This window comes from Dendropsophus ebraccatus, chromosome 5, assembly GCF_027789765.1.
Source record: "Dendropsophus ebraccatus isolate aDenEbr1 chromosome 5, aDenEbr1.pat, whole genome shotgun sequence".
NCBI lineage: Eukaryota > Metazoa > Chordata > Amphibia > Anura > Hylidae > Dendropsophus > Dendropsophus ebraccatus.
This window is the reverse complement of record NC_091458.1, coordinates 138,870,760-139,014,938: the sequence shown is the minus strand read 5'-3', so window position 1 is coordinate 139,014,938 and position 144,179 is coordinate 138,870,760. Positions and strand designations below refer to the sequence as shown.

The window sequence follows — 144,179 nt, the reverse complement described above, 5'->3', positions numbered from 1 at the left end:
ATTGGTCTTTATATAGTGGCTGTTATTTGGTGCCAGTATAGTGGTATCCAGTCACTGTATGCTGAGAGTAGTGGGCATGGTGTGATGGTATAGGGGTATTATCCAGTCACCGTATGGTGAGAGTAGTGGGCATGGTGTGATGGTATAGTGGTATTATCCAGTCACTGTATGCTGAGGGTAGTGGGCATGGTGTGATGGTATAGTGGTATTATCCAGTCACTGTATGGTGGGAGTAGTGGGCATGGTGTGATGGTATAGTGGTATTATCCAGTCACTGTATGGTGGGAGTAGTGGGCATGGTGTGATGGTATTACTCGTATTATTGGTAATATTAGTGTTTTATATATGGATTGTATATATGGATATATATATATGGATTTTATATATGGATATATATGTGGATTGTATTCAGTCACAGTGTAGCGGTATTAGTCATTATGTGGTGGTAATGGCCGTGCTCATGGTGTGGTGATATTATTTGTTACTTATATATTGGTAGTATTGGCAATATTGGTGGGTTTGCTTAGTGACAGTATGGCAGTAACGTGTACAGTGTGGTGATAATATTTGCTTACTGGTGTTATTAACTATGACAGTATTATCATGCACAGAAAATTCTTACCCATGTTACCATTATATATCCTTCAATTTTTCCTGGGGCCCTACTGATAGATAGATAGATAGATAGATAGATAGATAGATAGATAGATAGATAGATAGATGGATATCCAGTAGGAAATGGCTATCTAGCAGCTTATTATGTAGCTTTGACTGCCATTATATGGTGTGCAAACATAGTCAGGATAAAAGGTATTTAAAAAATATTGTAACTTTTGTCCAAAAACAGCACCACCCTGTCCTCAGTGTATGGTTATTACAACTTGGCTCCATTCACTTCAATGGAACTGAGCTGCAATACCTCACACAAACTGAAGAAGAGTGTGGCGCTGTTTCTGGAAGAAAGTGGCCATGTTTTTCTCCTATAAAGGGAATCTGTGAGGTCCGTACCAGGTCTAGGGCTGTAGCTCTTAGCAGACAGGGGTGAGGGAGATATCACTGATCTTTAGTCCAGTGTAAACTTATATAATTGTCCTTTTCATTTCCAACTAAAGTTTCACAACAGCAGCGGCAGCAGCAGCACTAACCTATACGTCCATCAGTCAGAGCAGGAAGGGGCGGGGCAGAAAGTGCTGCTGTGGCTCCACCTCTGTAACACTTCAGCTGGTAATGAAAAGAAAGATTATAGAGGTTTACACTGGACTAAAGATCCGATCCCTGATCTGTACGCTGGGATCTACAGCTGTGTTACCTGGTATAGACCTCACAGGTTCCCTTTAAGGGCACGTTCATACCTAATCCAATGCGGATTTGATACTTCTGATTTAATCAGTTGAATGAGTGCATAAATATGCTGCATCAAATCCACAGCAGATTATGTTATAGCATTATTTTTAGGTGCTGATGGTGGGGTTCACATGTTTAAGGGAGTAGTGGGGGACATGGCTAAATAAAGTAGAATTTGCAACAGCTCGTATTTTATACCGCTATCCATGATATATAGGGAGGGATATGATATGTGGGCTGCTGGGGTTTGATTGCCAGGGCTGATTTTAAGTCCCAGTCCGGCCCTGCTAACACAGGTCACCTATCTGTCACTTCCCTAGGCGGTATCGTGGAGTGTGAATAGGCCCCAGCAGTGATAGAACTCCTTGCTCCCAGGAAACACAGCATGCAGGCTGTTCACCCTGGCTGAGAGCAATCTCCTCTAGCTCTGTGGAGCTTTTACCCTGCTGCAGGCTTAACAAGGCACACCTGCCTGCAATACCCGAACTGGACCGGGGGAGGGGAATGGCAGGTCCCACTACCAACCTACCCACCATTCCAGTAAATCCAGGCCCGGAACATGGAAAAAACCCTCAGCAGCATAACACTGCTGAGTGACAGATCTCACCTGGATTCACCATCTCACCATATGCCTTAGCCTGGGTGAGATGTACCTCCCCTCAAATACTTCTCCAGTGACATGTCTACATATCCCCCCCTCTTTTTCAGACCGGAGGGCTGAGCATTCTGTCCCCACAGACAGTGTACCCTTGATAGGGCATCAGCATTTGCCTGTAACTTTCCTGGCCTGTGTTCCACCGTGAAATTAAAGTTTTGGAGGGACAGAAACCATCTAGTTACCCTCGCATTTTTCTCCTTGTTAACCTTCATCCATGTTAGGGAGGCATGGTCGGTCACTAGCTTAAATTTTCTGCCTAGCAGGTAGTACCTCAGGGACTCTAGGGCCCATTTCACTGCCAGACACTCTCGCTCAACAATGGCGTAGTTTTTCTCGTCCGGGGATAGCTTCCTGCTTAAGTACATCACTGGGTGCTCCTCGCCATTCACGACCTGTGAGAGGACGGCACCTAACCCTGTGTTGGAGGCATCTGTCTGGACCAGAAATTCTTGCCTAAAGTCAGGGGTAACTAGTACAGGTTGTTGACACAAGGCAGATTTAAGGCTTTGAAAAGCCTTCTCGGCCTCTGGAGTCCATGTCACCATTGCGGACTTCGCACCCTTTGTCAGGTCAGTTAGCGGGGCTGCAACTGTGGCAAAGTTTGGCACAAACCTACGGTAATAGCCCGTAATACCCAGGAAAGCTCTGACCTGTTTCTTTGTGAGGGGTTTGGGCCAATTCTGTATTGCCTCAATTTTATTCAGTTGTGGTTTCACTAACCCCCTCCCAATAATGTATCCCAGGTATTTGGCCTCCTCTAAGGCTAGTGCACACTTCTCTGCATTGATGGTTAACCCCGCATCACTTATGGCATCTAACACCGCCTGGACCTTACAGAGGTGACTTTCCCAATCAGGGCTAAAAATTACCACATCATCGAGGTAGGCAGCAGAGTAGTCCCGATGTGGTCGCAGGATCAAGTCCATCAACCTCTGAAAAGTGGCAGGGGCTCCATGTAACCCGAATGGCATCACTACATATTGGAAGAGCCCATCAGGGGTGGAGAATGCAGTCTTCTCTCTAGCCTTAGGAGTGAGTGGGATCTGCCAGTAGCCCTTAGTGAGATCGAGGGTAGTTATGTACCTAGCATTACCCATCCTTTCGATCAACTCATCTACCCTGGGCATGGGGTAGGCATCGAACTTGGAGATCTCATTTAACTTTCTAAAATCATTACAGAACCTCCAAGTTCCATTGGGCTTTGGGATTAACACAATCGGGCTGGACCACTCGCTCTGGGACACCTCAATGACTCCTAGGTCAAGCATACGTTTTACCTCAGATGATACCGCCTCCCTCCGTGCCTCTGGTATCCTATAGGGCTTAAGGTTTACTCTGCTTCTAGGCTCAGTTTCAATATGATGACTAATGAGATGCGTACGCCCTGGGAGGTCAGAAAACTTGTCTTTATTTTTCTGCAGGAATTCTTTAGCTTCCTGCTTCTGGGATACTGACAGGGTGTCACCAATCCTGACCGGAGGGATTGGTGGTGACAGATGACCAACAGGCTTTGTCGCCACCAAGGATTCCCTGTCTTTCCAGGGCTTGATCAAGTTTATGTGATAAACTTGGAAAGGCTTCCTTCTACCTGGTTGGTGTACCTTGTAGTTGACCTCACTGATCTTCTCTACAATTTCATAGGGACCCTGCCACTTTGCTAAGAATTTGCTTTCTACTGTGGGAACAAGTATGAGTACCCGGTCACCAGGGCTAAATGTCCTGATTCTCGCAGAACGATTGTAAATTCTACTTTGGCCCTCTTGCGCCCTCTGGAGGTGTTCCCTTACTAGGGGCATTACAGTGGCTATACGGTCCTGCATTTGTGCTACATGCTCTATAACACTCTTGTATGGGGTGGACTCACTTTCCCATGTCTCTTTCGCTATATCCAACAAACCCCTAGGGTGACGACCATAGACCAATTCGAAGGGAGAGAACCCTGTGGATGCTTGGGGTACTTCCCTAATAGAAAACATCAGGTAAGGTAGTAAGTGATCCCAATCACGCCCATCTTTTTCCACCACTTTCTTTAACATATGTTTCAGGGTTTTATTAAACCTCTCCACTAACCCGTCTGTCTGTGGGTGATATACAGAGGTACGTAGGTGTGAGATTTTAAACAGTTTGCATAGCTCTTTCATCACCTTTGACATAAATGGTGTACCTTGGTCAGTCAAGATTTCCTTGGGGATCCCCACCCTGGAAAACATATAAAACAATTCCCGTGCAATTGTTTTAGAGGCAGTGTTTCTTAGGGGTACAGCCTCAGGATAGCGGGTTGCGTAGTCTAAGACCACCAAAATGTACTGGTGTCCCCTTGCCGACTTTACAATGGGACCCACCAAGTCCATTGCAATGCGGTCAAAAGGTACCTCTATGATGGGGAGCGAAACCAACGGGCTGCGGAAATGCGACACTGGGGCGCTAAGCTGACAAGTGGGGCACGACTCACAGTATTTTTTTATATCATTGTAAATCGCAGGCCAATAAAACCTCTGGAGGACTCTCTCCTGCGTTTTATCCGTCCCCAAGTGGCCCCCAAGGACATGACTATGGGCCATGTCGAGTACCTGACGCCGGTACGACTTAGGCACCAGAAGCTGTTCCACAACCTCATCATTAATCTTAGTGACTCTATAGTAGAGATCATTAGTCACAGAAAAATGTGGAAACTTTCTCAGCTTCTGGTTCCTGAGGTACCCCATTTATAACAGTGACCTGCTCTCTAGCATTTTTGAGAGTGGGGTCCTGTAATTGTGCAGTACCAAAATTATCCCTAGACACCTCTAAGTCTGGAACATTCTGCTCAGTAGGAGGAGCCTCTTCCTCACCAGCCAGGACCTGCAAAGGAAAAGCATCATTTTCATCCTGTACATTTTTATCATTTACCGTGGGTAATGCAATAGACTTAGGGGTATCCTCACTCCTTTCAGGGGATTGTTGTTTTCCCCATAGAGCCCAGAACAATGGAAAATCACGCCCTAATATCACATTATGCATAAGGTTTTTAACCACACCCACTTCATACTGTACAGCGCCTAGTTCAGTCCCGACATTAGCCAGTACTATAGGGTAAACCTTTGTATCGCCATGTATGCACACCACACTCATATGTCTTTTTGGCATAAAGTCCCCAGTCACCAGGCTGGCATGCACCAAGGTGACAAGGCTTCCTGAGTCCAGCAACGCCTTAACAGGGAAGTTATTGACAGTAATGTGGCAGACTTGTGGTTCAGTCTCTAGTCCAGTGACCGCAACAAGAGACGGTTCCGCAAATAGCGACTGACGCCGGCTAGCGTCACACTCCATGGGCTCAGTGGTAAGAGGGCAATGGGCAGACATATGTCCCGTCTCATGGCATCTCCAGCACTGGATAGGGCCTGGTCTCCTTGGCAGGGAGTCCTTTTTAGGGCCACTTAGCCACCGGGGACCATCACCAGTCTTTTGCCCCTGAGTTACCTCCTGAGCGCTCTTCCCTCTATAAGCACCCCTCCACACTCCCCCAATAGATGGAAGTCTCTTACCAGCTGATGGCACAGGTCTGGCACTCCGGGGAGGTGAAGGTGCTGCAGGAACATCACGGAGGTAGTCCTCAGTCGCCTGGAACCTCTCCACAAGGTTGACAAGTTCGTCGGCACTCTTAGGGTCGCCTTGTCCCACCAAGCGTTGCAGATCAGCAGGAAGTGCGCGGAGGTAGCGGTCCATCACGACCCTCTCTAGGATCTGGGCAGGAGTAGAGGTGTCTGGCTCCAACCATTTTCTTGCCAAATAAATCAGGTCGTACATCTGGGACCTCGCTGACTTGTCCAGACTGTAGCTCCAGTTGCGGACCTTCCGGGCACGGACAGCAGCAGTAACTCCTAGTCGGGCAAGTATCTCTGCTCTTAGCCGAGGGTAGTCCTTGACCTCTTGCTCACTGAGGTCATAGTAGGCCTTTTGAGGTTCGCCTGTTAAATAGGGAGCAATGACCTCTGCCCACTCAGTGGAGGGTAGCTTTTCTCGCTCAGCCACACGCTCAAAGACAGTTAAGTAGGCCTCAACATCGTCATCAGCAGTCATCTTTTGCAGCGCACGCTGCACAGCTCTTTTCACAGACAAAGTCTCTGGCGCGGCTGCGGCCACCAGCGGGGGATTAGCACCTGCAAACGCCTCTTGCTTTGCTATCAGGTGCTCAATGAGTTTCTGTTGTTGAGCCATTGCCTGTTGTTGTTGAGCCATCACTTGCTGATGTGCAGCCATTGTCTGTTCATGGCGCAGGTTAGCGTCTGTCAGAGCCTGTTGTTGCTGCATATTAGCCTGTTGCTGTTGCAGACTCACTTGTATTAACTGCTTCATCATCTCCTCCATGTTGCTTGACTGTTTTTGGAGTGAAGCAGCAGCCTTCACCCAGGACATAAGCAGCTGTAGCCAAGTTGATGCACACCGTTGCCCCTAGCAACCGTTTTGCCCGCTCCGCAGCACCAATTGTAAGGATCTTCCCGGGGGATGGTGTGTTTGGACACAGTTCAGAGCAGACTTGGCGTTTATTTGCAGCATAAACAGTCCATCAAACAAAACCCAGCAGCACCGTGCTTTAAGAATAAAACAAACAAAAAGGTCTTGCCCGTCTGGGCACTTACTAACACAGGTCACCTATCTGTCACTTCCCTAGGCGGTATCGTGGAGTGTGAATAGGCCCCAGCAGTGATAGAACTCCTTGCTCCCAGGAAACACAGCATGCAGGCTGTTCACCCTGGCTGAGAGCAATCTCCTCTAGCTCTGTGGAGCTTTTACCCTGCTGCAGGCTTAACAAGGCACACCTGCCTGCAACACCCGACCTGGACCGGGGGAGGGGAATGGCAGGTCCCACTACCAACCTACCCACCATTCCAGTAAATCCAGGCCCGGAACATGGAAAAAACCCTCAGCAGCATAACACTGCTGAGTGACAGATCTCAGCTGGATTCACCATCTCACCATATGCCTTAGCCTGGGTGAGATGTACCTCCCCTCAAATACTTCTCCAGTGACATGTCTACAATATATAATGATATGCGCCATTACACAGTACACTTGTTCCTGAAAAAAACAACAAGCCCTCAAATGGCCCTGTAGATGGAAAAATAAAAGCTCTACGGCTCTTAGAAGGTGAGGAGGAAAAAACAAAAATGCAAAAATGATAATTTGGCACCGGGTCATTTAGGCCATTTTGGGCTGTGACATGATGGGGTTAAAAAGCTATTCAGAGGTATACAATGGTGTCCCCATAGTGTAGCCATAGGTTCCTAAAAATTATATGTAGTCTACTTGTTTATACCTATGGTTTTTTCTGGTATATGATTTGCCTGGGCTACTATGCTACAACGTGTATACCAGTATAATGAGGTATCAACAGAACTGCCCATCTGACACATAGGTAAGTATGTGAGTGTTAGCTGCTGTTAAAGCGACTCTGTACCCACAATCTGACCCCCCCCCCCCCCCCCCCCAAACCACTTGTACCTTCAGATAGCTGCTTTTAATCCAAGATCTGTCCTGGGGTCCGTTCGGCAGGTGATGCAGTTATTGTCCTCAAAAACAACTTTTAAACTTGCAGTCCTGTGTCAAACGGCCAGGGCTTAGAATATCTATGCCCTAACTTTGCCCACCCCTTGGTCCCTCCTCTCCACCCTCTTCATCATTAGGAATGCCACTGGAACATTTTCTCCTGTATGAACATTGTGCAGTGTCCGAGATTGGGGTTTTCCCGGTGCTAGGCTCCCAGACACTGTCGAGGTGTCACCACGTGTTGCTGCTCTCCGGAAAAGGTGGTAATTCGTGGTGCACCCCAATGAGAAATAAGTCCAGAGAGTCAGGGTTCGCAGTAAACCAATGTGCTTCTTTACTGAAGAAATCTTGCAGGCAAAATAGTACAGGCAAAGCACTGGGCTGGTTTCTCCAGTCTCTAGTCCGTAGCAACAGAGTTGGCCCCTTCTTCTGTGTGGTTTAGCAGAGTCTCTTCCCCTCTCTAGTCTAGCTGCAGACCCCAGGCTACTGACTATCTCTCCCTTTTATACCATTTGTAAAGAGACTAGAACTTTCTAGTGGGCGGGGGTGGAGTGGAGAAGCCAGCCTCAGTAGACACAAAGTCTCCCATAGACCTGTATTGAATCTCCATACAAGCCTATGGGAATGACACAGCAGTTTCTGTCTAGACATAAACAACTTTAAAGGTCAACATGTCTGGTTTTTTCCCTCCAAAAGTTTTCCCACTCAAAACTCAGACTTACATACTATATTACAACAATAGTGGAAAACTACCAGCTTCTTAACTTTTAGTGTCATAGCATAAATGTCCTAATCCCTTCCAGACTATTGTACAGGTACAGTGCATTTGAAGACACATTATAATACACATACAAAACAAGGTTCAGTAATATAAACAGTAAAAGTGTGCACAATTGAACAACACAGTGAAAATTAACCCTTGAACGCACAACAAAGTAGAGATGGTGATAGCTCGCCATGATAGCGAATGTCCGCAAATGTCCATGATCATAGATACCCGTACTGCTGGGCACTACATTCTCCCCTACTACAACTGTGGCGTCCCCGACACAGTCCAGATAGGTTTCGTTGTCACAGCCGTGGTCATTGCGCTGAAAACAGTCATCACTAGTCACTGCTGGGGCAATACAGGATAGCAGGTATTGTAGATCTCGGATATGTAGGGCTGGGCGCTCCCCTACTTTTACACAGGCACTCCATCCAGTATCTGCACCTGCACCTGCACCAAACTCAAGAATACACTGTAAACAAGTAATGACAGTACCATCAACATTACCATCATGTACCGACTATACAATGTGAATGAACATAAGCCCCCTTTTCAATGCAGCAGATTTAGTGAACATTTTATCTGACAAAGACCGTTCTAGGCCATAAAGCATCAATACAGACTAAACACTTAATCTTGGTATCGGGCGGGTTTGATGCCTTTAGTGACTCTTTCTGATCTCCTGGGCTGTGTGTCATTCACAGGATCAGACACAATATCAGTGGTAACCTCAGTGGTGGGCCTACAAGGTTCAGGGATAGGAGACACCGGTAGAGACATTTTGGGAACCATCAACCATGCTAGAGGTGAAAACCAATTAAAGGATGTTTTACTGACCGGTTGCAAGTCAAGTCCTGAAAACACAGTATGTACATGGTCAGCAGCATTTTCCTGAGATGTAGGACTTTCTGCCCCTGGTTCCTTGGTTACACACAGCTTCAACTGGTTACGGTGTACAATTTTTAGTTTATCATCATTTTGTCTTTTTATTTGATATGTTTCTGCTGTAGGTATGGCCATGATCTCATAGGGCACAGACTCCCATTTATTTTCCAGTTTGTTTGATCTGTGTTGTTGTCGTAACCATACAGGATCCCCCACACTCAGTGGTTTAGCCTCGGCTTTGACATTATAGTCGTCCATTTGTTTTTGTTGAGCCTCCTGAGTTACCTGACTGGTTACTTCCTGGATCAGTTTGAGGCGTCTCAGTTGCTCTTTGCCCCAGTCAGTTTGTGGTAAGGAGTTATCATCATTATCAGTGGGCACATTAAGCAGGATGTCAGCTGGTAACCAGCTCTTGTGTCCAGACATTAAGGTATAGGGCGCTTGTTTGGTTGAACAATGTGGTGTCTGGTTATATAGTAAGGTCAACCTAGATACCCATTCTGGCCATCTCGCTTTCTCACACTCTGGTAGTTTACGTAGTAGATTGATTATGTTTTGATTCATTTTTTCACATAACCCATTGCATTGTGGGTGGTAGGTCGTTGTACGTATTTTTTTTATATGATACACTGTGCACATGTCATGGAATAATTGTGACTCGAATGCCGAGCCTTGGTCAGTCAAAATCTTTTCTGGGGGTCTGTGTACCTCAATGAATTCCTTTTCAAATGCCCGAACAGTGGTTTGGGCTGATAAGTCTTTTACAGGTATCACCATGGCATACTTGCTGTAGTGGTCAATGATTGTAAGAGCATACACATAGCCATCTCGACTAGGCCTTAATTTGACATGATCCAATGCTACAAGCTCAAATGGCCTTTGACTCTCAATAGGATGCAGTGGTGCTCTTTGTCTGGGCTGGTCATCCTTATTGATGGCACAGACAGTACATTCCCGACACCATTTTTCTATATCCTCTCGCATTCCAACCCAGAAAAATCTCTGCCGTATCAAAGACTCTGTTTTTTGACACCCAAAATGCCCTGATTGATTGTGGTAAGCGTCCATAATCAGATGGGCGTCCCGCCTTGGTATTACAATCTGCTTGATACAGTCATGGGTCAGAGGATCAATAATGCGCCGTTTGAGTTGATCCTTCTCATAAAAAAGGCGCTTTCTATGCAACAATAGTTTGAGTAACTCAGGATCCGCTATTTCTCTCTGGTGTGAGGTGAGATTCTTACCAGTTTGTAGCGCAGTCCTTAGTTCCTGTAGCATGTTGCTTTCACGTTGTAATTGGGTCCAGTCCATTCTGGCTGCTTGTGGGTGGACAGGGTTTTGTAGGCCAGCATCTCGGGCAGTGATGGCGCTTTGCTTGAGACCCAGAGTGAAGAAGGCCGGCATTTCGACATCCTCCCAGTAATCGTCAGGTTGGTCAGCTGGTGTACCTGTAGGAAATCTCGACAGTGCATCGGCATTAATGTTACATGTGCCAGAACGGTATTTGATAGTAAATCTATAATTGGCCAATCTAGAGACCCAACGTTGTTCTAGAGCCCCTATGCGTGCAGTGGTCAGATAAGCCAATGGATTGTTGTCAGTATTCTGACAAATTCTGCAGCAGCCAAGTATTTTTTGAATTTTTCTGTGACCGCCCAGACCAAGGCAAGCAGTTCCAATTTAAAAGAACTATAATTCGCATCATTCCTCTCAGTGGGCCTAAGTGAGCGACTGCCATATGCAATGACTCTTTCTTGTTGATTCTGTACCTGGGATAGCACTGCTCCCAAGCCCGTTTTACATGCATCTGTATACAGTCTGAAAGGCTTGGTGTAGTCAGGGTAAGCAAGAGTAGGTGCTTCAGTTAGCTTACATTTCAGGTCATTAAAAGCTTTTTCCTCAACATCAGTCCACACAATTGAAGTCTTATTTGACCCTTTTCTATTAGGCTGGCCTTTTAACAAGTTCTGTAGTGGGGCTGCAACCTTAGTAAAGTGCTGGATAAATCGCCTGTAATATCCGGCAAAGCCTAAAAATTTTCTCACCTCATAGATGTTAGTAGGTGCAGGCCAATTTGTAACTGCTGCAAGTTTACTAGGGTCCGGAATAATTCCCTGAGCACTGACTACATGTCCTAGATAGTGCACCTCAGACTGCAGTAAGTGGCACTTTGATGGTTTTACTTTCAGTCCATGCTTTATGAGTGTAGCAAATACCTCAGACAGGTGTTGTAAATGATCTTCATATGTTTTGGAGTATATGATGACATCATCTAAATACAATAGCACAGTTTCAAAGTTTTTGTGGCCTAAGCAATACTCCATGAGGCGTTGGAAGGTGGCCGGTGCATTGCAAAGGCCAAATGGCATGCAATTAAACTCAAATAGTCCCATAGGGGTAGTAAACGCTGTTTTTTCCCTGTCCTCTGGAGCCATGGGGACCTGCCAGTACCCGCTAGTTAGATCTAAAGTGGAAAAGACGGCTGCAGAACCCAAAGCTGTTAGGGACTCCTCTATTCTTGGCAAGGGGTATGCATCCTTATGGGTGATTTTATTTAATTTTCGGTAGTCCACACAGAATCGTATAGTGCCATCTTTTTTACGCACCAGTACTATGGGTGCAGCCCAAGGGCTATGACTGTCACAAACTACATTAGAGGATTTCATTTCACTTATTAAGTGTTTCACTTGCTGGTACATGGTTGGTGGTATAGGCCTGTATCTTTCCTTAATGGGTAGGTGGGACCCCGTAGGGATTGTGTGTTGGATCACCTCTACTTTCCCAAAATCAGTTGGGTGTTTGCTAAATGCAGCCTCATGCTCCTGAGCAACCTTCAAGACCCCCTCCTTCCACTCAGCAGGGGTATTTTGATCCCCAATGTTAAGTTGTTCCCACCAGGGCACCTCTGGACAGACTTCAGTTTGGCTGGTAAACTGAGTGGCAGGATAGTCACACTGGGCAATATCATCATTCTCAATATGCATTAATTTTGCAACAGTCTGGTATTTGTTTAGCTGAACAGGTTTGTCACTAATGTTTAGCATACGGACTGGCACCTTCCCATGCTTAACAGTTACTAAACTACGGGCAGCCAGCACATATTCTTTGCCCCCATCCATTATGGGTTCCACAAGGGCCTGGTAAAATTTCCCACGTGGCCCCATGCATGCTTTGCACCACAATAATGTCTCAGAATAAGGCTGTAACCAGATAGGTTTAGCATCAGTAACCCTGACACTCCCAATCTCAGCCTTACCATCATTAAAATGTTTATGCCCTCGGAGAGTCCGCAGCGTATGCTGTAACACTTTGCGAACAGGTAAAGGGGCTACTACTACTTTTTGCTGGAGTATACACATTAATTCTTCCATACAATTTTGCAAAACATTCATCCCCAATACTACTGGGGGAAACCCCTCATCATGTACATGCACAACTATTAACCCTTGCTGTCGTAATTCAGTGTTACCAATTCGCACTGTGGGCTCCCAGTATCCCTGGCATGCTATGGGCTGGCCATTGCTGGCAATCACATTTATCTTACTCTGAGTAGGATATGTAAGCTGGTCTATCTCCCAATGCTGCTGATAGAATGGCAGTTGCATAGTGGTCACTTGTGACCCAGTGTCCACTAAGGCAAGGCAGGATACTCCATTCATTGTAACCGTTATCGTAGGACATTCACCAATGTATGCAGCAAAATTTGGACCTAAACAGTCTTCCCCCGAGGGTTGGTCCGTTGCCCCAGGAGACATTAGTTTAACTGCCCGCACTCACGCTCTACATGACCAGCTTTTTTACATCTGCGACATATAGGCCTACCATCAACATCAAACTTATCTGTGGGCAATCGACCATAATTTCTTGTGATGCCATCAGGACCATTTCTTGGTCTACCTCTAGGATACCACGTGTTCCTGTCAGGCTGATGGACTTGTCTCATGCTCTGTACCTCTTTTTGTAGCACCTCCACATTCTTGGCAAGCTGCAACACCAACTCTTTTAAGTCAACATCATTATTGTCACTTTTCTGAAAGGTGGTTTCAACAGGTCCCCGTTTTTGTTCGGACACAATAGCACAAGTATACCCTGGATCTGGATCAGTACCCAGTACCTTTACAGCAAGCTCTTTGAAATTGAGGAATGTCACATCAGGGTGTTGTAGAGCAAGAACTCTCAGCTGGGTTTTCACAGCATCTAATCTCGCACCCTCTACGAACTGTTCTTTCAGAGTCTGATCTGGGTCGAGTACTTCCCGTGGACCCAGGTGCTGAATGGCACGCAAAGCTTCTTGAAGACTTAAAGCAAAATCCCGTAAACTTTCGCCCATCTTTTGTTTGCGGCCAAAGAAACACATTTTTAACTCTGATACTGTACGAGTGTCAAATATGCTAGAGAGTCTGTCCAAAATTTGTTCAACAGTACGCTTCTCAGAGTTAGGCCATGACTTCACCTCCCTGAGGGCTGCTCCCTCTAACTGACCAATCAGCATAGCAACTTGCTGGTCATCATTAAGAGGAGTCATCTTGTAAATGGCACTCATCTGATCCCTGAAGTCTTTGAGGCCCGTAGTCTCTCCTCCGTATTTTGGCAGCCATGGTGCACCAAAGAAATATGGTACCGACAAGAGAATGGTAGGAGTAGTGCTAGATGCCTCACGACTAGCAGACATATCACTCCCTCTGTCCAGTGACATGGTAGCACAGAAAAATGAACACAGTTCACTACTAGCAATTCTCTAGCTAGTGTCACAGGATACAGTTTCAATAGAACAGTCACTTGCTTGCAGTACCCCCACGAAGGGAACACTTACGTTTGCAGATGCTTTTTTGTGGCTGCCTCACTTGCAGGTCGAGCTGTTCCTGTAGTTGTAATTGGCTGTCTTGCTTCACTGGGGTTGAGGATCCACCACAACTTGCGCTGTTGACGCTGTAGCGGATCCTGTTCGTGACGCCAAAATGCAGTGTCCGAGATTGGGGTTTTCCCGGTGCTAGGCTCCCAGACACTGTCGAGGTGTCACCACGTGTTGCTGCTCTCCGGAAAAGGTGGTAATTCGTGGTGCACCCCAATGAGAAATAAGTCCAGAGAGTCAGGGTTCGCAGTAAACCAATGTGCTTCTTTACTGAAGAAATCTTGCAGGCAAAATAGTACAGGCAAAGCACTGGGCTGGTTTCTCCAGTCTCTAGTCCGTAGCAACAGAGTTGGCCCCTTCTTCTGTGTGGTTTAGCAGAGTCTCTTCCCCTCTCTAGTCTAGCTGCAGACCCCAGGCTACTGACTATCTCTCCCTTTTATACCATTTGTAAAGAGACTAGAACTTTCTAGTGGGCGGGGGTGGAGTGGAGAAGCCAGCCTCAGTAGACACAAAGTCTCCCATAGACCTGTATTGAATCTCCATACAAGCCTATGGGAATGACACAGCAGTTTCTGTCTAGACATAAACAACTTTAAAGGTCAACATGTCTGGTTTTTTCCCTCCAAAAGTTTTCCCACTCAAAACTCAGACTTACATACTATATTACAACAATAGTGGAAAACTACCAGCTTCTTAACTTTTAGTGTCATAGCATAAATGTCCTAATCCCTTCCAGACTATTGTACAGGTACAGTGCATTTGAAGACACATTATAATACACATACAAAACAAGGTTCAGTAATATAAACAGTAAAAGTGTGCACAATTGAACAACACAGTGAAAATTAACCCTTGAACGCACAACAAAGTAGAGATGGTGATAGCTCGCCATGATAGCGAATGTCCGCAAATGTCCATGATCATAGATACCCGTACTGCTGGGCACTACAATTGCAAAGGGGCCTTAACGATCCAGGCCATGTGCTGTGCTGACACCGGTGAGGAATAGGAGGCAATCTGCCTGGAGCATTCCTAATGATGAAGTGTGGGCAGGAAGGACAGAGAGGCTGTGCCAGCCTAATGCATACACAATCTAGGCCACGCCTGTTGGGCACGGGGCTGCAAGTTTAAAAGTTGTTTTTTAGGACAATAACTGCATCACCTGCCCGGACCCCAGGACAGTTCTTGAATTAAAAGCAGCTATCTGAAGGTACAAGCGGTTTCGGGGGGTCAGATTGTGAGTACAGAGTCGCTTTAAGTGATGGTTGGAAGCGTTAAAACATGACATGAGGGCTCGGAGGTCCACACTTTCTTATTAGTCCGGGGCTTAGGGTAACCTTCATCTGTCTCTTACCATTTAGCATCTAGAGGATAAAGAAGGCAACATGGATGCAATTCAGAGACAACACTGAGGGATATGCAGGTTTAGTTACCAACCAATGCATTGTAGGGTTATTGCTATGAAACTACAAAGACCTCATAACAAGAGAGAAAGCAGCGGCATCTGACATCATGGTTACAGGTCAGGACTCACAGGGGAAATTATCTTTGTCTTCACAGTCTCCCATTATACAATATTGATCTCAATTAAACAGATGAGAAAACATCATCAGGTAGAATTATAAGCTGGGATAGTTTTGTCAGAAATATCATGTAACATAGTAAGTTAGCTTGTAAGGACGGAGTATCTGGGGCCCACCAGAGGAAACGATCCTGGGGGCCACTTTTATTTACCAGTCCCATAGTCTCACTGCGCTTACAGTAAAGAATCCCCTTCTTTGCTGGTGTAGAAACTTCCTCGAGGCATACAAGATGTCCTTGTACTATATACATATAAACTGTGTGGGACTGGAGTATTTGGGGCCCACCAGAGAAAACGATCCTGGGGGTCCACCAATGAAGAACCAGTGAGAAACAAAATGTCAGTCAGTGTTAGTGCAGGTTCCCACCGAATATATTTATACCTACATACTAACATATATATCATGAGGTTTCCAGGTTATTGTCAACACGAAAAAGGGTCTTTTAATTGGCCCATGTAAAAGTGTCAGCAAGGAGCCGGAAAACGGACGATCCTTGGCTGATTGCATCTTTCCAACAGACTTCAAAGATTATCCCTATTGACACACCTATGTAAAAGTGAAAGGTTTATTTGGATGCTTGTTCATCTATATTCATTCAGCCACATTGACAGACTGTAAAATAATGGCCGACTTTTAATTTAAAATAACGGCCGTTGTTTCCATTCTTCAATGCTTTGCATCAAAAAAAAATATTTACCTGTCGAATACTGGTTCATAAATAGAACTTACAGTCATGGCCAAAAGTTTTGAGAATGATACAATTATTAATTTTTATAAAGTCTACTGCTTCAGTTTTTAAAATGGCAATTTGCATATACTCCAGAATGGTATAACAGAAATTACTTGCAAAGTCAATATTTGCCTAGAAAATGAACTTTATCCCCCAAAACACATTTCAACATCATTGCAGCCCTGCCTTAAAAGGACCAGCTAACATCGTTTCAGTGATTGCTCCATTAACACAGGTGTGGGTGTTGATGAGGACAGGGCTGGAGATCAATCTGTCATGATTAAGTAAGAATTACAACAATGGACACTTTAAAAGGAGGCTGGTGCTTGGCATCATTGTTTCTCTTCTGTTAACCATGGTTATCTCTAAAGAAACACGTGCAATCATCATTGCACTGCACAAAAATGGCCTAACAGGGAAGAATATCGCAGCTAGAAAGATTGGAACTTAGTCAACAATCGCATCATCAAGAACTTCAAGGAGAGAGGTTCCATTGTTGCCAAAAAGGCTCCAGGGCGCCCAAGAAAGAACAGCAAGCGCCAGGACCGCCTCTTAAAAGTGTTTCAGCTGCGGGATCAGGCTACCAGCAGTGCAGAGCTTGCTCAGGAATGGCATCAGGCAGGTGTGAGTGCATCTGCACGCACTGTGAGGCGGAGACTCTTGGAGCAGGGCCTGGTCTCTAGGAGGGCAGCAAAAAAGCCGCTTCTCTCCAGAAAAAACATCAGGGACAGACTGATATTCTGCAAAAGGTATAGGGAGCGGACTGCTGAGAACTGGGGTATCGTCATTTTCTCTGATGAATCCCCTTTCCAATTGTTTGGGACATCTGGAAAACAGCTTATTGGGAGAAGACGAGGTGAGCGCTACCACCAGTCTTATCTCATGCCAACTGTAAAGCATCCTGAAACCATTCATGTGTGGAGTTGCTTCTCAGCCAAGGGAATCAGCTCTCTCACATTCTTGCCTAAAAACACAGCCATGAATAAAGAATGGTACCAGAATGTCCTCCAAAAGCAACTTCTCCCAACCGTCCAAGAGCAGTTTGGCGATCAACAATGCCTTTTCCAGCATGATGGAGAACCTTGCCATGAAGCAAATGTGATAACTAAATGGCCCAGGGAACAAAACATAGACATTTTGGGTCCATGGCCTGGAAACTCCCCAGATCTTAATCCCATTGAGAACTTGTGGTCAATCATCAAGAGACAGGTGGACAAACAAAAAAAACAAACAAATTCTGACCAAATGCAATCATTGATTGTGCAAGAATGGACTGCTATCAGTCAGGATTTGGTCCAGAAGTTGATTGAGAGCATGCCAGGGGGAATTGCAGAGGTCCTGAAGAAGAAGGGTCAACACTGCAAATATTGACTTGCTGCATTAACTCATTCTAACTGTCAATATAAGCTTTTGTTACTCATAATATGATTGCAATTATATTTCTGTATGTGATAAAAACATCTGACAAACACACATAAAAACCAGAGGGCAGCAGATCATGTGAAAATATAATATTTGTGTCATTCTCAAAACTTTTGGCCATGACTGTAGACCAAAAATGGGTGAAAAATCCAATTCAAAACGCAACGCAAAGCCCATTGTGTAAACATAGCTAGAAGAAAGTCTAATAGGTAAGAGCTGCTCAGGGTGAGAGAAGGAGTGGAAGGGTGGACACACTGCAGGAAAGAATGGACACCCGGATTGTAAACATTAGTTTTTTTTGTTTACCCAGGAGTGGATTGAATACAGAGAAAGCTATGTTCACACACTGTTTAGTGGATGGCTGTCATAAGCAATGCCTTGTCCTTCGAAGTCTGTACATAAAACCACCTCATCTGCAATATTATTAGGGGAAAAAAGGACAGAAAACCTCTTCAGTGGGCAAGTATTGGGGACGTCCCACAGCTGCTTGAGGTTTTCTCAGAATATACGGGGTACTTCCAAGTCCTGAAGGAGAACTGTCGCAAAATACATTCATTCTGGATGTTCTGTTAATTAATTCTACTGGATGTCGGTCATTTTTGGTTGCAAAATACTGAGCAAAAATTCCACGTTGAACATAGCCTTACCAAGTACTTTATATTTTACTGGTCATTTATGCTTCTTCTCCTTTCATTACCATCTATGTTTTCATATTGTTGTACATGATGGTTGTTGAATGAAATAAATGTACTTTATTGTATTTGATTGTATATCTGCCTTTGTGGGGTATATATATTTTATATATGAGCTGTCCATATCATCATATTTTTTGCCGCCCACAATCTATCTCCGCCACATTGTATTGTAAACAGCTCAATGCCCATGTAGCATCCAGTATGTAAGAAAACAGAGCACTGTTATTGATCTGCCGGTGAAGTCCCAAGAGTTCTTTGATTTATTGATCGGTTAAGTTATATAGTTACTATGGCTGAAGAAAGGTCCATTAACTCCAACCGGATATTAATTGAAAATGTGTTATTTTGTGTTATATTGATCCAAAGGGAAAGAAAACAGGATTCCTTGTAGGATGTCTGTCAGGTTGGAGTCAAAGAGTGCTGAGAAAATGTCCATCCCAACTTTACACTCGACAGTTCAGACTCATTCCCATATCAGTAATTATTACAGAGACTTTTGTGACTGAGGCTGCTAGTGTCATACAACTTTAGTTTTGGATTACGTTCCCGTTTTTAGTGGACATCCATCATTTACGGCCATTTTGATTAGACGGCCATCATTTAATGGCAAATGACGGCCATTGTTTTGTAATATAGTTATAGTTGTGTACTAATTTTCGTTGTTATGAAACTGTAATTTTGACCATGTGTGAACATAGCCACAATGGGCTGACATTAAAAACTTCACATTAATATAAAAGTTATATTAATAATAATAATTAATATTATTAATATAATATATTATTAATATATTAATAATAAAGTAAATAACAGACGTTATCACCACGGACATCACAATAATGATCATGACAATTATTTTCGGACATCTTTTGCAAACAGCGGACGTTTTTAATTAGTTGTTCACACACAGTTTCTCTTTTTTCACTGTTCTTTCTCCATTTCTCTGTTTCTCCACAGGCATGAGAACACTGGGGAGCATGGACAGGTAAGTATACAGCTTTATTTCACTTTACACTGTCATCAGCCGTCAGTCATGCATCACTATTACACATAGTGATGCATTGTCGGCGACCAATGATTTTTAAACCTGTTGAAAGACAGGGAGCAAATTTTATTGGATAACTACTGGCCAATGTTGTTAAAGAGGATGTACCACCTGGTACATCCTCTTTAACCTGAACCCACTGATCGATCGGCGCCGGCACAGGGAAGTCTGTGCCGCGGTCCTTTTTTCGGACCGCCGCCCGGTTTCCAAGCACGGCGCTGTTCAATCCAGCGGTACCGGCCGGAGCTGAAGCACTGGAGGTCGGCTGGGCCGCCCCCAGTGGGAGGGAATTCCCTGCCCTGTATGACGCGGCTCGCTTAGAATGAATGGAGCCGCGTCATACAGGGGAGGGAATTCTCTCCGACTGGGAGTGGGCCGGCCGACCTCCAGTGCTTCAGCACCGGCCGGTACCGCTGGATCGAACGGCGCCGTGCACGGGAACCGGGCTGCGGTCCGAAAAATGGACTGCGGCACCGGCTTCCCCATGACGGCGCCGATCGATCCGTGGGTTCAGGTTAAAGAGGATGTCCTGGGTGGTACATCCTCTTTAAGATCCACCAATCATACTTACACTGGAAGGGGGGGATTCTCTAGTATCCCATTTAGCTCAGTAGAGAGTAGTGCAGTGGCTTGTCTTACCATTTACATTTGTCTGTATAAATATTTATATATGTTTATGAAATTTATTCTCAATATCATAGCTCTGCAGGTTTTTCCATTTAAGAGCCATATAGTAGCAGAATTTGAATCTGCCCAAATCAATTTCATGAGACTGAAAGAAAATCTCCATAGACAATTTAAAATACTAGAGATGAGTGAACCTGGAGCATGCTCGAGTCAATCCGAACCCGATGTCAAGAATAGCAGGTGGGGATAAGACACCAGACAGTGGGCCCTGAATCTGACCCCACCCACTGTCACCTGCCTACTTGCCTCGGTCGACCCTAAGCGGTCACGGACAACCACGAAGACAATCCCTATACTGTATACGTGCACAACATAAAACGCAGACAGACAGACAAACACAATGCGGGAAGTCAACTAGCCGAGTCAGAAACCGAACGAGCAACGCAGTACAAAATCAGAAACAAACGGAGAGTCAGGGGACAGGCAAAAGGTCAGAATCCAGGCAATACAATAGAGAAAGGATAGGGCAGAATGCAGGGAACTGGGGAGCTGGGATCAGAAACAACTAATAGTCAGCGAAGTGAGCTGGTCAGTGAATCATACTTATACTGGGTCAGAGGGCCGGACCAGCACATCATTGGCCCGACGCCCTGATCCCAAACACACAGCAGCTATCATGCTACGGACTGAGTGGGGAAGCGATCCGCCCCTCAGCCCGAGCATGATGCCGTTCAGCTGTAGCGTCTGGGCGGCCGCCGCGAGTGACTCGGAGCCGCGGCATCCCTGGTAACCAAGGACGCCGTCGGGTTTCCGTGACGTCACCCGGCTGGCGCGGCCGTGTCGGCGCTGAGTCCTAGCGCCGACCGACGGAGCCGGGAGAGCAGATGACGCCGCAGGAGCCCTGGCAGGTGAGTTCTTAACATTACCCCTCCCTTTATGAGGGGCCTCAGGACCCTTATCAAAAGGACCCGGCTTGGAAGGGTTACATGAATGATATTGCTGAACAAGGCGAGGCGCATGCATGTCCCTACTTGCGACCCAAGTGCGTTCTTCAGGGCCAAAACCTCTCCAATGAACCAGATACTGCAAAGACCTCTGGACCCAACGTGAATGCAGAATTCTCTCCACCTCGTACTCCAGCTCCCCCTGGATGACCAAGGGAGCAGGGAGAACAGATGGCAACACTGGATTAACATATCTTTTTAACAGTGATTTATGGAACACATCATGGATCTTCATACTCTTAGGCAATTGTAACTTAAAAGAGACAGGATTAATGATCTTAAGAATTACATAGGGACCAATGAATTTCGGCGACAGTTTACTAGATGGGGTTCTTAATTTTAGATTTCTGGTAGAGAGCCATACCTTATCCCCCACCTTGTATTCTGGGCCAGATATGCGTCTTTTGTCTGATTGTTTTTTTGAACTTTCTTGGGCTTTAACCAGGTTCTGCAGAGCCTGGGCCCAGACTGTGCACAGTCTTTTGTAAATCCTTTCGGCGGATGGGTTAATTGACTCAGCGGCATGAATGGAAGAGTACCTAGGATTAAATCCGAAGTTGCAAAAAAAAGGCGACATCTTGAGAGATTGATTCTCTCGATTATTTAGGGCGAACTCAGCTAAAGGTAAATATTCCTTCCATCTGTCTTGAGAACCTGCAACAAAACATCTCAAAAATTGTTCCAATGACTGGTTTACTCTCTCAGTTTGTCCGTTAGACTGAGGATGAAAAGCGGAAGAAAAAGACAAAGATATACCTAGACGACTACAGAATTCTCTCCAGAATTTAGATACAAACTGTACCCCCCTATCAGAAACAATATTTTCGGGAACCCCATGCAGGCGCAGAATATGATTAATAAACAGGAAAGCCAAGCTACGTGCAGTAGGGAGTTTACTAAGAGGAGTAAGGTGACACATTTTAGAAAATCTATCGATGACCACCCAAATCACTGTCTTACCCTTGGAGAGTGGTAGGTCAGTAATGAAGTCCATAGAGATATGGGTCCAGGGTCGAGTAGGCACTGGCAAAGGTCGAAGGAGTCCCTCTGGCAATCTACGAGACACCTTCGACCTAGCACAAGTCTCACATGCTTCCACAAATAATTTAGTATCTCTGGCCCAAGATGGCCACCAATAATGACGAGCTAAAAGATACTTAGTTCCAGCAATGCCTGGATGACCCGCTAACACAGAGCAATGAATCTCTTCCAGAACTTTAAGACGAAGATTGGGGGGAACGAAGAGTTTGTTTTCCGGGGGATAAGATGGTTTCAGTATTCTTTGTGGGAGTGCTACTGATGTCAAAACTACGTGATAAAGCGTCTGTTTTACATTCTTGGAGCCAGGCCTGAAGGTTATCTCAAAATCAAATCGTGTGAAAAAGAGAGCCCATCTGGCTTGCCGGGGAGTAAGACGTTTAGCTTTATCTAGATAAACAAGATTCTTGTGATCAGTCAAAACCTTAATCTTGTGTCTAGCCCCTTCTAAAAAATGCCTCCATTCGTCAAAAGCCCATTTTATGGCGAGAAGTTCTCTATTGCCTATATCATAGTTACATTCAGCTCTAGAGAACTTCCGAGAAAAATAGGCTATGGGTTTGAGATTAGTGAGCGTCTCCGATCCCTGTGAGAGAACAGCTCCCACTCCCACCTCTGAGGCATCCACCTCAACAATGAACGGTTGTTCGAAATCTGGTTGAGTCAACACCGGAGCGACAGAAAAACATTTTTAAAGTTTGTCGAATGCCAGAACAGCTTCAGGAGTCCAGTTTACCAAATCAGCTCCTTGCCTGGTCATGTCAGTAAGAGGTTTGGCAATTACGGAAAAACCTTTAATAAACTTTCTATAATAATTAGCGAACCCCAAAAATCTTTGTAACGCTTTAAGACTGTTGGGGCGCTCCCATTTTTCAATGGCCGATATTTTAAGAGGATCCATCTCAAAAGAATTGGAGGTGACTTTGTATCCCAAAAATGAAACCTCCTGAACACCGAACTGGCACTTCGACAACTTAGCAAACAATCGATTCAACCGCAACAGTTCCATAACCTTACGAACATGGTATACGTGTGAGGACCAATCAGGGGAGAAAATTAATATATCATCCAAGTATACCACCAAGAAACGACCCAGATATTTACGAAAAATATCATTGACAAAATGTTGGAATACTGCAGGCGCGTTGCATAGCCCAAAGGGCATCACAAGATATTCGAAGTGTCCCTCAGGGGTATTAAAGGCGGTCTTCCACTCATCCCCTTCCTTTATCCTGATCAGATTATAGGCTCCACGCAGATCAATCTTAGAGAACCATTGAGCCCCTACAATCTGATTAAATAAATCTGGAATTAACGGAAGAGGATGTTGGTTCTTTATAGTGATTTTATTTAATTCTCGATAGTCTATGCACGGACGTAGACCACCATCTTTTTTACCAACAAAGAAAAACCCTGCCCCTAGTGGAGAGCAGGAAGGACGAATGTGACCTTTGCATAAACTATCTTTGATATATTCACGCATAGCCTCCCTTTCCGGCCTAGACAAATTAAATATCCGACCTTTAGGATATTTAGACTCCGGAATTAAATCAATGGCACAATCGTATGGACGATGAGGAGGTAACTCGTCCACTGATTTTTCGTCAAATACATCAACAAAATCCCATAAGAATTCGGGGACCTCCTCTTCCAAGGAGGAACATTCAGTAAGATGCAAAGAAATACAATGAGAAGCACATCCCGGTCCCCATTGAATGAGTTCCCTGTTTGGCCAATCAAACACTGGGTTATGCTGGGCCAACCAGGGCAACCCCAAAATAATGTCGGATGACAAATTATCCAAAATCAAAAAATCAAGAGACTCAGAATGAATAGAGCCTATGTTTACCTTGAGGTGAGGAGTAATATACCTCACCTTACCTTGCGCCAGTGGCGTAAAATCCGCCCCAGTGATACTCAGCGGGCACTTAAGCTGAAGTGGGCATACCCCCAGACTGGACCAGAAACCAGAATTAATAAAATTAGCGGATGCCCCAGAATCAATATGGGCTGATCCTGAAATACTTTTTTCCCCTAAAGAAAGTGCAATAGGCACCATCAATTTATTCTTTTTATCGAGCGGTACCTGTGCGCCTGAGTGACCCCCTCGATAGTCACTCAGGCGCTGGAGTTTTCCGGCGGTGATCCAATTCTGGAGGTACACTCCCGAATACGATGTCCCGATTTGCCACAGTATAGACACAGATTATGTTGCAATCGATAGGCGCGTCTTGTCTTAGCATCCGTGGCTCCAATCTGCATAGGTTCTTCTTGTGGTAATGACAGAGAAGAAGAAGGTTTAGGAGGAGGGAAAACAGAGGGTGAGGACTTATAAGGACCAGTGGTTGCTCTCTCTCTCCGTCTCTCCCGCATGCGTCTGTCTACCCTTATCGCTAAGGTCATAATCTCTTCTAGAGACTCAGGAGGCGGGTAAGCCACTAATAAATCTTTTAATTGATCGGAAAGACCTACACGGAACTGATACCGTAGTGCAGAGTCATTCCAACCGGATGGAATACACCACTGGCGAAATTCAGCGCAATAGTCCTCTACTGGTCTCTTTCCCTGTTGTAACGAGGTCAATTGGCGCTCAGCCACTGCGGTCCTATCAGGATCTTCATACAACAGGCCAAGAGCTGAAAAAAAATAGTCCACAGAACTTAACTCAATGGCGTTGGGAGGTAGGGAAAATGCCCATTCTTGTGGGGGACCTTGCAGAAGGGACATTATAATTCCCACCTTTTGACTTTCGTCCCCAGAAGAGCGTGGACGCAACCGAAAGAATAATTTACACCCCTCCTTGAAAGCCCGAAAATCCTTTCTATCTCCCTTAAATTTCTCTGGGAGCTGTACTGGTGGTTCGGGCGGGGAAGGAGTCGTCATAGTCACCTGGCGTGGAGCAGCCTCCTGTTCCTGAACACGTTCCGCAAGACCCTGTACCAACGTGTTCAGGTTTTGCATCTGCTCCACCAATGTCTTAATGGGATCCATGGTGATCCTCGGAAGACGTATAAAAATTATGGGGCTGGCTATTCTGTCAAGAATAGCAGGTGGGGATAAGACACCAGACAGTGGGCCCTGAATCTGACCCCACCCACTGTCACCTGCCTACTTGCCTCGGTCGACCCTAAGCGGTCGCGGACAACCACGAAGACAATCCCTATACTGTATACGTGCACAACATAAAACGCAGACAGACAGACAAACACAATGCGGGAAGTCAACTAGCCGAGTCAGAAACCGAACGAGCAACGCAGTACAAAATCTGAAACAAACGGAGAGTCGGGACAGGCAAAAGGTCAGAATCCAGGCAATACAATAGAGAAAGGATAGGGCAGAATGCAGGGAACTGGGGAGCTGGGATCAGAAACAACTAATAGCCAGCGAAGTGAGCTGGTCAGTGAATCATACTTATACTGGGTCAGAGGGCCGGACCAGCACATCATTGGCCCGACCCCCTGATCCCAAACACACAGCAGCTGTCATGCTATGGACTGAGTGGGGAAGCGATCCGCCCCTCAGCCCGAGCATGATGCCGTTCAGCTGTAGCGTCTGGGCGGCCGCCGCGAGTGACTCGGAGCCGCGGCGTCCCTGGTAACCAAGGACGCCGTCGGGTTTCCGTGACGTCACCCGGCTGGCGCGGCCGCGTCGGCGCTGAGTCCTAGCGCCGACCGACGGAGTCGGGAGAGCAGATGACGCCGCAGGAGCCCTGGCAGGTGAGTTCTTAACACCCGAACTTTCAGCATTTGATTAGCGGTGGCTGCTGAAGTTGGATAAAGCCCTAAGGCTATGTGGAAATCATGGATATAGTCATTGGCTGTATCCATGTTTTCCAGACAACCTTAGAGCTTTATCCAAGTTCAACAGCTCCCGCTAATCAAATACCGAACGTTCGGGTTCGGATTAACTTGAGCTTGCTCGTGGTTTGCTCAAAAAGTAGAAAAAGATGTTGAAATGAAATGTTATATATATTGTATGTGTGAATATTATGGTAATATGTGCAAGTGACTAAAGCAAAAGATCTTAATGTATCGGGGAAAACTACAATTAAAAGAACGCGGCCTCTATCCTGGATGCTGGATGAGATTCGGTTGGACATGGAGGCATAAAGGTTCCATATGGAATCCTGTGGCACATTTGGTCACAGATGTTGCAGCTCGGCCTGTAGATCCCGCACAATTCATGTACTTTATTGTCAATCTATCAGGAAATCAAGACATTCTCGAGAACCCTTGCTGTTTAGGTGAGTATTATGCTGCTAAAAATTGTGAGTTGGAGGCAGGATGTCTTGTATGGCTTATGGCTGTGCTTGTATTACTACTAGGCACGACTGACTGTTGTACTTGATGGGTCTCCAGATCATCACACCAGTAGTTGGGTCAGCATGTTGCTCCACAGCAAAGGCAGAACTGAAAACGGCATAACAGTAAGTTGGTCTTAAATTAGGCCCCACCCCCAATCCCCCCACCGCACGCCTCTTAGTGCAGATTTATGCCACGATTTCTGCCTGATAAATCAAGGTAAATCTGGAATGGGAGTAGGCTACGCTTCCTCCCCACCTTGCCGTGCCACACCACCAGCCCATTAGGCGAACAGGGGTCATGGCAGGTGTACACCACAGAGAAGGTAAGTATCTGGCCCTTCTCCGTGGCGTATGCCTCTAGCGGGGGTTTCATAAATCTTCCCCAAAGGCTCACCATGGGGCCTTAATACTTAAGTATGACTATCTTTGGATTTGTTTCTAAACATTATATGGATCCAGTATCTTGCCCTGTCCTGTATCCCCCCTGACACACACCAGTGGGGGGGTAGCTTGACAACCTCATTTTAATAAATAGGCCAGATAGAAGGAAGGCCAAATAGAGGCAGGGGGTCCCCTATGTTTAAGTGACCATAAGATTAAAAGTTATCCTTTAATAAAACGCTTTGTAGTGTTGAAAAAAGAAGTGAGCGATTTTTACCTAATTGGAATAAACGTTATAAACAAGAAAAAAACAACATAGATAACTACAACTGTAAGGGACATGATAAATGATCAAAGCCTCTAGGCTATACTACCATACTGTAAATAATGATTATTAATGATCATCATTTTAGTCGTTTCTTCACCTAAAAAGATGTAGTGGGAACATGGCCTTACAGGTACGTCCTGTGCCATGAAGCTTCATAGGAGGTGGGGGCCGGCTGCAGTGAGCAGCCCGGCCCTCACCGTTAATGACAGGCTGCAGCGATCACACTGCAGATTGTCATTAACCCCTTAAACGCCGCGATCGTTTAAGTGTAAGTGACATGCTTTATTACTGTAAATTTGCTCACCGCTAGCTTTTATCTTTTGTGCCTACAACTTGTGGACACGTGGTTATGAATTGCTAAAGAAAGTGAGTAACTTACTTAAAGTGCAAGACTGTTAGACGTTTCCTACACATTAAAGGAGTTAACCGGCAAAAAATTGTTTTCTTTCAAATCAACTGGTTTTTAAAAAGTTATATAGATTTGTAATTTACTTCTATTTAAAAATCTCAAGTCTTACAGTACTTATCAGCAGCTATATGTCCTGCAGGAAGTAGTATATTCTTTCCAGTCTGAAATAGTGCTCTCTGTTGCCACCTCTGTCCATGTCATGAACTGTCCAGAGCAGGAGAGGTTTTCTATGGGGATTTTCTACTGCTCTGGACAGTTTCTGACATGGACAGAGGTGGCAGCAGAGAGCACTGTGTCAGACTGGAAAGAAAACACCCCTTCCTGCAGGACATACAGCAGTCGATAAGTATGGAAAGACTAGAGATTCTTAAATCTCAATTAAGTAACTTACAAATCTATATAACTTTATGACACCAGTTGATTGGGGGGGGGGGGGGGGGTAGAGATTTTCGCTGGATAATTGAAAAAAAATAAAAATTTGGTCGGTTGGTTGACAAAGCTCCAGTTAACCAGTCTTCAAAAAAGTTGCAACCAGCTCGATAAATTATAGAATATTATTATGATAGAATATTGTCATTAGTGAAGTCCATAGCGTAAAGAATTCATCGTTAATTTTTTGCCTGATGATCTATAATTTGCTCTTGTACTTTAAATTAATTTCCATTCATTCCTTTCAGGTGCGTTGCAAGAAGTCGGAATGTTCAGCGATTACACAGATTGTTTTATAGCGTCTGTGGAATTTGCTAAGACTAGCGAGTCCATGTGTTTTGCCAGAGGTTGCACTTTGTTAGCCATTACATTGACAGCATGTAGTTAAAGTGATAACTTTTCATTTACTCACCGGATAGGTTAAAAGTATAAGCTTAGGTTTAGTTGTCAACCATTCTACAAAACTGAATACCGTATATTTACACTCAAAACAGATGGACTGTTACTTTCCAGACAAGTGATATTAGTTATTGAAAGAGTATCCGATGTAGGCTATGTTCACACAATGTCAAAAATAGAGAAAAGGTGTCCGCTTTTGGTATTTAAAAAAACTTCTGTTAATGCCGCAATTTAACTGACTGCGGTGCAATGCATTGAAGTCAATGGAAAGACGGACGTCCAATGCCCACAATGTATTAAATAACGGACGTTATCGTTAAAATATTGATCATTACAATTATTTTCGGACGTCTTTTTCAAACAGCGGACATTTTTTATTAGTTGTTCACACACAGTTTTTCTTTTGTCACCATCCGTTCTCCGTTTTTACTATTAAATTCAATGGACTTTTCAATTAAGTCGCATCTAAAGGACAATTAGTAATCCCAAACTAGAATAATGTACCAACAGCCGTCATTGCACTAAGGGAAGGCCAGACAACTAAATCATGTCTGTTATTTTAGATTCAAAATGACGGCCATATGATGAAAGGCATAGGATATTTAGTCAGCCCGGCACCTCTTTCTGCAGACTCTTTTTCAGTTAAAATATTGAAATATTGGATTTAAATTTACTTTAAATTTTAAATTTTGAATCCTACCCTATGCTGTCCATTATTAAAAGCTCTAAAACCTTAGGGCCCTATTCCACCGGACAATTATCGTTTGCATAATCATTAACGATTAACAATCTCAAACGACCGCTATTGCGAAAGACTTGAAAACGTTCACTCATTTCCATGGAACGATAATCGTTACTTATGATCGCATTTGCGATTGTTTTTTCTTCGCTATTTATTCGCTATTGCGTTCGTATCTACTGCGAACGACCGAACAATGTCTTATTCAATGCGAACGATTTGCAAACGTTTTGCGAACGAGCAACGATAAAAATAGGTCCAGGTCTTATAAAGCGATCGACGATTTCTCGTTCGGTTGTTAATCGTTAACTGCATTTCAACCGAACGATTATCGTTTAGATTCGAACGATTTAACGATAATCTAAACAATAATCGTCCGGTGGAATAGGGCCCTTAAAGGAAATAGACGCTCAGCATAGCCAGTATAGTATAGAGCCTTTGTTGTGCGTTTGTTTCTGGTGGGTTTTAATGATGTTTGATACGGCCGTAGAAACAATTAACATGCCGATGATTTACATTGTGCATTGGATGCAATGCAATTTTTGATGGAACAACGGACGTTCTTTGACGCTCACTACAACGGCCTTTGTATTTGAGTGCCAAACAACAGCCCATGCTGCCATCCTGCCGGGTGTCACCTTCTCCAGGTTTCCGTGTACATCACACCCTGGGTTGAACGTCACAAGTGGGTGGGATTTAACCAGCTCAGCCAATCAGCAGCGTCCCACCCCAGTCACTGACTGGCTGAGCGGGGCATCCCTCAACCAGGTCATGGATACTGTTAGAAGCAGATGTAGCACTCATCGGAGTAGGTCGAAAAAATGTTTTATTGTGTCCATGGATCACTCAGCGGAGAAGGGGGAAGGTGGAACAAGCAGGTAGCGTCACAGATCAACAAGCGCTTTCGCTCTCAATGGAGCTTCGTCAGGTTGGGAACATGTGTTCCGGTGAGTGCTACATCTGCTTCTTCCAGTATCTATACTGTGCATTTCTTAAATTTTTTGTATGCACCTCCTTTGGTCTAATTGCTGGTCCGTGGTCTGCTATATTTACCTGGAGTTCACCTGCCTCACTGTGTTACCTGTAGTGCCGGCCACCTGCTCTTTTTCTCATTCTCAACCAGGTCATGTCGTAGCCAGAGGGGAGCCAAGAAGACAGACGGCTGGGGTCCAGGAGCGGAACATGACTTCTTTTTTATGTCCCCCCAGCCCAGAATAATTTTTTGGCCTGGCACTGGAATTCCCCTTCAACCCCTAGACGACCTAGGACGTACCGGTACGTCCTGGAAGTCTGTGCCCAGACGACCCTGGACGTACCGGTACGTCCTGAGCTATGACAGCGCGGCCGCGGTGTTTAAGTGTAAGTGACAGGAGGAGTCCCTGGTCACTTACCGATTGGGACCCCCGCAGTGTGACCCGATCATAAAACGGACCGCCGGAGGTCTCTCACCTGCCTCCGTGCGGTACGATCGGAGCTCTGGTCACTGAGCTTGCACAGTCAGGCTCAATGAGCAGAGCGCCGATGACACTGATCAATGCTATGCCTATGGCATAGCAATGATCAGTGTACCAAAGGAAAGTAATGAATGTACAAGTCCCCCAAAGGGACTTAAAATGTATAAAAAAAAAGTTAAAAACACTAATACACCACCCCAAAACCCCTCCCCCAATAAAAGTTTAAATCACCCCCCTTTCCCATAATATAAATAAAACATATAAAAATAAATAAACATATAATATACGGTAGCGTGCGTAATTGTCCAATCTATTAAAATATAGCAAGCGTCATTGCGAACGGTGAACGGCGTAGACGAAAAGAGGGGGAAAAGTGTGCGGATTACTGATTTTGTTACATTATATATAAAAAAAAATAATAAAAAGTGATCAAAACAGCCGATTTTCACAGATATGGTATTAATAAAAACTAGAGATCATGGCGGAAAAAATGTAATCCATACAGCCCCATAGGTGAAAAAATAAAACTGTTATAAGCCACAATAAACCCCATTTTATTAATATTTAATTGCCAAAAAATAGGATTTCATTAAAAAATATATATAACATTAGAGATTCTGTGTAACCTGCATATGGTTGTGTTCAGTCTGACCTATAGAATAATAGTATCATGTCGCTTTTACCATATAGTGCATTACGTAGACACAGGAACCACCCAAACGTTACCATATTGCATTCTTTTTTACGATTTCACCTATTTGTATCTTAATAAATAATATATTTGGGATTCCGTCATATATGTTATGGTAGAAGGAAAGACGCCATTACAAAGTACAACTATTCCTGTAACAAACAAGCCATTACATGGCCTGTAGATAAAAAACTGAAAGTGCTAGAGCTCTTAGAAGGGGAGGAGGGAAAAACGAGAACCCTAAGATCAAAATTTGCGTGGTTCGCTGGGTCATTTTGGGCCTGGTCCTCAAAGGGTTAAATCTTTTAATAACATGAACAGAAAATCACATGGCTTGTAAGAGGAAAAAGTAATAGAAAAATACAATAAAAAATGGCATGTACACTACAAAAAAAATGCTGCAAAACTGCATTAAAAAAAAGATGCTTTTTTATGGAATTTTTGTTCTTCACTACACTACAAAAACAAAAATATAAAAAAGACCTTATATTTCTCCCTTTTTTGTAGTTTGTTCTGTGTGACCCCTAATAACATTTCTTTTCTGCAAAGGGAACAAGGACGGATAGTAGAGAGACTAGAGATGAGCGCAACACTTGCATCCAGCTTCTTCAGCCACTGGTAATCAAATGCCACCAAATTGGACTCGACCATGCAAGAGTTGCGCTTATCTCACTGAAAGACTTTCTGTATTTTTTTTTTTTTTTTTACATTTGAGGGAAACAACCTGTCCCTTGAAATAATAAGACACCAGCAGTTTATGCATGTACTTTTTTTTTTTTTTACTTTTATTAGAAACACTCAGGTAGAAAAGAAAGAAAAGACATTTTCAAGACTCTCTGTGATTTTCATGCACACACAATTTTGCATAAACGCAGGCACCGCGCAAGGTTTGCATGGGGTGAAGGGTAGAGGATCATTTTCAGACTCTCATAATAAATACATAGCAAACTGACCATGGGAGGGGCAAATTTTGGAAACAGACACCAAGTAAAAATCAATAAGACATTTGTTTTTTTTCCAGTCAGCTTTGCAGCATAATATTTTTCAGGAACCGATGTAGAGGTACATCAAAAACCGTTATTACCATGCAGCGCTCCACGCGGAGCCCAAGTGCTTGCACTATAATAACATTTCTACTAACAAATTTCTTCTCTGGCATTTAACTGTATTTCATTACTCTCCGAACCATTACGCTATTTTCACACACTGTAAAATGAAGGTAAAATAAGGCCGTAATTTTGAGTTTAAAATAAGGCCGTATTTTCTATATAATAATGTGTTCCATTGAAGTCAATGGAAAATTGTCCAGCAGTGCACACACCATATTGATTACAACAATCAAATTAACAAACATGCTCATTATTTACAACCTGCTTTAGTAAAATACGGCAGTTTAAAAAAATAATAAATCTTTTTCACATATTGTTTTATCTCCACTCAAATTACATTCATGTTTAGCCTTTATTTTACTGCGTGTGAACCTAGCCTTATTCTTATTATTCCCACACTTTTAGGCCACAACCACACAACGTCTTCTTTTTTTACTGCCGTTAGATGTCTAGTTTTCTGGACAGTTGTCATTTCGTGCCCAAATACCGTCCATTATTTGGGCATGAAATGATGGCTGTCCAAAAAAATGTCCGTTAAATGGCCAAAAGGAACGTAGTGTGGTTGTGGCCTAAGAGTGTGCTGAGTTCATCAAAGCTTCAAAATTGCGATGTCATTTGCAAATTGTGGCCTTTCTTTGGCCTTTTGACTGACATTTTTTGGACGGCTATAATTTCACGATGAAATAACGTCCGTTATTTCAAAACAATGGCGGTTATTTATGAAATAAAGACCATTGTTTTTAAATAATGGGCATCATTTTGCCGCAAAATGACGACCATCCAAAAAAAAAGTCGAACGGCCAAAAAAAAGATGTTGTGTGGTCGTAGCCTAGGTAGAGACAATGGAGGTGGAATAGTAACGGAACTCTTGTATGATTCTGATTATGCATCCATCAGTAGAGATGAGCGAACCTGGAGCATGCTCGAGTCGATCCGAACCCGAACTTTCGGCATTTGATTAGCTGTGGCTGCTGAAGTTGGATAAAGCTCTAAGGCTATGTGGAAATCATGGATATAGTCATTGGCTGTATCCATGTTTTCCAGACAACCTTAGAGCTTTATCCAACTTCAACAGCCCCCGCTAATCAAATACCGAACGATCGGGTTCGGATCGACTCAAACCCGAACCCGGTTCGCTCATCTCTATCCATCAGTTTGCCAGAGGTAGACAGACTTTATTGACCAAGACAAAGCTGCATAAGTTCGTATGTCACAAGCATTCCGGCTCCATATGTAAGCATCTTGTTTAAAGTGTACCTGTTGTTTTAAAAACATTTGATATATCATAGAGAAATCATAGAGATGTGAAAAGGGTCCGAATCTGTGTATTCAGATCGAAACCGAGCAGGAGAACAAGAGGGGAGAGGACCATGCTACGAAAAAAGAGTTGGGCTCCATAGACATACATAAGTCCAGCTCTTTTTTTTTTTTTTTTTTTTTTTCAGGGTGGCGAGAGGATGCGCTGCAGCTGGTCTTCTCCCGGCTGGTTCTCCTGATCGGTATGGGTCTGAACACTCAGACCAGGAACGATCAACCCTTCTGACTTCTGTCTCTATGACATATCAAAAATTTTTGTAAGGACAGTGACCCTTTAACAAGGCCTTAATTGGTCCTTAACCGTCATAGACTTTATCTTAGAGTTTTACTAATTTTCATGAAAAAGTTATCACAAAATATAATTTTAACGGAGTCTCACAGCAGCCTTGCCTATATTCATATCTCCTTTGTTCTTAAATCACATGCCAAATTTAGCAAGCACATCTGGTTTTGCGGTTTAAAAAATAGCTTACTGTAAAATTACTTCTTAAAATTTTCAAGAACAAAGAAAAAAAAAACCTGTAGATTTTTTTCAAAAATACAACAATCGATTTCTTTCAGGTGGTAAGGAATAGACTTGAAAAATTTTAGGCAAAACCTATAAAGTCTATAAGACATGTAATGTAAGATTGGCAATTATAGTACGGAATTTAACAAACAGGATTCAAATGTAGATACAGAATATTCCAAATTTAATTAATTATAAGCAATTATGACTGTAAATTTTGTGTGTGTGTATACAGACACACACACACATTTGGATCTAATAATTAGAAATTACAGAAAATATTTACAATCATCATAATTGCTTGTAATTAATTAGTCAATTACATTAAGGGTACGTTCACACTTACCGGATCCGCAGCGTATTTTCTGCTGCGAATCCGCATGTAGGTGTGAACGAACCCTATATTGGCTTTTGGACAATTTTTGGACTATTTCAAAGCAGCAATAAAATTGAAAATTGAAACCGAATCGAAAGAACTAGAAAACATCAAAGCATTTTCATTTGAATGGAGAATTTTTTAGTTTTGGGAAAAATGTATGGCAAAAACTGGTTCCATAAACCATTACAATTAACAGTGGTGCAGGCAAGATGGAAAAGGTACAGAGCAACTGTGAGGAAGTGCAAGAATAGTTTTCTTCTTGAAATGAATGGGGGGCACAAGTGAAAACCCTGGCGTAAACAACACGATAAGGAACAAAAATAACTTGTTTTATTTTCGTAAAAAATACTGAAATGCCTTTAAATAGCACACCCAAAATAGAAGTGCTTTTGTAAAATATAAACACAAAATCCTTATCGATTAATGTATAAATCTGAACAAAAAAAATGAAAAAATATTTAAAAAAAAAAAAAACAATTTCTCAAATTAATAAAATTTAATTTCATCTGGACCAAAGAAAAAAGTTAGAATGCATGGAAGGGAAATTAATGTGCCCAGGTCTGTGGCTTATGTGCCATCTGTTTTGCTCCCGTCTGCGCCAGACGCGCTTCTCCGCCCCATGACGGGTTAACTAGTCATCCTGACTGATCCCGTTTTTTTATCAGTAGTGAGCGGCATCTTATGTGACCACAGGTTTGGCCCCTCCCATCGTTCAAGGGCAATCTCAATCAGTGCTGTCTATATAGCGTGGTTGCTGTAGCTGACATACGTGGGTTTACTGGCCAGAGCTGTAGGAGAAACATAAAAAATGTTTAATTACTAAACCGGCCAATAATAATAACAAACCATACAACGGCATATTATTGACAAGCTTACACACTGAATGGATATGTGTTATATAGGTTTACAGTCAGTATCTAACTATATATATATATATATATATGTATTGTTAGATATATATCTTAAAGGGGTACTCCAGGGAAAGTCTTTTTCTTTAAAAATCAACTGGTTTCAGAAAGTTATATAGATTTGTAATAATGTAGTACTTATCAGCTGCTGTATGTCCTGCAGTAAGTGGCTTATTCTTTCCAGTCTGACACAGTGCTCTCTGCTGCCACCTCTGTCCATGTCAGGAACTGTCCACAGAAAGTGAAGTTTTCTATGGAGATTTGCTGACATGGACAGAGGTAGCAGCAGAGAGCACTGTGTCAGACTGGAAAGAATAAGCCACTTCCTGCAGGACATACAGCAGCTGATAAGTAAGGAAAAAATTAAGATAAAGATTACAAATCTCTGGCACTTTCTGACACCAGTTAATGTGAAAGAAATAAAAAAAAAAACCACTGGTGTACCCCTTTAATAGAACATTTCATCTCCATTACATATTGAAAATTCTAGTCTTAGGTTAGAAATAGAACAGGGAAACTACTAAAATATACAGCAAATACAGCTTTATATCACTACTTGTTGCCTCGGCAGGACGGCACGGAAACATAAAATGGAGATACATGGTGACAGAGGGAGAGGAAGTAAAAGTGCAGCCTCGGCGTTTTTCTGGAGAGAACATTGTGTGAATGCAATAAGCCGTCCATTATATCAGGACAGAATATGTTTTATGCATGTACTTACCCTTTTCACACCATGCACCTGCATACATTGAAGTGTGCATCAATATAAGCTTCCCTGCATTATGTTGCTTGGTGACATCTACATTGCGCACACTGTGGTTATGAATAAATATAATACATCTCTCTACAATGATGATGATGGTAATGAGCGTGCGGCATTGTGATAGGAATTGTGAGTATGCTTTCAATGGGAATGAAGCTTTGAAATGTGGCAATCTGCCGAGTGTGTGGAGTCCATGCAGCGTACACCCCCAGGTGACTGCAGGATGTCTAAGACTGCGGCCTGTGGGAGATGTCACTTGACATTGAACCTGTGGATGAGAAGATGAATCCTGACAGCGTCATTAGCTGTATGCTGTGTGTTCGGAGCGCTGGCACCGGGAGAGGCTGGGGGAGCTATTGATATACAGCTGTTTATTTAAAGGATAAAAGACGCAATAACAAATCACAAACTTGGATTTCTCCGTGCAAAATTCTTACTGCCATTTAATTTTTCTTTATTTAAAGGGATAGTTCAGCAACAAAAAAAAATATTTCAAATCAACTGACAGAAAGTTCCAGAGGTTTGTAATTTGTGGTCCCACACACATTGACCCAGGACTACCCCATCTCCCCTTCCCCCCAGAGCGGCTCCAGTGGCTACTGAACCTCAAGCGGCTAATCCCCTACCCCCACCCCCCCAACACAGTGTCCCAGGTCACCAATGCACCCAACACTCCTCCCACACATGCACACACGTCCCAGCCACCATTCCAACCTCTCCCAACCCCCAAGATCTCAATGGTGATTCCGCACCCCCCTCATCACCATTACTGCCCCCTGGACCTGAGAAAAGAGCAGAGGAAGGCAGGCATAGCAGCAGCAAAAGGTCAGAGGAGGACAGAAGGACAGAGCAGGAGCCAGGATAGGTGAGATTACCCCCAGAGAACTACAATCCTCATCGTGTCCTGCTAACAGTTCATAGTGCGAGTTGTAGTTTTACAGCCTGTGGCCATTCAGGTTGAAGAACTACAACCCCCATCAAACCCTATTGGCAGTTCATAATGGAAGTTGTAGTTGTGAAACTGATTAGAGGATGACAGTATAGGAAGGGTGAAGCGGTGGCACAACAGAACTACATTTCTCAGCATGCTGTCGCATGACAGCGCCACCACGCCCCTCCCCCCGGCAAGCACAACAATATCTCAGAGGGACCCGCAACTCCCCTTCCCCCACACCCACCCCCCAGGGGACATTGTCTCAGACCAGAGGAGCTTTATCGAGGAGCTGCAGGCACAGGCACCAGCTTGCACAAGTGTTCCAAACCCCTTTATTATGTATTTAATACGTATCTTATATGTATATAATAGAGGGGTATATATGAGAGTAATATATACATATTAGAGAGGTGTATATATGTATATATATATATATATATATATATATATATATATATATATTAGAGGCAGTGTTGTAGCTATGGGGCCCAGACACCAACGGGACCCGTAGAACCCCCCCACCCCCAGTGGAGTGTGGTCTGCTTTCAAGGTGACAACTCACAATACGTTGCACTGAGGGTCTCTCTTGAGACTGAAGGCAGCTATGCACCTCCAGCCACAAGAGCCCCCCCCCCCCCCCATACACATACTAACAGTGCCCTGCGCAGTGTACCCACATTGTCCCAGCTCCCTGGAGCCAGGGGAATATGGTGGGGTGCCCATACAGTTTTTTGCTATAGGGCTCCATGGATCCTAGTTAGGCCCCTGCTCTGGCAGTTCCTGACGTGGACAGAGGTGGCAGCAGAGAGCAGTGTGTCAGACTGGAAAGGATACACCCCTTCCTGCAGGACATACAGTAGCAGATAAGTACTGGAAGAATGAAGATTTTTTTTAATTTTAACAGAATTTTAACAATTTTAACAACTACAAATCTCTGTCACTTTCTGGCACCAGTTGATTTGAAAGAATTTTTTTTTCTGAACTTTGGCTTTCACGGATAAGATTGCATGTTCTTTTGTAAGAGATTACTAACAGGTGATACAAATCAGTGGGATGCAGTGTTAAAAGGTGTAGACATGTTAGTTGTGCTAAAACTCTGACTTGCCTTGTGTCTCCATGCTGTCACATAGCTCGGTCTTGGCCTCCCCATTTGGTCTGTAGCCTCCTTTTTGTGTGAATTTGTTGCTCATTGTTGCCGCTGTGACAACAGCCTTCAGGCTTCTTTTTCGCTTAGGGACATTCAGTTCTGGGTGGAAAAGGATAACGTAGACCTTGGGCATGTAGAGCATACCTAAGGACACGGAGGCACTCAAACTCACTGAAATGGTCAGTGTTGTGGTTTGGATATGCATCTGCGGACAAAAGTCACAAGTGAGCAGAAGGATTCAGTCGTGTAGGACACAAAACATTACAGAATGCCATTACAGACAACACCAACATGCAAAAAAAGAACACCACACACAACGTTGCTTCATGCTTATAAAACTGGTTATCCATATGAGATAAATGGGGACAGAGACGATAAATCCGGCCTTAACTGACACACAAATTAAGTTTCGGAAGAAACAACTGCGTAAATATGAAGAATATTCAGCCTTGCATGGCCATACTTTAATATAATATAATATAGCATCATGCTTAAAAGGTTTGTGCATACAATATGAACCAGCTAGGTATAGTTCCCGGTGGTCCCTACTTCCTCTATCCAGTGCAGATCTTGGGATCCTTCTACGTTTTTACGAAATTTGATCTAGTAAAAATATGCAAATTAGGTCCTTAGGTGCCATGGGAGCATTTCTCCGATGCTCACACCTACTGTTACTTATGCTTATTCAAGAATACATAAGTAGGCCGGTGTTCCGGCATATTGGAATATGGCTAAGTAGGTCTTCTTGCAGAGTAGTCTTCTCCCGGCTCGTTTTCCTGATCAGTATGGGTGTGAACTTTTGACATGTCTCTATGACCAGTCAAAAGTTTTTTGTAACAACAGCTACACTTTAATTTGACCCTCCTTTATCTAGAAAGTTTCTTACTAGATAGATATCCATAATCCTATTTAGACACAGGGCTGCATTAATTTTTTTCCTGTCAAGAAATATATGAGATTATGGGTTTTTTGTTTATCCATAGCCTTTTATCCGTATCCAATCGGAGAGTGCCAACACCTGGCACCCGTGCCGATCAGCTGTTTGGAGCCCGCACTACGCAGTGAACGGGGCCAGAAACAGTTTGTCTCTGTTCATTGTGTAGCTTGAGGCTGTGACTGTCTGCTAGTATAGTACATCTGTACTGCTGTGCACTGTACCAGTTACTGACGGTCACAGCTTCTGAGACCCAGCCTAGGGCCCCACAACACCGGAGGCCATGATCTGACTTCTACAAGCCATAGCAACCAATAGGACCCCGTGATCATCCAAACTTTAGGGGACTGCAATTATGGATAAAAAAATACTAATTTAGTCATTGGTTGTTTTTTTTCTGTCGTTAACTGCGATGTATAAATAACGGTATCTTTATGGCAACATCCAATTTAAATATTTTTTTTTATGTTTTACTACCTTTGTTTAAAAAGATCAATAACATATTGTGTCCCCATATTGTGGTAGCTATAAAATTTTATTTTTTGCTGATAGAGTTGTGTCAGGGCTTGTTTTTTGCGGGATGAGCTGCCGTTTTTATTGGTACCAGTCTTCCAGTACATCTGACCTTTTGATTAGTTTTATTTTGCTTTCTTGAAGGCATGGTGACCCACCATTGTTTTTGAGGATTTTGTGCTGATTCACCATGCAGGGTAAATAACATATAGAGGGAGATTTATCAAAGAGTGTAAATATACACCTGGTGTAAACTGTTCACAGCAACCAATCACAGCTCAGCTTTCAGCTCTGGTAAAATTACAGCTAAGCTGCGGGCGGTTTACTCCAGTGTATAGTTTACACCATTTAATAAATCTGGGCCATAGTTTTATAGTTTGGGTTGTTAGGAACCGGGAGATATCTAATATAATTATTTTCAGTAATAATACATTTTTTTAATTTTTTTACTATTTACTTTTTTTTTTGTTTCTTTAGGGGACCACATTGACCACATTTTTGTGTACGTTAAAAGTAACCATTTAAAAACGGGGGAACCATTTTAAAAAAAAGGGGGATACTGCCCCTTTAAATTTAACTAAGCCAGCGGGGACGAGCGTGCCAGTAACAAAGGAGCAGGAGTGTGGAGTCGCAGAGCCAAAGAGATGGCGGTGCCGGGTCCCTGCACATGGGCTCCAGCTTCCGCCTGCAGCAGACAGTGGGGGAGCAGGTGTGACAGCGGTGGTCCAGAGCACAGGACACCGCCAAGCGCTGGTCACTAGGCCTTAGAATATGAATGGGACTCCTTCACTTCTGAGCCTGAGTATATGTCTGGGCAAAGACATAGGGCCACATGTAGGGTGTTTCTAAAGCCACGATACCCTGCATTATAATAAGAAAGCTGTACTTCCACTGTGGCACAAGCCGGGCACAACACATGGCATGGCAAAACTGTGCAACATCCACTGCATACTCATTTCTGGCAAACAAGAACAAGTGGAAGGGGAGGGCATATATTGGACATCATGCACATGACGATTGGGATATAGGTCCAATCCGCCATGTCTCGGAAGACTTACTTCCCAGATGTGAATTCACAGGGAGTAAAAAAATTTTTTTTACTAATATTTCTGTTGCTTTGAAAATAGTTGCTGCCTATGTTGTACATTACTGGCAAAACAGGAATCCAGCCATAAGCCTGCCAGACATGGAAGACACTTTCCTCATAGGGCATATCTGGTCCATAGGAGATTACTGGTATTGTACAATACATTATTTTTTTGTATTATTATTTCATATAAATGCTGCCACCTGTATGGCCAAATGTGGTGTGACTAGAGCCTTAACCAACCATCTTGGAGCAATAATGTTTATAGAATACAGTTGCATACTACCATACAAGAAGGCTATGTTCACAAAATGCATAAACGAGGGACGTTATTTGCCGTTGTTTTAAATGAAAATTGCATTGAAGTCTATGGACAATGTCCGGAAATAATTGACATTATCATTATTTCAACGTCCATTGTTCAATACATTGTGTAAAACAAATCCCCGTTGACTTCAATGGAGTGCATTATAACACTGAAAATACAGCCAGTAAACATAGCCTAAGGCAATGTTCACACACGGTATTTTTGCTCAGTATTTTGCAACCAAAATAGGAGTGGATTCAAGACGCACAAAGGCTATGTTCACACACTGTTAAAATTCAGTAGATGGCCGTCATTTAATGGCAAATAATTTCTGGTATTTTAACAGTCGTTAGTGCCGTTAAATGACGGCCATCCACTCAATTTCAACAGTGGGTGAACATAGCCTTTCTGCGTCTTGAATCCACTCCTGGTTTTGGTTGCAAAATACTGAGCAAAAATACTGTGTGGGATCATAACCTGGGGTATTCTGGGAGTATCTAAATAGGTAATGTATACAATGCCCACCTCTAGGATACTCAACCTTCATAACAATGGGGGTTCAGCAATTCTATCAGGCCAAGGAGAGGTACAGGGGGGAGTTAGGCTGGGTTGACGCCGCATTTTTGCAATCCGTTTAACGTTTATCTGTTTAATTTTCTGGGGGAAAAAACGGATGCAAAAACTGATGCAATTGTGTGTCATCCGTTTGGATCAGTTTTTCCATTGACTTCCATTATAACAAAAAAACAAACAAAAGAAATCAAAACAGATGCGTTTTTTTTTTTAAAGACACAAAAGTAGTGTTGACTATGTTTTTCTGTCCGTTAACCAAAACCAAAACCAAAGTAACCAATTAAAAATGGATACACTGAACGGATTGCAAAAACGCAGTGTGAACCCAGCCTTATACAAACATGCGGCTTGACTGTCTCCATAATTTCTGCAGTTTAGAGAACAGGATGACAGACATGCGAGGCCCCCTCTTCTGGCTAGAGGATCAGGAGGATACGATTTTTTCGTTCATCCACCATTCATTCCTGTACAATTGTATACGGCATACAGTAGGTGCTTTTTATTCATTGTTGTTTTTATTTTAGTGTATTGTAGTTACAGCAGCAGGTAGAAAAGCATTAACATGCTGAGCATACTATGGTTAAACTCTTTGGTTTACTTTTTTTGCCAGCTGTAAGGAACCTGCGGCTGAGTGCTGCGGCAAGAGTGAGAGCAGCTCCCATTGCTGAGTACAGCCAGTGCTTGCATCTATAATACAGTTCTATGTGTTCTGTAAATGTAATGTTATTATCCCAACGTATAACAAAAAGTGACCAGGGAGGACATTTACAAAGGCAGATTTGCCCCTTTTCCCTGGCGTACATCTCTCGTATCGCCCGCTTGCCCAGGGAGGGCGGCAAGGTGGGGAGGTAGGGCCTCCTCCTGCGCCTGATTTATCATGATTTGCGCCTGTTTGCGGCCATAAATCATGATTAGAGATGAGCGAGTACTAAAATGCTCGGGTGCTTGATACTCGAGACGAATATTTCCCGATGCTCGGGTGCTCGTTTCGAGTAACGAACCCCATTGAAGTCAATAAGACACTCGAGCATTTTTGCAGGGGACCAAAGCTCGACCCAGGGAAGGTCTTGTGAAAACCTGGAAACCTTAGAATTGATGGAAACAACACGGAAATGGACAGGAAACAGCAGGGGCAGCATGTATGGATGCTAATCGCAACATTACGCCAAATTATGGGCAACAGCCGGGTGGTGGCCCTCAATACAACTTTGCTGTGCCAGACCAAGATGGGCAAGGCACATGTGCTGGCACATGTTCAAAAAGCACCCAACCAGGTGCAACTGGGAGGACTTTTGGTGTAGTCTATGGAGTCTCTGTGTACCAGGTGCTGTTTGTTTTAGAGCACCTATTACACTGCACAGCCAGGATACATGTAGCTGCACTACAGATCCCAGCAAGCCAAGGTGCAGCAGCAGCAAAAATGAATACTAAGAGGACTTTGGGATATTTCTTTGGGGTCTTTGTGGACCACGTGCTGTCCCCTTTCTGGCACCAGTTGCTCTGCACAGTGTGCAGTCAAGATGGCGGGGGCTGCACTACAAGTCCCAGCCAGCAGCCAAGAGTAGCAAAAAAAAAAAAAAAAAGGTAGTTGTAGCCCTAAGAAGGACTGTTGGGTTCTTTGTGGATGATTCCTGCCTAACAGACACTATTATTCCCACCCTAACACTCTCAGCAGCTCTCTCCCTAAGCTCATCCAGGCTGCGTCTGAAGCGAGCATCGCGGAACCTTATTCTTATATGCCCAGGTCATGTGATCTGGCCAGCCAATCGCTGCTATTGACATGTAGAATTCCCACGTGATGCTACAAGCTCCCAAAACCTCTCCTGCATGATGATTGGCTGAAAAAAAGCCGCCAAACATGCAGGAAGAGGAAGATGCCATTGTCTCGAGTAACGCAAGAGGCTCGTCCGAGTAACGAGTACAATCGAGTACCCTAATATTCGAACGAGTACAAAGCTCCGAGGAGCATGCTCGCTCATGTCTAATCATGATACAAATCTACATAGATTTGCCTGTAGATTGTTTGCGCCAGGCACAGAGCCGAATGGAGAGGCACGCGTCTGTTAGTAATTCCGTCCAGGGGAAAGGGCCAAATTTAAGACCACCATAAATTTAAGCCGGTCTTCATAAATGTGTCCCCCCCCCCCAGGTGTTTTTAGGTCTGTAATGTAAGTGACAATATTAGTGTAACTTATTGATGAGCTGAATCGGGAGATATTCTTTGCTTCTGGGTATATAAACCCCTTCTTCTCACTGACATTGGAGTCGGTTTTTGCTTGCTGTATATGTTATGCCAATGAAGCTAGGGCTGGACTGCTGACACCATTTACTGCAGCTATTATTTCATTTTTGTTCCTAGTACAGCTATTTAAGTGGAATTCCCTTGGTGTAGAGGTCACACTGAAGGTAACCATATACAATCTGGCTTCCTTCTATTACAAGTATTAAGGCATCTTTATTTTTATATTTAACCCCTAAGCGACCCATGATGTACCTGGTACGTCATGGTGCCACGGGGGGTGTTCAGAGACTTCTAGTTACAGTAAAAAAAAAAGTAAAAAACTGTTTTTATTAATAAAAAATCCCCTCCCATAATAAAAGTCCAAATCACCCCCCGTTTCCAATTTTATAAATATAAATAAATAAACAAATAAATAAACATATTTAGTATCGCCACGCACGTAATCGCCCAAACTATTAAATTATCACATTCCTGATCTCGCACGGTAAACGGCGTAAGCGCCAAAAAATTCCAAAGTGCAAAATTGCACATTTTTGGTTGTATCAAATCCAGAAAAATTTTTATAAAAAGTGATCAAAAAGTCGCATATGCGCAATCAAGGTACCGATAGAAAGAACACATCATGGCGCAAAAAGTGACACCTCACACAGCCCCATAGACCAAAGGATAAAAGCGCTATAAGCCTGGGAATGGAGCGATTTTAAGGAACATATATTTGTTAACAATGGTTCGAATTTTTAAAAAGCCATCAGATAATATAAAAGTTATACATGTTATATATCGTTGTAATCGTAAGGACTTGAGGAACATGCATAATAAGTCAGTTTTACTCCAGGGCGAACGGCATAAATGCAAAACTCCCCAAAATCCAAAAAATTTGTTTTGTTTTTTTCAATTTGACTGCGCAAATGATTTTTTTCCGGTTTCGAAGCATATTTATGGAAAAATAATGCCTGTCATTGCAAAGTGCAATTGGTTTTGCAAAAAATAAGCGCTCATATGGATCTCTTGGTAAAAAAAATGCAAGCGCTATGGCCTTTTAAACATAAAGGGGAAAAAGCAAAAGTGCAAAAACAAAAATTGGCTTTGACCTTAAGGGGTTAAAGGGGTACTCCAATGGAAAAAAAATCTCCAACTTATGTCAGAAAGTTTTATAGATTGGTAAATTATTTCGATAAAAAAAAAAAATCTCCAATCTTCCAGTACTTATCGGCTACTGTATGTTCTGCAGGAAGTGGTGTATTCTTTCCAGCCTGACACAGTGCTCTGTTCATGTTAGTAACTGTCCAGATAAGGAGAGAATCTCTATGGGGGTTTGCTACTGCTCAGGATAGTTCCTGACATGGAGAGAGGTAACAGAAGAGAGAGCTGTGTCAGACTGAAACGCATACACCACTTCCTGCAGGACATACAACAGCTGATAAGTACTGGAACAGTGGAGTTTTTTTTTTAAATAAGTAATTTACAAATCTTTCTGATACCAATTGATTTAAAAATATATTTTTTTCACTGGAGTACCCCTTTATAACCCTAGTTATAAATTTATAAAGTGTGATGTAAAATGGGTACGTTTTGGTGAGAGAGTTTGGACTATGTTTCGGTTTATAGCTTATTAGATGCTTCCCCTACATTACAGTTACCTATGCTCAATGAATTGTATGGTCAATGTGAAATGTCATTGATAATATCTAGGTTAAAACAATGGTTATATATGCCTGATCAACAGTCAAGAAAACCAAGTGAAAAACTAAAAGTTTTGGCCAGTATTCGGAAAACCATCAGAACCTTTAACTTTTTTAGCTTTTTGTAATGTTGCAGCCTTTGAGCAAATTTTTTTTTTAAATCAAGTTTTCCTCATCAATCTGAGCTCAATGCCCTACAATAAGAATGCAAAAACTGAATTTTAGACACTTTTGCTGAATTATTAAAAAGAAAAACTCAAATTTTGCATGGACATAGGTATCCAGAACCGTCACTATAATACTTGTAATTTGGCCACCAGCCTCCTATATCTCTTTCTGCAAATTGATTGGAGACACCTGTGGTAAAATCCATGGATTGGACAGGATTTGGAAAGACACAACCCTGTCTATCAGGTCTCACAGCTCACAAAATCAGAGCAAAAACCAAGGCATGAGGAGGAAAGAACTGCCTGTAAAGCTCAGAGACAGGATTGCGGAGGCGCAGATGTGGAGAGGGATACAAACTTAAAGAGGATGTACCATCAGGTATATCTTCTTTAATATGACCCACGGATAGAACGGCGCTGTCACGGGGAAGCCGATGTCGCGGTCCGTTTTTTGAACTGCGGCTCGATTCCCGTGTACGGGGCCATTCTATCCACGGGTATCGGGCTGGGGCTGAAGCACAGGAGGCGGGCCGGCCCGCCCCCAGTCGGCAAAATCCTCAGCCCCTCTATGCTGTGGCTCCATTGATTTTAATGGAGCCACATCATAGAGGGCAGGAAATTCCCTCCCAGTGGGGGCAGACCGGCCCGCCTCCTGTGCTTCAGCCCCGGTCCGGTACCCGTGGATAGAATGGCGCCGTACATGGGAACTGGGCCGCGGTCCAAACAATTGACCGTGGCACCGGCTTCTATCCGCGGGTCATATTAAAGACGATGTACCTGATGGTACATCCTCTTTAAAGTTGCCAAGAGCACAGTAGCCTTCAGAATTCTTAAATGAAAGAAGTTTGCAACAGCCAGGACTCTTCCTAGAGCTGGTCACCTAACCAAACTAAGTAGTTGGGAGAGAAGGGCTTCGGTAAGTGAGGTGACCAAGAATCCAATGGTCACTCTGGTTGAGCCCCAAAGATTTATCAAACATGGTGTAAATTGAAACTGGCTCAGCTGCCCCTAGCAACCAATCAGATTCCAGAGTCTGTGAGGAAAGAAAAGTAGAATCTGATCGGTTGCTAGGGGCAGCTGAGCCAGTTTTACTTTACACCATGTTTGATAAATTTCCCCCCTTGTGTGTAGAAGGGAGAAACTCCCAAAATGTCAGCCATCACTGCAGCCTCAACCAATCAGAGTTAAGCCCCTATTACACGAGGCGATCTCCGGGAGCAAGCGAGCACCGCCTGTTGGGTCAGTGCTCGCTTGCTCCTTGTTCCCCACTCGCTGTCAGAGCGTGTAATAGGTAAGTGGCGTGGGGGGGGCGCGGGGAGCTGCAGGGGGCTTCCCAGACAATCTTTAGATCATCCGGGGAGCCCATAGGAGATAGCGGCGGTCTGCTGCCACTGCTCCTATTACACGGCGTGATGGCAGCAGATCATTGCCGTCTTAAACGTTTGTCTATCAACATGTTGAAAGACAACGATCAGCCAATGTCGTGCTTGTCGGCTGATCGTTTACCTTTAGCCCTATCTCATTAAACACATGTAAAATATCACCTAGAGTTTACAGAAAAGCATATAAAAGACGGAAAAACAAGACTCTCTTGTCTGATGAAACCAAGATTGAACTTTCTGGCCTCAATTGTTTGGAGTTATGCTACGTTTACACGGAACGATAATTCGCCCGATCGCACGATTAACAATGTCGGAGTAAGTGTTTAGACGGTGCGATATATCGTACGGAAATTCTTTTTGCGATCGCTTAACCCCTTAACGACATCGGGCGTAAATTTACGCCCTGATGCCGGTAAGGGAGTTCAGAGCGGGGCCGCGCGGCGGCCCCGCTCTGAACCGCGCCGGTCCCGGGTGCCGCGTGTAGCCCGGGACCGTAGGTATTAGCGGGCACGGTCCGATCGCCGTGCCCGCTAATACAGTAATCGGATGCAGCTGTCAAACATGACAGCTGCATCCGATTACCGGACGCAGCGTCATCCCTGGTGTCTAGTGGGGAGATCGCTCCTCCGGGATGTTATCCCGGAGGAGCGATCTCCGTAAATGAAGCCGGCCGGGGACCGCTCCAAGATGGCGCCGTCCTCGGCTCGGCACTCGTTTACTTCCGGCTGCAGCAGCCGGAAGTAAACGAGTGCCTATCTCATGGATCTCTGCAGCATAGATATGCTGCAGAGATCTCTATGAGAGATCAGATCACTTATACTAGAAGTCCCCCAGGGAGGCTTCTAGTATAAGTGTAAAAGTTTAAAAAAAAATGTCATTATTAGTAAAAAGCCCCCTCCCCTAATAAAAGTCTGAATCACCCCCCTTTTCCCAGGTTATAAATAAAAGTAAATAAATAAATAAATAAATAAATAAACATGTTTGCTATCGCCGTGTGCGTAATCGCCCGAACTATTAATTAATCACATTCCTGATCTCGCACGGTAAATGGCGTCAGCGCAAAAAAATCCCAAAGTGCAAAATTGCGCATTTTTGGTCGCATCAAATCCAGAAAAATTGTAATAAAAAGCGATCAAAAAGTCGTATATGCGCAATCAAGGTACCGATAGAAAGAACTCATCATGGCGCAAAAAATGACACCTGACACAGCCCCATAGACCAAAGGATAAAAGTGCTATAAGCATGGGAATGGAGCGATTTTAAGTGACGTATATTTGTTGACAATGGTTTAAATTTTTTACAGGCCATCCGATACAATATAAGTTATACATGTTACATATCGTTTTAATCGTAACGACTTGAGGAACATATATAACAAGTCAGTTTTACCCCAGGGCGAATGGCGTAAAAACACATTTCCCCCAAATAAACAAAATGCGGGTTTTTTTTCAATTTCACCACACTTTGAATTTTTTTCTGGTTTCGCAGTGTACTTTATGCAAAAATTCAGCCTGTCATTGCAAAGTACAATTAGTGACGCAAAAAATAAGGGCTCATGTGGGTCTCTAGGTGGAAAAATGCAAGTTCTATGGCCTTTTATGCACAAGGAGGAAAAACCGAAAACGCAAAAATCGAAATTTGCTCTGTCCTTAAAGGGTTAAAGCCTATCTTACACATTGGTTAAATCGGTGAACGACTGTTCACACGGAACGATCACGGAACAAGTTTTTGTGAAGGATCAATGACCATTTGAGAACTTGTCGAAAGATCAAAATGAACGATTTCTTGCTCCTCGCTTGTTCATTCGCTGCGTTTACACGTACGATTATCGTTCGAATTCGATCGTTATCTCGCAGCATAAACCTGGCACCGCTCATCAACTGCCCAATACTATGCCTACAAAAGCATGGTGGGGGTGGCAGCATTAAGACTCAAGGCTGGAATTGCTGCCAAAGGGGCTTCAGTTATGTACTGTGGAAAGGGTCTGAATACTTAGAAACTAAACTAATGCACTGACTTATATCTTACATATATTTGCAAAGATTACTAACTTCCTGTTTTCAATATGACATTATCGGGTTCCGAGTGCAGAAAGATGGAGGAAACCTGATTAGTTTTTCTTTTAGCAACAATATAAAACAAAATGTGAATAAGCGAAAGGGTCTTAAGACTTCACTATACAAATCTATTAACTTCAATAGAAATGAGCGAAGTTTTGAAAAATTCAGTTTACCGGGTTCGCAGATTTTTGGCGTAAAATTCACAAACTTGTGAATCAAATATTAAAAAGCTGCACTAAAACAGCTAAACAATTGTTTAGCTGTTTTAGCGCAGTTTTGGTGCACAACATAACTATCCACGCTCGCCCGGTGTCCTCTTCCATGTCTTTGTGCCTCCAGTCAGCTTAGCCAGTTACTGACTGAGATGGGACAACTCCGCAGCCAGGGTTTGGCTGAGCAGGCTGTCACTCCAGACATTAGAGTGGCAGCCCGCTCAGCCAATCAGTGCCTGACTGAGACAGAGCGCCGTAGCCAGTGATTGGCTAAGCAGGCTCTCACTCTCATCTCTGGAGTCACAGCCTGCTCAGCCAATCACTGGCCGCGGAGTTGTCCCATCTCAGTCAGTAATTGCCTGAGTGGCCTGGAGGGACGAGGACATGGAAGATGACATGGGGCAGCACTATATATTATTTTTATGAATTTAAACTGAAAGGGGGGATTTATGAGGACCTGCGCACGCCCAGGGGCGGATTAACTTTACCATAGGCCCCGGGCTGTTCACCAAGCCTGGGCCCCCCCACCCCACTGTAACTATGGCAGCACTAGCCTGGCGTTCATAGTACAGGACAGATAATGTCATGATGTCCTGATTTGTGCAAAATTGCCATAAAAAGATTTTTTTTGCCAATAATGGCGGAAGTGTAGCCAGGAGACAGTACACCACTGAAATTATAAGTCTTTTTGGGTGGTCATGGGCCCCCCAGGAGCTCAGGGCCCCGGGTTAAATGTAGACAGGGCCAAGCTTCAAAGGGGGTGGTAAATAATTGGGCGCAAATGGGATTTGCTCACAATTTTTTATTTGTTTCATTTTTCAGATGTTAGCTGGAGGTCAATGGAAGCCTATGATGTGCCTAAGGGTCCTATTACACAGGCTAATGAAGGCCTTATCAATACTGTAAACAAGAGCCAATCTGCTAGATCAGCGTTTTTTTTACTGGGCCTGTTAAATGGCCCCATAATCATTAAGCAAGGGCTGCACGGACATCGTTAGCAATGTCTGTGCAGCCCTTGTTCAGTTAGCTGTTCAGTTAGTGACTGACCGCAGCGGTCCTGGCTAGTGACTGGTTAAGCGGCCTGTCAGCTCAGACAGGCCGATCTGAAGCCACAGCCCACAGTGCCAGGACGCATACAGAGTGCAGGAGAAGACCGGGAACACGGACAGGTGAAGTATTTACTGTTTGAGTAATCATCAGCTGTCAGCCATGCATCACTATTACTTCTAGCGCTGTGAGGTCGGTGGCCGATGATTTTAGGTCTGGGCCAAAAGAAACGATCAGCCGATGATTGTTTCATCCGCTAATCGTTGTCTCTATTACATGAAGCGATAATGAGCCGAATCGAGCAGATTCAGACGATTATTGTTCTGTGAAATAGGGCCCTTACACACATGGCATTTTTGGGGTTTTTTTTTTTGGGGGGGGGGGGGCGTTTTTCTTTCCTTTCTTGCGTTTTTAAGGCTCTGTGCCAGTTTTTCTAAAACGCAGCCTACTGAGAGTGTAGGTTTTTTTTCGGTAAACTGTGGCAGGGTTTTTTCCCATAGGCTTCAATGGGATTGTTCTGGTTGTCTCTAAAACGCCATTGCTGTGCGTATGATGTTTTTTTTTTTTTTTTTGTTTGTTTTTTTGGCATTTTTGTCACCTTTTGTGGTACAGCAGCTAGGTCATGTGATGGCAGAGGAAAAAAAAAGTTCAGCAAACAAAAACGCCTCAACCACAAAAAATTATCATTTACTCAAAGTCAAAAACGCAAGGAAAAAAAAAATGGCAGACAAAAAACACAAACGTATGAAAAAAACGCATTGGCGTTGTTTATGGCGATTTTTTGAGGGCACCCTTCGGCTCGCTCAGCACATCAAATCATTTAGTTTCTTCTAAGTATTACAAAATAATTCAACATACAAAGCGACATTAGCAATGACAACATTAAGAAGGCATCCATATCCTTGTCTGCACTTATCAAACTCCATTCTTTAAAACACTCTTGGGAACAATAGCTGGTGCATAACATTTCAGAGACACAGATGAAAAATTCTGCCGAAGAATCTAGCAGCTGAATAATACATCTCTAAAACATCCAACCAATTAGCTCGAGAAACCAGTAGATGATTTCTGCTCCATTATAATAAGTCACAATAAATGTCAAAAATAAATCCTCACGACCAACAACGAAACCACACCGTTCCATGCTTGTTATTGGCATGCACCACAATTAGAAAATTAAAGACATGCATTAGATTGTGCCATGATCTCTTCTTTACCTTCTCAGCAGACTGAGCAGTGCCAAAGAAAATTGGAATGAAGGCCAGCCAAACAATGCAGGTCGTATACATGGTGAAACCAATAGGCTTGGCCTCATTAAATGTCTCGGGAACTCCACGGGTTTTGATAGCATAAACAGTGCAGGTTACCATAAGAAGCATGCTGTAGCCCAAAAGGCAAATGAGGGAAAGGTCCGAAATGTCACATTTGAGCACTCCTCGGGCAAGTTGTGGATCTGGCGTGCGCTGGTTCTCGTAATCCACTATTGGTCGAGATGGGTCCACAAAAAACCATACAAGAACACCCAGTAATTGGACAGAAGAAAGACTAGCAGTGATTACCAGCTGGGAAGATGGGCTGATATATTTCGGAGCACTGACCGACCTTTTACCCTGCTCAAAAATTCGGTAGATTCGGTTGGTTTTTGTGAGCAGCGCAGCGTAGCTAATACTCATTCCCAGTCCCAAGAAGACCCGTCTTAGTGAGCAGGTTCCATAACCAGGTTGGGCCACCATAATAAAAGTGTTGACGTAACATAAGAAAATACCAGTTAGAAGGACATAACTTAGTTCTCGACCAGAAGCCTTAACAATGGGAGTATCATTGTATCTCATGAAAGTGCCTACGACTATCAAAGTCGCCAAAATGCCAAGCACGGCAAGAAGTAAGGGAACAACAGCCCATGGAGAACTCCACTCCAGCTTGATCACAGGAATAGGAGTGCAAAATGTGTGGTTCTCATTTGGTCTCATGTGGATAGGACATCTCTTGCAGGTGTAAGCATCAAGCTGGTACTGATAACCTTCACATTTTTCACAATGCCAACAGCAGGGCATCCCTTTTACTACCTTCTTCCGCTCACCTGGAAGGCAAGGCTGGCTGCAGACAGAAGGGGGGATCTGAGGAAAGTGGGAAGAGGTCGGATGTGTGCCAGGCCAGTGCATTCGGTCAATCTTGCAGAGAAATTCAAGGATGGAAAAAGAGGAAAGGATGGATTAGTTTTTGAATAAAATACAATACACATACATCATACAAATGATAAAATATTCTACATTTTATCTATGTACGCATCAATCCTAATGTATTGTACTGTTCCTTTAATTTAGTCAATGTCTTGATTCTCCTCTTACTTTGAGATGAAGATGATCCGCCCATTGTCCAATCACTTTGTATTCTGGGGTTCCATTGTGCATCTGGTACTGGTAGATTTCATAGCGACCGGGGGCATCGCCATTCTCATTAAATGTCACCGGGGTGCCAGCAATTCCTGCAAAGTAATATTACACATAGTAACACATAGTAATATTACACATAGTAACAAATAGTACGCATAGTAATATTACACATAGCACACATAGTAATATTACACATAGTAACACATAGTACACATAGTAATATTACACATAGTAACACATAGTACACATAGTAATATTACACATAGTACACATAGTAATATTACACATAGTAACACATAGTACACATAGTAATATTACACATAGTAACACATAGTACACATAATAATATTACACATAGTACACATAGTACACACAGTAATATTACACATAGTACACATAGTAATATTACACATAGTAACACATAGTACACAGTAATATTACTCATAGTACACATAGTAATATTACACATAGTAACAAATAGTACGCATAGTAATATTACACATAGTACACATAGTAATATTACACATAGTAACACATAGTACACATAGTAATATTACACATAGTACACAGTAATATTACACATAGTAATATTACACATAGTAACTCATAGTACACATAGTAATATTGCACCAAAACTACATAAGGAGAAGTCTGGCGGATTACAAAATCCAGCAGCTGGCAGGGGGAGGGAAGAAATTGACTACAAGTACTAACCTACCTCTCCCCATCCCGCAGTGAGTGGCGCGACCTCCACCGGAAGGAAAAGGCCTGTCCCGGCTGATAGACTGGACGCTCAGCCAATCAGTGACTGAAGGGGCGTTCCGTCGCAGTCACTGATTGGCTAAGCGGCCAGTCCATCAGCTGGGTCGTGATGTGTCAGCTCCGGAGCTCTCAGAGCCCGAAAAGGGGTGCTGTGGTCGGTCCCGCCACTCACCACAGGCACAGGGAGAGGAAAGTCCATACTTGTAATCAATTACCACCCCCCCCCCCCACCCTAATATCCAATTTCCCATTGACTTCAGTGGAGTGCATTATTACATTGAAATTACAGACATATTTTATGCTCAAAATTACGATGATGATGGGAGTTGTAGTATTGAAACAGCTGGAGGGCCAAGGTTCCCTACCGCTGGCCGAATATATATATATATATATATATATATATATATACTTCACAAACAAATAAAAAAATAGAATAAACATATTTGGTATCGTCACATGTTGAACTGTCAAACTATTAAAATATTAAATTATTAATCCTGCATGGTAAATGGCATAAAGGAGGAAACAATATCAAACACCCATGTTTGTCTGTTTACGTGGTCATTATAAGCGTCTGCCTGCCCACATTTATGTCTCCATCCAATAGATTTATCTGGTTTTTAGTCACATCATATTTCAGAAATTACATTCATAAAAAGAAAATCCCACCTGAACTAAAATACCAGTAAAAACTACATATGGCAGAAAAATGAGCCCTCATAGCCCCCCACAGACAGAAAATAAAAGTCACAGGAGTCAGAATTTTTTTTTTTTAAAGGAAAAAAATTGAAATTTTTTTAAGGGTTGTAAAATAAAACAAAAGTCATATAATGTGGGTACCGTTGGAACCCTACTGACCCAAAGACTACAGGTAATATAAACCCCGAAACATTACAAAATGTCTTTTCTTTTCTTTTTAACTTTTTACAGCTTCATTGTACATTTTGTGGTAAAATTTAATGTCATTACAAAGTATGATTGTTCCTGCAAAACAAGCCCTCATTATGGCTCTGTAGATTCTTTCAAATGAACTAGCGTCAGAAAGTTATATAGATTTGTAATTAATTCTCATTTACATAAATCTCCAGTCTTCCAGTACTTATGATCTGCTGTGTGTCTTGCAGGAAGTGGTATATTCTTTCCAGTCTGACACAGTGCTCTCTGCTGCCACCTCTGTCCATGTCAGGAACTGTCCAGAGCAGTAGAAAATCCCCATAGAAAACCTCTCCCGCTCTGGACAGTTCCTGACATGGACAGAGGTGGCAGCAGAGAGCAGTGTCTCAGAGTGGAAAGAATACTCCACTTCTGCAAGACATATAGAAGCTGATAAGTACTAGAAGACTGGAGATTTTTTAAATAGAAGTAAATTACAAATCTATATAAATTTCTGACACCAGTTGATTTGAAAGAAAAAATTTAGCTCGAATTCTTCTTTAGGTTACAAACCCACTTGGCGGGTCTGCAGCGAGTCTCCATGCTGCGTTTTTGCAGCGAGACTCGCTGCAGATCCCGGCCCTATACTTTTAATGGCAGACAAACACGCAGCAGGGATGTACATCCCTGCTGCGAGTTTGTCTGCAGCCCTCCCCATTAACCCCCCGGCCGCCGGAGCTGATACTTCACCTGATCCCGGCTCCGGCGGTTCCCGATGTCTTCAGCAAGCCGGAGCGGGGACCAGGTGAAGTATATGCTCCAGCCAGCCCCGCAGCCCCGGCCGCCCGATCGGCCCCCCGCAGCCCCGGCCGCCCCCCCGCAGCCCCGGCCGCCCGATCGCCCCCCCGCAGCCCCGGCCGCCCGATCGCCCCCCCGCAGCCCCGGCCGCCCGATCGCCCCCCCGCAGCCCCGGCCGCCCGATCGTCCCCCCGCAGCCCCGGCACCCGATCGCGGCAGGGGGGCGTGTAAGCGATCGGTGCTGCGGGGGGGGGCGATCGGGCGGCCGGGGCTGCGGGGGGGGCGATCGGGCTGCGGGGGGGGGGGCGATCGGGCGGCCGGGGCTGCGGGGGGACGATCGGGCGGCCGGGGCTGCGGGGGGGCGATCGGGCGGCCGGGGCTGCGGGGGGGGCGGCCGGGACTGCGGGGCGATCAGGGCTGCAGGGGGGCCGGGCAGGATATACATTACCAGGTCCCCGCTCCTGCTTGCTTCGGCGGCTCCCGGCACGTTCTGCCCGGCCAATCAGTGCGCTGCCCTGCCGCAGCGCACTGATTGGCCGGGCGGGCCGTGAAGACACCGGGAGCCCCGAAGCAAGCAGGAACGGGGACCCGGTAATGTATAATGTCCGGCGGCCGGGGGGTTAATGGGGCGGGCTGCAGACAAAATCGCAGCAGGGATGTACATCCCTGCTGCGAGTTTCTCTGCTATTGAAAGTATAGGGCCAGGATCTGCAGCGAGTCTCGCTGCAAAAACGCAGCAAGGAGACTCGCTGCAGATCCGGCAAGTGGGTTTGTACCCTTAATAAGGTTGTCAATGAAAATAATAATTTTTATACAACAGAGTGCTGCAATGTATCTGATATACAAGCAATGATTAAAAAATAAATAAAAAAAGAACAAAGCTGCTTGAACTGTCATTCAAATTGAAGCAGACAATAGCGTGCTTGTACCAGTCATGAAGCAAATATGAAATGGCAAATCTTAGATGTGAAGTCTAATAGGCTCTAAGCAGGAACGTCAAGTTATCCAGCCATGCTTGGATTTGTCTATTTCCTCCGACTATAATGTTGGCCTATACATTATTTCAGCCATGTTACAGTATATGCATATGTGTTTCTGTATGATGTGTAATCCACTCCAGTAAATGAGTCTGTCTGTCCTGTTCACCTGTCTATGAGTTTGTCTGACTGACCCATTTCTGTCTCTTTATGTAGTCATCAGACGAGCCTGCCTGCCTACATTTATGTCTCTGTCCAATTTATTTCTCCAGTTTGCTATGCATACATCTGTATTTCTACTACATCTATAGACGCCTTAGGGGTAGAACTAACAAGAGCAATATTTGGATCAGGCATTGTAAGTGGACTCTATTGTTCAAAGATAACAATATCAATATTCTTGTAGTTTCCTACAGGTTGGAAGAAAAAGTTTATGAATAATGAAGGATTAAAGCTGGCGACTGTTTTTTACTTTGGAGAATAATCCATATTTAGGTCAGGTATGTTACAGACATGCCGTAGTTATCCACCGTGCCGATCAGCGCCCGAATCTCCTGGTGTTCTCTACTACCATTGGCAGTGTCGGACTGAGGTATCTGGGGCCCACCAAAGGAAATGATCCTGGGTGCCCACCAACAAAGAACCAGTGGGAAATGACATGTCAGTCAGTGTTACTGCAGGTTCTGAGCTGGAGGCCCACCGGAGCATTCTCCAGTCCTCCGTTAAAGGGGTTATCCAGTGTGGGGGCACTTTTTGGGGGGGACCAGGGAGGAGGTGGCTGAAATAAAAGACGTCCACTCACCTCCCCGGTTCCAGCGGCGGGTCACTCATCGCGGCGCTCCGATCCCTGGTTCTCGGCCGCTTCCTGATGTCTGACGCCGCCCGAGTGAAGGAGGCGGGATCCGATTGAAGTCCGCTCGGATCCCGCCTCCTTCACTGAGTGGCTGAGCGGCCCTGAGACGTAGCGTCTCGGGCGGCGTCAGACACCAGGAAGCGGCCGGGGACCGGAGCACCGCGATGAGTGACCCGCCGCTGGAACCGGGGAGGTGAGTGGACGTCTTTTATTTAAGCCACCTTCTCCCCGGTCCCCCCCAAAAAGTGCCCCCACACTGGATAACCCCTTTAAGCCAGTCTGGCACTGGCCATTGGACCTCCAATTGCTCCAGCAAATTACATGATTGTCTATATTCCTCGGCAGAGCAATGCTATGTGTGCCCCTTGGTGTCATATTTTTTACTTTGGTGCAAACATACATATAAAAAATTTCCATTGCTGGGTTAACACTATGCAAAAATGAGGTCCGTCTTTCATAATACCGGACATCACTGCACAAACAACCTCCCTTGTTTTTGAAATAACAGACATTATTTGCACAACAACGGCCGTTATTATGAAAGACGGATGTGATTTTTACATAGTGTGAACCTAGAAGGTTTATGTTTTCTTATGTTTCTTACAATGTTCTGACATAAGTCGTCTGTACCTGTAAAATTGACATTTCGAATATACTTCAATAGTTCGTTGCCATCCACCGGGTCCATGCGGCTGCACAATCCCACACTTCCGGGACACACAGCTCTGTGCATGTTATGAAGAGCGTGAGCCATTGCATACACAGCATCAATGACAAACTGCACCTTGCCTTCCTGTTCATACGCAGACCCCACACCGATCCTCTCCTGATCTGTGCAAAAGAAAGACGCAAATCAATACTTCTCCTTTATAAATAACATTTTAAACAATAAAAAAGTAAGGAGGTGTAGGCATCAAAAGACGAAGGGAAAAGACAAAAAGGGCACTGGGAGCTCTTAAAGCGTCTAACACAACAAAGTCGATTTTGTTGCTCGGCATGTCTCTCCGACTCCATGAGTGTTCAGACCCTGACCCATCGCGAGAATGAGCTGGGAAACTCCGCGCTCAGCTCATTCCTCTCCCGGCTCTCCTGTGTCAGGACTCATAATAAAAGTTGGACTCATAATATGAGTTGGACTCATAATAAAAGTCTATTAGGGTTATTTCCTTTCACTGACCGAGCGGGGAGTGGACTGTGCGGCAGCGCTGACTTCTCCTGGCTTGTCCTCACGATTGGTACTAGTCTGAACCCTCAGATCCAGGCCAATCAAAAATTTTTTACATGCTCTAAACATAAACAGTTCCCTTAGGAGTATTGGGTGACCAAGAGCAGGTGATTCAGTTTTAGGCTACGTTCCCACTTCGGGAACATCTTGGGCAAACGTGGTGTCTCGTAAATAGACGCCCGCTGATAGGGATCATGATTATTATTAGCAGTCGTCTATCTTACGTGTGTAAGCCACGTTCGCCTGATATGTTCCCCAAGTAGGAAACTACTGTATCCTCACTCAGATTTGTGTTCGAAGAGGTCATTCAAGGAAAAGCAAAGATATAAATGTGTAATCAGTAGAGGATTCATCAATAATTAATAGCTATTTATTATGTGGGCCATAAGTCAAAAAATTGGGCCAGATATAGCTTCAATAATTGCTTCAAAGAAAGCATTATAAATGTAAGATAGTGGACAGGGCTTAGCATGACTGGGATTTGGCCTCCCGTGTACCTGTACTCAGACATTGGTGGGTGACTGGCTCACACAACATACATAGGCACTTTCCAATTGTGTGTAAGCTCTTGTGTCCCCCCAGTCCTCCTAGTGTGCAAGCTCTTGTGTCCCCCCAGTCCTCCTAGTGTGTAAGCTCTTGTGTCATCCCCACTCTACCTAGTGTGTAAGCTCTTGTGTCCCCCCTGTCGGACAGTCCTCCTAGTGTGTAAGCTGTTATGTCACCCCCAGTCCTTCTAGTGTGTAAGCTCTTCTGTCCCCCAAGTCCTCCTAGTGTGTAAGCTGTTGTATCACCCCCTGTCCTCCTAGTGTGTGAGCTCTTGTGTCACCCCCAGTCCTCCTAGTGTGTAAGCTCTTGTGTCACCCCCAGTCCTCCTAGTGTGCAAGCTCTTGTGTCACCCCCAGTCCTCCTGGTGTGTAAGCTCTTGTGTCACACCCAGTCCTCCTACTGTGTAAGCTCTTGTGCCCCCCAGTCCTCCTAGTGTGCAAGCTCTTGTGTCCCCCCAGTCCTCCTAGTGTGTAAGCTCTTGTGTCACCCCCAGTCCTCCTGGTGTATAAGCTCTTGTGCCCCCCCCCAGTCCTCCTAGTGTGTAAGCTGTTGTGTCATCCCCAGTCCTCCTAGTGTGTAAGCTCTTGTGTCCCCCCAGTCCTCCTAGTGTGTAAACTCTTGTGTCCCCCCCAGTCCTCCTAGTGTGTAAGCTCTTGTGTCACCCACAGTCCTCCTAGTGTGTAAGCTCTTGTATCACCCCCAGTCCTCCTAGTGTGTAAGCTCTTGTGTCCCCCCAGTCCTCCTAGTGTGTAAGCTCTTGTGTCACCCGCAGTCCTCCTAGTGTGTAAGCTCTTGTATCACCCCCAGTCCTCCTAGTGTGTAAGCTGTTGTGTCACCCCCAGTCCTCCTAGTGTGTAAGCTCTTGTATCACCCCCAGTCCTCCTAGTGTGTAAGCTCTTGTCACCCCCAGTCCTCCTAGTGTGTAAACTCTTGTCATCCCCAGTCCTACTAGTCTGTAAGCTCTTGTGTCCCCCCCAGTCCTCTTAGTGTGTAAGCTGTTTTGTCACCCCCAGTCCTCCTAGTGTGTAAGCTCTTGTGTTAGCCTCAGTCCTCCTAGTGTGTAAGCTCTTGTGTCAACCCCAGTCCTCCTAGTGTGTAAGCTTGTGTCACCCCCTGTCCTCCTGGTGTGTAAGCTCTTGTGTCAACCCCAGTCCTCCTAGGGTGTAAGCTTGTGTCACCCCCAGTCCTCCTAGTCTGTAAGCTCTTGTCACCCCCAGTCCTCCTAGTGTGTAAGCACTTGTGTCAGCCCCAGTCCTCCTAGTGTGTAAGCTCTTGTGTCACCCCCTGTCCTCCTGGTGTGTAAGCTCTTGTCACCCCCAGTCCTCCTAGTGTGTAAGCACTTGTGTCAGCCCCAGTCCTCCTAGTGTGTAAGCTCTTGTGTCACCCCCTGTCCTCCTGGTGTGTAAGCTCTTGTCACCCCCAGTCCTCCTGGTGTGTAAGCTCTTGTGTCACCCCCAGTCCTCCTAGTGTGTCAGCTTGTGTCACCCCCAGTCCTCCTAGTGTGTAAGCTCTTGTGAGCAGGCCCCTCACTACTTTATGTATTTCTACTTTATGTATGTATTTAGTTAATTCTGTAATGTGTGCATGTAAATGTAAACCCTGTATTGTGTGTAAAAAAAAAGCTATACAAATAAATATCATTATTGTTGTTATTATTATTATTACCATTATTATTCAGCTTTTTAAAATTGCTGCCTACAAACATCACATTATATCATCACATCAATGCTAGGTACAATTCATACTGTCTGACAACCATCGTGCGAAGTCTACATAACTCACGGATGTGCTTTACTATTAATCTGACATATTTGCTCACATACGGATTAGCTAAACAGGTTACTGCAGCTCAGCTGCCCTTCACTTGAATAGGAGCCGATCCGCAGTCCACGCTGCCATCACTGTAAATAGAGACAACTGTTTCCGGCTTTGTTCACTGTGTGATCAGCAGGGGTGTGGGGTGTCACCACCTCAGCAATCAGTGACTGATTACCTATCCTGAGGATAGTCATGAGTCTGTTTTGCCTTGGAAACTGTTAAAGGGGTACTCCGACTAATCAACAGGTGTCATAACGTTATAGAAATTAGTAAAGATATAGATTAATTAGACGTAAATTTCTGCTCTATATAACTTTATGACACCTGTTGATTTAAAAGATTTTTTTTCCCTCTTGAGAACCCTTTTAATAAAAGTCTAAATCAAAAGTAATAAGCTATTGAAGTAAGACATACATGAAATCATTGGCTTTACAGTGAATATGAAAAACACTGTCACTTAAATAAGTGTAACCAAAATGGCAACTTTAGGCTATGTCTCTTATTTTGACGGCCGACTTTTATCATTAAAATGACGTCCGTCTTTTTGTTTGCGGTGTGAACATAACCTAAAGCAATATAAAAACTGCTTTTATATAGGTAGTAAAGTTTGTGTTAGTCTGAAACAAACTTTAAACGATGCAGGCATTTAGATGTTTTACTGCGGTTCCAAAAAGTTGGTTATCATTAGAGAAGAGCGAACCTCGACCATCCTCAAATCTATCCGAACCCGAGCATTCGGCATAGCGGGGACTGCTGAAGTTGGATAAAGCTCTTAAGCTGTCTGGAAAACATTAATACATGGATATGTTCTCCACGTATCCTTAGGGCTTTATCCAAGTTCAGCAGCCCCCACTATGCCGAATGCTCGGGTTCGGATAGACTCGAGCATGCTCGAGGTTCGCTCATCTCTAGTTATCATACTTACCTATCCGCACTCCCCTGATGTCCTTCTCTATTGCTATCCCGTCTTCTCCAGTGATAGCACGCTCAGCCAATTGCAGGCCCACCGAGATGGGACAGCACCGCGGCCAGTGATTGGCTGAGTGGGTTGTCACTTTACAGACGACTGAGACACCAGAGACCCACAAGACGAGACTGGGGGGAGCGTGGATAGCTAAGAATATCTTTTATTTTTTAAATGTGCGACCAATATCTGCCGGAACTTGTTCTGAACTTGGCAAAAATTTTGGTTAGGTAGCACACCAAACCTTTTGCAAAGGCTCAAGTCGCTCATCTCTAGTAGTAGGAAATAAATAGCTAAGCATTTACTATATTGCTTTATGGTACAATTAAACAATTTTAATCTTTTGTAATAAATTCGTGGGGAAAAAAAGAACAGAATAGGAAATATTTAAATAAAATAAGCAAAAATATATGGAAAAAAAAAAAACACAGAAAAAAGTAGTCTAATTCTACTCTACATCTTAGATTTTACTAACTGCTACGAATTAATGCCCAAAAGCACCAAAGAGCTAGAGGACAATCCCACTTTGGCCTAATACAGTCTGTATACACAGATAGTGTGCAATAGAACAGATTATAGGAACTCCTGGCATCATACATCATTATGATGCCAGGAGCTCTGAAACTTCAAATCTTAAAGATTTAAACTCCAAGAGGGAGATTTATCAAAAATGTGTAAAGTAAAACTGGCTCAGTCGCCCCTAGCAACCAATCAGATTCCACCTTTCATTCCTCACAGACTCTTTGGAAAATGAAAGGTGAAATCTGATTGGTTGCTAGGGGTGACTGAGCCAGTTTCACTTTACACCATGTTTGATAAATCTCCCCCCGAGAGTTTAAATCTTTGTGGTACTGTACTGACACAGCCACACGGGTGCGTAATGCAAGCCTGAGGTTCTTACTTACTGGTGCACTTCTTTCCATGGCCGCCTCTGCGTAGTGCATTTCGGCTTAATCGGCAGTGAAAATTGTCCTCCCAGAATTCAGCAAACCAAACGTTCCTCCTATTATTATCTAGTGTCCGACTAGTAAAATAACGGTCAAACCCTAAATAAGAAGAAAATGAACATATATCATGAAATTAGAGGATAAAAGGGTAAGACCGCAATGTTTATAACCAAAGGCAAAATGTGTGGGTGAGTAAACCTCGGACTGAAGCCCGCCGGGGTAGTATAGTAACTGCGCCTTCTGCCACTTCCTCTTGCTGAAGCACCGGAGAAATCTTTGATCCCCAGCTGTCAGAGCCAACCCACATGAAGTGTCCAGTTTGATTCGCTCTTTTTGCTGCTGCAAGTACTCGCCTGTAAAATAGTAAAAAAGGAACATAAACCAATGCAAAATTTCTAAATGTAGCTTAAATCAGAAAGGAAAAAAACACTGGACCCAAATCCCCCTTTGTGCAGGAAGGTGGATTAATTCGAACCACCGTGCCACTATACACACATGGCTTCTTTATCAGGGTGCGGTAAAATAACATGCTAAATATCAATGTTGCAAGATCATGAGAAATAATTTTCATTAATTACCATTTAGCATTTTTCGCGGATCCTGCGGATGGGAAAGCTCTATTGTGGACTCTTTCTCTGCCCGGCATCATGTATCACTATGATGCTGGGAGCAGGGAAAGTGTTTGAATCTCCGCGACATTACAGTCCCGCAAAGGTTGAAACACTTTCCCCGTTCCTGGCATCATAGTAATACATGATGCCAGGCAGGAAAAGAGTTCACTACAAGGCTTTCCCATTGGACGTGGGAATGCCCTCAGATAATGTTCCCACAATGTCTTTTTTTCACTTAAAAAAGACATTGTGTGAACAGAGCCTATTAAATAGCTTGGCTATCAGGTGGGCAGGGCTCATGCGCCAATTTAACTTAATTTTTCTTGGCCATACAATACATGAAAAAAATGTGCGGCCAAATAATTATATATTTTTTAAACAGCTTGTGAAACAGATGTGAACAACCGCTGAACAAGTATTTGCTTATTAGGCCACGATCACACAATGTTTTTTGACTGTCTGACGGACCTTCTTTTGGATGACCATCATTTCGCACCCAAAAAACGGATGTTATTTAAAAAATAAACGACCATCAAACAGCCAAAAAAGGACATTGTGAGGTTGTGGCCTATATCAAATGAATGCTGGATCTATTGGCCTGTTCATCCAATTCCTTACACTAGCTTTTTAGTGGTGTAATGTAGATTGCCGTGTAGTATACAGTACAAATATATCAACATAATTTAGCAAGAAGCCTTAAAGCCCGGGAATCAAAAAATACAGCACTAATAAAATAGCCCTTATAATGGAGCTAAGCACAAATTATGAGAAATAAAAATGTAGCCTGTTCTACCAAAACATATTCTAAGTCCATGACCACACAAAGTCTTTATTTGGCCGTCTGACAGCCTTTTTTTTTTTTTTTAAACAGCCATCATTTGACCCAGATCACAGATGGCTTCAAGGCTTGTGGAGTGTCCCTGGAGCCGGCTGTGATCTCAGTGGGCGACACAAAGATGTCTGCATCCCTGCATCCCGCTCTCATTCCTGAGAGATGGACGCAGCCAGGTAAGAATTCCTTTAACATTACCCTGGAAATCCATATGTTTAGCAAGATACACATATTAGGCCACGAACACACAACGGATGTTTTTGACTGTTTGACGGCTGTAATTTCAAGCCCAAATAAAGACTGCTTTTTAAAAACAATGGCCATTATTTGTGGAGAAACCAGTGTCGTTTTGAAATAACGGCCAATATGTGGCTGCAAGATTATGGCCATCCAAAAAAACGGCTGTCAAACAAATACGTTGTGTGGTCTTGGCCTAACACTGAGATACTGACCCTGAAATACTATATTTTCCTGCGTATAAGACTACCTTTTAACCTAAGAAATTTTCTCAAAAGTCAGGGGTCGTCTTATAAGCCAGGTGTCGTCTTATAGGGTGGGTGCTGAAAAACTTCAGAACTGGACTAGAGAATCTGGGGTTGCCACAAACAGCCACATCCCCATCGTATATGGTGATTGAATAAAGGGCAGAGCAAGCTGCAGGCGTCCAGGGTATGGAAAAAAGACATACTGTAGGGTGGCGCCTCAGTCACCAACCTTGCCCGCCCTTGTATCCTACCGGTATTACTGTACCTCCTTCTCTGCCTCTCAGATTTCACTGCTGTGTGATGTTTTTTATTCATTTTTATTTGGTATGCGTCAGAAGAGGGGGTCGTAGGGGTCGGGGTAGTCTTATACAGCGAGTATATCCCAAACTTATACGCCGGATTGTGCATTACAAACAGCAAACATAGCGGCAATGTCACCTCCATATTGGTCTGTGCACATGGCCTAAACTGATGAAAAAACGATATCCATATATAACATGCATATGGTTATGAAAAATAACTTTGTTAAGTTCCTTAGGTGCCAGCTTGGTTTTTCTTAACCATCAGCATTTAATCTAATGAGCAGTCTTTTGTCAGCCTGAATGAATAGTGAAGGTGTGACAAACAAGGTAAGAAAATCCTGATAATTATTTGACATATATGGATAGCACTCCGAGGTTCACACTGTGCTATATATAGGGGCTGCAATAACATAGGGAAAGTGTTATATAGGTGCCCTAGAATGGTATAAAGGGGAGAATTAAAACATGAAAAACTCTGATGATTCATCATCTCCTGCTCTTTAGAAATTGTACTCGGCTTCCACAATAGAAATTCGGGGTTAGATTTTTTTTTATATAACTGCAGGGAGTTTTAGAGTTTAGGAGGTAGACAGCTGATTCTTTATTCAGATTTTTTTGGAAGCTACGAAGCTTTGAAATCCATTCAATGCAGCTGCTGGTATAGCAAGAGAAGGATAAAGCGTTCACGGGATGCCAGTCACTTCATCGCTACTGACTGAGCAGCAGCGACTTCAGGCAAGGCTCACACACAGTAAAATAACAGCAAAACACGGTGGTAAAATAAGGAAACAATTAGAGATGAGCAAACGTGCTCGTCCGAGCTTGGTACTCGATCGAGTATTGGGGTACTCGATGGTACTCGTTACTCGGACGAGCATCTCGCAATACTCGAGGAAATCTCATCATCTGTTTCCTGTAAGTTTGCATGCTTTTTCGCAGCCAATAAACATGCAGGAGACTCTTTGGAACATCCTGCGATGACATGGGACCCATACATGTCGATAGCAGCGATTGGTTGGCCAGATCAGATGACCCTGCCATATAAAACTCGGCGCCGGCAGTGCTCGCTTCAGACGCATGCTGTGAGAGATCAGGGACAGAGCTGGTCAGGGTGAGTGTCAGTGTAGGATATAGCGTTCCAGTAGGCAGGGTATATACTAACAATATAAACAAACAGCCCTTTTCAGGGCTTAAAAGCTTTTATTCATACTATTACTACAGACTGCTGGCTGGGAGTTGCAGTGCTGCTACTGCGATTTAACCAGCACACTGTGGTGACCGGCTGCTGGCAGAAAGAGGACATTAGGTGTTGTATACACACCCCTAAGAAGTGCTCAGTGTACTCCTTTTTGATTTTGGGGCTGGTGGTCCTGGTGTACTGCACTGTATAGCTGGGAGTTGTAGTGCATCTCGCATAGAACTTACTTCACTGCTCATATTGTATTGGGGTGACAAAGCGTGTACAGTTGGTGCACATACCAGATAGCACCACCTAAACTAGTGTGTATTGCACTGTATAGCTGGGAGTTGTAGTGCATAGAACTTACTTCACTGCTCATTGTATTGGGGCGACAGAAAGTGTGTACAGTTGTTGCCCATACCAGATAGCACCACCAAGCCCCCCCCCCCCAACTAGTGTGTACTGCACTGTATAGTTGGGATATGTAGTGCATCCTGCATAGAACTTACTTCACTGCTCATTGTATTGGGGTGACAAAGTGTGTACAGTTGTTGCCCATACCAGATAGCACCATAGAGCCCCACCGAACCATTGGTTAGTACAACTATTTTTCAAGATGTCTGTATTTCATACGCAAAGGCCTATCTCAATTCCATACTGTGCAGTGTCCATCAAATGGTGAACCCCAGGGGTAAGGGTCGAGGGCGCGGGGCGTGGGGTTCCAAGTGATGAGGTTTCTGGAGGCCGTGTTTCAGGGCAGGGTGACACAGCAGCACCTGTTGAGGAGGTAGCAGTGGCACACCGCAAACGTCCACTCCCACTAGTTTCTTTGACCAACTTACGGGGTCTTAAGGTAGACAGTTATTGAAACCACAGCAGTGTGAACAGGTGATCACGTGGATAGCGGACAATGTGTCCAATAACTTATCCACCACCCAGTCTTCAACGCAGTCCGCCCACGCTACCCAAGGGAGTGGAACCCTTGCTCCATTAGCTCAGCCTCCTTCCCTACAGCCTGGCCCCTCCAGGGAAAGAAGGGATTCAGATCCACCACTATGCTCCCAGGAACTGTTTTCTGGACCCTTCCCTGAGTAAGAGCAACCGGAGCAGTCGATCTGTCCTGATGCCCAAACTATGCAGCTCACGCAGTCAGTGGGTGATGAGAGTGGGGACTTGCAAGCGGGGTTGGAAGAGGTGTCTGATGATGACGATGAAACCTTGTTGTCGGACAGTGAAGTTGTTGTCATGGATGTAACTCAAAGTGAGGAGCTGGTGGATGAGGACGAGGTGACTGACCCGAGCTGGGTAGATAAGCCTAGTGAAGACAGTGCTTCTGAGGGGGAGGCAAGTTCACCTGTAGGACCGGTGGGAAGATGAAGAGGGGTGGGCAGAGGGAGAGGCAGGGGCAGAGTGAGTAGATCAGCAACTGTTTCACGGAGTCAAACTCCCGTGGCCAGGGCTAGATGTTCCGAAGTCTGGAGGTTTTTTAAAGAAACTGCGGATGACCGACGGACTGTAGTGTGCAACGTGTGCCACGCCAGGATCAGCAGGGGAGCCACCACTAACAGCCTAACCACTACCAGCATGCGCAGGCATATGAGTGATAAACACCCCACTCAGTGGAACCAAGACCGTTCAGTGACTGCAAGTCGCACCCCTGCTCCTTCCCCTGTGTCAGGTGCTGGCTCTGTCAGTCCCCCCGCCCAGGCCCCAGGCACGAGTGCCTCCCGCCCTACACGCACCCCTTCACCTCCACTATGCTCCACACCCTCCAGCAAGGTGTCCAAGCGCAGCGTTCAACTGTCCCTGAAGCAGACCTTTGCACGGAAGCGCAATTACACTGCCACTCACCCGCATGCACAAGCCCTAAATGTGCACATAGGCAAACTGCTGAGCTTGGAGATGCTTGGAGGCTTTTAGGAACCTCATGGCGGTGGCTGTCCCTTGGTACTCTGTCCCCAGCCACCACTCCTTTCACGGTGTGCCGCCCCAGCCCTACACCAGCACGTGTCGGATAACATCATCCGTGCCCTGACCAACGCGGTCAGCGACAAGGTCCACCTAACCACGGACACGTGGACAAGTGCTGGCGGGCAGGGAAACTATATCTCCCTGACGGCACATTGGGTCAACTTGGTGGAGGCTGGGACAGAGTCTGACCCTGGTTCCGCTCATGTGCTGCCCACCCCGAGGATTGCAGGGCCTACCTCGGTTGCGGTCTCTCATGAGTCATACACCTCTTTCTCCTCCTCTCCTTCCTCCTCCTCTCTATTACCTTCCACGAGCATGTCGCCTCCATCTCGTAGCATCAGCAGTGCAGTGGGTAAGCGCCAACAGGCGGTGTTGAAACTGCTGAGCTTAGGCGACAAGAGACACACGGCCCAAGAGGTGTTGCAGGGCTTCACGGTGCAGTCAGATTTTTGGCTGGCTCCACGGAGCTTCAAACCAGGCATGGTTGTGTGTGACAACGAGCGAAACCTGGGGGCGGCTCTGCAACTCGGCAGCCTCACACATGTACCATGCCTGGCTCACGTGTTCAACCCAGTGGTGCAGCGGTTTCTTAAGACCTACCCCAATTTGTCTGACTTGCTCACCAAGGTGCGGCGCATCTGTGCACATTTCCGCAAGTAAACCACGGATGCTGCCACCCTTAGGGCAGTGCAAAGGCGCTTGCAACTGCCGGCTCACAGACTGCTGTGCGAAGTGCCCACAAGGTGGTATTTTACCTTCCAGATGGTAGCCAGGGTTTACCAGCAACGCAGAGCCATTGTGGAACTCCAGATGTCAACCTCGGTGCAAAGCGATAGTCAGGTCAGTCAGCTACCTCAAATCTACAATGAGGAGTGGACGTGGATGTCTGCTATCTGTCAGGCACTGGGCCCCTTTGAGGAGTCAACACAGATGGTCAGCGGAGATGACGCCATCATCAGCCTCACCATCCTGCTGCTGTGTCTGCTTCAAACCTCCCTGCTCAGCCTGAAGACTGACACTTTGCCTTCGTCTCAGGAGACGGGTGAAGAACAGCCGTCGCTAGATAGCCAGACCACCCTGACATCAGTTTCTCAACACCGAGTAGAGGATGAGGAGGATGAAGAAGAGGAGGAAGAGGAGCAGACTGTTGCCGCCACTGAAGAGGGTACCCATGCTCGATCCTTACTTGGTGAGCGTGTATGGCCTGAAGAGGGTGAATCGGTGGAGGATGAGGAGGAGGAGGAGGAGGAGGAGGAAATTGAGGCTAGTCAGGAGAGGGAGTTCTTGCGTGTTGGGACCCTGGCGCACATGGCTGACTTTATGTTAGGCTGTCTTTAAACCCAGGACTCCAGCGCTGCAAGGCTACAGTGCTAACCACTGTGCCACCGTGCTGCCCTTGCCTCCATGTTGACTACTGCTGGGCCTTTACTGGCATCCATGTTGACTACTGCTGACTACTGTGGTGCCTGCCCTTGCCTCCATGTTGGCTACTGCCTGGCCTTAACTGGCATCCATGTTGACTACTGCTGACTACTGGTGTGCCTGCCCTTGCCTCCATGTTGGCTACTGCTGGGCCTTAACTGTCATCCATGTAGACTACTGCTGGGCCTTAACTAGCATCCATGTTGACTACTGCTGACTACTGGTGTGCCTGCCCTTGCCTCCATGTTGGCTACTGCTGGGCCTTAACTGGCATCCATGTTGACTACTGTTGACTACTGTGGTGCCTGCCCTTGCCTCTATGTTGGCTACTGCTGGGCCTTAACTGGCATCCATGTTGACTACTGCTGACTACTGGTGTTCCTCCATGTTGGCTACTGCTGATCCTGCCTGGCCTCCATGTTAACTACTGTTGCTCCTGCCTGGCCTCCATGTTGGTTACTGTTGCTCCTGCCTGGCCTCCATGTTGGCTACTGCTGATCCCGGCAGTTCTCTGTGTGCTCAATACCATGCAGTGTTTGGCCTAATTTTGGGGAGGCTCACTTTCTTCCTCACTCACTTTTAATGGTTCTCTGTGAGCTCACTGCCATGCTAGGTCTGGTATAATTTTTGGAAGTCTGACTGGCTACCACTTCTACCTTATTCAATCTGTCCTCACCGCTATGCTGTGTCAGGCTGAATTTTTGGGTGGTTCATGATAAGCTACCTCTGTTTTAATGGTTCCCTGTGTTCTCAATGCCATGCTGTGTCAGGCTGAGTTTTTGGGTGGTCCCTATGCCTACCTCTGTTTTAACCAGGCTGTTGCACAGAATTAGGCATAATGGTGCCATTAGGCAGCCTCAGAGGCATGCGTACATGCTGCCCCTGCTGTTTCCTGTCCATTTCCGTTGTGTTTTCATCAATTTCTGAGGTTGACAGGTTTTCACACGACCTTCTCTCTACCGAACTTGAGTCCCCTCAAAAAATGCTCGAGTCTCCCATTGACTTCAATGGGGTTTGTTACTCGAAATGAGCACTCGATTATCGGGAAATACTCGGCTCGAGTAACGAGCACCCGAGCATTTTAGTACTCGCTCATCACTAGAAACAATATGGCCATTTACAATGTATGCTCAGATGGGTGTATTTCCATTGACTTAATTCAGGGGCGGATCAACTTTATTATAGGCCCCGGGCTTTTTCACCAAGTCTGGGCCCCTCCCCACCCCACAGTAACTATGGCAGCATTAGCTTGGTGCTCAGAGTACAAAATAAAGATTGTCATATTTACCAAGTACCTGTAAAGTTTTATGAAAAATGATTATCAGGCAGCACTGTGCTCCCTTTTCACTTTCTAAATTACTCCCATTTAAAATTTGGTGTCTTAACAGAGGCGCCCTTGTCTCCGCTCCCTGCTGTCTGTACCTGTTGAGGCAACATTGTCTCCACCCTCTGCTGTGTGTACCTGCGCAGGCGCCATTGTCTCCGCCCTCTGCTCTGTGTACCTGCGCAGGCGCCATTGTCTCCGCCCTCTGCTCTGTGTACCTGTGCAGGCGCCATTGTCTCTGCCCTCTGCTGTGTGTACCTGTGCAGACGCCATTGTCTCTGCCCTCTGCTGTATGTACCTGTATGTACCTGGTCACCTTGTATCCCTCTGCCCTCACCCCAGACTGATCATCCTGTACCCTCCTGTCTTCACTAATTGTCTTCCTTGGCCCCTTTTCCACATACTGTACCCAGTGTCAGACTGGAGTGCCTTGCGCTCACCAGGGGAAATCATTCTTGGGGCCCACCCTTCAGCCACCGCACTTATCTATGGTAACATTAATAAGGGTCCATTAACACGGAGTGATATGGGGCAGTGTAGGGCTGCAAACAATTGCTTATCAGCAGGGCAGGAATATATAGAGATGTGCGGCCTACAGCAATGATTTTTACAGCCGTACAAAAGATCAAATCAGCTGACTATCGGGCATTTGCGTGCCAGCTGAGCTCTGACACTTTCCCCTCATCCAGTCATATAGAGGTAGACGCAGCTCCACACAGGTTCTGTACACCATATACATTACAGTGCAAATATATCAGGTGACTCACAGGGGACGTCTTTTCTGATCAGAGTTCTTCCCTTTTCATCTTCTTCTTCTGCCCTGGGCCATTATGAGAACTTCTATGAGCCACGAATCCACAGAATCTGCCAGAGAAACATATTAGGCTCCTCACTCTGTCACCATCCTCATCTCTCTACAAACTGCACATCTGTATTGGCCCCTGTACACCCTCATTTAGTAGGCAGCCCTGACTCTATGTATATATATATATCTATCTATAAATATCCCTTACAGTATATGGTCCCCTCTGTATTGTCCCCATTATAGATGGCCTCCCCTGTGTTGTCCCCCTTATAAATGGCACCCCATATTATCCATCCCCCATATAGGTACCCCTCTTATGTTGTCCATCCCCATATATATAGCCCCCTCATGTTGTCCATTCACCCCATATAGCCCCCTCATGTTGTCCATTCCTCCCATATAGCCCCCTCATGTTGTCCATCCCCCCTATAGCCCCCTCATGTTGTCCATTCCCCCCATATAGCCCCCTCATGTTGTCCATTCCCCCCATATAGCCCCCTCATGTTGTCCACCCCCCTATAGCATCCTCATGTTTTCCATTCCCCCCATATAGTCCCCTCATGTTGTCCATTACCCCCATAGCCCCCTCATGTTGTCCATCCCCCCTATAGCCCCCTTATGTTGTCCATCCCCCCTATAGCCCCCTCATGTTGTCCATCTCCCCCCTATAGCCCCCCCTCATGTTGTCCATCCCCCTCTATAGCCCCCCCTCATGTTGTCCATCCCCCCTATAGCCCCCCTGATGTTGTCCATCCCCCTATGATAAAAAAACAAAAACAAAACACAACTCACCTGTCAACACGCTCCCCAGACGGTCGTGGGTCTCTTCTCCTCTGTTCCCGGACAGATGAGCAGCTCCTGGTCCAGGGAAGTGCCATCACCACTGAGCTCCATGCTCGCCACAGCCGCTGGGACTTATGGTATGCGCTAACGTGAACCGGAAGTCCCAGCTGCAGCACCGCGCACAGAGCTCAGTGGTGATGACGCTGCCCGGGACCAGGAGCTGCTCATCTGTGGGGGCGGCGGCACGCTTGTGATCACAAGCAAGACGCTGCTTGCGGTCACAAGAGTGATTGACAGAGCGGGAAGCCTATGGCTTCTCGCGCTGTCAATGGGAACACTGCTGCATTTAACTGGAATCGATCGTTGCGATCGCTTGCAGTTAAAAGGGAAGGTGCGGGCCGGCAATCGGCGGCTCAGTGGGCCCCCCAGGAGCACGGAGGCCCCGCTGGGCTTACTGTAGTATATAGCCCCCCCCTGTGCACTCTTCCTCTGTAGTATATAGCCCCCCTGTGCGCTCTCACCCTGTAGTATATAGCCCCCCTGTGCGCTCTCTCCCTGTACTATATTGCCCCCCTGTGCACTCTCCCCCTTCCATATAACATTAAAAAAACAAACACTTTTACTCACCTGGGTCCACGTGTTCCTTTTCTCTTCACTCTTGTGGCCGCACTGCAGCTGTCATAAGAGGCTGCTCTCCCCTTTCCCTCTGGTGTCGGCACCCGCCATCACTAAAGCGCCGGAGCCAGAGTGAGTGCGGCCTCTTGTGACCGCAGGAAGTGCAGCTACAAGAGTGACTGACAGGGAGGGAGCCAATGGCTCTCTCTCCGTCAGTGCTGCTGCTGAAGGTAGCTGATAGTTACAATGTACAGCGCAGCAGCCGGTGGGGGGGGGGGCCCTACAGGGGCCCTGCATGGATGGGTAAGTAGATTACCCATCCATGGTGCTCGCCCCTGACAGGCGGGTGGCCGGAGCCCTGTGCGATCGCACTGGTTGCACATAGCAATGGCCGGCCTGCTCGGGGGGGGGGGGGGGCCTTTAACCAGTGGGCGGGTGCACATGCACCTTTTGCCCTCTGGTTAAAGCAGCCCTGCCCTGGGCTACCAGCCAAAACAGACCTATTAAAATCCACTACTGCCTTTATTGTAGCACATTATTGGATAAGAAAAATAACCATATTTCCTCATTTTACTGTGTGTGAGACTCTCTCCACCATTTTACTATATATTGTATTTGCTTAGCTCCAAATGTAGAGATAAGCAAACTTTTTTAACGTTCGGTTCAGCAGGTTTATTGAACTATGAAGCAAAATTTGGGTTTAGTTCGGATTAACCCGAAAGTTTCTTAATCCCCTAAAACAATATACTTTATATTATTTTCGAGGATTTAAAGGGGTACTCCGGCGAAGGGGGCTTTTTTCCGATCTGGCCCGGGAGAAGGTGGCTAAGGGCAACGATCCCACCTCCATCACTGACTGGCTGAGCGGACTTGAAAGGTCATGTCTCAAGCCCGCGTCAGAGGCAGGAAGTGGCCGGGCAGGGGGTAACGAAGCTCCGCGGTACAGGACCCGCCGCTGGAACCGGGGAGGTGAGTGGACCTAGTTTACCTCAGCCACCTCCTCCCCGGCCAGATTGGAAAAAAGCCCCCCCCCCTCACTGGAGTGCCCCTTTAAGTATGTTCAAACAATGTCAATTTTTGTTGGCGGTCGTCATTTTGGTGCCAAAAAGCAGTCGTTTTATGCAAATAGTGGCTGTCATTTGCATAAACCAGACAAATTTTGGTACCAAAATGATAACTGTCCAAAAAAGGTCTACAAAATGCCCAAAACAGACTATAGCCCAAAGAGTGATAAAAATATTTTCAATGAACTGGTACCAGAAATTGCCAGAGATTTGTAATTTACTCCTATTTAAAAATCTCCAGTCTTTCAGCACTTATTGGCTGCTTTATGCCATGCAGGAAGTAGTGTATTCTTTCCAGTCTAGAGAGCAGGAGAGGTTTTCTAAGGGGATTTGCTACTACTCTGGACAGTTCCTGACATGGACAGAGGTGGCAGCAGAGAGCACTGTGTAAGACTGGGAATAACACATAATTTCCTGCTGGACAGACGGCAGTATTTTTGAAAAATAGAAAATAGAAGTAAATTACAAATCTGTAAAACTGACAACGGTTGATTTGGAAGAAAAAAAATATCACTTTATTACCCATTTAAGCAGTTGCATTCAGTTAGTTTTCTGTATGTTAGCCTTGCATGGACGTGATCCCTATGTATGCTGATTGCTTCCCCCCACCCCAGTTTCTTTTGTGTATATTTACTTAACACAGCATGTTTTTGTTTGGATGTTGCTCTTGGAAACAAAAAACAGCAACATTGGAATGAAAACATGTCATCATAAGTAAATATACACAAAAGAAGCTGGAGGATAGAAATCAATCAGCATATACAGGGAAAGCGTCTATTGCTTTCTACCCCGCCAGCTTGTTCTGCCTATATTTATTTATCACAGCATGTATTCATTTCAATGTTGCAGTTTTTCGTTTCCAACAGCAACACTGGAACAAAACAAAAAAATCATGTGATAAGTGAATATACACAAAACAAGCTGAGGATACCAGGGGAGCATGGGGAGGTAAGTATAGGCTCTTCTTAGTTTTTTTTTATGTGTTATAAATTATGCAAAGTAGTTTACAAAGTTTTTGCAAAGTTCATAACAAATCTCAGCTCAAGAAGTTCAGTTTGCTCATCTCTATCCAAATGTATCAAGAAAATCTTACAATTAAAGTGACTGTACCACCAGGCTGAAGCACTGGAGGCAGGCCGACCCACCCCCAGTGGGAAGAAACCCCAGCCCCTCCATGACGTGACTCCATTAGAATTAATAGAACCCTATCATAGAGGAGCTAGGGTTTCCTCCTACTAAGGGTGGGTCGGCCCGCCTCCAGCGCTTCAGCCTGGGCCTGGTGGTACAGTCACTTAGGCAAATAACGGCCTTTGCTGAAAAATAATGGTCAATGATCATGATCATGATTGCAAATAACGGCCATTATTTGCCCTTATTTTTACATAGTGAGAACATAGCACATAAAAAATTTTTTCCCAATGTGTTAATTTGGTGAAACATTAGAGTAAATAAGCCAAAAGTTTTAACCTGATATCATCTTCACTTGCAAAAATGATGACGGCACGAGCATTAGATGTCTCCAGAAGTCGTCGAATTATCTTATCATACTCTCCAGCTTTTGGCTCCCGGGGAATCTTAACTGACTGAGCTACACACAAACCTCCTGCAAATACAATAAAAATATTCTGTTTTATTGTTTTATTTTATTTATTGGTTTTGATGTTTACCAACACAAAGTTTACATGAACCATAATTGAAGTAGAACACTAATAGACAATTAGTTCTCCTTTCCACTTCATTAAACATTTTAAATCATTGATAAAGCTGCCATCTGAATATAGAAATCTAGAGTTACAGAAGAGCAGCTATATTAAGTGTCAGGCTGGGTTACCTTGGGCCCACCAGGGAACTTGATTCTAGGGGTCCACGCTACATAAAACAGATGTAACCAGCACAAAACTTTTCACATTACTATGGCCACTTTGCACAGCGCTGGGTACGTGACCAGCGACTTGTCAGTAACTGTATACAAACAGCATAACGTGCCACTTAAGTTTCTTAAAAGAAGGATTCCCATTAAACTAAAAAAATCTCAGGCAGGGGAGTGCATTCATAGTATAGACACCCACACACATACACAATACGCACATACACACATCATCTACACATATAAACAAATGCACATTACATATGTGCATAGATAATACACACACACACCCAGACTTACATACATACGTCATGTACACATAAAGATTTACCTCTGGTACAGCACAGCACCAGGTACAGCTTACATGCTGTCAGATCTACAGCTCCCGAAGCTGCTCCAAGGCCACACTGTGCAGGCTGCAGACCCTCTCCCTCCCCTCCTTCTGTGTCCCGACTGCTAGCAGCAGCACATAGTGCTGATAAAGGAGGTGGGGGAGGGATCCAGGGGAGAGAAGAGAGGCTGCATTGATTCTGCACTCTACATGCTTCTGCCTGTCACCCCGGTCACTGCCTGCCTCTATTTAATAAGAGAAAACCCCAGGTTACTATATAGACATGCCTCCCAATATTTTGGATGGCCAAAGAGGGACACTTGTGGTTCATTCTAGGAAAATTTTACAGACATTTCTTTTTCATTCGTTACACATACAGGATCTGCTGCAGATTGATGCATATAGTCACATCGATATCCGCAAATCTGTAGCAGATCCTGTATGTGTGGATTCATCCTTAGGTCCCAGTCACACATCAGTAACCTTGTCTGTAATTACGTAACCACAACTGCGGACAGGATTGTAAATGTGTTTCCATTACTATCCACATTTGCAGGGACCTACTGTCATATAGGTGACATGGATGCACAATGGTTTAATCGTTTTGTTGCGGCATTGATCATGTCCCCAAATAGATCCAAAACACCTACAGATGTGCGTATGGGGCCAAAGAACTCAAGGAGTCTGCATGTGTAAAAGGGGCCATAATGTCACATGATTCATCTGAATATAACAATTTTTACGACCCAACTTGCCCCACATGACGTAATAATATGCAAGTTTGGGTCTATTGTACAGTAAGAAAACAGATACTTTCTAGAGCAACATAGAAAGTTAATTAATACAAATGTAATTCCTAGGTCAGGGACGTGGGTCAAATGTAGGGACTGTCCCACCAAAAGAGGAACACTTGGGAGGTATGTATAGATGCAGTGAGTGACCAGGTGACAGGCATGTGTAGCAGTGTTGGGTGATTATATGTCGTCCAGAAACTGCTAAACAGGAAGGCCCACCTCCTGCTCCCAGGCCCACCAAAGAGTAGTGCCCACCAGGGAATTCCCCTGCTCCCCTGTGGGCCAGTTCGAGCCTGGCTTTATTATATCATTCAGTAAGGTGCTGTGAATATACTAAAATCATTTAATTTCAAACAAACATGTGGCCCCAAGTTAATTCCAAGAGTCTTATTTTCTTAATTTCAAGAGTCTTATGTTTGTCCCTTACCATCCTCCCTGGATTTCTGGATAAATGCTTCTACTCCACTTTCCCCATAGCTGCCTTCAGATGCCAGTGTTGACACATAACTCCACCTTAGGGCCTTGACAATATCCACCATGGCCTGAGCTTGATAGGTGTCAGACGGAACCACTCGAGAAAAAAAGTCATATCGACTGTTGTCACTAAGGTCTGGAGCGGTGGAGGCATAGCTCACTTGTGGAATCTGAAGGGAATAGAAGAAAGTAACAATAATGAGAGAGGATGGGAGAATGAGAGTCAAGACCTGGATAAATGAATCATACACAGAAACACTTTTATAATTGTCAATAATAATTGAGTTTAACTCCAAAGTGCATTACAAGCAAATGTATAGTGGTAATCCATATCTATTCAGGATTCCAGCTTTAACCCCTTTGACCAGGCGCCATTTTTCATTCCTCCTCGCATCCTGAAAGCCATAGCTCTTTTATTTTTCCACCTACAGGGCTGGTGGGGGCATTATTTTTTGTGCCATGATCTCTAGTTTTTTATTAGTATATATTGTATACAATATAATAATATACAACATAATATATTTATTTTTTTAATTTTTATGTCCACAATACTGGCGCTTTTTTCCTCTTTTTGTTTACATAGTCTACCGTAAGGGAGTAGCATTGTTATATTTTAATAGATCACACAATGGCTGTGTCAACATTAACCTCTCGGTGCTGCAGCCAGTTTAGGCTGATTTTTCAAAATCTGACTTTTTTAAAATCTCACATTATGTAGTTATGGCTCCATGCTGCTTTAACGTATGCTAACGCTCAGATGTTTTTGATGACATTTTGTACTTTTGGTCACTACTATTTTGGTCACTTTCGTGTATTTTTTCAAAATTTAATGAAAAATTGGAAAAATAATCATTTGCTTTTAATATTATACTTACACCATTAAGTGTTCGGTAAAAAAGACATAATACATGTATTCTCTGGGTCACTTCAGTTACAGCGATACCAACAGTATGAACAGGTTTTTTTTTTTTTTTTGCTGTTTGTTTGTTTTTTTTAACTATTACCACACTTTGCACAATAGAAACTATCTTCCTGAAAAAAGTTACAAAAACTGTTGCCACATTGCAAGATCCATAGCGTTCTTATCTTTTGCATGACAGGGCTGGTGGGCTGGTGGGAAAACGATCCTGCAGTGTGATAACAGAGCAGCTCTTGTCACTGACACTTAAATGATTGTGGTGTTTAAGGGGTTAATGGCTGTCAGCAACACGATTGCTGCCACCCATCATTAACTATGAGGACCTACTCTCTGAGCTGCTGATCTCGCTTCATACATCCCCTGTGCATTACGACGTGTCGGGGCGTCATGATGCGTCAAGGGGTTAAATAAAAAATAGAAATGACATTGAATTACGCATCCTTGAGTCAGCTTCACATTTGCAGACGTCTACCACAAACTCATTTAAATTTTGTCAATTGCTCTCCTAAGCAAGAGTACAAATTGTCACTTTTCTAGCAACAGTACATCCTGTCGAAGGGTAATTTTATGGTCCGTTGCTTAGGAGGATGTGATGACACCAATGTGAGTGACGATAATCTCTGCCCAGCAATGTGGAACATGATGATGCTATATAGACTAATGGAGTAAAAAACACACTTTAGGGTGCCCTCACTCACACTTTTTGTCTGGTGATTTTCAGGCCTCTAAAAAAACGCCAATGCGGCACATGGTGTTTCTCCCAGCGTACCCGCTGATCTGCTCATAACAGAGTTGACGGGGCCCGATACGGAGATCGGCACAGGGTACAGAGGTCAGACCCCCCCCAAATATCTTTCCTGGAATACCGCTTTAATTTTGATTTCTCTTCGTTCACTTTGCATTTTGGTATTTGTAATTTTGTAATTATTTTGTATAAAAATAAACTATTGAAACTTATTTTTAAAAGCATTCTTAGGCTACTTTCACACATTCAGTAGTTTTTTTAGGACCGTATATGATGTCTGCAACCTTTGTACTGTAAAAAATTTGTCCATATTTTATCCGCAATTCGTATTTTTGGCGGATCAGCAAAGAAGGTGATAGTTAAACAAGTGGAAATGGTTTAAATGATCATTCTTCCTTTTTTATTGTTACAGATTTGTTACAGATTGTTACAGATGTTACAGATTGTTACAGATGTTTCACGGACGCTCCCATAGACTTCTATGGTACAGTCTGTACCACAATTATGGTTCGTACTAGAGCGGAACAAAATTTTGCAGATTACAGATCCGTAAAAGCACAAACATTGATAGCAGCCCTACTGAAATCAATCGGCCCCTAATTTGTCTTGATCCACATTTATAGACAAAACTACAGAATGTGTGAATGAAGCCTTACTTTGCAGCATTTTTTTTCTACGTCTACCTAAAACATTTGCACAGTACTGTAAATGTATACATATAATGAGAACTCAAATACAAACTGATAGCATCACAACTAGGGATGAGCGAAACGGCCGAGGTTCACAATCACAACCAAAGACTATGTTTTCACAATAGGTCTTTTTAGGTAAAATAACAGCCATTGTTTTTAAAATAGCGATTGCTATTTTATAATGGCAGCTGTAAAGCCCCTATTACATGGGGCGACTGAGAGGAGCTAACGAGCGATGTCAGCGATCGCTTGCTCCTCGTCCCCCGCTTGCTGCCGCCGGTATTGGCGGAAAGCGCGTGAGTACAGAGGGGGCCAGAGGGAACTGCGGGGGGGGGGGGGGGGCCTGCCTGGGTGATCGCTAGTTTGTTCGGGCATCCCATAGAGGATAGTGGCGGTCTGCTGCTGCCTCTCCTGTTCTACAGAGCAGCAGCAGCAGCTATCACAGTCGTTTCTCTTTCAACATGTTGAAAGACAAATGGCAGCAACGATCAGCCGGCATCATTCATGCCAACTGATCGTTGCTTTCTACTACATGGGACAATTATCGGCCAAATACGGCCGATAATGGTCCCGTGTAATAGGGCCTTAAGTAACGGCTGTCATTATCCAAAAATGGCGGTTTGTGTGACGTCGTGTAAACATAGGCTAAAGCCAAATAAGGGATCTGGCCAGACATCATTGCGTGTGTATATGTGGGTCATCATGTGCTACATTGCTATAGACTGTATCCAGTGGTTTCCCAGCATATGTCCAACCCACTCCCAGCTCCTTGTACTGTAAGCATTATGGACACAAACAGAGAAAGTGAGATGGCCAGCACAGAATGACTAACTTTTTTGTTAATCTTCATTTTCCTTTTTTAAAGGAATATTTTGTATGCATTCACCTGTAGTATTAGTTAAAGGGGTTATTGTAACAACCGGAGTCCTGGATCTACTGAACTGCCGTAGTTTTGCATCAGCTGGAGAGCCAAGGTTTCCTAGCCCTGCTGTATATTATATTTTAACCTCCACAATGATAGGAATTGATGAAAATGTATATGATGAATAAGTGCTGTGGAAATCTTCAATATTGGAAGACTTGAATAATAATTTAAAAAAGTGCTCTGTAATTTTGGCTGTCCAGGCATGATGGGAGTTGTAGTTTTGCAACAGCTGAAGAGCAAAGGTTCGCTACCCCTGATATAAAGTATTCCAACCAGAACTTGCACAATACAGGCATTATTATGGGATGCCCATTAACCTATATGGCGGCACCCTAGGCATACTTCATATATTTCTAAGATACAAATACCAGGATCACTTGCACTAAACACATATTACTAGATCTCTGATTGGTGATTTTTTTTTATTAATATTAGATTGCACTAAAAACCTGTCCCAGTAAATCTGCCTGCAATACATCCCTTCCTACATTTCAGGAGTACGATACAGCAGTGCGCCATTTACCTACATAATGCACAGTAATGTACTGGCTGAGCAGTTAATGTATTCCCTCTGGTTTTGCACAGGATCTTGATAGGTTAATGTAATAGAACTATCCACACATGCTTTAAGCTGCCTAATATAGAGTGTATTGTAGATGGGTGCTATATCCTCAGCAGCCTCCCCAGAAGTGCCTGTGAAATCTATAAGAGGCGGCTTCCAGGCCCATCCATATCATGTACTGGTAACAATTTCCTACCTGTTCTTCCTTTATTCCTCCTATATTTCCTCATGTATTTAAAATCTAATTAAGGCAATATGGTGAATGTTATCCATAGAGCAGTAGAACAATGCAAGGGACGACAATGCAGAAGAAGTAATTGCCACCGCTTCCCTTACTTATCTGTGTATTAACGTGGAGAATGGAGATGAAAGCAGTTCTGCTAATTGCAGCTATATCAGTAATTGCTGGCAAGGAAAAACAAATACAAATTTGGGTGAAAGAATACAAAAAAATCTGTTTGCAGATCCTTAAAAGATTCCAATGGCTGTCTGCACATTGCAGTCAGGGTTCTTCATTCTCTCTTCACTCTGCTGGTTGTGTATGGACAGCTGCTACAGGGGGTCTGACCTTCTTACGGCCGTTTTCCTCTATTACCAACTCTTAACTTATTTTGTGACATTTTGTGCATTTTTTCTAATGTACTTGAAATTCTATTAAAGGGTCTATGGAGAAAAAAAGACCATAAAAACCATACCTCGAGAATGCTCCATTGTGATAAAAACCCCTACGATTCTGAAAAAAGGCTAAAAAAAACCTGTGCAGTATGTTAACTTTTCAATATTTCCAAATAAAGGGGTATGGGGACTTCCACTTTGGGCCATTGTGGAGAGCATCAACAAAGAATACTGTATATCTCCCTTTCAAGGATCTTCCCTGACCTGCATATTAAGGGGTTATCCGGGTAACAAAAACAGTATTCTTATAGACCCCCCTTCCCAATACCACCTTGTGTCTAATATACACATATAACCTATCTTGCACACTTTACCTGTTTTTTTTCCCCTCATATTTACCCACTCTGCATGTCTAAATTCATCTCCTCTGTGTCCACTCTGACAAAAAAAAAGTCTCACATAGATTTGTAATTTACATCTATTTAAAAATCTCCAGTCTTACAGTACTTATCAGCTGTTGTATGTCCTGCAGGGAGTGGTGTGTTCTTTCCAGTCTGCCACAGTGCTCTCTGATGCCACCTCTGTCCATGGCAGGAACTGTCCCACGGAAGAGGTTTACTGTGTGGACAGTTCCTGACATGGACAGAGGTGGCATCAGAGAGCCGTGAGTCAGACTGGAAAGAATAAAGCACTTTTTGCAGGACATACATCAGCTGATAAGTACTGGAAGACTGGAGATTTCTAAATAGAAGTAAATTAGAAATTTGTACAACTTTCTGAGACTATTTGATTTGTAACAATAACAAAAAAAAAGAATACCGGCGTACGCCTTTAAGGTACCCATATTCTTCTTGAATTAAAACACATAGCCCAAAGTGTGTGTTAGTAAAGTGTTAATAATGTAATCCTCTATTTTGCTAATTTAGTGCTTTATTTTTTAATTATTCATGAGGCATAAAAAGTCTGTCATTATTTAAAAGGGTTAGCATTTTTATAAGCATTTTAATGGGCTCCCATTTTGGGGACTTTCATCCTTGGGCCATTTTGGAGAGCATCAACATAAAATATATCTTTCTCTGTAATACCCCTGTGGTTTCCCTTAAAGGGGTAGTGCACCAAAAAAAAATTTCTTTCAAATCAACTGCTGCCATGAAGTGCCAGAGATTTGTAATTTACTTCTATTAAAAAATCTCAAGCCTTCCAGTACTTATCAGCTGCTGTATGCCCAACAGGAAGTTGTATTATTTCCAGTCTGGACAGCAGGAAAGGTTTTCTATGGGGATTTGCTCCTGTTTTGGACAGTTCCTGACATGGACAGAGGAGGCAACAGAGAGCACTGTGTCAGACAGGAAAGAAAACACCACTTCCTGCTGGACACACAGCAGCTGATAAGTACTGGAAGACTTGAGATTTTTTAATAGAAGTGAATTACAAATCTCTGGCACTTTATGGCACCAGTTGATTTGAAAGAAAAAAAATTTTGGTGGACTACCCCTTTAAGGCTATGTTTATACACTGTCAGGCTATGTTCACACAATGTATGTACGGACGTGATTTACACAAAACATACGTTGTATTGTGAATGAATGGAATCGCGGCCGGAGCGTATGCACATAGGGGGAGATTTATCAAACATGGTGTAAAGTGAAATTGGCTCAGTTGCCCCTAGCAACCAATCAGATTCCACCTTTCATTTTCCAAAGAGTCTGTGAGGAATGAAAAGTGGAATCTGATTGGTTGCTAGGGGCAACTGAGCCAGTTTCACTTTACACCATGTTTGATAAATCTCCCTCATAGTATACACTCCGGCTGTGTTTCTATTCATTCTCGATACAACGTATGTTTTGTGTAAATCCTGTCCGTTGTTGCAAAGTGCAACAATGGCCGTGATTTACACAAAACATATGTTGTGTGAACATGGCCTAAACCCACACACCTCTGGGGTCTTGCAGTAGAGGGGTCAGCGAAGACCGTGGTAATGTGTAGTTCTTTGTTCCAGAATGATTTCATATGTAAGCCATTGTAAGAGTCATATGGCAGACGTCTGCGCTAGGTAAAGCACATTGATGGAATCTATTATGAGGTGGTATACCCATTCTTTGTAACCAGTCAGGTGATAAATAGCATTGATGTGAAAAATATAATTGAATAATCCTGCTATTCACCACACGAGAGACATACAGTGGAGGTGCGGGAACCTCTCTCCAGTCATTAAGTGTCACATCTAGGATTTGTGCCCTCTATTTGTTTTCAATCACACGCTGAGGAGAGGTATACATGGCACCTAGAAGATACATGTATAATGTAAAGACTAAACCCAGAGGGTCCTGGGAGGAATATATTCCTATCAAGGGATATTGGGACACAGCGTAGCCGGACATAGAACGAACTACACAATGCATACCTTAATTGTAAACACCCGTACATGGAAGTTCTCGACATGTTAAATTCTTCGAAAATTTGTATTAAACACTCTATGCTGCTGTTGACATGAATATGCAAAGAAAAGCCTGTGGAGCCTCATTAAAGAGTGTCAAAACACTGGACTCGCCAGATATCCCCCGGGAAGGACCCAGCCAAGGGGCGGCTCCTGTAAGGATACCACCAAAACCACCATATTAAGTGGCCCTATAACTCAATGTAATGAAAAGGCTTTACATGGCTCTACTAGGCATTGCTCCCACCTAGCCAGAATCCTGCTCCACACTGATGAGGGGCAACACCCCGAAACAGCTGTATGTGGATGGATACCTGGCCTTTGTTTTTCCCTTGTCATTACATTGACTTATAGGGCCACTTAATATGGTGGTTTTGGTGGTTTCCTTACACGAGCCACCCCTCAGCTGGGTCATTCCCGGAGGGATATCTGGCTAGTCCTGTGTTTTTTTAGACTCTTTAATGAGGCTCCCTGGCTCTTCTTTTGCATATTCATGTTTCCCAGGGAGCAATGCACCTAGAATTTCACTGCTTTGAGTGCTTTACTAGCAGCCGGTAGTGTTATCTTTGGCTGGTCTCCCTGAGATCAGCGATCTGTTTCTTTTGCTGCTGTTGACATAGAAATCTACCAAATTTAATTTTGGGCTATCTAAAAGAAATATTCTTCCAATACAAGAAACATAGGATTACTTATATTCCCAGACCATGACCATATATTACCACCACATACTGATGGAATAATACCACTATAGAGTTCCTGAATAAAAAAAAATTCAATAAATGTATTGATGCTGTAGGTATTTTGTTTGGACTTTGGTTATCCAGCTAGGTAAAACTATATATAGATTGTTGCAGGTATATAAAATAATATTTTATATATTTTAATTATATATTTTATTATAATATATATTTTAAGCCTATGCTTACCTCACCGTCCCCCTACAGGTCTCCAAGTCCCCCACTGAATGATCACACCTCTACTTCCGAGATCATCTCAGCATGGACCAGGGGCAGATTACGTTAACTTTACCATAGGCCCCGGGCTGTTCTAGTCAGAAACTTTGCAATATATCTTATGATATAAAAATGCTTCCTTTCTGTTTTTGTGCATCTTCCCTCTTCCCCTCATCCAGTCTCGAAATCAGCTTAGTAACAACTTTTGTCTACTAATTCCGACTTGTGGCAGCTCAGGGATCAGATTACAAGTCTGTGAAGGTAAGATGAGAGAGGAGAGAGATGGGAGAGAGCTAAAAGACCACTTATAGAGCAAAAATCTTCTACAAAATGCCATATATAGTATTAATGCCGGCTAGATGTAGTGCTGCTCCTCATGTACATACACAGCTTATCCTGAAAAGTCACCTAAAATGATAGCTACGATCTATTAGGCTATGTTCACACAACACTTATTTTCGTTGTATACAACGGCCGCGATTATTCCGAAAATATACATGACCTTTCTGTCCATGGGATCCCGGCTGGGGCATATACACATGGTATACGCTCTGACTGGGATCCCTAGCGGCGCCGCAAACAACTGACATGTCAGTGCACACTGTGGAGCGAGCGGATCCAGACGCTTGTTCCATAGCGTGCAGTCGAGTGTTCTGATGTGGGCGTGCAGGGATGCACCTGCATCCAGGGCCGATTCTGGGGTTTCTGCCGCCTGAGGCAAACCTCAGGCGGCTGCCCCGAGTGATGGCTGGCAAGCCCCCCCCCTCCCCCGCATACAAACGGCTCACCTGTCCCACGCCGCAGCCGGCCCCCGCTCTCCGCTGTCTCCACATCCCGTCAGGTCCCGCGATGTCACCCGGCAGCTGTCACGGACCTCCAGGCTGTGGTGAGTAAGTGGGGTGATCGGGTCGCGCGGAGCGCGTCCCCCACCGACCCCGGGCACTCACCACAGCCTGGAGGTCCGTGACAGCTGCCGGGTGACATCGTGGAACCTGACGGGATGTGGAGAGCGCGGGCGACGGGACAGGTGAGCGGCGGCTGTCATTTTTGTTAAGTGATACTTAACAAAAATGACAGCAGGGGGGACATAATGCCGCCCCCCTGCCGGACCGCAAAATCTGCCGCCTGAGGCGGAAGGCTCATTCCGCCTCATGGCAGAAGCGGGCCTGCCTGCATCATAACTCTGCGGCCCGAAAGATCATCTCTTCCGCTGTGGGTACATAGCCTTAAAATGTAACAATATTGTTCCTGCACAGTGAACAGCATAAACGAAAAGAGGGTAAAAAAACAGAATTGATGATTTTTTGAAAAAAAAGAGTCCATCAGTTTCAACCTAGAGAAACCCTACTGTGTTGATCCAAAGGAAGGCAAAACCCCCTATGAGGCAGATGACAATTTCCCCATCACAGAGAGAAATTTGACCTGGACGTCCGGGCATCAATGACCTTTGGTCATCAAGGGGTTAAAAGATCTTATGTCATTATCCCAGAAGCTGCTTTATAAACTTCTAATGTGGACAACAGAATATGTGGACATGTAATAAATCTTCTTGTCTTTCTATAAAGTAATCAGCGGTCATGTGACCTACTGCCCCACTTTTAAATGCCAGTCATTTGGTCAGTGGCCTCATTCTACTACCAGTAACAAGATAAAAATATGTAAGACGCTCAGAGTCAAACGACATCAATCAAATGCCGAGAGTTGGGGTTCGGACGAGGGTCGCTCATCTCTAATCATGATGGTTAATGGTCCTTTTGGTTTAGCTGTATATTTAAATGGAATGTACCAGTAATAAATTATTATATCAGTAATTGATATTATATAATCATTTTACTTAGATACAGCAACAATATGGTGTGCTGCTCTGTATAGTATATAGTATATAGTATATAGTGTGTTCATCCTCTATCCCATCAAAGCTCACATTCACTTTCCTTTAATGGATATAGTCACAGGCTGCCGTTTCTAATCTTAGGTATGATATTTCTAGTTAAAATATGATCTTTGTACTTTTTACAACGCTAGATAAACTTTTTTATTTCTGGTATACAATGAAAGGATATTTAGTTTAATGCCAAACGTGCCATGATGTTTAACCGGTGCAGTGACAGCTAATTTCAGGCTTATTTTAGGCACATGGCACAGAAGCAGAACCAATGCTAGCTATGGCGGGCCATCCCACGACAACTGCTGGGACCTGAGCTGCACTCGGATTCCGGCAGTTAACCCTATAGATGCTGCTTTCAGTGCGAACGCAGCGTCTATAATGAAAAAAAGAGGCAGAGTTTACCATCGGGGCTGTGCAAAGAAATCACACAGCCCAATAGTAGCTATGAGAACTGGAGGCCTCCAGCTACGGAAGCTGATCAGGCTCATCTCTAAGGGCCCTATTCGTTAAATCGTTCGAATCTAAACGATAATCGTTCGGTTGAAATGCAGTTAACGATTAACGACCGAACGAGAAATCGTTGATCACTTTAAAAGACCTGGACCTATTTTTATCGTTGCTCGTTCGCAAAACATTCGCAAATTGAATAAGACATCGTTCGGTCGTTCGCAATAGATTTGAACGCAATAGCGACTAAATAGCGAAGAAAAAAACTATCGCAATTACGATCATAAGTAACGATTATCGTTCCATGGAAATGAGTGAACATGCAATAGCGGTCGTTTGAGATCGTTAATCGTTAACGATTATGCAAACAATAATCGTCCGGTGGAATAGGGCCCTAAGGCAGAGACTGATCAGCAATGCCTATGACAGGTACATTTCATTGCAATGCAGATCAGCACTGCAATGTATTATACCTATCATCAGGCAATCGGGTAGCGAAGTCCCCAATGTGAGACAGTAAAATAAAGTAAAAATATAAATAAATAAAAAATAACGCTGAAGAAAATATATAAATACATAAACACCGGAGAAAGAAACTATACAGGGTCTACTGTAAGTATCCTGCCAGTCTTGATTCACAGCTTAAAGGGGTTATCCACAGAGCTATCTTTCCCATTGGGCAGGGTAGACAGCTTCCCGGGGGCCCATGACTCATAGGGGGCCCCTCTGCTCTCATAAAGGAAAGACTGAGATTTCTCCTCTTTTTAAATCCATTCCTGGCTTTGGCTTCAAAAATCTGTCAGATAAATCTCTGTTAAGGCACCTTAAATTGGATAGGGGTGGTAGGTGGGAAGGAGTAGGTAAGGTGGCTTCGAATGTGACTGGGGCCCATAATGCTGTTAAGGCCCTGTTCATCCAGTGTTAGAAAAACACTTTCTTCCAGAGACAGCACCGCTCTTGTCTCCAGTTTGGATGCAGGTTTTGCAACTCAAATCCATTAAAGTGAATGGAGCTTAATTGCAAACCGCAACTGATCTGGAGACAAGAGTGGTGCGAGGTGGGAAGGTAGTTATGTAATGTGTTGTGTGAGAGTGTATTAAAGGGGTTATCCAGCGTTACAAAAACATGGCCACTTTCCCCCTTCTCTTGTCTCCAGCTTGGGCGGGGTTTTGCTGCTCAGTTCCATTGAAGTGAATGGAGCTTAATTGCAAACCGCACCTGAACTGGAGACAAGAGTCGTGTTGTCTCTGAAAGAAAGTGGCCATGTTTTTGTAGCACTGGATAACCCCTTTAAGAGAAGTCTGTAGGTATACTGTGAAAGAGTAAAATGTAAGTTTGGTAATTCTAGCGCCATTTGTCTCAAGCACAGAGAGGACACCAAGTTCATACCTATTTGTCATCTGTTCCTCTATAAGTCAGAAATTGTTACCAGTAAACCATTTTTTTGGCATCCAAATCTATCTTTAAAAAACAACAATCAATGGGATGACAAATAAAAAAATATATTCACTCTGTGGCGCTTCTCTTCCCATTGACCTTAAAGTTGAAACAGCAGACGGTATACAGTAGCTTCTCAAGCGACATTTATTAAACCAGTATCCCACTGAAATCAATGCGGTTTATCACAAACATCAAAAACAAATATGAAAAATCTTATAGGTGTAAACAGCACCTAAACAAAGCCGGGAAAAATTGCTTTGTGGAGATAATAAGCTTCCTTGGATCAACACTACAAAGGCAGACTAGGTTCAATGCAATAGATAACTCAATGTTAACATTCAGGTCCCCGTCTTTGTTGTAATCAACCACCTACAGAGCGGTAATATTCATATTTACTCTTTTTCTATTAATAATATCCACAGCTTGTAACAATACATTGTGGGTGATGCTATTAGATATAACACGGCTGAGCCGCACTGCAAACAAGCGCCAGTCTCCTAGATCGCTGCTCGCCTACACAGCTCAATAATCACATGGCCAGGGCTGTAAGACAATATCTAGACTTCTGGTGCAGTGACTTTTTTTTTTCTTCAAAATCAACTGGTGTCAGAAAGTTATATAGATTGGTCATTTACTTCTATTTACAAATCTCCAGTCTTCCAGTACTTATCAGCTGCTGTATGTCCTGCAGGAAGTGGTGTATTCTTTCCAGTGTGACATAGTGCTCTGTCCATCTCAGGAACTTTCCAGAGCAGGAGAGGTTTTTTATGGGTATTTGCTACTGCTCTGAACAGTTCCTTACCTGGACAGAGGTGGCAGCAGAGAGCACTGTCAGACTGGAAAGAATACACCACTTCCTGCAGGACATACAGCAGCTGATAAGTACTGGAAGACTAGATAGAAAGATAGATAGATAGATAGATAGATAGATAGATAGATAGATAGATAGATAGACAGACAGCATCCAGGCAAAAGGTCCAAGTAGCCCGGCCATACAGGGTAGGTGGGTGACATGATAATAATCACAAACTGCGCAAAGTAATAAAGTAATAAATAATAAAGTAATTTATCTATCTTAAAGAATAATTTGATGTGGTAGTTTATGAGTTAATTCTAGATGGATGCCTGTCATATTCCATCCAGCCTGGAAGGACGAGTCATTTGATTAGAAGGACGAGCGTTTCCGTTTTACACTGAATTATTCCTGATAGATTAATTTTCAGTGTCATGAATATTAATTTCTTGAAGTCACAAATCATAATTTTTCAAGTGTCAAGTGTAATATATGAAGGTGATAAATGACAGGTAATAATGAATGATGCCTGACTAATATACGGGCACAGCGATACATGATGTGGAAGGATTGCCTATATTGCTAATAAAATGAAGACTCCCTAAATTATTTCCAACCGGTTTTATTAGGAATTTACTCTAAAATCATATTGGAAATATAATGTAGGTCAGCGGTTTTATTATCTAACATGGTAAATTCAGACAGTGCTGCGGTCACCGTACAATGACAAAACCAAGGTTTATGGTTCATTTCCATGTAAGTATTATATATGTAAATGCGCCATCTTATCTACAAACATGTAAAAAGGACAAAAAAATATTGGAAAAGAGCAAAAATTTTCTAAAAGTCTTAGGGCTGTGGTATAACACGACCCGATGAGCGGGATAAGTGAGCGCCAATGTAGCAGATCCTATTACACGGTTTGATGATCGTGCAGCCCTTTCCTTAAAGGGGTACTCCATGTCAGTATATAGAGAATAATAAAAATAAATCCAAATGTTCTGAACGGCACTTTCGGCTTATTAACTTAATGGCTTCCAGCTGGGTGGGTGCACAACCTCTGGGGTAGCCAGACTCAAGGCTCCTTTCGCATAGACCACAGTTTCAAAGGAATAGGTGGCACTCCAGGCTTGCTGTGAAAAAAATAACTTCTTTTATTCACCCATCATGTGCGATGTTTCAACCCGCACATATAGGGGGAGATTATTCAAACATGGTGTAAAGTGAAACTGGCTCAGTTGCCCCTAGCAACCAATCAGATTCCACCTTTTGAGGAATGAAAGGTGGAATCTGATTGGTTGCAACTGAGCCAGTTTCACTTTACACCATGTTTGATAAGTCTCCCCCATAGAGTCTATAGAGTCTTTCTCAAACAGAGTCGAAATGCCGCACATGATGGGTGAAATTGTGGTCTAGAAAATAATAAAGATGTTATCCTTCCTTCTCCACGTTTCCCATTGTCAGTGGCCACGATGCTGTCGTGTTTCGGTCAGTGATTGATAGAAAAGAGTATATTTTGAGATATGAACCCAATAATAATTTCTTTGTTAGTTAGGAATAACAATGTACCTCTTTCCAACTTTATTTCAGTTACGTCTGAACTGAACAACCCGGATGGAAGGATTGCACGCTCGTACCAGCAACATCGTATGGGAACATTGGATTCTTTTTTATTCCTTGTTTGTCGTATTGACGTCGATATACAGTAACTATAGAAAGAAATATCAAGTGCACTCAGATTTTTAGATGCTCTTTAGGCCATAGGGTTTATTATTCCATAACACAATCGTCAATTTATGAAAGTTTCACGTGTATTCATTCATTCCGGTTGGAACTATATCATCATTCTGACGTTTCGATCTTTAGAGCCCTATTACGCAGAGCAATAATCGGCTGAATTGGCTGAGCGGCCGGCGGCCTTCCGCAGTGTCCTCGGAGGTCTTTCCCGGTGTCTACTGCTCTGCCTTTTCTGCACTCACAGGCCGCCGGCTGCTCAGCCAATCACAGGCCGAGACAGGTGCCAGCTGCATAGCCAATCAGTGGCCGAGACAGGCTGCAGCATGTGACTGGCTGAGCGGCCTGTCAGTGCAGGGTAGGCAGAGCTGCAGATTCTAGGGTAAATAAAACATGGCTGTCTCTTCATTATATTCCGTGCGCCATTGAATGGAACATTGAATGACAGTTCAGACACTGTATAGACTAAAGCCCCTATTACACGGGGCGACTGTGAGCAGCAAACAAGCGCTGACAACACTCGTTTGCTCCTCGTTCCCCGCTCGCTGCCGCTGCTATTACATGCGGCGGAAGTGAGTGGGTGAGAGAGCCGTGTAATAGTTCCTTAACAGCCGTAACCGATTCAGTATAGTGGTCATGGTGTCAGTGTGAACAGGCCCCAATACAGATAAATATATCATGTCATCCAACATCACACCCACATTGCAAAGCCGCATAGCCACACAAATTTGCCTTTATTTAACATGTGAAGTGTTCATTGTATTCCGAACATGTCTCAGATCATTGTGGTATTAATTAAAGATTCGACTACATATAAGACACAGACAGGTCAGTATCCGCATCATCAGCTCCAATGCACACATGTACATGTACAAGCCTCTAATTAATGGCGCCACTCACCCAATCCCATCTCTAGCTGGTAATGTAATTAGATTAACAGTTATTAGATTAATCACATATGCAATTAAGGTGGTTAAACAATGGAGTTAAACAAATTATCTGGAGGTCTGGTATTAGATAAAGTGTCTATTCAAGGATGTTTGCCGAACTCCATTAACACACGGACGCCATTATCAGACCCAGGAGTAAGTTTCTGTGTCATGTCATAAATATTTACAGCTAAACCAGACTCTTCAGTGTTTTCTACACTTTTACCATTAATCAACCTGCTGGATCAGTCAGGTGATCATTACATTGTAAACAGAAGCTTCGGGTTCGGAACAATATGATAAAAGTCATTTGCTAAAATTGTCTAAGGCCTTATTCACATGTCCCGTGAAATTGTCCCTGGTTGCGGATCCGCAACCACAGACAATTTAAGGGCCCATTCAATCCTATTAATCTATTCACATGATCCGGGCCGTGATCCGCACCGCAAAAAAATAGGACATGTCCTAGTGCGGAGGCGTATCGCAGCATGGATCCTCAATAAGTGACAACTTAGAGCCATATAAGATGGCCCGATATTAGAGAGCAAGCGAGCGCCAACCTGTCAGGTCAGCGCTCGCTTGCTCCTCTTTCCTCCTCTTTATTGCATGCATAGAAATTGAAAGGGGAGGAGCCAGGCAGACTGTGGGAGGGGCTGCCTGGATGATCTTTAGACTGTCTGGGTGACCTATAGGACATAGCTGCGGTCTACTGCCACCGCTACTATTACACGGAGCGACGGCCAGCAGACCTTCACTATCATTATTGTCGGCTGATGTTGATTTCGGCTACATGTCGGCTGATCGTTGATTTAAAACATGACCTATTACACAAAACAATAATCGGCCAAGAATGACCGATAATCTCTTTGTGGAATAGTACCCTTAAACTAGACAATCTTTAAAGGAGAAGTCCCATGGAAGTACAAAAACTGCAGGCCGGTTGGTGGGGCCGGAAAATAATAAACAACTGAGCTCACCCGTCCTCGTGCCTCCCATGTGCCGCTCCCAAGTCCCGTTGACATCATCCAGAAACTTGCAGCACTGCTAGCTGCAATGTCATGTCCCTGACTAAGTGGTTGCCCATCCAGCCAATCAGTGACTGGGGCGGGACACCACCCCAGTCACTGACTGGCTGTGCACGTGATTGCTCGGTTGGGACATGACGATTCAGCTGGAGAAGCCCCGTCACGTACGTGGTTTCCAACTGAAGATGATAACTGGCTGATGTGAACGGGACCCGGGAGCAGCGCATTGGAAGCACGGGGACGGGTGAGTTTAGTTGTTTGTGGTTATCTGCCTCCACCAGCTGCCTGCAGTTTTTGTACCTCTTTGTGACTTCTCCTAAGGGTGCGTTCACACGTACAGCCAGGGTCTGCAGCAGATCTGCAGCAGATTTGATGGCGCAGATTTGAAGTTGCAGATTCAATGCAAAGTAACTCTGGGCCCATCAAATCTGCTGCGGATGTGCTGCAGATTCAAATCTGCGCCATCAAACCTGCTGCAGATCTGCTGCAGATCCTGTACGTGTGAACGCACCCTAAATGTGCCGGAGATATCAGACTGCTTTTTAGTGCATAGTTTACACCATCTATAACTTGGCTTCTTAAAGGAGATAACTTGAGCTTTGAATGAGATCGAGGAGACCACATCCACTGTGAGTATTTCCGTCAGCATTTTTTCAACCAAAACCAGGAGTGGGTTGAAAACATAGAAACTGTGCAGATCTTTCCATTATAATTTGCCCTGTCACTTCCACTCCCTTGGTTGAAAAAAGACTGATGGAAACACTATGTGTGAACATAGCCTAAGGCCAGGACCACGCAACGTCTTATTTTGGCCTTTAGGCTTGGTTTACACTATGTAAAAATGATGGCTGTTATTATAAAAGACAGCAGTCTTTTTAACCTAATGTGAACCTAGCTTTTGACTGCCCCCCCCCCCCTTTTTTTTTTATGGCCGTCATTTCGTTATTTAAAAAATGTACGTTATTTTGAATTACTGCCGTTACTTTGAGACGATGGACACTATTTGAGCGCAAAATGATGTCCGTCCAAAAACTGTCCGTCAAACGGTCAAAAGAAAGGCGTTGTGTGGTGATGGCCTTAGATTGTAAAAAAAAAAAAGTTGTGAGCCTGTGTCAGTCATACTAACAGCAAGTTTGAAATTAGAAAAAAACTTTTGAACTTGGATCTTTTAGATCTCCTTCTCCCCAGTAGTCATGGCGGAGCACCCCATAAAAGAATCTACTAATGGCTCTAACTTAATATTTTTACTTACAATGAAATATTATTACTAATTAGTAACAGCAAGAACTTTTTTTACCACGGCATGAGGACAATGTGGAAGCCCTTTAATATTTGATATTATTATTATATTATGTTTTTCCCATGATTCTACAATTTTTACTTTCCCACTGGGGTCTTGAGAATATTTTTTTCCCACTGTGTGTAAAAATTTTCCCACAGACTTTAATGTAGCAAATAATTAGATGAAAAAATACTGCTGTTTTTCCTTTTATTTTAATGCTGTATTTTACTGTGGGTTAACATAGCCTAAAACTTTATAATTATTTAGCCCTTATGGTGAATGCTGTAACAAAAAAAGTGTGAATGGCGGTATTTTGTTCCTCTCCCTACCTCCCCCCCAAAAATTTGAAGCATGCAAAACAACAGCTAATCTGAACCAGTCAGAATTAAAGGGGTAGTTAAGCGATTTTTTTTTCTTTCAAATCTAGTGCCAGAGATTTGTAATTTACTTCTATTAAAAAATCTTATCAGCTATGGTATGTCCTGCAGGAAGTGGTGTATTATTTCTAGTCTGGAGAGCAGGAGAGGTTTTCTATGAAGATTTGCTACTGCTCTGGACAGTTCCTGACATGGACAGAGGTGGCAGCAGAGCGCAGTGTGTCACACTGGAAAGAATACACCACTTCCTGTAGGACATACAGCAGCTGATAAGTACTGGAAGAATGGAGATTTTTTTAATAGAAGTAAATTACAAATCTGTATAACTTTTTTTCTTTTTCTTTTTTTTTGCTGAACTACCCCTTTAAGGTAAGAGCGGTTTCAGGAAATATTTTAAGGTGGAGGCAGGAGAATGTGGTCAGGGCCAGGGTGTATGGTTTGAATAACAAATCAGAATAAAGGGTGGGGATGCAGTATGCAAGAGGAGGGGATGATCGACTGCTGCAAAGGCACTCTCACAGTGTCTCCCTCCGTTACCCCTGAGAATACAGGAAAGCTCAGCCGTTGCGAACATTCCTGTGTATGGGAAGGGCAGGCAGCGGGCCGGAGAGATAATCATTTGGCTGTCAGTTATTGAAGGTGTATGGAGACCTTATCAACTATGTAACACAACAAAGGAGAATTTCTTCAGTATAGCTCCAGCTTCGCAGTAGTCACATTGTTTTTGGGTTATATATAATATAAGGAAACTGTATGGGGCAAATGTATCACCAGGGCCAGGGGTCAGGAGAGACTGTTCTAATATGGACAGTTTTTATTTAGCGGTTTTTATAAGGGTAAAATCTCAAATTTCAAAGTCTATGGATCAACCTATCATTGGACCGGTGGTATTTTACGTTCTGCAATAAAATAACATATATGCATGTGCCCGTACTGATATACCTTTGCCTGCAACAAATATTACTTGTACGCAGCAAATGCATCTGCCGAATGAAGACAGCAGATAACCCAACTTTGATCTAGTTCCCATTATTTGTTGGTAAAGTTCATCCAGATGCAAGGAGAGAGGCAAGAGGAGGGCGAGATAAAAGGCCTTTGACTAATAGAATACGTCAAACAGCGAAAAGGGGGAGGCGGGGTGAAGGTGTAGAAGGACAGATAAACTAATCCATCTGTATAGGAATAATACACAGACAGATTAAACTGTTTCAGGTTAACACAGGTTTTGTTGCAATTTCTAGCATTTTCACATCCCTCAGAGTTACTGCAGCAAAAAAGAACAAAATAATAATAATAATAATATAGTTACATAAAAGGTTGAAAAAAGACGCATGTCCACAGGTTCAACCAAGGGAGGGAGAAGATGAATGAACGGCTATGGGTGGATAAGGGGGGAGGGTGTGAGCTTATATTTCTACATAAACATTGTTATTATCTATAAGAATTCGTCGAAGGCTATGTTCACACATAGTTTTTCAGACAGTCTTTTGATCAGTATTTTTTCAACAAAAATCAGAAGTGGGTTGAAAACACAGAAAGGGTATGTGCACACTACGGAACCCGAGTGGATAACCCACCATGGATTCCGCAAATTGCCCCTGCTCCCGTACATTTCCACCTGCGCCATAGACTCCATTCTATGGTCAGGCAGATTCTGCCGTCCACCTGAAGAAGAACCGGTTCATTCTTTAGGCAGACAGCTGAATCTGCTTGACCATAGAATGTAGTCTATGGCACAGGCGGAAATTTACCCCCGAGCTGTGGAATCCGTGGCGGGTGATCCACACGGGTTCCTTAGTGTACACATACCCTTACAGTGCAAATTTTGGTTACAAATATAGATCAGAATACCATGTGTGAACATGGCCCAAGCCTGTTTTGAAGCCCTCCACAGTTTTTGCTGTGACCTGCTCCTGGGGTAGACTGTTTCACATATTCACAGTTCTCGTGGTAAATCAGATGTGTCATCTCTGGAGACTGAAGCTTTCTTTTCTCCAGGTGGAGGGAGTGCCGACACAAAGCATTGTAATTAAATGGGAGAAACCTTTATTTCTTTGCGCTCCCTTGAGGGTGGAGGTGGATTCATTGGAGTTATTAACATGGTTTATGTTTGCAAAACGTCAGTAAAATCCATCAAAGTACACAGTTTGCGTAACTCCAATTAAAGTCAATAAGAGAAAATTGGATACCTTGCCAGGAAGCCCTTGATCTGAAGATAGGTGGGGGTCCCAGAGGTAAGACCCTCATCTAGAGGACACGTATCCTTAAGTCTGGATATGCTGTAAGTGTCCCAGATGGGTATGCCCTTTAAAAGGTTACAACACGTGACCAAAAACACCCAGTTGAATAGATATCTCCTCTTTTTTCATATATTATGGATATCCCAGTGGTGTGTCTCAAATGGGAACAACCCTTTAAATCCCCATCAATGAGCAACTGCTCTGACACTAGCGTATGCGAAAACATAACACTATCTAACCACATTTCCACTTCAGTACATTACTGGATAGAAAGAGCTATAGCTACTGTATGTGCTGTCAGAAAAGCCCTTGGCAGCTTAAAAAGATTGCAGATGCTCAGTATAAATTTCCTCACATGTTCAGTCATGTTGTATTAAAGTCTGGAACTAAGATACCACAGATGCAAATCTACAGCCATTTCTGGCCCAAAAAGCTACATTTGAGCCAACAATTTCATATCATGAATATAAACATGTTTCAAACCGTTCCTATACAAGGAGGATTACTAGTAATGTAAGAATTAGCCTCATTCTTTATTAGTGGTTGGTGAGTGGAGAGAAGCCTTTGTTTTTCCTGATGGAAGATGATGGGGACACTCGAGCTCACCTCAACCTCATTAGATTTTGAATCCACCAATTAACTTACAGATAAACCAGTAAATCTTAACTTTGAGGCCTGAACGTGAAAGCTTTGCAACACAGCACCCCACCTACTATCTGCCATTTATAATGTTATATGCCTGAAGGGCCACCAAGGACACACACACCTCATAGTTACACCCCTGCCAGACATGGACAAGTGCAGGCTAAAATCTTCATCTGACAAGTGAATATTAAAGGGAAACTATTAGCAGGTTAGATGAATCCCTTGTGCACAGAGTACAGAGGATAAAGGCAAGTCTCTTACCTTCATCCTCAGCGCCATTCCTGTGCAGCTTTAAGTTATATGCCTATACTAAATGGGCAGTTTGAAGCACTGGGGTGGGGCTACAGCCCCCACAGCATGATCTGGCTTGACCCCGACCGGCATGTTCAGTTGATTTCTATTACAAGAGGCGGGCCAGTTGGGGGCAGATCGGTACTATGGGGACAGTAGCCCCACCCCCAGTGCTCCAAACCACCTATTTAGCATAAGGAACTGCACCAAGGTAGAAGGTAAGAGACTTACCTTCTTCAGCACTCAGAGCACAAAAGGGACATATCAGCTGGTTAGATTTGTCTAACCTGCTGATGGTTTCCCTTTAAATCCTCCATCCCTACAAATTACTGTCCCTACAACATTTTATTCTATCCACACTTATGGATATGCCATAAGTGTCCCCTGGATGAGGGTCTTACCTCTGGGACCCACACCAGCAAGGTACACAACTGCATAACTCCCACTGACTTTGACTTAAACCTCTAAAAGGTTCCAACACATGACCAAAAAACACATAAATAATATTAAAGGAATTAAAAGTTACTTAACTACTTTATACGGTTAGGCCTTATTCCTTCTGTTGCATTCTGTTCAAATGTGACAGGACCTGAATACAAATCCAACGTATTTTAATGTCAAACTTTGTTACTTTTACAAATTATCATAAGATTTCTCTCCCCTTAAAAACTTCACCCTGGACTATGACCTTATACTGCAGCGAGCAATCTCCCTTGTGGCAGCTGCAAGCCGCCATTGTCAGGCCGGAGGAAGTGGATTATTCCTGCGAAACAGCTGTAGCCCACCCAGTCAGCCCAACGGGTGATCTTTTTGTACTCCATACTTTGAATGAAATAAATCTACTGGTGAGTGCCTCTTGTATTGTTTTTACTATTGCACTTGAGATTGCAAGCCATCATTGTGTCTGCCCTGCAAGGAGAGCATAAGATTCTCCATATTTCAGTGACCTTTCAGACAGTCCAGGGGAACAGAGATGTATGGTGTAATTCATTCATATTCCAAAGGATGCCGTGTGGGTAAAATATGAATCCACGATACAGATGCAGAGACAAGGCATTAAGCAGACATTATCCAAATCTATGAGAGTTCTCCGACCAGAAAGGATGTGTTCAATGCTGTTCTTTTCAAAAGTGACAAGCCAAGGACATTGAGTGTAAGAATACTACTAAATCAGAGTGAACCGAAAACCAGTGACTTAAATGTATCTAAATGAGTAGGAAATAACAAGAATACGCATGATTGCAAAAATCAAAGTGTGGAGAAACAGGAGGTGAAGATAGCAGACTGAGAGGGTGAAAATAGCTGACAGTGAGTCACGAGAATTCACAGGATTTATTTTTGGCCCAATACGCATTCAGACTCGATATGATTAGCGTGGGATGTTTGGTAGGGATTCTGGCAGCCCTGCGCTCACCCACACCACTGTCCCTACCAACTCGGAAGATGGTTCCTACACTTTGATAAGTGAACAGGAGGGATAAGTCAGACACGCTGGACCTGATTGGACTGGTGTTCCTGCCTTTTCATTGGCTGCATGCTCTGCACAGTGTCAGGCCTGGACCTGATTGGTCTATCATTCCTGCCTTCTGATTGGCTGCATGCTCTGCACAGTGTGAGGCCTGGACCTGATTGGTCTATCATTCCTGCCTTCTGATTGGCTGCATGCTCTGCACAGTGTGAGGCCTGGACCTGATTGTTCTATCATTCCTGCCTTCTGATTGGCTGCATGCTCTGCACAGTGTGAGGCCTGGACCTGATTGGTCTATCATTCCTGCTTTTTCATTGGCTGCATGCTCTGCACAGTGTCAGGCCTGGACCTGATTGGCCTATCATTCCTGCCTTCTGATTGGCTGCATGCTCTGCACAGTGTGAGGCCTGGACCTGATTGGTCTATCATTCCTGCCTTCTGATTGGCTGCATGCTCTGCACAGTGTGAGGCCTGGACCTGATTGTTCTATCATTCCTGCCTTCTGATTGGCTGCATGCTCTGCACAGTGTGAGGCCTGGACCTGATTGTTCTATCATTCCTGCCTTCTGATTGGCTGCATGTTCTGCACAGTGGTCTGATGTTTCCACTCACCTGTTTCCCTTGCAACCCGGGGAGGTATCTGCAAACTCACAGGAATGGCTAGGAATAGTACTGAGATGGGGTCAGGGGATGGCACAGGATGTTGGTTTCCACTAATGGACCGATAATAAACCTATCCAGTCTATCTACAAATGTGACTTCAGTGCAAATCATAATCTCACTATAAGCACATCAAAGAGTGTGCCAACATATTTTATAGGATATATAGGAGATTAAATATCCGCCCATGAGGGGTCTGTAATAGGCTGACCCTATGTCTGACAGTGTAAGAAGGTGCATCCTGCTCACTACATCCATTGTATAAGCGATCATGAATAATATAATATAGAACTATGACATCACCACCATCACCACCCCCTACGAAACTAAAGGATTTTTGGTAGTTTCAGAACTGGTGCGGGAAGGTAAGCTATGCTATCCGCTTCTGTTTCTTGTTTATTTTTTTACCTGATTAGATTAGTTATTTAAAGAATTTATTATGATGTTGGGAGCCATGCCGCTGTGTCAGTACAGTAGCGCAAACATTTTGGTACGGACAGAATTTGCCAAATGTGTGAATGCCCACTAAGTAAAACTCTATATACGCAGCAAGAGCAGCATGAACATTGCTAACCACATATATATATATAAATAAATATATATATATATATCCATGTCTGTAAGCATACGCCACTCCAGCAGATCTGCAAAAAGAGTCCTTGGAACCTCATTTAAGAGTCTCGAAACACAGGACTAGTCAGGTATCCCACTTAATATGGTGGTTTTAGTGGTCTCCGTACACGAGTCACCCCTTGGCTAGGTCCTTCCCTGGAGAGATATCTGGCTAGTCCCGTGTTTGGAGACTCTTACATGAGGCTCTGCTAACTCTTTTTGCATATTTGTATCTCTAAGGGGGCAAAGCACCTTGGATATCACTGCTTTACGAGCACCTGACAGTGTCTTCTTTAGCTGGTCTCCCTGAGATCACGGAGTTTACACAGAGCGATTATCGGGCGAATTTTCGCGATAACGATCGAATTCGAACGATAATCGTACATGTAAACGTGGCGAACGATCAATAAATTGTTCATTTTGATCTTTAAACATGTTCATAAATCGTCATTCGCAAAAAAATTCGCCGATCGTTCCTTGTAAACAATCGTCGCGCGATAGTCCGGCCGCCCGCAGCCCCGCCCGCCGCCCAGTCCCCCGCTCGCAGCCGGGCCCCCCATCCACAGCCCCCTGCGCCGGCTCTATGGCCCCCCCCCCCCGCCGCTCTGATCGCCACCCCCGCCACCCCGATCGCCACCCCGATCGCCACCGCCGCTCCGATCGCCCCCTCCCCACCCGCCGCCGCTCCGATCACCCCTGCCGCGGCGGCCAAGAGCATACATTACCTGTTCCGCGTAGCAGGTCTTCAAATCCCCGGCTGAAGGGGAGCCGTTTGCAAATTCCCGTCTTCCTTCTTCAGCCAATCAATGCACGGCAGCACTGATTGGCTGAAGAGGGGAGCCAGGAATTTCAAACGGCTCCCCTTCAGCCAATCAGTGCTGCCTTGCATTGATTGGCTGAAGAGGGGAGCCGGGAATTTCAAACGGCTCCCCTTCAGCCAATCAGTGCTGAAGAGGAGCACTGATTGGCTGAAGAGGAGCCGTTTGAAATTCCCGGCTCATCTCTTCAGCCAATCAATGCGCTGAAGAGGGGAGTCGGGGATTTGAAGACCTGCTACGCGGAGCAGGTAACGTATGCTCGTGGCCGGGCCGGCAATCGGAGCGGGGGGGGGGGGGCGATCGGAGCGGCAGGGGGTGCGATCGGAGCGGCAGGGGTGGCGATCAGAGCGACGGGGGTGGCGATCGGAGCGGCGGGGGTGGCGATCGGAGTGGTAGCGGGGGGGCGATCGGAGCGGCGGGGGTGGCAATCGGAGCGGCGGGGGTGATGGCGCAGGGGGCTGCGGTTGAACGGGCGGGCTGCGGGCGCGCGATCGCAAAACGATCGCATAACGATTTTTCCGTACAATATATCGTACCGTCTAAACGCTGATCTTTATAAAAAAAAAAATTGTTACTTCGAAATCGTTAATCGTACGATCGGGCCAATAATCGCCTCGTGTAAACTTAGCATTATGGTGCATTTACACAGAGAGATTTATCTGACAGATTTTTGAAGCCAAAAGAGGATGGATCCCAGTCTTTCCTTTATGACCTGTTTTCTGTTTATAGTCTGTTCCTGGCTTTGGCTTCAAAGATCTGTCAAATAAATCTCTCTGTGTAAACGCAGCATTAGGCCATGTTCCCACAGCGTGAGACACCAGCCTTTCCATGACCCAGCCGGGTCACGGAACGGCCGGTGTCAGAGAAGATCATCCCGGACGGTACTGCAATGCTGATCGGATGATCTTCACTGCCACTGAATTCAAATGCGGGCGCATCAGTGTGCACCCACATCCGAATTCCTCCCTGCACACAATGGAGCGTGCGGCTACAGCCGCACGCTCCATTGTGTGCACTGACAGGTTTTTCTGTGGCTGTTATTCAATTAATAGCGGCCGCAGAAAACTGACATGTCAGTTTTTTGCGGCGCCGCTGGGAATCCCGGCCACAGCATATACTATGTGTATACACTCCGGCCAGGATTCCCTCAGCTGCAGCACAATGTAAGTTCCGAAGTTATCACGCCCGTTGTTGCAGATTTTCAACAACGGCCGTGATTACTACGGAACTTGGGTTGTGTGAACATAGCCTTACTGGGATCTAGCTGATCGGCGTTCACTTGATTACAGAAAATGTCAGGCCTTTGTAAAGCTTGGAGGTTGTATCACTTGATAATACTCTCACATGCATGACGCATTGTGGAAAAAACAATGTGACGGATAGGAGGATAAATGGCAATTTCCGTGAAACTCTTCAACTAAAAAAAACTTCATTATTAGGTACCATATTAAACTATAAGAACAAAAATAAATAAAAACTATTTTTATTGTCATAGCAATAGTAGTGACATTATCCAGATACCCAGTACACACAGCAAATAATTGAGGTCATACTGTAAGCGGAAAGTGGGAATTCCATGGAGAGGTCTAATTGTACAGTCTTCCTCTTACCACACCGATCACGGGATCTTTCACCTCTTTAACGCACGTTAATAGATGTCCCTGCATTGTAGACATGTGGTGAAGCCATCATTACGCTCTGATCTCTTCTTCCATTACAAGCTGCCAGTGATTGGTAAATAATGAAAGAACTGCTAATGGCTCCGACCGAGGTTTCCCATTTCATTTGTTTGAATTAGACAAGAAATATATTAATGAAAAAATTAATGTTCACAGATACCCCGAAGACAAAAGTAACACAGTTAAGAAAGTAATAAGTGCGATGACACAAAGGGGAATACAGGAGCCGCAAGAGAGGAAAACTAGAGCAACGGAGCTCACACGTCTACAAGTCTGCAGAGGATCGGGGAACTAACTGCAATTAGGTTTCATATATGTATGTGAAGGAGATAGATAGATAGATAGATAGATAGATAGATAGATAGATAGATAGATAGATAGATAGATAGATAAGAGATAGATAGATAAATAGATAGATAGGAGATAGATAGATAGATTAGATAGGAGATAGATAGATAGATAGATAGATAGGAGATAGATAGATGATAGATAGATAGATAGATAGATAGATGATAGATAGATAGATAGATAGATAGATAGATAGAAGATAGATAGATAGATAGAAGATAGATAGATAGATAGATAGATAGATAGATAGATAGATAGATAGATAGATAGGAGATAGATAGGAGATAGATAGGAGATAGATAGATAATAGATAGATAGATAGATAGATAGATAGATAGATAGATAGATAGATAGATAGATAGGAGATAGATAGATAGATAGATAGATAGATAGATAGATAGGAGATAAATAAATAGATAGATAGATAGATAGATCGATCATAGGTAGGTAGATAGATGATAGATAGTCCATACCCTCTGCTGTATTCATAACAAAAATCCTGGAGGCCTGATACAGAGATCGGCAGGGGGTGTGGAGGCCGGACCCCACACAATCTCTTAATCCTGTGGGGATAGGGGACAAGTATCCAAGTTCTAAACGCTGCTGAATCCTATGAATATACAGTGCAGTGTCTGCATTTTAAAGAGAAAAATGGCTGTAAAGAGACTATAATATACGTTACGTTTTAATGAATTTCAGAAAGATGAAGGAATCCGTGTCTGTTTGTTCCAAGCATACTGTAACCATTGGGGCTGTTGGTGATCAGCCTTTATCTGAGTACCGTCCATCATATAAAGTTGTTCAGAACGGCCATACTTCTCCTGAGCTAAGATATCTATGTATTGATTTCTGTATGGATTGCACTCTGCCTATAGATGCTGCTTTCCCTGACCTGTACATGTCTGTCCTATGTCACGACCTCTGACCTCTGAGCAATCCTGCTTCTGTTTATAGATTCTGGTTCCCTTCGCTTTCATCAGTAAGCTATCAGTGATTGCTAGTCAATACCTATATGACGTGAAGACTACAAAATCCTTATCCCAAGTATCGCCTGGACAAATTCTCTATCCTGAGGCCTAATGGTGATGTGGCATAAAGTTATGTGCCAAAGAGCCCTAATGATTACTTTTTTTCTGCTATAGTTCTACACTAAAGAGTGCTTTGGATTTCCATTCCTAAATCTTTCTTCAATTATCTTTAGCTGCAAACCAGATTCAAGCAAAATTCTAAAAGGTTTAAACATTTTAACTGAATACAGTATTTTGCCCCACGTCCCTTACTTATCTGATTAATGAAATCCATAAAAAGAGGGTAAATCCAACAGTAAAAAGCATACAATGTGATGGGCACTTTCTGACAGATACGGTGCTCTACCTGTCTGATTTACCGGAGCTCTTATCCATCCAGTAACTGCACCCATCTGATTGGGAGGACTTATCTGATCCAATTCCTCAACCAAAATAGTGCGATTTCCACTGGAACTTGTCACTTTTCCAGGGCTCATTGTTCTTTAGAAGCTGCTATATGCAATTTTGATAACAAGTAGAATGAAGTGAGCTGCTGTATAAGGAACGGACATCATGATGTCTTGTTAGAATAATCTGCTTGGATGTCTTATATTTAAATTATATGACTACTATTTAGTTTTGCTTCCATAAAGAGAGTTTTGTAACTTTAAGGCCAGGGGGTTTGCTAGAATAATGGGGCCCCATAGCAAGAACCTGTATGGGGCCCCATAAACCCTGAGCAGCCCCGATACTTACATGACACAGTGTAGTCCCACAGCGTTATGTCCTGCCAGAGGATGATCCTGTCACTGTATCCAGGGGGGTGGGGGGGTGGTTGAGGTTAAAGGAGCGTGCCGTGTCAATGTTGTAGGGTTGTGGGTGGGAGGTGCAGGGGAGCATTGTGCCATTAGCTTGTTACTTATCCACTGACCCCGTTACTGTGCTGTTTTACTGTCCGGGGGGGTCCTAGGTAAGGGAAGTCCTATGGGGGGGGGGGTTACGGGTGGGAGGTGCAGGAAAGAATGCAGGGAAGCATTAAGTAAGTGTATATAGGGTCAGAGCTTAGCTTCCCTCAGTCTTGTGACTAATAGCACAGGGTAAGGGTGGGTTCACACTACGTTTTTGCAATCCGTTTTTTGCACAAAAAAACTGATAAAAAACTGATGCAATTGTTTGCATACATTTTGATCTGTTTTTCCATTGACTTCCACTATAAAAAAAAACGGATCAGTTTTTTGTTTTTTTTATAAATTGTTTATTTATAAAGGTTTTTTTTGTATACAGAGACAAAATACAACTGTACAAACCATTGGATAACAGACTGGTAAACAGTAATAGCCATGTAACAGAAAAAGTCATAGTATACCAAACAAATGTATAAGATTGCAAAATATAAAGATTGTAGCTGGGTGATGTAGTGAACAACAAAAATCGGATCCGTTTTTTTAACGTACACAAAAATGTGGTCAACCTCATTTTTGATCCGTTCTTTTTAATATCAGAACGGATTGCAAAAACGTAGTGTGAACCCAGCCTATGGTGTCTTTTTTTACATCTGCTTTTCCTAGTGTGGTGTTGGTCCCATGTGGCGGCCATTGCTGTGGCGGCACTGTGTCTGCAGGTGGTGTGGCCCAGAGCCCAGAGGGGCTATGTCTGCCAGCCTTGAGGTTGCTGGACAACTGGGCCACTCTCTCCAGTGGCGCTGTGCCATTTTTAAGTTAGGGACCCACAGAAATCAGGAACCTTGAAGCGGTGTGTGGGCTTATACGCTTTGATCAAACTGTAACTAACTCCTGATGTTAGTAGTATATAGCGCTGAGAATTTTTGGATGTGCTACCTTATCTTTTTTTTTCTCCCCATAGAATGATAGGAATTGTAGTTTTGCCACAGTTGAAGGGCTGCATGTTTGACACCTATGGTGTTTAGAGAGCCTTCGGTAGTACAACAGAGCTGTCATGTGCCATTGTAACCCTTACCTGATGATACACTCTCTTTAAAGGTTATCCCTTCAAAATACTTCCATAAACATTGGGGCCTATGGGTTTTGTTGTTGTTTTTTGTTACTGTATTGGCATTTGACTCTTCTCCACTCCATATGCTGTGTCTTTAATTGATTTTTGAGAAAAAATTTCCATGCTTACTATTCCTGAATTAGAGTGCAAATTCTAAACACAAAGCCAAGAAATGCCTTTTCAATGTTGCTATATTTCTGGATGAACGACAGTAAACCTTAAAGTGATTTTTACTGTTTAGAGACGGAACCGTACTGAACCATACATCTTCCTTTTTCTACTCGATTTCTTTTTTCTGACTAATTTTTTTTAAAGGGGTCCTTTTTTCTGACTTTAATTCAGGTACATTTGTGTTGGGAACTGCATCGCTGTAAGCCCTGGAGTTCCCAATCCTCTACTCGGCTCAAGTGCTACTGCACAGCGCTATACAGATCAGGGATCTATACATTGTTTTTTAATATTAAAAGTTATATTACAAAGTAACACAAAGTAATATAACACTATTAAAGCAATGTATTTGAAATATATTTTTAGTCTCCGGAGTACCTCTAAAAAGTACAATATTATGGGAGTTGCCATTTTGCTATAGTATGGCCTCATACGAAAATGAAAAATAATAAAAAAGAAATCACCCAAAAACTCTTCAAATTTTTTTTTATATAATAAAATGTTTTTAACAATAGGTTATTTTTTTTTTTTCGATGATACATTCCCTTTAAGGAGATCCTAAGAACCCACTGTCGTAACACAGATCTGTAGCTCACTGAGGATAAATATATTTCTGTACAATATCTTCTCTTCTATTGCCCTAAATATGCCAATAATACAGGGGGTAAATCGAAGACACAAGTACTCATTAAGGCCTGGAAATTATTGGAGAATGCTGACACATCAAGGTATCTGTATATATGGATATGACATCCCGGTCTGAAACCATTGAACAAGAAGCAGGGGGGACCTTGCAATGGTAGTAAAAACACCCCATATGAAGTGGACTTGGTTTCCTAGAAATATAATTCCATTTAAAACAATATTTTTTTTCGGAAACACACAAAAATAGAAAAAAAATAAAAATAAAAAATTGGGGGGGGGGGGGACCAATTCCAGTTCTCGTGGAGTGTTTGCGTCAGGTTTCTAGGGTTTTCCCTCTGCTCCTTCTGTACCCTTATTATGCCATAGTAGTAAAAATTCATTCTCTAATAAATGGGAAGAAACTTTAAGCCTCACTGGATTACTCAGCACAAATATGTTTTACAACCTATTAGGCTGAAAGGCTGAGACAACACCAGCGATATCATAGAAGATCAGATGACTGGAGACTCAGACTTCTGACATCTACCAAATCCTATTTGGGCATATTCCAAAAAACATAAATTGTTCAGCTGTCTGAAAAAAAAAAGAAATACTAAGGGTACGTTTATGCAGGTTTTTATTGCACATGGATGTTTTTGTTTTTTGTTTTTTTTTTGGCAGAATGGTGTGTGCTACTCCAAAAGTAAGAAAATTAAATAATAAGAAATTACAAATTTTTGTATGCCCTTATAAGGAACAAATGGTTTTTAATGGGTTAAAACAATGACCTCCAGAAATATTACTCAGGTATTAAGAATAGTAAGGCTGTGTTCACATACGGCAAAATTAAAAAAAAAAAGGGCAGAAAAAGCAGCTGTTCTTTATCTAATGTGTATGTTCACCAGCTGTCCATGGAAAAGCAGCTGCCAGCACACACTATGGTGGGAATAATTAAAAACCTAATCAAGCCATGTGTTTTTCTGGTCTGTAAATAGCACCAGTTTTTTTTTATTTTGGCCCAGACAAGTAAAAAAATTGGTACAGTTTTTCATATGCCTCCCACTGTTAAAAAGAACCATTTTAAAAATAGCGATTAGCGTCACTTAAGGTCCATCATTTTTATCTCCCTAAGGGCACATTCACACTACGGAATCAGCGTGGAGAACATGTCGTAGATTCCGCCGCTCACCTTTCCACCTGTGCCATAGACTCCATTCTATGCTCGGGCAGATTCTGCCATCCACCAAAAGAATTGACATGTCAGTTCTTTGGGTGGATGGCAAAATCTGCCCAAGCATAAAATGGAGTCTATGGAGACAGCGGATAGCTTGTGCAGCTCAGTTCTATTGAAGTGGATGGGGCCAAGCTGTAACACCATGCACAATCTAAAAGCAGGTGTGGCACTGGTTTTTGAAGAAGAAAGCAACTAAGTTTTTTTTCAAATTCTGGATAGTCGTATCTCTGCCTACCCTAAAAAGGCGGTATGGGTAAGAAGGCTTTTTAATAATTAAAAGTTGGTAGTTGGTTGTGTTCTCACAGGGCGGATTAAACTGAGGATATCCTGGAAGGTACCCTGGGGCCTCCACCATCGAGGACCCTCCACTCAGCATGGCCATTGGGGCAGTATTAGAGGTACTGCCATCAGGGGCCCATGCCAAAACTTGACTGGTCCAAACTTTGACATTGTCTGTGCAACATTTCAAAAGTTAATTTTAAATTACAGTAACTTTGTAAACAGCCAATGTTTTAATACATGTTTTTTTGTATTATTGATTTTGGCAATCGGGGGCTAAGCATTTTAGCACCATCATCTCCATCATCCTCCTAAGCTTCCATGCCATGTCAGCCTCATTTCCCTTCCCCATCCTCATCCGCAGTCTCAGCATCCTTCTCCACTAACACTAATCCCTACTTCTTCCTCCTCCTCAGCCTCTATGGCTTTCTCCTTACTCCATTCCATCCTCATCCTCAGCATCAATTCCTGTCTCCATCCTCTTGATCTGTCTCTATGCGGTAGTCCATCCTTCTCAGCCTCCATTCCATCCTCCAATGTCCTCCTCAGCTTATGTTTCATCATCCCTTCTTCTCAGCCTCTGTCCCCTTCCTCATCCTCAGCCTTTGTGCCTTGCTCCTTCTTCCTCCTCATCCTCAGTGCCTCCCTCAATCCTCCTATTTAGCCTCCATGCCATCCTCCTCCACATCCGCTATGCTCTACTCAATCCTCCTTCTGAGCCTTAATGACCTCCTGTATCATCCTCAGCCTCCATGTGGTCATCCAATCTCCTTCTAAGACTTTACTGTCTCTTTCATCCTCAGCTCTCCATTCAGAGAAGACATCTGTTTGCTATTTATCTATCAATGTATCTATTTATCACATAGCTATCTATAGGATCATGCTCCTAAATCATATCGTCCTACATACTATCCTGTATTAGTTGTGGGCCTAAGGTCACTAATAACTATTACTAATTACTCAAATCATATTATAATATCATAATATTATATCATATTAGACCCCCTTTATGCCCCTATATAGTATTAGGCCCCTCTGTGCACCCCTCATATAGTATTAGGCCCCTTGGTGCAGCTCCCCCATAATATTAGACTTCTCTGGGCAGCCCCTTTATAGTAACAGTGCCCTCTGTGTGGCCCCATTTAGAAGATGGGCAGCTCTGTGCAATTTCCTTATAGTAGATGGCTACCATTTGTACAGTCCCAATGTAGTCTCCTTGTATTTTGTGGCCCCCTCTGTTTATCCCCTATAGTAGGTGGCTCCTCTGCGCAGTCTCCATATACTGAAGTAGATGGCCCCCCTCTATGCATCCAGCACAGATAAGAGTTCTCCTTTGTGCAGTACCCTTATAATAGAGCCCTGTGCATTCTCTACAAAGCTTTGGCTTTTTGGGCATGATGGGAACTAAAGTTTTGAAACAGCTGGAGGGCCTGACATTGACAATACTGTGCTTGAGGCTGAAAAGATATTTTAACATTTCTGTATCTAGGGAACTTTTTAATTTCTGTATTTGTAGAAATTGAAGAAGTAGTCTGATTAAACAGGCTTCCTGTACAGGAAGTGAGTCCAATGGCGCAGCGCCCGGAGTATAAAATAAGGAACCAAATGTATAAAGTATCTATATGTATTGTTGGATGTACATTTATATTCATATAGCCCTGAGAGTTCTATATATTTTTCACTTTGCACTCAGTGTGAACAGGGTCACACAATTGAGAGTTACTTGGTTTTAACAATAGTAATAATAGTGGTGGGACACACCTGTCCAGTGGCGGATTATAATGAGGGCGGCCGCCCGGGGCCCGAGGCTCTGGGGGGGCCCATGCCGCCCACATTATTACTGTGCATGAGGTTACACAGCAGCACATCACTTTCGGAGCCCAGTGGGTCCCTGAGTGATGTGCTGCTGTGGCGCGCTGTCCCTGGAGTCCGCGCTCCCTGCCCCCCGCCGCCAGCGCCGGATTGGCAGCAGCCGCAACCTCTGACCCCTGGCCTGGCCCACAACATGCATTGGCCGCCTTTAGTGAGCGGTACCTGAGGGCGCAGCGCCAGTGAAGTCAACCATGCGCCGCGGCGCCAAGCTCCTGCCCAGCCCAGCCTCGCTCCTGGAAGTCTCCCTGCAAGGTCCTGCCCCGCCGCGCTTCTTCACCTCAGGGCAATCATGCTCAAGTGAGGTAATGTATGTGTGTGTGTGTGTGTTTGGGGGGGGGGGGGGGTCAGGTGGTGTTGTATGCTTGTATGGAGGGGTCTGGTGAGGTTGTGTGTTTGTGGGGGGATGAGGGTCAGGTGGGGAAGTGTGTGTGTGGAGGGGGGTCAGGTAATTGCAGGCAGGAGTACAGCATTGGAGTACAACTCCTATCATGGAAGTTGCTGTCAGCAAATGATGGGGAAGTAGTCCAGAATCAGCTAATGGATTAGGATGGACTATGCACAGTAGTATCAGCGCACAGAATTAAAACAGTCTGATGTGCTGTTTGTTTGGTGAAGTTTATAACAAACAAAAAGCACATCGGACTGTTAATTCTGGACTACTTCCCTATCATTGCTGACAGCAACTTCCATGATAGGAGTTGTACTCCAATGCTGCTAAAGTGTGATCTTTGCTCTCTTGCTAATTCATTCTGTACTTTCATATATATTGTTTTTAATTTCTGTATTTTTTTTATTTTAATACATTAAGGGTATGTTCATATCTTGTTTTTAGCCGCACGTCGGGCTACACGGCAGCAATCAGTGAAAAAAGGATGCTGCTGTGCAGCCCGACGTGCGGCCGATGGCCACATGACGGCCACAAATGAGCAGAACACAGTCACATAATGACTCCGTCCTGCTCATTAAAGTCAATGTGGCCGTCATGTGGCCGTCGGCCGCACGTCGGGCTGCACAGCAGCATCCTTTTTTCACTGATTTCTTCCGTGTAGCCCGACGTGTGGCTAAAAACGAGATATGAACATACCCTTATATGTGTTCAGTAATTGCAATGGTGTTAATGGTGTTTTGTAGTATTTATTCTTATTTATTCTTAGTTACAGTGGGGAAGGGGGGCCCAAGCTTGGTGAACAGCCCGGGGCCTATGGTAAAGTTAATCCGCCCCTGCACCTGTCTCTTTCTCTTATATTTATATGTATGTATGTATGTGCATGTATATGAAATATGTATAAATATCATACATATGAACAGTGAAAGTAGATCTGTTGGTCATGGCGGGTTTTAAAGGACACACCCATAGCATGCCCACTTGGTGGGTTTTTGAACAAAAAAATTGTGTCGCACACCTTTAGTAAATATGTTGGAACACTAGACTGGCAGGGAAAATGGATAAAAACCAGACAATCAGCCCCAGAGACTATATAATATGTTAATGTGTGTGATGCACATAGCCGCATCCTATGGGGAGAGCTGGGCTGACTCCTCTATGACGAGATACAGCCGTATTAGTGGTATGTATCAGTGGGCCAGCTCTAGGAAACTAATTGACTTCCTAGGTGTGTCGTAATAATTGCACCATGGGCCAGATTTGGCAGCGGGCCAGAGAGGCCCCCCCCCCTGATTTAAGCACTGTGTGTGCCACCTTGTGTTGGCTTTGCAAGGCACCACATCCTCTCTTTTAGACATACAGAGGATTAGTATGGGCTAGAGATGAGTGTGACTTCGACATTCTCCAGGCAGATCGCTCGGCATTTGATTACCGGTGGCTGACAAAGTTGGATACAGCCCTAGGGAGTCCGGGAAAACATGGATAAAGCCTTTTGCCTATGGCTGTATCAATGTTTTCCCGCACTCCCTTGGGCTGCATCTAACATATTCAACTACTGGTATTCAAATGCCGAACGACTGGACTTGAGCATGCTCAAGTCGCACTCATCTCTAGAATGACCCATCATAATCTGTAAAGGTAAGGGCTTTTCTAAATAAAGTTGAGTGGAGGCACCCCCCTATTCTTTATAGTGCATTACATCCTCATCCCTCTGATACTCTTCAGTGCACAGAGTGCACTACCGACACTTCCCCTATACTTGTGCACTTCCACCTCATCTTCAATCGTGAAGGTGAGGTGGTGGTACAGTAAAAGGCTATGTTAACAATGGCCGTGATTTTATACAAAACATACATTCTATTTGAATGAATGAAATCCCGGCTGGAGCGTATACACATAGTATACACCCTGGCCAGGATTCCATCCAGCCGCACGAAAAACTGACACGTCAGTTTTCTGCGGCTGCAATTCATTGAATAGCGGCCGCAGAGAATATGTCAGTTCACACAATGGATCCTATTAGACAGTTTGATGATCATTTGGCAAGGACTGTATTTAAAAAAGTTATGCTTACCTATCCAAGCTCCCCTAGTGTCTTTCTGTCATGTCTCTGGGTCATCTGCTGACCACAGCCACCACAACACTTCCAAACCCGTCTTTGCAGTGACAGCCCGCTCAGCCAGTCACTGGTAGTGGCTCTGTCCCATCTCGGTCAGTGATAGGCTGAGCAGGCTGTCACTGCAGAGACTAGTTCAGATGTGTCAGCACCGGTTGAAGTCAGGGGATGCAGAGACAAGGCAGGAAGAGACCAGGGGAACATGGACAGGTAAGCATAACATCTTTATTATTTTCTATATACCGGAGTATCCTTTTAATCAGTCGTCGGTTGTGCATCACCTACAGTATTATACGGAGCAACATGCGGCCGACGGGTGATGATTTTTTTAGGGATCAGCCGACAAGCACATAATTGCTCTCTCCTCAGTTGATCGTTGTCCTTATTACATGGAGCGATGTCTGCCTGATTAGGCCTGATTCGGCAGATAATGACCCTGTATAATAGGGCCTTAAATCCAAATCTGGCAACCAGAAGACCAACAACCCTTCTTCAGAATCTAGTAACCATAACACATCCCTCTTAGGGCCCTATTCCACCAAACGATTATCGTTTGCATATCATTAACGATTAACGATCTCAAACGACCACTATTGCGAAAGACCTGAAAACGTTCACTCATTTCCATTGAACGATAATCGTTACTTATGATCGTAATTGCGATAGTTTTTTCTTCGCTATTTATTCGCTATTGCATTCGTATCTATTGCGAACGACCGAACGATGTCTTATTCAACGCGAACGATTTGCGAACGAGCAACGATAAAAATAGGTCCAGGTCTTTTAAAGCGATCAACGATTTCTCGTTCGGTCGTTAATCGTTAACTGCATTTCAACCGAACGATTATCGTTTAGATTCGAACGATTTAACGATAATCTGAACGATAATCGTCCAGTGGAATAGGGCCCTTACTCTTTAAATGAATGAGCCTTTACACTTCCTCTGGCAGAGAATTCTACAGTCTTGCAACTCTTAAGATGGCCTCACACCTTACACGTCAATGTGCAGCAAGGAAGAACATTCCTGTGTTCTCTATGGGGAGGTGTAAGCCCCAGCCAGTCAGATCTGGCAGTGGCTTATTTGTCCAACAACAAAAGGGATCGGGCAGTAAAATTCCATCACACTGAACCCCTATGGATACAAACATCATTTGTCGGTGGAGTCTTGGGAGACCCCCATACACTTAATATTGTTCTTTATAAACATAAAAGCTTTCTTTCTTAGATGTAGAGCATGCTCCTTGTTATGGGTACAGTCCTGGATATAAATAGATCATGCAAGACGAATGGTACGTAACATTAGCTTCCAGAGCTGATCACAGAGAAGGAGCTTCTCATAGCCACTATATTGAAATACAGCTTATGGTTCCATCATATAACCTGGGCTCCATTTATAGAGATACTTTTTACCTGTACTATTCAGACAGTGTTAATAATGAATGGTCAGCAAATTAGTGGCCGAGATTTACCTCATCTTAGTGGAAAAATTCCCTCTAAGGGCCGTATTACAAGGCCTGATGAGCAGGGGTAAGAGCGCGGGCAAGGGCTGTATATATATATCATCAGTGATGTCCATTCAGCCCTTGCTTTAAAGGGGTACGCAGTATATAGAAAATAACAAAGATCTCTCCACACTCCACACTCATAGGGGGAGATTCATCAAAGGGGTGTAAAGCAGTACTGGCTCAGTTGCCCCTAGCAACCAATTAGATTCCACCTTTAATTTTCCAAGGAATCTGTGAAGAATGGAAAGTGGAACCTGTTTAGTTGCTAGGGGCAACTGAGCCAGTTCTACTTTACACCAGTTTGATAAATCTCTCCCATTGTCCTTTAAGAAGTTTAAAAATCATCGACTGCCAGCCGCACATTGCTCTGTGTAATAGGTGATGAACGGCTGACAAATGATTTAAAGGGTACTCCAGTATATAGAAAATAATAAAAAAAAGTTATGCTTACCTGTCCAAGTTCCCCCAGTGTCCTCCTGTCGTGTCTCTGGGTCACCCACTGACCACAGCCACCACGGACAATTCCAAACCTGTCTTTGCAGTGACAGCCCACTCAGCCAATCACTGGCAGTGGCTCTGTCCCATCTTGATCAGTGATAGGTTGAGTGGGCTGACACTGCACAGATTAATTCAGATGTGTCAGCGGGGATGCAGAGACAAGGCAGAAGGACACTGTGGGAGTGTAGCCAGGTAAGCATGATATCTTTATTATTTTCTGTATACTGGAGTACCTATTAATCAGTCATCGGCTGTGCATCACCTATTACACAGAGCAATGTGTGGCTGGTGGGTGATGCTTTTTAAACTTGTTGAAAGAGAGCGATCAGCTGACAAGCAATCAATTGCTCTCCTGATCATTGTCCTTATTTCATAGAGTGATATAGTCTATACAGTTCTATAGTCTTGCTGCTCTTACACCTTCAATAACTATAAGATAACATTTATCTCTCACACCCCCCCCCCCACCCCCATAGACGTCAATGTGCGGAACAGCTTAACATTCCTGTGTTCTCTATGGGGAGGTGTAAGCCGAAGCCAGTCAGATCTGGTAGTGGCTTATTTGTCGAATACAGAAGGGATCGGGCAGTAAAATTCCAGCACAATGAACCCCTATGTATACAGATATCATTTGTCGGTGGAGTCTCGGGAGACCCCCATACACTTTATATTGTTCTTTATAAACATAAAAGCTTTCTTTCTTAGATGTAGAGCATGCTCCTTGTAATGGATACAGTCCTGGATATAAATAGATCATGCAAGACGAATGGTACATTAGCTTCCAGAGCTGATCACAGAAGGAGCTTCTCCTAGCCACTACATTCAAATACAGCTAAACAGAAAGCCCACAATGGTTTGATCATATAAGCTGGGCTGCATTCATACAGATACATGTACTATTCTGACAGTGTTATTAATGAATGGTCCGTCACAGTGACAGCAAATCAAAGCTAATTGATAAGCACCATCTGGCCATCTGTCTAATACACGGACGCCTCAAATCTGCCACAGCCGGAGCTGTTCTTCCACAGTGGCTCTCATTCTGGCTTACAGACAGGTTACTGAGTGCGAAACCCTCTCTAAAATGTCTGTATGATCTGTGACTCAGTATAGAGAGCCGTATGTATTCCTTTAGATAGAAAATAGTTTCTTCTTCTCATCCAGACACAATCCCTGCTGCAGTGTCCGACCTCTGTAACTGCAAACAAAGGTTTCTGGACCAAATATTCTGAGATACCATGTAATGGGGAGAGACTGCACACTCTGGGACCGACTCCACGACGCCCCCTGCTGTTATAAGGGGAGGGCTGCAGGACCAGCGTCAGGTGCCGGCGAACTGGACTCCATCCGGTCACCGAGTGCTAGGCCTAGCTCACAGGTAAATAATGCCTGCTGACCCCCATGCCTCTGCCGCCGATCCCAGCACACCCAAGGGCTGTGGCCTTTAAGGTTGCTCTGCCCCTTTAAACTCCCTGCCATTGTCGCAGACGCACAGGCATGTCTGCTACAACATGCCTAATGTTGGCTAATGTCGCTACCTGGGCGTGCCGAAAAGGAGCTGGGAGGGAAGAGAGAAGAATGATCCCGTCAAGGCTCTGGAAGAAGAAAAACGCTGCTGGGGAGCAAGGTGAGTATTCGTTTATCTTTTTTTTGTGGGCTGCACAACAGGGGAGAGTGTTCTGTATGGAAATGGTTCACCACGTGGGGGGGGGGTATATTATATATGGAAATGGGGGGTTTGCATGGGGGGCATATACTATATGAGGGCTGCTGCACAGGGCATATGCTATATGGGGTCTGATGCACGGATAGAGCACATGCTATATGAGCTTTGCTGCACAGGAAGGGGGGTCATATACTATATGGGGTCTGTTGCATGGGGGGGCCTTATAGTACATGGAGTCTGCTGCACAGGGGGCATATACTATATGAGGTCTGCTACACAGGAGGAGCACATACTATATGCAGTCTGCTGCACATTAAGGGGGGCCATATACTATATGGCGTGTGCTATATAGGGGCACAAAAGGGGTCTATACTATATGGAGGCACACTAGAGGCCTATACATTACGTAGGCAGAGAGAGGGCATATGGGGCACAGAGGGGATCTAATTACTGTATGTGCTGAAGCAAGGAGCCTAAAATGTTTCTCTGGTAGATTCTAAAGAGAAAGGTCGTGGCTCGGGATGAATGGAAAACAAAAGGAAAAGTGAGAAGACGTCAACTGTGAGTCACTGGATATAAGTCACTATACCATCCTATATGACCATCTGTTACAAAAAAAAAAAAGTAAAATATATATACACACACATATATGCGCGTGTGTAACGGCAGTGCAGATATCTCCCCATGATCTTCTTATATCAACTCAGGGGGCCCATGCCTCAGATGTTTTTGGACCCTAGCAAAGCCCCTGGCTTTAGAGCTGTGTTGTATTATTCCTCTGTTATTCTTACTAGAAATGTATGTCTGGGGGGTAATCAAAGCTGATAACATACAGATGGGTACTGAGTCATAAATTTCTAGCAAGAATAACAGCAGAACACGGAGCTCTATGAAAAGAAGCCTAACTTTATTACATGTATAATGCATGTATCTACCAACATAGACAGATTAGTCTTTTTTCAAGTTGTTGTCCAGCCTCACAAAATGTTTTTGTCCAGATTCAGGCCGAAAGGAATAACATAGGTAAAGCAGATGTAGCCCCAGCCTATAGCTGTAGCCATGTTTTCAAGGCAGCCCTAGGCCTGGATCTATCCTATCTAGCCACAATTATGGTCCCAGACTAGAACAACATAACCTATTTTTTGGGGCATCGATTGTGGATCTGTAAAACTGTGGACAGTGTGACTAGCCCAATAGAAATTCATGGGCCCTAAATTTGTCCATAATTATGGATCCACAATCCTGTCTTGGTTCCAGATTTTACAGGACACCTTCATAGGTGTTGCTAAATCCATGCCTGATGGGCCAGAGCTGTTTTGGGGTTTTAAAGGGATTCTATCAGCTGTAATTTAATACACATTCCAAACCATGACACTGTTAGACGCTGTTAGGGCAAGGAGACAAGTGGTACCTTTCATATATCTGTCTGTACTTCCAGAACACTTCTGTTCTTCAAAGAGTCAGAAAGGGTTTCTTGTACTGATACAAGCTCTAACACTCCTACAAGTTCCTTTACCCGTACCTGCTTGGGATTCAGTTTTCAGCTGACTGTCAAGCAAGTAGGGTTAGGGCTGGGAGAGGAGCAAGGAGACATTACAGCTTGCTGCAGTCTAGAAGTTTAAGATGACTTCTTTGCCTCCAAAGGATTGACACCAAAGGATAAAAGCATTTTTCTATGTTACGATATGTGCACAATACGGAATTCACACAGGTAACTTCCAGCTGATTCCGTCGCTTGACCCCGAACCCTCCCTCGCACTCCCGCCTGAAGTTCCTCTGGTCCCATAGGCTCCAATTTTTACGCACAGGCGGATTCCACTGTCCGCCCAAAGAATTGTCATGTCAATTCTTTGGGCGTATGGCAGAATCTGCCTGAGCATAGAATGGAGCCTATGGGACGAGCGGAACTTCAAGCGGGAACACGCACAGAATACGCTGGAAGTTATCCGCGCGGATTTCGTAGTGTGATAGATATATGAAAGGTTCCATAGGTCTCCTTGTCCTAACAGCATCTAACAGTGTCAGCGGTTTTGGAATGTGAATTGCAGCTGACCGATTCCCTTTAAGGTATCCCTTTAAGGCTAATCAGCAAATATTTACATATGAATATATATATATATAAATATATATATATATATATATATATATATTTAGAGTCTCAATAATTTTTTGACAACCCAGATGATGTCATCACTCCAGGCTACTTGTTAGCTCAGTCTTTGTGTTATCGATTTATCGAGGTTTAATCCTCAACAGATGGTTGAGTAATCAGTTGCTACTTCTTTGAAGCACAGCAGAATACAGCATTACCTTTTTGTGCTAATTTTGTTCCTTTTGAAATAAATTCTATTAGTTTGCAAGAGCCAGGTCTGCACCAAAATCTTTTAACAATTTTCAGAAAAATTGCACTCTCTGGGAAGAATGACAGGTGCGGGCTACAAAAATGAAGCTGCGAGTCGCGTTACCTTTTTTTTGTCTATTAGCTCTGCGGCTGATCTTTTGGGCTTCTAGAAGTAACATCTTATTGAGTTCAGATACTTTAAAATGAAAAATAATGCAAAATCCTTGCAGATCACAGACATTCATTCCAATAAGAAAGGAAAGGGCAGCTATGATATTATGTGTGAGAATGGTGGGATGTGCGTTCCATGCATCTGTGTCTCTATCTCATCTTCTCCTGCCTTTCTCTCGCTCTCTTTTCTTCTGCCTATTAATTATTTAATATAGGCTTCTCATGCTGCATTACTGCTCGTTAAGAGCTTCCCCAGAAAATCTAATTCTATCAGCACTTCAGGGGAATTCAGAACGGAGACTACACAACCAGAGGAGGAAAATGGACGCGGAGGAGAGACGTGAAAAGAAGAAGAAGAAGGATGTCAGGAAAGCCTGAGAAAAAAAAAGCACTACATCAAACGTGATAGATCAGCAGGTAGAAAATAATATATATGAACACTGGTAATGTAATGTAAGAGGTGGGACAGGAATGCTAGAATCTTTGTGTAATATATAGTGTTGGCATTGGAACAGATTGGACAATTTTTTTTTTCAAAGCTAAAAAAAAATGTAAAAAGATGCATAAATAGACAGACTAGGGATAATAAATGACAGTAAGAAACAATTCAGGAAAGCTCCAAAAGAAAAGAGATACAGAAGAAGAGATGTAGGAAGATCACCCACCTACTGTGTTCAGAGTATTAAGATCACCATTAAAATCCTATTAAGCCCATTAGAGTCTGCAGGAAATGTACTGAATTGGTTTTATTTTGCTTAGAGTTTCCTGAGCATAAGGCGGCAGCTCGCTGCCGATGATTTAACCGGTGTATACATATTACCCAGAAAAGACCATTCTGTACCAAGTAACACCTTGTCCCATACAACTACCAAAAAGTGGCAATTTACCGAACAAATGGCTGCAGTGATTCATAACCTTAGTAAGGTGCTAATATAAATTTATAGCTAGTTGGGATTTCTGAATGAGTACCAGCAGTGTTCTGTGCCGTGAAATGGAATGTCTGTCAAAAGGTGCCAAAAAGACCATAAAGCTTTTTATTGGTAACAGTAAATTACTCTTTCCCATTCTACTGTCATTTACAGGTAGATGCTTGTAAGTACTGTGTCATTGTTGACCTAACTGGATACCTTAACAGCAACAAGATCAAAAACAAGATATCATACGTGTATGTTGTGTTAAGTACAAAGTAAACAATATCTACTTACTGGGAACATTTTTGACCAAATGGTGCCAGGCCTCCAGGCTGACAATGTTAAATAGGTACAAGCTTTGCATAGACCAAGCAAATACAAGAAACTTTGTAATATACCTTATCAGACAAAAACGCTATCTTCTTCTTCTGTTTAAGGATCTTCCCTATTTCCTCTTCATCATCCACTCTCAAAATCAGCTTAGTAATGACTTTTGTTGACATATTTAATGACATTTAGACCTACTAGCTTGGTTTTTCTACCTAACTTATAAATTAAAGTAAATCTGTCAGCACCTAGACTGGACCCAAGGTGCTGAGTGTAGAGTAGGTAAATAGAGTGAGAAAAAGACCAGGCACTCACCCATCAACGTGTCAATTTCTTCTTTATTGTCGATGAAAAATCATAAAAATGCAGGGAGAGGGAGCATGGCAAACAGGTCTCAGCGACGCACATTTTGTGTTACACACTCACTTCCTCTAGCTAGTTTGCCATGCTCCCTCTCCCTGCGTTTTTATGATTTTTCATCGACAATAAAGAAGAAATTGACATATTGATGGGTGAGTGCCTGGTCTTTTTCTCACTATTTATTTTGGATGTAACTATTGTACCACAGAGCACCGCACGGATGTGTTTTTAGTGTGTCTATGCACAGTGACCCAATATGCAGGATCTGTAGTGCCGAGTTGTATCTACTGGATGGACTAGTGTAGAGTAGGTGTCTGGCCCCTTGTATGTATGGTACCTGTCTTAAATGCCTCCGTGCACTAGATTTTATACAGCCTTGCAAAACCAACCATAATTAAGAGTCAAAGAGGAGCCTCCCTACTACTTCCTCCTTCCTTTTTTTGCTGCATATTTACCACTGGTCGGCCTCCTCCATACTGGCGTCAACCTGGTTCACGCATGCACCATTGCTGGCAAGGGCCAAGCGCCGTCATGACAGTTCACACCTGCACCGCTGATTGCTCGGCGGCACACTCCTGATAATGGCGATCGTGCATGCACCATAGGCTGGAGGAGCAGCACACACAGGCACGGAGGCTAAGCAGAGGGAGCAATGTCATCAAGAGTGTCTGTTGGAAGGAGCATGTGCGCTTAAGATCTGAACCCAATGCCCTCAGCTTGGACGCTCAACACACGTACATCGCTCCTTCAGCCTACAGTACATGCGCCATCGTCATTATCGGGAGGATTTTAGCAAACTATTAATCAATTAATATTTTAATTTTGGGTAGATTTTAAGAATTAAACTCCTTACTATATTTAGATTTTTCCTTTGGAAAAAAGCACCTATAAAAGTAAATATATAAAAATTATTTTTTTTTAAAAAAAGAAAGAAATATAACGCAGTAATTTCCCTTACTCCTCTACACAATTTTTTTTTTTTACCAGTAGAAGATTGATGAAAAAAATTCAGGTAAGCCAGCAGTTTTTCATATTTTTCAATTAAAAAAATCTATGTGAGAGACCCGAGGACACACTCACTTTATTGGCTTGAACACACAATTTGTGGGGCTATAAAGGTTTCTTCTTTGAAAATGTCGCAAATGGCAAAATTGTGTTGCAAAGAATCAACCCTGAATTGTTGGGACTTGAATAGTAAATCTGGGTCTTCATATTAGTTAATAACAAGTTTGTAAATACAGACTGTTACTTTAATCACAATTCAAAACTTTTATGAGTTTACTTACCTTGAAAAGTCTTAATATATTGGCCACCATGATGGAAACAGAGCTAGAAGATGCTCCGATGACTCCAACCACCCTTTCAGGTTGAGCGATTATAGGGTTTCCACCACTCAGACAGCGAACTTCTGCCCTATCCTTGTCTATAAGTGGCTGGACAAAGCTCAGAGACTGCTCTAGAGCATGTGTATCTCGAGAACAGGTATCCAGAATTCTAGCACCTAAGGTAATGTTGGGCAGAAGGTCAGGATCAGCGTTGATACGATCAAGGGCATACAGCATTGCTTCTAGACGATGTATTCCCTTCTCTTTCTTGAGTTCTCCGCATGCTCTGCCATCACTTCCCCTTCCATGGACGGGGAAAAGACCTCCTAAAATGAGGTCACCATCTATCCTCACAGAATTCATATGTGGGGAACCCTTTGGTTTGGACCAACAAGTCCATGAACCTAGAAGTACCAACGTGCATACCATTACTGTAAACTTTGGCATATCCATAATGCAGGATTTTGGAAAACCAACAAAAGTCCTTCCTCTTTCAAACTCCACGTCACAGTCGAATTGTCCGGTGATCTTTTCGATGACTTAAGATGCCCAGGCCATGATTCCATGCAGTTACTGGTCATGAGGCATCAGACATTCTGAAAGAAGAGAGAACATAAATTATAGATACATTACAAAGGTATAGCTCCACAGCTACTCTTCATATCAGATACATTTCATTACCTTTATTCGGATGAGGGTGGTTACGTGTTCTATGGTATTATTGGCCTTTTCCTTTTCATGTTTAATATTAATGAAACATAAATTATTTATCATCTGTACCCGTATATCCGAAATATATGGTGACTTAGCATTTAATAATTCATATGACAATATAAAAGAAATACATTGAGATCTTCTGATATGGCACAGCTAGGACCAGCCCAGCCATTTGTAATGGACATAAGTTACAGTATACTATTATGCCCATAAAATGGCATATATTTAAACTTGTATCCTGACTCATCAACTATCCCCTGCAATTTGCAGGTAAAATGATATGAGTAGCGTTGAGCGGGCAGAGAGTTTATCTCCGAGAGTTCGGGTTCGTATGAACCCGAATCGAACTCGGTTCAGACCATCCCTAATTGAAATTAATTGGAGACTCAAGCATTTAACCAAGTACCTGCTCAGCAGAGCAGAGGGTGCCTGATTAACCTGTTTAATTTTTCTGTAAGACAAATAACTTCGAAGATATGCTGGCAATTTCATTTTTTTTGCTACAAAGTTTGAATGCTGTCTTTAAACATCCCTTCAATGGACAAAATATATAAAAATCTCATCAACAAAAGGGAATAGGTTAACCAGGCTTTTTTGCGGGTCAGTTCTCCTCACGTCTGTTGTCAGTTAAAGATGGTTCATACATCTAGTTACAGTTACAGTTGTCTTTTAACCTCATGGTACATTTATTCTTAGTGACTTTGGTTCATAGTTGGCTGTTGTTGGCATAAATCCACTCCAGTCTGGACCACACTTAAAGGGCCCGACCCCCTGGTGCAGCCCCCGGATACTTACCCTTTCCGACAAGTCCCGTTCCTAGAGCCGGTCCCCGGACCAAGATATCAGCGCCCGAAGCTGTGTGCGCACGCCGCTGAGATGGGTCCGATGGCTCTATTCATTCTCTATGGGCGCGCTCACGGCTTCGGGCGCTGATATCTTCACCCTGGGAACGGCTCCTGGAATGGGACTCATCGGAAAGGGTAAGTATCCAGGGGCTGCATCGGGGGGTCGGGCGGGATCTGTGCCCACTAGACATGAGCGAACCGGGTTTGGGTTCGAGTCGATTCGAACCCGAACGTTCGGTATTTGATTAGCAGGAGCTGCTGAACTTGGATAAAGCTCTAAGGTTGTCTGGAAAACATGAATACAGCCAATGACTATATCCATGATTTCCACATAGCCTTAGGGCTTTATCCAACTTCAGCAGCCACCGCTAATCAAATGCCGAAAGTTCAGGTTCGGATCGACTCAAGCATGCTCGAGGTTCGCTCATCTCTAGTGCCCACGTCCCCGGTGACAGGTTCCCTTTAAATGGCTGCACCTGTTAGCTTGGTGAAACACCAACGTTCATTAGCTTCTCAGTGGTTTCAGTGGACATAATGAAAGCCTGTGCACCTTTGCGAAGAATTTGGTGCACGGCCCACACATACAAGATATGAATATGGTAGAATATATATGGGCTAAAGATGAAATTAAGAGTTGGGAGAAGATCAGAAAGAAAATGCATGTTTTGAATATGGGAGGTTAAAACAAAAATCGATCTGTAATCTGTAAAATCTGTAACTCCCCTAACTAGAGAAATCGATTAAGAAGAAATGAGTTGCAATGATCTATACAGATTTGCTGGAAGAAGTTCCGGGATGAGTTTAAGGGCATGTTCACACTGAGAAATAAGCAGCCCATAAAATATAAACTTAGCATTGTCCCATTGCTTTTCATAGGATTTCCGCACTGTTGTTCACATGGCAAAATTTCCGTGCCGAAAATTCCGCTGTGGATGCGCTTTCTGCCTGAAGAATTGACATGTCAATTCTTTGGGCGGATTCCACTTCAGACACTTCTGAATTTCCCACTGTAATTATTCATTAGGTTTTTTTTTTTCGTAAGCAGCTACCCAAATATGTCTATGATGTTGCTTAGCAACCTCAGCCAGGTGTACAGGTGACTCATCCCGATCTCCACGCTCTTCTACGTCATTACCAGAAAAAGGAACAAGTTGGAGCAAAGATCTCATGTTTAGAGGCAAGCAGTAAGGATTCTCCTTTTAGATTTCTCTCTTTTTTAAAATTTATTTATATTTTTTACATTTAGTTCAAAGCCAATAAGGTCTATAGGTGTATAATTAAAGATGGTATGAGCAAAAATAAAACAAGAGCAAACCCAATGGTAACCCTTTGACGGCGTACATTTATATCTCTTTGCAGTTAAAGACATATCGAGAGGGCTTACTATGTGATCCTCTTTCTATATCGGGCAGTATATCTATATCTAACAGTAGCTGGGGGCCACAGTCAGTGGCATAGATACCACAAAGGTAGGCCATGCAGCCACGGGGGGGGGGGGGCGGTCCCCCATGGCAAAGTGTGGCCTGCCTCCATGATGCTAGAACACTCATCTCATCTCAGAACCTCTATTCCCTGCCTCCCCCCGCTGTGTGGCGGCATAGCGGCATGTAGGAGCGGCCCCCTGCCGAGGAATCCCAGGCCCAGCACCCCGCCCTGCCCGGCATGCCCAGCAAGAGCGGTCCACCTCTGACAACCTCCTTCCCCCCTGTGTCCCACCAATCAGAGCACCCCCCTACCCTGGCACAGCATGTCGAAGCGGCCCCAGCGCCCCTTTACCACAGCCCCCTACTCCCTGTTACCTCTCTGCCACATACCTTCAACTCTGGAGCGTTCTCTGCCTTCATGGTAGTGGCTCAAAACAAGTCACATGGCAGAGGGCCTCTCTTGTGGCCGGAGGCAGCTGTGCACCTCCAGCCACAAGGGCAACTCCGTCCCCCCACTCCCCGTACACATACGGCGCAGCATTCCATCTCCCAGCTCTATGGCGCACAAATGGCATGCTGGGGGACCACGCCAGGCCAGGTGAGTGTGTGTGGCGGGGGCGGCACAGTTTTTTGCTATGGGGCCCCATCAATCCTAGCTTTGCCCCTGGCCACTGCTAATAGCAGAAACAAGCAAGCACTCGGTTCCGCCAATCTAACCATTTAGATGCTGCTTTCATAACTGACAGCGACATTTAAATGGCTTTAATAATGGCTTCCCTGGTGGTTCATTTGGGGGATTAGCTTTCTGTGATGCGATGGCGGGAAGCCGATCCATTATACTTACTGCTTGGGGCCTCTTCTAGTTTCCAGCAATGTCCTGACTCGGGGATTGCTTCAGGCAGTCTGAAGCATTCAAGCGTAGATTAGAACGACCAATGCTGTACATAGGTACTGCATTCATGTCTATGAGCAATCCCCGAGGGGGACTAGAAATAATAAAGGTCCGCTTAATTCATCATTTTTGGGGTGGAAAAATAAGCAGGAAACCTACTCCAGCTCTGAGCTGGCGTAGGTTTCCTGCCACGCTCACTGGTGCGCACGGGATTTGTGTAGAGGCAGTCCGCCTCTACATAAATCTCCATACCATCAGAGCTGCGGGGACATTTTTAGGTCCGGCACAGAAAACGCCGGACTTAATAATTGTCCCCTTAGTATACACTCTGGCCGGGATCGCTAGTGGCCGTGCAAAAAACTCTCATGAGAACCTGTCAGTTCACACCATTGTGTGCAGCAGTGAATTCGGATGCGGGGACACATGGGTGCACACGCATCCGATTCAGAAGAAATAAAGGTCATCTGGGCCGGTACTGCAGTACCGGCTGAGATCATCTTCAGTAACACCAGCCGTTCTGTGATCTGGCCGGGTCACAGAACGGACGGTGTTACATATAGTGTGCACAAGTGTGCCCTTTTCCTATTTTTTTAGGAAAATGATCAAATTAAAAAAATTTTACATATTTGGTATCGTCTCGTGGGGAATCACACAAATTATTAAATTATCATATTCCTGATCTCATACGGTAAATCACATAGAAGCAAAAAACTGCCGAAGTGCAAAATTGTTGATTTTTGGTCACATCCCATCCAAAAAAATGATCATAGCCGCATATACGCAAGTGTGACATCGATAAACACTTACAACAGGGTGAACAGCATAAAGACAAAACCCACTTGAAATGTAAAAAAAAATGTTTTGTCTTTCAATTTGACCTTTCACTTTTTATAACAATTTTTCTGGAATTGATGTAACCAAAAATGCCCAATTTTGCACTTAGGAAATTTTTGCGCTTATGTCGTTTACAGTGCATGATCAGGAACGTGATAATTTAATAGTTTGGGCGATTGCGCATGCGACAATACCAAATATATTTGTTTATTTATTTATTTTTATTTATAAAATGGGAAAAGGGGGGTGATTCAAACTTTTAATTAGGAGAGGGGATTTTTTATTAATTATTAACTAATTTTTTTTTTTACGCTAACTAGAAGCCCCCCTGGGGGACTTCTATATACATAGCATTGATCTCTCATAGAGATCAATGCTTTCTATATACACAGCACTGATCAATGATATCAGTGATACATTGCTCTGGGCTGAAGAACAGATCTCTCTCCGAAACCAGGGACGTGCCTTGCAGAGCATTTAAATGCTTAATAAGCTGGTGCAGCAATGGCACCATGCTGGCTTATAGAGGCAATAGCGGCGCTGTTCAGAATGGGATCCCGCTGCGATCCCTCTCTGAACCCCTTTCACGCCGCCTTGACGTACAAGATACGTCATGGGACGTGAAGGTCTTAAGGAAAATTTAGGTCTGTCATTACAAAGTACAATTGGTGTGGCACAAAAAGCAATTCATATGGGTGTGTAGGTGAAAAAAGCAAGCGCTATGGCCTTTTAAACACAAGGAGGAAAGTGCGAAAATTTGCTCCGTTCTTAAAGTGTCCCTGTTGCTATAACTTTCAAAATCTAAATCAGCAGGGGGTTGTAATATAAAGCATGTTTGTAATTTGCATTCATTATTATTAGAATTTTTTTTTTTTTGGGAACAAGACTTCATCTGTTTAGATTTTTTGGAAAAAAAAAAAAAAAGACTAAACACAGGAAGTCCTAGTGATCTGCTCTCACAGAGAAGGCAGTCAGGTGATTGATAGACACATTGAGCCGTGACTCTCTGTACTGGCTGGGACTTTATGTGTTTAGTTTCTTTTTTTAACCCGCACAAGAATAAAAAGCTTCAGGAGACTGGACCTGGATTTCTGGTAAGTATAGCTGTTATATAGCTGCCTTCAGGAGGCTGGACCTGGATACAGTAAGTATAGCCGTTACATAGCTGTCTTCAGGAGACTGGACCTGGATACAGTAAGTACATCTTCAGGTGACTAGACCTGGACACCGTAAAGGCCCTATTACACCAAAAGATGTCGGACAGATTATTTTACAGATTTTTTCAGCCAAAGCCAGGAATGGATTTTAAAAGAGGAAAAAGTCTTATCTTTACGACCTGTTCTCTTTTTTTAGTCCGTTACTGACTTTGGCTGAAATAATCTGTAAAATAATCTGTCAGACATCTTTTGTTGTAATAGGGCCCTAAGTATACTGTAGCTGTTAGTATAGCTGCCTTCAGGAGACTGGACCTGGATACAGTAAGTATAGCTGTTATATAGCAGCCTTCAGGAGACTGGACCTGGATGCAGTAAGTATAGCTGTTATATAGCTGCCTTTAGGAGACTGGACCTGGATACAGTAAGTATAGCTGTTATATAGTTGCCTTCAGGACACTGGGCCTGGATACAGTAAGTATAGCTTTGTTATAAAGCATTATACCTAAATCCTGCTTACATCACATCCTCTGCTGATTTAGATTTTGAAAATTTTAACCACCGGGACACTTTAAGCGGTTCAGCCTTCTCATGTAATCCATTTAGGGACTGTTTTCTTTAAAAAGAGACAAACTTTTTTGAGTTTTTAGCGGTGTACGTGCCTTCGGTTCCTGTGCTCTTATATTGTTACAGGGTATATGCGTTTCAATCTCACCCTTTTCCTCCCCTTTGCCTGGATCCTTTATTACCAATGCTTTCCCTTTTCATTATCTATCTTCTTCTCTTTTGCCCTCTGGCTCTCATTACAGATAATATTTCTTCTCTTTGTGTGCAGGGATGGGCAGCTGCAGTTTCTGCCCTGTGGCCCCTGATTACAGTCGCCGGCTATAGTACGGCAGTTTAGCTTACAATCTGCTTCTGACAGTACTCAGGACAAGATAAAGGTGCTGTGATAGCAATATGTGTTGGGGAAGGAGGTTTTCATTTTTCAGCTCTGGAATAGCCGAGCCAACTGTAAGGCAGGAAAGAGCTGACATCGCCGTGTACATGAATACAAGATACTAGCTGGGGACGGTAAAGAAAGTGACAAAAAATGCTATGTATTCACTTTATTTGTATTGAGTTTATTAACAATGACAAATCCTAGACACGAGTTAAATTGCCTTTTTCTTGTCCTGAAGATCAATGGCCGCTAATAGAAATGAATGTCGTTCATTCAGCTCCATTTTGTTATTGTATAAATTCTTCTACCATATTGACTCGAACAATATTGAGCATCAATGCCAAAGAAAGAAAAAATGTTAGGTTGCTAAATTTAAAGGTTTTCTTTTGCAGAAGAGGAGCCTGATTTCTATGTTACATATACTTGTACCTAGTGGATGCATAAGGGTTAAAAGCCGTGTGCTGGAGCTTCCTGGAAATTACAGTGAAACTCGGTCTTTATCAGCTCTCTGGGGGGATCAGAAAATAAGCTTTACCGAGGGGTGTCCAGTTCTCAGGTTCTAGCTATCTAACTATGTCCGTCTTAAAAAAAAAAAAATAGAAAATTATGACCGACCAATATGAAGAAAATCCGCAGCTTTAGTACATTTGCCACTAGATATGTAGTCAGAGACAATTATCTTTACAGATTTGCTAATGCATCCAGATCTGTGCTGGGAGATGAGTTTTTTGTGTGTGTCTCTTATGTCTCTGTACATCCACTGAATTTTACATAGCCAAAGCACAGAATCCAGAGAAGTGGATGGCACCTTAGAAGGGTAAGGCTGGGTTCACACTGTATTTTTTGCTGTGCGTTTAATGGAAAGAAACAGAGGCATTTGTGTACATCCGATTTGATCTGTTTTTATATTGACTTCTGTTACTAAAAAAAAAAAGTAAAAAACAAAAACAAATCAAAACGTATCCACTTTTTTAGCGTACACAAAAACGTGGTTAAGACAGGGTTCACACTGCGTTTTTGCAGTCCGTTTAACGTATACGTTTTATGGAAGAAAAAAACCGGATGCAATTGTGTGCAATTTGTTTGGATCTGTTTTTCCATCTAAAAAAATTAGATTAAAACAGATGCGTTTTTTTCTTTTTTTTTTTAGTGTACACAAAAAAGCAGTTGACCATGTTTTTGAGTACGGTAAAAAGTAACGCATACGTTAAGCTGACTGCAAAAATGCAGTGTGAACCCAGCCTGAAAACTTTCTTGTGTACACTAAAAAAATGATGCATTTTGTTCCTTTTTTTATTTCAAATGAACTGGTGCCAGAAAGGGCCAGAGATTCCTAAATTACTTTTAATAAAAAAATCTTGTGTCTTACAGTACTTATCAGCTGCTGTAGGAAGTGGTGTATTTTCTCCAGTCTGACACAGTGCTCTCTGCTGCCACCTCTGTCCATGTCAGGAACTGTCCTGAGCAGTAACAAATCCCTATAGAAAACCTCTCCTGCTCTCTACCCCTTTAAGATTTCCAATGGTGCTTGACATGTCATAATCTAGAAACATTGCCTCTAGAGGATAAATAATTCTGTGATACAGGGTAATTTGGAAGCAGCATGAGCAGTGCCCATAGTCTGTAGTTACAAGGACTCCAGACTATTTCCATCTATTGGCTGTTAATAGTGAAGGGAATATATCTGCCCTTGTATCATGTTCACACAATATATATTGCCCAGTGCACAGATACAACATAATGAAATCATCATTTCTTTTCACTTGCTTATTCGTGAATACAATTTATTAGTGATGAGCGGGTAATAAAAAGCTTGAATGCTCCTTACTAGACTCAAGTATTTTCCGATGCTCATGAGCTCGATTGGAGTAATGAACCCTATTAAAGTCAATGGGAGACTCAAGCTTTTTTTAGGGGGCCTCTTTTTCCACAAAGGGGAGTGTGTCTGGAGCACCTGAAAACCCCAGAGAGCGATGGAAACACAGCGGAAATGGAATGGAAACAGCAGGGGGAGCATGTATTTAGTGACGGATTATAATGTGGGCTGTTTGGGCGGCCGCCCGGGGCCCAAGGCTCCGGGGGGCCCATGCCGCGCCGCCCACATTAAGATCTTACATAGCAGCGCCAGCAGCACATCACTTTCGGGGGCCCAGTGGAGTCCGCCGGGGCGCCGCCCCCTCTCTGATACCTTGCCTGGTGGCTGCGGCCTGCTGGAACTCCCCTTCCGTCCTTTGCTCCCTGACCCCTGCTGCGTGCAGCTTTGCGGTGCCCATACTTCTCTCCTGGTGGCGTGATGACGTTACATCATGCGCCCCGCCAAGCAGAGAAGTTCGGGCACCACGGGGCTGCACTGTGAGCTTCCGGCCTGCGTGACAGGCTGTCCGTGCCGGAAGCTCACCCTGGCTCCATGTACCCTCTGCTGCCACCCCCATCATCTCCCACTGCTGCCATCCCCATCGTCTCCCCCTGCTGCCACCCCATCTTCTCCCCCTGCTGCCATCCCCATCGTCTCCCCTGCTGCCACCCCATCTTCTCCCCCTGCTGCCACCCCCATCGTCTACCCCTGCTGCCACCCCCATCATCTACCCCTGTTGCCACCCCCAGCGTCTCCCCCTGCTGCCATCCCAACTTCCCCCCCCTGGCCTCTGTCGCCCCACCTGCTCCCAGTGCCCCCCAGTTTCTCTTGCTCCCCCTGTCGCCCCAGCTTCTCCCCCTGTCACCCCAGCTGCTCCCCCTGTCACCCCCAGCTGCCTCCCTTCCCCAGTCACCCCCAACTCCCCGCCTGCAGATGAGTTGGGGTCGGAGAAGTCTTTATGATGCTGCGCCAAATAGAGAAGAAAGCAAGTGAGCGACGGCAATCGGAGAAGACGTCACCTGTGAGTCATTAGTAACTGCACTGTAATCACTTGTATAGTGTGCAGAGCCTTTGTACCATTGGGGTCTAAATAGGTCAGTGTATTCTTTGCGGTAGCGTACTGACACAGCCCCGCGGTCACTACAGTACACTAGCGCAAACTTTTAAACAAGAACCCAACTACAACTGCAGGCGCTACAATTCCCAGCATATCCTGAGGGCTGCAGACTGTCAGTAAATGTTGTAGTTGTAGTGCCTGCAGCCGTTGTAGTTGGGCCCCAGGTGCATTATACACTGGATGCTTTGTGGGAGATCAGAATATATAGATCTGTGGGGGCTCAGTGCAGGGAAGTGACCCCAGAACATCACTAATAGGGGATAGAACAAAAACATCTACCCCTATCCCTATTAGTGATGTTCTGGGGTCACTTCCCTACACTGAGCCCCCACAGATCTATGTATTCTTATATACCACACACAGCCTGCTGGGGTGGACGGGGGCCCAGGCTGGGTGGACAGCCCGGGGCCCAGGGTACATTTAATCCACCACTGCATGTATGGTTGCATCTAAGACACCCAGGACGCTATATTAAAAGGACTTTAGGATGAGAGGAGGCAATATTGTGCATCAGCCTGTGCTGCAGGACTACATAGGAGCTGTGCCCGGCCCCAATAAACTATTAGTGCCAAGCTAAGCACACTGAACCCTCCCCCTTCTGTGTCCCTGCTCCAGCAGCTCTCCCTGTCCCTTAACTGACTATATAATGTAACCCTCCACCTGTTGTGTCCCTGCTCCAGCAGCTCTCCCGGGTTACCTACCTGATTATATAATGTAACCCTTTACCTGCTGCGTCCCTGCTCCAGCAGCTCACCCTGTCACCTACCTGACTATATAATGTAACCCTCCGCCTGCTCTGTCCCCGCTCCAGCACCTCTCCCTGTCACCTACCTGACTATATAATGTAACCCTCCGCCTGCTCTGTCCCTGCTCCAGCACCTCTCCCTGTCACCTACCTGACTATATAATGTAACCCTCCGCCTGCTGTGTCCCTGCTCCGGCAGCTCTCCCTCTCACCTACCTGACTATATAATGTAACCCTCCGCCTGCTGTCAGGGCTGTATTAACAGCTGCTGCTGCCCTAGGCACTAAACCGGAAGACGCCCCATTTACACGCACCTTGGCGATACCAGACCTGACAAATACCACCATACCCCCCACCCCCCTGGAAAAGACACCAGATTTACTGGCAAGTCTGAACGGGAGGAGGGAAACTAAGAAAATAAAAACCAAAAAATTAGTTTTTTCTGTCCCCCTGCTCCCTGGTGCTGCCCCCCTGCAAAGTGCTGCCTTAGGCACCGGACCACGGGTGCCTAGTGGTAAATACGGCCCTGCCTGCTGTGTCCCTGCTCCAGCAGCTCTCCCTGTCACCTACCTGACTATATAATTTAACCCTCCACCTGCGGTGTCCCTACTCCACCAGCTCTCCCTGTCACATACCTGACTATATAATGTAATCCTTCCACCTGCTCTGTCCCTGCACCATCAGCTTTCCCTGTCACCTACCTGTATATCTAATGTAATCCCTTCATCTGCTCTGTCCCTGCTTCAGCAGCTTTCCCTGTCCCCTACCTGACTATATAATGTAACCCTCCACCTGCTGTATCCCTGCTCCACCAGCTCTCCCTGTCACCTACCTCTCTGTATAATGTAATCCTCCACCTGCTCTGTCCCTGCTCCAGGAGCTCTCCCTGTCCCCTACCTGACTATATAATGTAACCCTCCACCTGCTGTGTCCCTGCTCCAGTAGCTCTCTCTATCACCTAACCCTCCACCTGCTCTGTCCCTACTCCACCAGCTCTCCCTGTCAGGTAACAGACCACAAGTGAATCCAGCATCAGGACACCTGGGTCTATATACACACAGGTCACCTGATGCAGTCGGCCAAACACTGCTATGCACTGCTATCAATCTTACTCAAGCACCACGTCAGGAACTGTCCAGAGCAGGAGAGGTTTTCTATGGGGATTTGCTACTGCTCTGGACAGTTCCTGACATGGACAGAGGTGGCAGCAGAGAGCACTGTGTCAGACTGGAGAGAATACACCTCTTCATACAGCAGCTGATAAGTACTGGAAAACTGGAGATCTTTAAATAGAAGTAATTTACAAATCTATATAACCAACTGATTTGAACACAATTTTTTTCACTGCACTATCCCTTTAATTCAACCTAATCCTCAAATTGCACGTTGGGGCCCATTGATCAGATCTGGGTTTTTTTGGTAGAAGCAGCAGGAAAATTAGGACATCAGGCACATCTCACATGTTTTGTCTCAGAGGAAACAATAGGATCCATTGGGCTGAAATTCAACCTGTCCTTTTTTGTTTCCCTCTCTGGCAGATATCATTTATCATTATGTCAGTCAAAAAAAACATGTCATTGATGCAATTGGATCCTATATGTACCAGATCACATGTCTATGGCTGGTTTAGTCATTGTGCAGGGAGTATTTGGGATTTATGGAGATATCATAACATTTTATACAGCTTGAGGCTATGTTCACACAACGTATATTTGGCACTAGGCACCCATGGTCCCGTGCCTGGGGCAGCACCAGGGAACAGGGGGAAGGAAACAACTTTTTTTTTTTTTTTTTTCGTTTTTATTTTTTAATCTCCTACCTCCTATTCGGACCTGGCAGTAAATCTGGGGTCTTTTCAAATGGGAGGTAATGGTGGTATTGGTCAGGTCTGGTCTGGTCTGGTGTGTCATTGTTACATGTGACGCCTGGTGCTATTACCTACCAATTATCTACCAATCCTGTGGTGAAATTTGTTTATGTTTTAAGCCATTAAAAAAAAACATAAAAAACGTAATTCAGACAATGTTTCTACATGTAGAGAAATGCATGTGGCTGAAACTACGCTCCCATTTCTTCATGATGCTGAACATGGGGGAGTCTTCAAGTTTAGTGCCTAGCTATTAATATGGCTCTGGCCGTTGTACAATGGCCGTGATTTATACGAAAATATACGTGCCATTGCTGCCTATGGAATCCCGGCCGGAGCGTATACACATAAGGGGAGATTTATCACAGGGTGTAAAATTTAGACTGGTGCAAACTGCCCGCAGCAACCAATCACAGCTCCTCTTTCATTTTACCAGAGCTGGAAGCTGAGCTGTGATTGGTTGCTGTGGGCAGTTTGTACCATTCTAAATTTTACACTGTTTGATAAATCTCCCCCATAGTATAGGCTCCGGCCGGAATCCCTAGCGGCGCCGCAAACAACTGACATGTCAGTTTTCTGTGGCGGATATCTATTGAATAGTGGACGCAGAAAACTTATAAAAGTGTACCTATCATTCTGTGACAGCAGCAGGATACAAGTGATCTTGAATAGAATGCCTGGACGCACCATAGACTGCATTGTAAGTGTATTACAATATAGTCAACTGCGCTTCCAGGTGTTCTGTGTAGCTATGAGCTATTGCCACAATTTCTACATATCAAATGTTACATACACACACATGTAAAGACAGAACGGCTGGATCCAGATCTGTCGTTCCACTTGATCATCTATGAAATCCCAAGAGCCGGTGAGCGGTTGCCACAGTCCATGGTAGATGCAGTAGAGATGGACCATCAATTGAGGAGTCCTTTAATAATAAGCGCAATGCGTTTCGACACCCACATATAACGGAGCCTTATACTTTGTTATGACATGCTTGAGAAAGACTACGTTATATGTGGGTGCCAAAACCCGTTGTGCTTATTAATAAATTATTTGTGCTCATCAATCGATGGTCCATCTCTACTGCGTCTACCATGGACTGTGGCAACCGCTCCTCTGCGCTTGGGATTTCATAGAGGATCAAGTGGCACGATAGGTCTGGATCCAGCCGCTCTGTCTTCCATATTCCTGACACGACTAGGTGAGTTCCACAACTCGACTATTCCTTAAACTGTAGGTATGTTGCAGCTCCTCTTTCAGACAGAACTCACTTATCAGGGTCCCCAGGCCTAGGTTCTGGTACATATTAGGGTGACCACCCCGCCAAGGTTTAGGGGATTAGAGTAGGGGACATTAGGGATAGGTACAGATTCTTAGATCCCCATATATCTGCCTCCTGACAATTTATCAGATCTAGTGACCACCCTTAGTACACAAAGATTGATATTTGTGGTCAAGTGACACACTGTATAGTTTTTGTACACTATGGGGGAGATTTATCAAACCTGGTTTAAAGTGAAACTGGCTCAGTCGCCCCTAGCAACCAATCAGATTCCACTTTTCATTCCTCACAGGCTCTTTGGAAAATAGAAGGTGGAATCTGATTGGTTGCTAGGGGTAACTGAGCCACTTTCACTTTACACCATGTTTAATAAATCTCTCTCTTCGTATTTTGGGGGATTTTTATCTTTTATCTTGTCAATTATTAACATTGTCAATTATTGGTCCCCTTACAGAGGAACAATGGTCTGATACATTGGCAATGACACCCAAATTAGCATGGTCTGAAAAACATAGGAAATCTCAGCTACTTCTTCTTCATAGAGTCTACCGTACTACTAACTTTTTATATGATATAGCTTTGAGGGCTGATTCTAAATGTCCCCATTGTCATATGGAAAACGCTCATCTCCTCCATGTTATGTGGAATAATCTGGAGTTGGGGGAATATTGGAGGGGTGTCGTTGCCCTAATTAAAAAAGTGTACAAGATAAGAGTAACTCTTGAGCCGCTGCAGTGTATACTGGGGCTGATGGTTAGTTCGCCGGAGCTTACAGGGGTAGAATTAGCGGTGCGTAGGATTTTGTACCAAGCCCGTAAGTTTATCAACTACACACCGCTAAGCACTGGTTACATCTGGAGACCTAAAAAAACACCATTGCTGTGTGTAGGGCTTTTTTTTATTCTGGTGTTTTTGTACTCTTTTGGTCCACCACGATGTCACATGATGGCAGAGGAAACGGAAGTTCAGCCATCTTGGTGCACACAAAAATGCCTTAACCACAAATAAACTGATTATTCGCACTTAAAGTCTTAAACACTTCTCAGTCAAGACTGGGCACCACCGGGATGGATGGAGCAAAGATGCAAGTGAGTGAGTAAAACTTTTTTATTTTTTCATTTTGTGCCACCAGACAACCCCTTCAAGTGTGGTTAAAGTCTCTTTGAAATTTGGTGTATGTCACAATCTTCTCCTTAATATTAAGAAATGTAGACTGACAGTTTGTTGTCTGATAATAAGGAGACAATGAGAAAAATTAAGAAAAGAGTAAAAAATAAAAAGGTAAAATCCAATTCTACTGGTATGGTATAGAAAGGAAGAGGGAAAAGAGGGGGCGCTTTCCTGGTGTAGTATGTGTATGGTATAGATCAGGGATCGCAACCTTCCGCCCTCCAGCTGCTGCAAAACTGCAATTCCCATCATGCCTTGAAAGCAGTTGGCTGTCCAGGCATGATGGGAATTGTAGTTTTGCAGCAGCTGGAGTGTCGAAGGTTCCCCATGTCTAGTATAGATGTATGTAAGAAAACAACATTGTTAAAGTCTGATTCCCAGAATAAAGGAGCTCTATAGAAAGCTCACAGCCTCTGGCCACTGCTCAGAGATTTGGTTACTGAAAAAATGGCTCTGGTTTTCTTGGGGTGGGTCTACGTAGGTCTAGCGATCCAGCATAGTCTTCCAATAGTGTGGTTGCATGCAGCATCTTACAATCCAACAAGTTGCCAGGTATCCATAGGTCCAACATCATGCCTCATTTTCCCCTATAGGATGCCAGAGGGGATGACAGGTAACCCATCCAGCAATCTTACGAAGAGTGGCTCCAATTCCCTGGCCATATACGAACGAACACTCACAAGCATATAAAGCAATAAAAATTCATGAGCACATAATTCCCTGTTTAAATGAGGAAAACACCTTTCCAATCTTGTGTTCCCGGCGATCAGCTGATATTGCCAAGGAAATATATGGTTGCGATATTGCGTGGGAGCTGCTCTTTGCTTAAACTCTCCGCTTTTGCTCGTGACGTTTATTTGACCTAAAAGGGCTTACGGAAATGGTTGGCCCCCAATAGAACACCCCCTCTAAAGATTTCTAAGCTACTCTCTCACACACACTCACTAAGACAAATTTTTCTGCATCTTTCTATAACGTGATTAGAAAAGTTTGTAATAACTTGAACGTGACTCCGTTAAGAGGTCAAGCTGCCGTGTACTGGCTGCAAATCCCTGCAATCCCATATGCAGTGGAAACGCGGCTGATAGGGAATGCTCCCAGAATGCAATCTGTAGACATTTGCATTCCTTCCCCGTTCACACCACTAAACACTGCTTGCATGTAAGTATCCACATATAAGCACATCAAAAAAGCAGCATCTCCTGTAATCTGCAGTCACAGGATCAATCAGCTGTACATTAAAGAGAGAGACAGTACTGCGAGAGTGTCCATGCAATCTGTCGGAAAGAGACTTACAAGACCGTAAATTGGAGATTGTAATAAGCAAGGAAGCAAAAAGCAAAAAGTGCATTGCCGAAAAATACAAAAAGTCTTCTATGAGTCCACAATGAATAGTCCTATGCGAGACTATTCCTATTATGTGTGGCGAGCGACTTATTCTCCATTCATCGTAATAGTCAGGAGTATGTACTATGAATATATTAGGCAAAACCTATGCCAGACAGTCCCCGATTTAGTATAACGATTATTATTATTATATATATATGGTATACACCAGTGAAATATAGTCAGAGATCTCAGCCCTGTCTAGTTCTGTCATCTGAAAATCAGCTATCATAGATGTTACCCTCCAGCCATAAATCTTCATTTTTCGCAAGAAACAACACACATTACTATGTATTACAATAGAAAACACTAGAATTTTTGACAGCTTTCCAGCAGCCTTTATTCTACAACGCTGTTAATATTTCTCCTTTATTACAGGTCCTATATCACTTAGTGCAACCTGGCAAGGATAATAAATATTGATAGGCATTACCCTAGCGAGGTAACGTTACTCTCCCACCTTCCATACCATAACCCGTCCCCTTTCTCCCTGTCCAACTAAAATGGATTTTTAATTGCCCGCTGTATTCCAGCTCCTATAAATCTTTCTTACTGCAAGAGAGAAGGTCTGATTTTAATCAAGACTTCTCGCTGCCAACCACAGACTGGAGCAGTCTGCCCTAAAGATGTTAAATGGGTGCAATTCAGAGGAGCAGATGAAAATATTTAACACACAGGAAAACATAAGGGGGTTGGGTTGGTGGAGGGTGTCTGGGAGATGAGAGGGAGAGCTTCACAAGAGGCTGGAGAGAGTAAAGGGAATGGACAGGGAGTGCATGGGATAAATAGGAGACATAGTGAGACAGGAGACAGGGAGCAGCTGAGGTGCATGGAGGTGACAACAACAACATAGACAGATTGGGAAAAGATGGTAAAGTGCAGTTCTATAGGGTCACAATGCAGATAAGTAGGACAGATATGAAACTGAGTTTTTGCATTGATCTGCAGCAGCAGCAGTCAGCAATGATAGATTTATATACCCTCAGAGGGATGCAGCTGCACTATAGAAGTGCATAGATTGGAAGAAGACTTTAGGTAGGTAGATTGATAGATTACATAGAGAGATGAAGAATTGGCACCAGCTGATGGGAAATAGAGAGAGACAAGTCACAGAGACTGTAGATAGATAGATAGATAGATAGATAGATAGATATGAAGAATTGGCATCAGCTGATGGGAAATAGAGAGGGGCAAGTCACAGAGACTGTAGATAGATAGATAACATAGAGAGAGATGAAGAATTGGCACCAGCTGATGGGAAATAGAGAGGGGCAAGTCACAGAGACTGTAGATAGATAGATAGATAGATAGATAGATAGATAGATAGATAACATAGAGAGAGATGAAGAATTGGCACCAGCTGATGGGAAATAGAGAGAGGCAAGTCACAAAGACTGTAGATAGATAGAAGGACAGATAGATTACATAGAGAAAGATGAAGAATTGGCACCAGCTGATGGGAAATAGAGAGAGGCAAGTCACAGAGACTGTAGATAGGTAGATGGACAGATAGATTACATAGAGAAAGATGAAGAATTGGCACCAGCTGATATAGAGAGAGGCAAGTCACAGAGACTGTAGATGGACAGATAGATTACATAGAGAGATGAAGAATTGGCACCAGCTCATGGGAAATAGAGAGAAGCAAGTCACAGACATTGTAGATGGACAGATAGATTACATAGAGAGATGAAGAATTGGCACCAGCTGATAGGAAATAGAGAGAAGCAAGTCACAGAGACTATAGGTCTGGCACAGTGAGTCACAATTTCGATGCATGATAAATAGGTGCATGGAGCAGGGTTCCAGACCCCAGCACACACTCGTAGCACATCTGCATTTTCACACTCCTAGCACACACATCTCTCATCCTTCTGCCAATCCCCCTCTCACTTACCAGCATCTTTCTTCTTCTATTACTTTTCAGGTAGAAGCCTGTGATGGTGGGATAGGAGCAGCATAACCATGGACCATAAATAAAATTGCTCTCTCTGGGTATTTAACTGTGTCACCAAGTCCCAATCCTAGATATTTCTTCTGACCCCCTCAGAACCAGTAATAATACACGGAGTAAGACATGCTCAGTATTCCAAAAAAAGGAGAACTCACCAGCGTTGGACTTTACAGACCATACTCTTCGATGGTCATCCTCTGTAGGAGGCGGGGGTGGAGATACGGATGGATTTCCCCTTTTCCTGCAGCAATTTAGAGGGGGTTCTACGTAACCAGGAAGTGTACGATTGCCCTGCGAGGACGCATAGTAGTTCGATCAAAGCAAGGCTGGAGCAGTTACGTATCAGCTGGCCACAGAAAATGAATAGAGGTAACAGCCGCTTCCCTCGGGTCCCAGCAGAGAAAATGTTTTCCTATTGATCTGGAGCTGTGCGGCTCCCCTAGAGCCGGAGAAAAGCCAGGAGATTGCCTAAAAGGAGCTGTCCACTAAGGAGTCCTGAATGAAGATGTAGTGGAGCTGTCCACAGGAGCTAGTGCTGGAATGCTCATCAGCGCCTCCGACACTTTGATTAGTATCCTGCTCCTCACGGCGCACTCAATAGCTTGTTCCAGCCATGTCCTCTGATATCTAGTGCTCCTGCACAGCTTACTGGTGTAGAACGGTAAAGGTCTTCTCCTGCTCCCCCCCACCCCCAGGAGAAGAAGGTTGTCTACAAACCACTGCTGTTCCCTCTGTGATCTAGAAGCACCCACCCTCCTTCTCCTCCTCTAAGAAGGCAGGTCCTTCTCTTCCAAGCTTTAGATTCCAGCACTCTTACACAACCAGCCTTTGTCACCCCTCCTTGCCAAGTGTTTATTCTCTACCTCGGTGATTGGATTATGACCTGTCCCGTCCTCATGTGTCCGGCGCCCCATTGATTGCCAGTATGGCTGAGATTTAGATCAGAATGAGTGTGAGCGCACACACGGGGGGGGGGGGGGGGGGGGGTTAGCCTTCTATCTACACGCTGCTGGAACTCCAGTCTGCTACAGCTGCTCTAGTCACCTGCAGTGTAGAGGAAAACTCCAAGCTCTGTGCGGCTTATCACATGCTAAATTTCTTTTCTGGTGACAGACGGATCAGGACCCCTGAGAGACAGGTCACAGTCAGGGGGGGGGGTCTGGCAGGCTGGATGTGTGGGAGGTAAAAAGAGACAGGTCCCGCCTGGCACATAGCTCCAACTGCACCAGCAAAATCACAGCCTGATGAGAAAGATCTATGAGGTTTAAAATGGGTCAAATAAACCAACAAGTGGATATGTAATAATCGGAGTGTGAGGTCTGGGATAAAGCAGCAACAACCCTACAGCCATTACACAACAGTAATAATATCCATCCTCCAGACATCAGCTGTGGAGGAATAAGAGCAAAAAATAAGGGTCGCTGTTGAAGGGGAACTCTGCTAGTCTCCCTTCCATTTCTCAGAATTTCCCATACAACGTGAATGCAGGGTTTCTCGACATCGCGTATTCAATTAAATAGTTATTAACACATAAAACCACATATATATTTTAGTGTAATAGCTACAAGTCAACAATACAATGTCATATATTAAGACTATACAATAGAAAACTACCCCAACACCGCCAGACGAAACTAGACGAACAGCTACACGTATACATACAGCGCCTATCTATCCAACTTACTGTCCCTAAAACTAAGAGGGGGTCATGGGGTCATTGAAGGGGTTATGGCTTTAGGGACAGTTAAAGAGAGAGAGGCAGTAGTGAAGGGGTTAAATAGTGATGCACCACTTAGTAGCAGTGAAGAGGTTAATGTACCGCAACAATAGTGAAGGGATCAATAGCCCTATTATACTGAGAGTAGTGAAAGGGTTAACTACACAGCAGCCTGCAATTGTATGGTGCAGCAGCTGCGAGACAGGGAGGATTGTCGGCAGATAAAGCCCCCTGCTCCATCTAGTCTGCCCTATTAGTATTTCCTTTCTTATTATGTTAGGATAGATATATGTATATACCAGGCAGGTTTACATTCACTTATTATAGATTTACCTACCACATCTGCTGGAAGTTTGTTCCAAGTATCTACTAATCTTTTAGTACTAATCTTTTAGTAAAGTAATATTTTAAACAGGGCAGTATGCTCAGTACGGGGTACAGTTTATGGGAGGGAAGGTGTTAACTGCAGGAATAATGCAGTAGCTGGGGGTTAAGGAGGGCAGTGAGGCCAGTTCAGGGGAGCTAGGACTGCAGGGGTTAAGAGAGCAGAGAAGTTGTTGGGAGAGGGAGGAGGAGGAGGAGGAGGAGGAGGAGGAGGAGGAGGAGGAGAACACTTAGCCAGGTCCTGAACTGAAGAGCAGCAGGGACAGGAGGGGATGAGGTGGATGGGGGTCCGAGGCTGGGCCAGTGTGATGAAGAGCAGAGCTGCAGGGACAAGAGGGAATATAGTGGATGGGGTCCGGGGCTGGGCCAGTGTGATGGAGAGCAGAGCTGCAGGGACAGGAGGGGATATGGTGGATGGGGGGCTGGGGCTGGGCCAGTGTGATGGAGAGCAGAGCTGCAGGGACAGGAGGGGATATGGTGGATGGGGGTCCGAGGCTGGGCCAGTGTGATGGCGAGCAGAGCTGCAGGTACAGGAGGGAATATGGTGGATGGGGGTCTGAGGCTGGGCCAGTGTGATGGCGAGCAGAGCTGCAGGTACAGGAGGGAATATGGTGGATGGGGTCCGGGGCTGGGGCAGTGTGATAGAGAGCAGAGCTGCATGGATAGGAGGGGATATTGTGGACGGGGGTCCGAGGCTAGGCCAGTGTGATGGCGAGCAGAGCTGCAGGGACAGGAGGGAATATGGTGGATGGGGGTCTGAGGCTGGGCCAGTGTGATGGAGAGCAGAGCTGCAGGGACAGGAGGGGATATGGTGGATGGGGGGCTGGGGCTGGGGCAGTGTGATAGAGAGCAGAGCTGCAGGGACAGGAGGGGATATGGTGGATGGGGGTCCGAGGCTGGGCCAGTGTGATGGCAAGCAGAGCTGCAGGGACAGGAGGGAAGATAGTGGATGGGGTCCGGGGCTGT

At 44.1% G+C, this 144,179-nt stretch overlaps 1 protein-coding gene across 2 annotated transcripts; it reads right to left on the bottom strand.

The window, feature by feature from the left end:
- Positions 1–35,278: 35,278 nt before the first annotated feature.
- On the bottom strand, positions 35,279–123,302 carry GRM4 (glutamate metabotropic receptor 4). 2 transcript variants are annotated; one of them, XM_069972576.1, is made up of 10 exons: positions 122,886–123,302; positions 77,552–77,768; positions 75,600–75,735; positions 62,937–63,091; positions 62,697–62,837; positions 57,869–58,069; positions 52,931–53,067; positions 51,800–52,753; positions 38,325–38,581; positions 35,279–35,402 (listed from the first exon to the last, which is right to left on the bottom strand). In XM_069972576.1, the coding sequence occupies exons 1-10, from the start codon at positions 123,285–123,287 to the stop codon at positions 35,363–35,365; spliced, it is 2,640 nt and encodes an 879-aa protein (XP_069828677.1). In that variant the 5' UTR covers positions 123,288–123,302; the 3' UTR covers positions 35,279–35,362. The 2 variants fall into 2 exon arrangements, with proteins under 2 accessions (XP_069828677.1, XP_069828676.1); XM_069972575.1 differs by having other exon boundaries at positions 35,279–35,412; positions 38,335–38,581; positions 122,886–122,934.
- Positions 123,303–144,179: the final 20,877 nt, after the last annotated feature.

Excerpts from the sequence above, each read along its gene's own strand:
- GRM4 (XM_069972576.1), bottom strand. The coding sequence starts at position 123,287 with ATGAATTCTGTGAGGATAGATGGTGACCTCATTTTAGGAGGTCTTTTC. Across the intron at positions 58,070-62,696 it reads CCATGGAAAGAAGTGCACCA|ATCAGGAGAGGATCGGTGTG; the intron begins GTAAGTAAGAAC and ends TCTTTTGCACAG. Across the intron at positions 38,582-51,799 it reads CTGCTCAGTCTGCTGAGAAG|ATGCATATCCAAACCACAAC; the intron begins GTAAAGAAGAGA and ends TTTTGTCCGCAG.